Consider the following 144,179-nt stretch of genomic DNA (forward strand, 5'->3'; position numbering starts at 1 on the left):
GGAATTAAGAAAAAAATTAAGAAAATTAAGAAAACAATTAAGAAAAAAAATGTCATGAAGAACATAGGCATAAGACAGAAATAAAGACACAGACCTACTAGAGAATGGACTTGAAGATATGGGGAGGGGGAAGGGTAAGCTGTGACAAAGCGAAAGAGTGGCATGGACATATATACACTACCAAACGTAAGGTAGATAGCTAGTGGGAAACAGCCGCATAGCACAGGGAGATCAGCTCGGTGCTTTGTGACCGCCTGGAGGGGTGGGATAGGGAGAGTGGGAGGGAGATGCAAAAGGGAGGGGATATGGGAACATATGTATATGTATAACTGATTAAATTTGTTATAAAGCAGAAAAAAAAAGAATGACATCTGGTTATCTAGGTCCTTTAACAGAATAAATTCATCAGGAAGGGGTGAGGTTAGGGGTAGCAGAAAACATGAAGTTAAAGAGCAAGGAAGTGGTGGGACATCAGAGGAAGAGCTATAAAGGGGAATGAAAATGCATCATCTTATGTACCAAAATGTTAACAGTGATATCTAGCTCTATACGGTCAAATTTTTAGTTACTTTGCTTCTTATATTTCTACTTGTTCTACAATAAATATGAATTGCTGCGGTAATAATAAAATGGTAAAGAATTGTTGGGAAAAAAAATAAATGTAGATTGACTTAGACTCTTAGAATATTTTATTCCTTTTTCATACATATAGCTATTTATAACTATATGAATATGTTATATATATATGATATTATATGTGACATATATATACACACACAATAACTAGCTAGTTAGCTCCCTAGTTAATTAGATATCACACGGTATTGGCTAGAACTTCTAAAATGATGCTATTCATAAACAATGCTAGAATATATGTATTTGATAGATATCTTTAAGGGTGGTCCCTGTATGCCTAATTTGCTGACAGTAATATGTTTTAACCATGAATATGTTTTAAATTTTATTTAATGAGCTTTCTACATATATTCAGACCATCCTCTTATTCAATATTTTTAATCTGTTAAATATATCAATACTTTTTCTAATGTTAAACAACCCCTGCATATTTGGGTTAAAGCAATATGGTTATTGTTTTTGTTTGTTTTTTCTTTGTTTTTACAATAACATGCTGGTTTATGCTTGTTGTCTTTTGCTTAGCAATTTTTATTCATACTAAAAATAAAAATTTACTATAATTATCTTTTTTTCTCTTTTCCAGTTTTATTGAAATATAGTTGACTTACAATACTGTGTAAGTTCAAAGTGTATAGCATAATGATGTCATTACATACATCATGAAATTATTATCACAATAAGTTTAGTGAACGTCCATCATCTCATATAGATAAAAAATCAAAGAAATAGAAAAAAAATTTGTCTTGTGATGAAAATTATTAGCATTTACTCTTAACAACTTTCATATATAACACACACAGTGTTAATTATATTTCTCATGCTGTGCATTATATGCCTAGGACTTATTTAATCTTTTTTCTTTTTAACAAATTTATTTGCGTATAACTGCTTTACAATGGTGAGTTAGTTTCTGCTTTATAACAAAGTGAATCAGCTATGCATATACATATATCCGCATACCTCCTCCCTCTTGAATCTCCATCCCACACTCACTATCCCACCGCTCTAGGTGGTCAAAGCACACCAAGCTGACCTCCCTGTGCTTTGTGGCTGCTTCCCACTAGTTATCAATTTTACATTTGATAGTGTATATATGTCCATGCCACCCTCTCACTTCGTCCCAGCTTACCCTTCCCCCTCCCTGTGTCCTAAAGTCCACTCTCTATATTTGTGTCTTTCTTCCTATCCTGCCTCTAGGCTCTTCAGAATTTTTTTGTTTTTTTTAGATTCCCTATATATGTGTTAGCATACAGTATTTGTTTTTCTCTTTCTGACTTACTTCACTCTGTATGACAGACTGTAGGTCCATCCACCTCCCTACAAAATAACTCAATTTCATTTCTTTATATGGCTGAGTAATATTCCATTGTATATATGTGCCACATCTTCTTTATCCATTCATCTTTCAATGGATACTTAGGTTGCTTCCATGTCCTGGCTATTGTAAATAGAGCTGCAATGAATATTGTGGTACATGACGATTTTTGAATTATGGTTTTCTCAGGGTATATGGTCAGTAGTGGGATTGCTGGGTCGTATGGTAGTTCTATTTTTAGTTTTTTAAGGAGCCTACATACTGTTCTCCTTAGTGGCTGTATCAATTTACATTCCCATCAAAACTGTATGAGATTTTTTGATGATGGCCATTCTGACCATTATGAGGTTAAACCTCATTGTAGTTTTTGATTTGCATTTCTGTAATGATTAGTGATGTTGAGCATCCTTTCATGTGTTCATTGACAATCTGTATATCTTCTTTGGAGAAATGTCTATTTTAGGTCTTCTGCCCATGTTTGGAGTGGGTTGTTTTTTTGATATTGAGCTGCATGTAAATTTTGGAGATGAGTCCTTTTTCAGTTGCTTTGATTGTAAATATTTTCGCCTATTCTGAGGGTTGACTTTTCATCTTGTTTATGGTTTCCTTTGCTGTGCAAAAGCTTTTAAGTTTCATTAGGCCCCATTTGTTTATTTTTGTTTTTATTTCCATTTATCTCGGAGGTGGGTCAGTAAGGATCTTGCTGGGATTTCTGTCATAGATGGTTCTGCCTATGTTTTCCTCTAAGAGCTTTATAGTGTCTGGCCTTATATTTAGGTCTTTGATCCTAAATGTGAGTTTATTTTTGTGTATGGTGTTAGGAAATGTTCTAATTTCATTCTTTTACATGTAGCTGTCCAGTTTTCCCAACACAACTTATTGAAGAGACTGTCTTTTCTCCATTGTATATTCTTGCCTCCTTTATCAAAGATAAGGTGAACATATGTGCATGGGTTTATCTTTGGGCTTTCTATCCTGTTCCATTGATCTATACTTCCGTTTTGCCAGTACAATACTGTCTTGATTACTGTAGCTTTGTAGTATAGTCTGAAGTCCGGGAACCTGATTCCTCCAGCTCCATTTTTCTTTCCCAAGATTGCTTTGGCTATTCAGGATCTTTTGTGTTTCCATACAAATTGTGAATTTTTTTGTTCTAGTTCTGTGAAAAATGCCAGTGGTAGTTTGATAAGGATTGCATTGAATCTGTAGATTGCTTTGGGTAATATGGTCATTTTCAAAATATTGATTCTTCCAACCCAAGAACATGGTATATCTCTCCATCTATTTGTATCATCTTTAATTACTTTCATTAGTGTCTTAATAATTTTCTGCATACAGGTCTTTTGTCTCCTTAGGTAGGTTTATTCCTAGGTATTTTATTCTTTTAGTTGTGGCAAATGGGAGTGTTTTCTTAATTTCACTTTCAGATTTTTCATCATTACTGTATAGGAATGCAAGAGATTTCTGTGCATAAATTTTGTATCCTGCTACTTTATCAAATTCATTGATTAGCTCCAGGAATTTTCTGGTAGTGTCTTTAGGATTCTTTACACATAGTATCATGTCATCTGCAAACAGTAACCGCTTTACTTCTTCTTTTCTGATTTACAATCATTTTATTTCTTTTCCTTCTCTGGTGGCTGTGGCTAAAACTTCCCAAACTATGTTGAATAATAGTGGTGAGAGTGGGCAACCTTGTCTTGTTCCTGATCTTGGAGGAAATGGTTTCAGTTTTTCACCATTGAGAATGATGTTTGCTGTGGGTTTGTCATATATGGCCTTTATTATGGTGAGGTAAGTTCCCTGTATGCCTACTTTCTGGAGGATTTTTATCATAAATGGGTGTTGAATTTTGTCAAAAGTTTTATCTTCTTCTATTGAGATGATCATATGGTTTTTCTTCTTCAATTTTTTAATATGGTTTATTACATTGATTGATTTGTGTATATTGAAGAATCCTTGCATTCCTGGGATAAACCCCACTTGATCATGGTGTATGATCATTTTAATGTGCTGTTAGATTCTGTTTAGTAGTATTTTGTTGAGGATTTTTACATCTATGTTCATCAGTGATATTGGCCTGTAGTTTTCTTTCCTTGTGACATCTTTGTTTGGTGTTTGTATCAGGGTGATGTTGCCCTCGTAGAATGAGTTTTGGAGTGTTCCTCCCTCTGATACATTTTGGAACAGTTTGAAAATGATAGGTGTTAGCTCTTCTCTAAACGTTTGATAGAATTCACTTGTGAAGCCATCTGGTCCTGGGCTTTTGTTTGTTGGAAGATTTTTAATCACAGCCTCAATTTCAGTGCTCATCATTGGTCTATTTATATTTTCTATTTCTTTCTGATTCAGTCCCAGAAGGTTGTGCTTTTCTAAGAATTTGTCCATTTCTTCCAGGTTGTCCATTTTTATAGTATAGTGTTGCTTGTCATAATCTCTCATGATACTTTGTATTTCTGCAGTGTCAGTTGTTACTTCTCCCTTTTCGTTTCTAATTCTGTTGATTTGAGTCTTCTCCCTTTCTTTCTTGATGAGTCTGGCTAATGGTTTATTAATTTTGTTTATCTTCTCAAACAACCAGCTTTTAGTTTTATTGATCTTTACTATTGTTCCATTCATTTCTTTTTCATTTATTTCCGATCTGATCTTTATGATTTCTTTCCTTTGGCTAACTTTGGGGTTTTTTTTTTGTTGTTGTTGTTGTTCTTTCTCTAATTGCTTTAGGTGTAATGTTAAGTTGTTTACTTGAGATTTTTTTTTTTTGTTTCTTGAGGTAGGATTTTATTGCTATATACTTCCCTCTTAGAACTGCTTTTGCTGCATCTCATAGGTTTTGGGTCATCATATTTTCATTGTCATTTTTTCCAGTTATCTGTTTATTTCCTCTTTGTTTTCTTCATTGATCTCTTGGTTATTAAGTAGTACATTGCTTACCCTCCATGTGCTTGTATTTTTAAAAATTTGTTTCCTGTATTTGATATATAGTCTCATAGTGTCGTGGTTGGAAAAGATAATTGATACGATTTCAAATTTCTTAAATTTACCAAGTCTTGATTTGTGACGCATGATATAGTCCATCCTGCATAATATTCCATGAGCACTTGAGAAGAAATTGTATTCTGTGGTTTTTGGATGGAATGTCCTATAAATATCAATTAAGTCCATCTTGTTTAATGTACCATTTATAGCTTGTGTTTGCTTACTTATTTTCATATTGGATGTCCTGTCTATTGGTGTAAGTGGGGTGTTAAAGTCCTTTATTATGATTGTGTTACTGTTGATTTCCCCTTTTATGGCTGTTAGCATTTGGCTTATGTATTGAGGTGCTCCTATGTTGGGTGCATAGATATTTACAATTGTTATATCTTCTTCTTGGATTGATCCCTTCATCATTATGTAGTGCCCTTCTTTGTCTCTTGTGATAGTCTTTATTTTAAAGTCTATTTTGTCTGATATGAGAATTGCTACTCCAGCTTTCTTTTGATTTCCATTTGCATGGAATATCTTTTTCAATCCTCTCCCTTTTAGTCTGTATGTGTCCCTAAGTCTGAAGTGTGTCAGTCATAGACAGCATATATACCAATCTTGTTTTTGTATCCATTCAGCCAGTCTGTGTCTTTCAACTGGAGCATTTAATCCACTTACATTTAAGATAATTATCGATATGTATGTTCTTATTACCATTTTCTTAATTGTTTTGGGTTTGTTATTGTAGGTCTGTTCCTTCTCTTGTGTTTCCTGCTTAGAGAAGTTCCTTTACCATTTGTTGTAAAGCTGGTTTGGTTGTGCTGAATTCTCTTAGCTTTTGCTTGTCTGTAAAGGTTTTAATTTGTCCTTTGAATCTGAATGAAATCCCTGCTGGGTAGAGTAATCTTGGTTGTAGGTTTTTCCCTTTCATCACTTAAAATATGTCCTGCAACTCCTTTCTAGCTTTCAGAGTTTCTACTGAAAGATCAGCTGTTAACCTTATGGAGATTCCCTTGTATGTTATCTGTTGTTTTTTCCTTGCTGCTTTTAATATCTTTTCTTTGTATTTAATTTTTGAGAGTTTGATTAATATGTGTCTTGTTGTGTTTCTCCTTGGATTTATCCTGTATTGGACTCTGTGCTTCCTGGAATTGCTTGACTATTTCCCTTCCATTGTTAGGGAAATTTTCACCTATCATCTCTTCAAATATTTTCTCAGACCCTTTCCTTTTCTTTTCTTCTTCTGGAACCCCTATAATTCGAATGTTGGTGAGTTTAATGTTGTCCCAAGGTCTCTGAGGCCATCCTCAATTATTTTCATTCTTTTTTCTTTGTTTTGTTCTGCAGTAGTTATTTCCAGTATTTTATCTTTCAGGTCACTTACCCGTTCTTCTGCCTCAGTTATTCTCCTATTGATTCCTTCTAGAGAATTTAAAATGTCATTTATTGTGGTTTTCATCATTGTTTGTTTGCTTTTTAGTTCTTCTAGGTACTTGTTAAAACTTTATTTTATTTTCTCCCTTCTATTTCCAAGATTTTGGATCATGTTTACTATCATTATTCTGAATTCTTTTTCAGGTAGTCTGCCTATTTCCTCTTCATTTGTTCAGTCTGGTGGTTTTTTGCCTTTCTCCTTCATCTGCTGCATGTTTCTGTGTCTTCTCATTTTGTTTAACTTATTGTGTTTGCTATCTCCTTTTCACAGGCTGCAGGTTCGTAATTCCTGTTGTTTTTGGTGCTTGCTCCCAGTGGTTAAGTTTGGTTCAGTGGGTTGTGTAGGCTTCCTTGCGGAGGAGACTAGTGCCTGTGTTCTGGTGGATGAGGCTGAATCTTGTCTTTTTGGTAGGCAGGACCATGTGCGGTGGTGTGTTTTGGGCTGTCTGTGACCTTATTATGATTTTAGGCAGCCTCTCTGTTAATGAGTGGGTTTGTGTTCCTGTCTTGCTAGTTCTTTGGCATAGGGTGTCAAACACTCTAGCTTGCTGGTTGTTGACTGGAGCTGGGTCTTAGCATTGAGATGGAGATCTCTTGGAGAGCTTTCACCATTTGATATTTTGTGGAGCTGGGAGATGTCTGGTGGATCAATGTCCTGAACTCGGCTCTCCCACCTCAGAGGCACATGCCTAACACCCAGCCAGGGCATCAAGACCCTGTCAGATGCATGACTCATAAGAAAAGGGAGAAAAAAGAAGAAAGAAAAAATAAAGTAAAATAAAAATTTATTAAAATAAAAAATAATGAAAAATGAAGAAAAAGTTTATAGTAATTAAAAGAAAAATAAAAAAAGAAAGAATGAAGAGAGCAAACAAAACAAAAATCAATTCCACCAATGATAACAAGTACTAAAAACTATAGTAAGAAACACCAACAAAGAAACTAAAAAAATGGACAGACAGAACCCTAGGACAAATGGCAAAAGCAAAGCTCTGCAGACAAAATCACACAAAGAAGTATACACATACACACTCACAAAAAGAGAAAAAGGAAAAGAAATATGCATATAATTGCTCTCAAAGTGCACCGCTTAAATTGTGGGAGGATTCATTGTCTATTCGGGTATTCCACAGATGCAGCGTACATCAAGTTCATTATGGAGATTTAATCCGCTGCTCCTGAAGCTGCTGGGAGAGATTTCCCTTTCTCTTCTTTGTTTGCACAGCTTCCGGGGTTCAGCTTTCGGTTTGACCCCACCCCTGTGTGTAGGTCACCTGAGGGTGTCTTTTCTTTGCTCAGACAGGACGGGGTTAAAGTAGCAGCTGATTAGGGGACTCTGGCTCACTCAGGCCATTGGGAGGGAGGTTTATGGAATGCAGGGTGAGCCTGTGGCGGCAGAGGCCTGTGTGACCTTGCAACAGCCTGAGGCATGCTGTGTATTCTTCCTGGGAAGTTGTCTTTGGATCATAGGACCCTGGCAATGATGGGCTGCATAGGCTCTCGGGAGGGGAGGTGTGGAGAGTAACCTGTGCTCACACATAGGCTTCTTGGTGGTGGCAGCAGCAGCCTTAATGTTTCATGCCCATCTCTAGTGTCCGCGCTGATAGCCACAGCTCGTGCCCATCTCTGGAGCTCGTTTAGACAGTGCTCTGAATCCCCTCTCCTAACACATCCTGAAACAATGGTCTCTTGTCTCTTAGGCAGGTCCAGACTTTTCCTGGACTCCTCCCAGTTAGCTGTGGTGCACCCGCCCCCTTCAGGCTGTGTTCATGCAGCCAATCCTAGTCTTCTCCTTGGCATCCGACCTCTGAAGCCCAAGCCTCAGCTCCCAGCCCCCACCTGCCTTGGAGGGTGAACAGACAAGCCTCTTGGGCTGGTGAGTGCTGGTCGGCACTGATCCTCTATGAGAGAATCTCTCCGCTTTGCCCTCTGCATCCCTGTTGCTGTGCTCTCCTCCATGGCTCCTTTGCTGCACTCTCCTCCGTGGCCCTGCCACCCCCGTCTCTGCCCGTGAAGGGACTCCTAGTGTGTGGAAACCTTTCCTCCTTCACCGCTCCCTCCCAGTGGTGCAGGTCCCATCCCTATCTTTTTGTCTCTGTTTTTTCTTTTTTCTTTGGCCCTACCCTACCCAGGTACGTGGGGATTTTCTTGCCTTTTAGGAAATCTGAGGTCTTCTGCCAGCATTCAGCAGGTGTTCTGTAGGAGTTGTTCCACGTGTAGATGTATTTCTGGTGTATCTGTGGGGAGGAGGGTGATCTCCATGTCTTACTCTTCCACCATCCTGAAGGTTTCTATCTCTCTATATTTTTAAGACAAGTCTGTATTTTTGTATGTATAATAAGTTTTGTTAAAGGCTGGACCATGTATTTGAAAAGGTTTAGAGATAATTTGAGGCTCTTAATAAAGTTATCTTTGCTCATAAGGGATCTAGATTTGCCTTGGCAAGTAGCTAGAGTAGGGACAACATGCTATATAACTGGGCATTAAGATGATTAAAAGTTGGGATCCATTTTCTGTGAAGGCTTGTCTATTTCCAGTTCTTTCCTACTCCAAAGGTGTAATTCTTACAACACCTAATCAGAAGCCTGTTCTATTTACCAGATACTCATCTTTGGCAGTTTAGGTGTCCTCAGCCTAAACTGAGGTTGTGTGATGAATTGGGAGATTGGGATTGAAATAAATACACTAATATGTATAAAATGGATAACTAATAAGAACATGTTGTATAAAAAATAAAATAAAATAAAATTCAAAATTTCAAAATAAATTAAAAGATAAAAAAAGAATTGTATTTCTAAGACTATTTAGTAGCATAGAAAAATACATAATATAATAAATGGAAAAAGCAAAATATAAAATTATGGATACAGCATGATTTCTAACTTATATCTTAATATATACATATGTACATATATATTACATATCTATATTTTTTTCTATTGGGCTCTCTACCTGTCAGGCTCTATTAGTGTATGATAAATAGATATAAATTATCTATTTTCATATTATCAAACTACATAGGGAAAGAAGCCTCCCCAAAATACACCAAAATGTTACTGAGAGACAGCTTGGAATTGTGGCATGACAGGGAATTTTAATTTTTCATTATTTTCTTGTTTGGTATTTAAAAACTTTCTACAAGCAGCATGCCCTGATCATAATATTATATACTTATATACATCTATTTATATATCTGTGTGCATGTGTATGTAGGAATAGTAGTGAGTACCAAAAAACTGTTAGTCTCATATGACCTATTAAAAAACTTCAAGTGCACATAGCCTCTAGAATGTCACATGTTGTCCTTGAAGTTCCAACCTATTTGCAGCCCATACTCACTGAAACATAAGTCATAGCTCTCCACCTTCCTGGACTGCCATCTGCCTGGCATCAGACAGAAGACCCTATGGGGGGCAATCCTTTCCATTTGTTCCCATCTAAATACACAGTTTCTTTCCCCTTCTGCCCTACTCCTTTCTATACACTTCCTGTTTGCTCTGTCATAGTTTAACAGTTTTGTCACCACTGGCTTACCTTTCTTCACACATTTAGCACACACAGAGGATGCCTGCAGAAAAGTTTCCTGCAATATTTATAAGTAATTGATTTGTTTTATATTCCCTGAAGTCCTTTGGTTATATATCTTACTGAATATCATGCTTAGATTCTCCTCATAATATCTCAAGTTGAGAATATGTGTATGCATGTGAGAGAGTGTGTGTTAGAACACGTGTGTGTGTGTGTGTGTGTGTGTGTGTGTTGCCCCAGCTATGAGTAAGCACCCATTTCCTGGAGCATCCCATCTTAGTTGGTTCCTGATGGAATTCTAGTCTGCCACTAACTAGAGAACCATGTTTTTACTTAAGAGACTAAGAAAGGGAACTAAGAAGCTAGGGGAATATACCAGCAAAACATTTTTTAGTTGAATTAACAACTTTGATTTTATTCCTTTTTTTGGATTGCTAAGCATTTCTGGCAAGTATTAAAAAAAGAAGCCTAGCTCTTTTTGCATTCAAATTGAACATTAGCTTTTCTTTTTTATTATTTTTTCAATTTATTTATTTATTTATTCATTTTGGGCTGTGTTGGGTCTTCGTTTCTGTGCGAGGGCTTTCTCCAGTTGCAGCGAGAAGGGACCACTCTTCATCGTGGTGTGCGGGCCTCTCACTGTCACGGCCTCTCGTTTCGGAGCATGGCTCCAGACGTGCAGGCTCAGTAGTTGTGGCTCACAGGCCCAGTTGCTCCGTGGCATGTGGGATCCTCCCAGACCAGGGCTTGAACTCGAGTCCCCTGCATCAGCAGGCAGACTCACAACAACTGCACCACCAGGGAAGCCCGAACAGTTAGCTTTTGAATTTTGTTAATCATTTATTAGAAAATGTATTTTCCTCTCAGATGTGCATATATCAAGAAGTTGTTTGTATGTATGAACATGGTCTCCAGACCAAACGTTTTCCCAGAAGAATGTATCTCTGAGTTTGAGTTTAGAATTTGTAGTCATAGAATTTACAGGGGAAAAAGACTTTCTTATTTAGACGGTTTTCGTATGCATTCATCTATTCTATAGACTGAGGTACTTCTCTAGAATTTGCTCTTACCCACAATGTAGCATGAAATCCCACTGAGTTAGGATTGTGCTTCTCAAAACAAGGATGGCATTAATACTAGTGGGAACGGGGCTTCCCTGGTGGCACAGTGGTTGAGAGTCCGCCTGCCGATGCAGGGGACACGGGTTTGTGCCCCGGTCCGGGAAGATCCCACATGCCGTGGAGCGGCAAGGCCCATGAGCCATGGCCGCTGAACCTGCACGTCTGGAGCCTGTGCTCCGCAATGGGAGAGGCCACAACAGTGACCAGCCCATGTACCGCAAAAAAAAAAAAACAAAAAAAAATTCAAAACAAACAAAAGAAAACACGAGTGGGCATTAGATGTCCCTGTAATTCCATCCAGCCTGTATCCCAGCAAGTTATTTGACTGGTGGTCACAGAGAATACTCTTAAAGGAATCTGGAACTCAGGTGCCCTCAATGAAAGGTTAGTTGTTCTCAGGGGTTTTCTTTCCAGCATCCCAGAAAAGCACTTTGTGACTTTAGAGTCTTGGCATAGTGTCCTTTTACCACATCCCCTTGGAAATGTCAGCTCATATAGAAGATCTGTAACACACATGACACCAGGGATCGTCTTTTAAGTGCAAGCACTGGTGAGAGCAATGTGGGTCATTTCCTTGAGCTGCCTGCAGTGGAGATCAGGATGGACTCTTGGTGTGTAGTATCATGAGGGGGAAGGGAAATGTAAAGCATGGGGGATGGGTCAGTCAGAAGGTTTGTTCATAAAACAGGTGGAGATTATTTATTCCAAAAATGTTTTTTTTTTTTTTTTTCTTTTTGCGGTATGCGGGCCTCTCACTGTTGTGGCCTCTCCCGTTGCGGAGCACAGGCTCCGGACGCGCAGGCCCAGAGGCCATGGCTCACGGGCCCAGCCGCTCCGCGGCATATGGGATCCTCCCAGACCGGGGCACGAACCTGTATCCCCTGCATCGGCAGGCGGACTCTCAACCACTGCGCCACCAGGGAGGCCCCCAGAAATGTTTAGTAAGCTTATCTGGATCCTAATTGGGGGTGGGGGTTAGGATGGAAGGCAGGTTTTGCCTGCCCGGAGCTCAAAGAAGCTGGTGCTTGTGAAGAAATGCAGACTCAGAGAGCACATGCTTAAGAGTCCAGATTGGTCAGCGGAAGTGCTGGTGCTAGCATCCAGAGTCCTGTTTCTCATTCCACATTGGCTTTCCAAAGAGTTAGAGGCAAACTGGACACCGGGCAACACCAATGTGTAATATCTAATGCCCTTCTCCTTTGAGATTTATTCCTTTCTCATTCACACTGCCTAACCTCTTACTCCAGTCAACACTCATTCATTCATTCATTGACTACTCAAATTAATATTTATCAAGCATCTATGTGTGACACAAATAATGCTCAGTCCTTTTCAAAAATTTATATTTTATTATTTTACAGTTTGTATCCTCATAAACCATCTCCAATTTTTGAGAGTGAGATATACAGTAGAAAAATAGCTAAATTAAATACCTACTGATGTTTCTATCACCTCATCTCTTAATTAAAACAATTCTGTGAATTTATGATTTTCATTTACTTATTTGGAGGACTGGAAAAGCCAGCTTATCTGGGTCCCCAGAAACTTTTTCTACATTTTCCTAGGATACATTTCTACTCCTCACACCTCTGTAAAACTGAGACTTCCTCCTCAGGGGCTGCCGGAAAATGACGAATTGGGCATTATTTTCTTTGCAAATGCTACAGCTTCTTGTTTTCTGGACCCTGTATTTGAGGAGTGCATCCTCCCCACCTCTTTTGTTGCTCACTGACACTTCAAACTACTACTTATCTCCTGCCCTCTGACACCTACTGGAAATATTGTAAAATGGAAAGTGCATTGTGAGAGGAGCAGTTTCTGGTGCATCAGAGGAGCTCGAAGAAGTGATTTCCTAAAAATAGGATGGTGTTAATACCGGCAGTAAAGTGGGGTTTAGAAAAATATCCACTTTCAAAAGACAAAGAGGGGGGACCTTCAAGAGGGCGGAGGAATAAGACTTGGAGATCACCTTCCTCCCCACAAATACATCAAAAATACAGCTACATGTGGAACAACTCTTACAGAACACCTACTGAACACTGGCAGAAAACCCCAGACTTCCCAAAAGGCAAGAAAATCCCCACATACCTGGGTAGGGCAAAAGAAAAAAGAAAAAACAAACAGAGACAAAAGAATAGGGAAATGACCTGCCCCTCTGGGAGGGAGCTGTGAAGGAGGAAAAGTTTCCACACACTAGGAAGCCCCTTCACTGTCAGAGATAGGGGGTGGCATGGGGGAAGATTCAGAGCCACAGAGGAGAGCTAAGAAACAGGGGTGCAGAGGGCAAAGCAGAGAGATGTGCACAGAGAATCAGTGCTAACCAGCACTCACCAGCCCTAGAGGCTTGTCTGCTTTCCTGTTGGGGCGGGTGGGGACAAGGAACTGAGGCTTGGGCTTTGGAGGTCAGATCCCAGGGAGAGGACTGGGGTTGGCTGCATGAACACAGACTGAAGGGGGCTAGTGCACCACAGCTAGCAGGGAGGGAGTTCAGGAAAATGTCTGGACCTGCCTAAGAAGCAAGAGACCATTGTTTTGGGGAGGGGATTCAGAGCACTGCTTAAACGAGCTCCAGAGACGGGTGCGAGCCATGGCTATCAGCACAGACACCGGAGACAGGCATGAAATGTTAAGGCTGCTGCTGCTGCCACCAAGAATCCTGTGTACAAGCACAGGTCACTATCCACACCATCCCTCCCCACTGGGAGGCTGTGCAGCCCACCACTGCCAGGGTACCATGATCCAGTAACAACTTCCCCTGGAGAACACACGGCATGCCTCAGGCTGTTGCACTGTCATGCTGGCCTCTGCCGCCACAGGCTCACCCTGCATTCTAATTATGACTACAATTCCCCTCCATCTCCCCAGCCTGAGTGAGCCAGAGCCCCCTAATCAGCTGCTGCTTTAACCCCCTCCTGTCAGGGTGGAGAATAGACTCCTACATGGAGAAGCAAGGCCAAAACCAAAGCTGAAACCCAGGAGTTGTGTGAGCAAAGAAGAGAAAGGGAAATTTCCCCCAGCAGCCTCAGGTGCAGCAGATTAAATCCCCACAATCAACTCCATGTACCCTGCATCTGTGGAATACCTGAAGAGACAACAAATCATCCCAAAATTGAGGTGGTGGACTTTAGAAGCAACAGTAGACTTGGGGTTTGCTGTCTGTGACTGATTGGTTTCTGACATTTGTTTACCTTAGTTTAGTTTTTAGCCATTGTTATCATTTGTGGATTTGCTTATTGGTTTGGTTACTCTATTCTTTTTTTAAAAAAATATTATTATTTTTTGATGTTAATAATTAAAATCTTTATTTATTTATTTATTTTAAATTTTACTTCTTTCTTTCTTTTTTTCTCCCTTTTCTTCTGAGCTGGGCGGCTGACAGGGTCTTGGTGCTCCCGCCTGGTGTCAACCCTGAGCTTCTGAGGTGGGAGAGCAGAGTTCAGGGCATTGGACCACCAGAGACTTCCCGGCCTCACATAACATCAATTGGTGAGAGCTCTCCCAGAGATCTCCATCTCAATGCTAAGACCCAGCTCCACCCAACAGCCAGCAAGCTCCAGTGTTGTATGACCCATGCCAAAAAACTAGTAAGACAGGAACACAAACCCACCCATTAGCAGAGAGACTACCTAAAATCATACTAAGTTCAAAGACATGCCAAAACACACTACAAGATGTGTCCCTGTCCACCAGAAAGGCAAGATTCAGCCTCATCCACCAGAACACAGGCACCAGTCCCCTCCACCAAGAAGCCTACACAAGGCACTGAACAAACCTCACCCACTGGGGACAGACACCAAAAACAATGGGAACTATGAGCCTGCAGCCTGCGAAAAGGAGACCCCAAACACAGTAAGTTAAACAAAATGAGAAGACAGAGACATATGCAGGAGATGAAGGAGCAAGGTAAAAACCCACCAGACCAAAAAAATGAAGAGGAAATAGGCAGTCTACTTGAAAAAGAATTCAGAATAATGATAGTAAAGATGATCCAAAATCTTGGAAATAGACAGGAGAAAATGCAAGAAATGTTTAACAAGGACCAAAAAGGACTAAAGAGAAAACAAACAATTGTGAACAACACAATAAATGAAATTAAGAATTCTCTAGAAGGAATCAATAGCAGAATAACTGAGGCAGAAGAATGGGTAAGTGACCTGGAAGATAAAATAGTGGAAATAACTACTGTAGAACAAAATAAAGAAAAAATAATGAAAAGAATTGAGGGCAGTCTCAGAGACCTCTGGGACAACATTAAATGCACAAACATTCAAGTTATAGGGGTCCAGAAGAAGAAAAGAAAAGAAAGGGTCTGAGAAAATATTTGAAGAGATGATAGGTGAAAATTTCCCTAATAATGGAAAGGAAATAGTCAATCAATTCCAGGAAGCACAGAGTCCCATACAGGTTAAATCCAGGAGAAATATATCAAGACACATATTAATCCAACTATCAAAAATTAAATACAAAGAAAAATATTAAAAGCAGCAAGGGAAAAATAACGAATAACATACAAGGGAATCCCGTAAGGTTCACAGCTGATCTTTCAGCAGAAACTCTGAAAGCCAGAAGGGAGTGACAGGACATATTTAAAGTGATGAAAGGGAAAAACCTACAACCAAGATTACTCTACCCAGCAAGGATCTCATTCAGATTCAATGGAGAAATTAAAACATTTACAGACAAGCAAGAGCTAAGGGAATTCAGCAACAGCAAACCAGCTTTGCAACAAATGCTAAAGGAAATTTTTTAGGCAGGAAACACAAGAGAAGGAAAAGACTTACAATAACAAACCCCAAACAATTAAGAATATGGTAATAGGAACATACATATCGATAATTACCTTAAATGTAGATAGACTAAATGCTCCAACCAAAAGACACAGACTGGCTGAATGGATACAAAAACAAACCCATATATATGCTGTCTACAAGATACCCACTTCAGACCTAGGGACATATACAGACTGAAAGTGAGGGGTTGGAAAAAGATATTCCCTGCAAATGGAAATCAAAAGAAAGCTGGAGTAGCAATTCTCATATCAGACAAAATAGACTTTAAAATAAAGACTATTACAAGAGACAAAGAAGGACACTACATAATGACTAAGGGATCAATCCAAGAAGAAGATGTAACAATTGTAAATATTTATGCCCCCAATATAGGAGCACCTCAATACATAAGCCAAATGCTAACAGCCATAAAAGGGGAAATTGACAGTAACACAGTCATAGTAGGGAACTTTAATACCCCACGTTCACCAATGGACAGGTCATCAAAAGTGAAAAAAAATAAGGAAACACAAACTTTAATTGACACATTAAACAAGATGGACTTAATTGATATTTATAGGACATTCCATCCAAAAACAACAGAATATGATTTCTTCTCAAGTGCTCATGGCACATTCACCAGGATAGATCATATCTTGGCTCACAAATCAAGCCTTGGTAAACTTAAGAAGATTGAAATCATATCAAGTATCTTTTCCTACCACAACACTATGAGACGAGATATCAATTACAGTAAAAAAAAAAAACTGTAAAAAGTACAAGTACATGGAGGTTAAACCATACGCTACTAAATAACCAAGAGATCACTGAAGAAATGAAGCAGAAAATTAAAAAAAATACCTAGAAACAAATGACAATGATAACACATTTGCAGATGACAAGATACTACATATAGAGAACCCTAAATATGCTCCCAGAAAATTACTAGAGCTAATCAATGAATTTGGTAAAGTAACAGGATACAAAATTAATGCACAGAAATCTCTGGCATTCCTATACATTAACGATGAAAATTCTGAAGGAGAAACTAAGGAAACACTCCTATTTACCATTGCAACAAAAAGAATAAAATACCTGGGGATAAACCTACCTAAGGAGACAAAAGACCTGTATACAGAACAATATAAGATACTGATGAAAGCAATTAAAGATGATACAAACAGATGGAGAGATATACCATGTTCTTGGATGGGAAGAATCAACATTGTGAAGATGACTATACTACCCAAAGCAATCTACAGATTCAGTGCAATCCCTATCAAAGTACCACTGGCATTTTTCATGGAACTAGAACAAAAAATCGCACAATTTGTATGGAAACACCAAAGACCCTGAATAGCCAAAGCAATCTTGAGAAAGAAAAACGGAGCTGGAGGAATAAGGCTCCCTCACTTCAGACTATACCACAAAGCTACAGTAATCAGGACAGTATTGTACTGACACAAAACAGAAATATAGACCAATGGCATAGGATAGAAAGCCCAGAGATAAACCCATGCACATATGGTCACCTTATCTTTGATAAAGGAGGCAAGAATATACAATGGTTAAAAGACAGTCTCTTCAATAAATGGTGCTGGGAAAACTGGACAGCTACATGTAAAGAATGAAATTAAAACACTCCCTAATACCATACACAAAAATAAACTCAAAATGGATTAAAGACCTAAATGTAAGGTCAGATGCTATAAAACTCTTAGAGGAAAACATAGGCAGAACACTCTATGACATAAATCACAGCAAGATCCTTTTTGACCCACCTCCTAGATAAATGGAAATAAAAACAAAAATAAACAAAAGGGACCTAATGAAACTTAAAAGCTTTTACATAGCAAAGGAAACCATAAACAAAATGAAAAGACAACCTTCAGAATGGGAGAAGATATTTGCAAACAATGCAACTGACAAAGGATTAGTCTCCAAAATATACAAGCAACACATGCAGCTCAATATCAAAAAACAAACAATGCAATCTAAAAATGGGCAGAAGACCTAAACAGACATTTCTCCAAACAAGATATACAGATTGCCAACAAACACATGAAAGGATGCTCAACATCACTAATCATTAGAGAAATGTAAATCAAGACTACAGTGAGGTATCACCTCACACCGGTCAGAATCACCATCATCAAAATATTTACAAATAATAAATGTTGGAGAGGGTGAGGAGAAAAGGGAATCCTCTTGTACTGTTGGTGGGAATGTAAATTGATACAGCCAGTTGGAGGACAGTATGAAGGTTCCTTAAAAAACTAAAAATAGAACTACCATATGACCCAGCAATCCCACTACTGGGCATATACCTTGAGAAAACCATAACTCAAAAAGAGTCATGTACTACATTGTTCATTGCAGCACTATTTACAATAGCCGGACATGGAAGCAACCTGAGTGTCATCAATAGATGAATGGGGATAGAGAAGATGTGGCACATATATACAATGGAATATTACTCAGCCATAAAAAGAAATGAAATTGAGTTATTTGTAGTGAGGTGGATGGACCTAGAGTCTGTCATACAGAGTGAAGTAAGTCAGAAAAAGAAATACAAATACTGTATGCTGACACATATATATGGAATAAAAAAAATGGTTATGGTGAACCTAGGGTCAGGACAGGAATAAAGATGCAGACATAGAGAATGGACTTGAGGATATGGGGAGGGGGAAGGGTAAGGTGTGACAAAGTGAGAGAGTGGCATGGACATATATACACTACCAAATGTAAAACAGATAGCTAGTGGGAAGCAGCTGCATAGCACAGGGAGATCAGCTCAGTGTTTTGTTACCACCTAGAGGGGTGGGATAGGAAGGGTGGGAGGGTCACGCAAGAGGGAGGGTATATGGGGATATATGTATACATATAGCTGATTCATTTTGTTATACAGCAGAAACTAACACAACATTGTAAAGCAACTATTCTCCAACATTTAACATCCAATAAAGATGTTTTTAAAAAATAGAGACAAAGAAAGGTGAAAAAACAAATAGCAAGCTTTGGGTACACCTTGTACACAAGACAGGGTGTTCTTCTAAGGAAATTGCTCATTGTGAGTATCTGCAAATAATAGAAACCGGTAATAGCATCATTGCTGAAGATAAAAGAAATTATATGTATAAAAGGACACGGGAAGTTGATAGCAATATTTTGTGAATTTAGGTAGGAAACTGGTGAAGCACAATGAGCTGGACATCTGAGTCTGAGTCACCTGGTCTGGGGTGTCTGCCTCAGTCACCAGTTATGTGACTGCAAGCAAGTCACAATTTTTCTGAACCTTGGGTTCACCTGCATAATGGCAGAAAAGTATGTCAAATTGAGAGAGCTTTAAATAAGATGGTACTCAGCATTGTGCCAAGTAGACTGCCAGAGAAATGTAATCGACTTTTTCCAAATTCCAGTTCCCCGGGATCCCTCTCCATTGTTGGAGTATTTGGAACAGTAAAGACCTTGGACATATGGGCAATAAATGAGGCAAACTGGGCACTGATAAAAGATCAACGAAAAGTCTCTTTACAGACAAACTTCCAATGATTGGAGCATTTTACCCTGGGTACAGAAAGTTTAGCAGTTTTAATTTTATATAGAGCAGCTGGGCATTCAAAACAGGCTCATTTCAGGACTGAGGATTGAGGGATTTAGAAGGTACAAAAGCACCAGGTATGGCCTTGAGCAAATCCATGATATTACCAACATTTTCATTGTCCCTGTTCCTGTATCCACTAAAATTGCTCATAGGAAAGGTTATTTTGCACCCATCGACATAAGTGTAAGTCACAGACATCCTTCTATAAAGGCAAGTGAGAAAGGCATTTTAGGAATTCAGAAACAGGTAAGGAAAATAATTCTTTTTGAACATATTTTTCTTTATTACTCAGGATAGCTCTGAAAGGGAAATGGATAGTAGAAGTTGCTTGCAATTGATTGGAAGGTATTATGATATTATGGAGCAGGACAGTGGAGTTGGGACAATAGTGATTTCCACAGAGTAGGTTGACTCTTGAAGGAGCAGACGTTCACCCAGAAGTTGAGAAGGTAGGACTCTTCCAGGTATAAAGGAAAAGAGAACAGTGTGTATAGAGGCTCAAAGGCAAGATAGACTGCAGCTGAGGTGAGGGTGTGTCTGAGGATGTGCAGGTGGTTCAAGCAAACTTGTATGCACACAGGAAGGACAGTGGGTGTTGGGACACAAGAAAGAAACAAAAAAGCATATCACAAAATTATGTTATGGAGTTTGAAATTTTTCTCAATATTAAACCACTGAATCTCAGAGTGAAATAATAGAGTCCGCCTATTAGGAGAATTTTGGGGGGTATGGTTTGGAGATAAACGAGGGGAATTGAGTCTGGAGGCAGAGAAACCAGTTGAGAGGCTGCTGAAAGATCCTGAGAGTCTGAGAGACGGGGCTTGGCAGTGTCATTGGCAAGGAGAGGGCGTACTTAAGAACTATTTAGGAGGAGAGATTGCTATGACTCAGTAACCAATGTTATGTGAAGGTGAATTAAATAGAAAGAGCCCCAGCTAGCTCTCACGGTTCTGACTTACTAGACGGTGGTACAATTAACTCAGCTCTGAAGAGCTCGTTGGGGAGCAGAAGGCAGGGAGTTGAAGGAGATAATGAGTTCAGATTTGAGTGTTCAAGTTTGAGATCTCCACCAGATAGCAGTGAAAACAATGTTCAGGGTTGAGGACATCGACTTGAGAATGGTTCCCTTGTAGACCAGAGGGCTCACTAAATAAGGTGGTGAACGTGACTGTCCACTGAGTTGTACCTCCTGAGAGGGAAAGGGAGAACATCAAGGCAGGCTGCTGTCATGGGCAGCCATTACAACCAGGCCAGATGGGTCAATGCAAGGGAAAGTCAGCTAGGGATTCATAAAGTTGTGGGTCCAGAGCTCAGACAGCACTTTGAGCAGAGGTAGTTGATTGCTCTGGTCAGTTTCATAGGGAAGGACAATGCCTACTTTTGTCTGCATGTTACCTTTTTAAGAGTTATAAGTTGTGGCACCTTTTGCTTACTTAAAACATCCATCATCATCTGCCCATGCCATTCACTGGTTGCCCAAGAGGTGGCAAACTCAGTGCTAAGAATCAGAGGAGTGGCTATGACTAAACACATTTAATGTCATCTAGACCCCAGTCTGTGCAACCAGCGGCAGAGGTCTGTCCCTCTGCCTGCCAAGGAAAGGACACGGGACCCTCTGAGACCTAGATCCTCACACCTCTCTTGGAAGGCCAAGAGGACGTATGATACCTACTTAAAATAATTTTGCAGCTCCCCATTGCTACAGGATAAAGTGACTTGTCTTGGTACACGTGGCACTCCACGACAACCCCTTTCCTTCCTGTGCATCTTCTACCCCTGAACCCCGCACTTCACACTTTTGCAATAATGAACAGGGCACAGGATTTCAACCTAGGAATCCTTTGCATACATTTTTCCTATCTGTTATTCCTCTTCTTTTTATATGCCTGGGAGGCTCCTATTTATTGTTTAAAACACTGTGAAAACATCACCTCCTTTATGAAATCTCTGCTGTCTAAGCACAGGTGACCTTTGAGTATGGCTCAACATACAACCTTACCTTGTTTCAAATCCCAGTGTGACCACTGCAAGGACATGTGGCTTTGAGCAGTTACTTAATTTCTCTGAATCTGAGATCCCACTTTTTAAGACAAAAGTGATGATACCCACTTTGTAAGATGGTTATAATTAGATGTGGTACATATATATACAATGCAAAGTTACTCAGCCATAAAAAGGAATGAAATTGTGCCATTTGCAGAGACGTGGATGGACCTAGAGACTGTCATACAGAGTGAAGTAAGTCAAAAAGAGGAAAACAAATATCGTGTAATATTTATATGTGGAATCTAGAAAAATGATATGGATGAACTTATTTGCGAAGTACAAATGTATGGAAACCAAGGGGGGAGGGGGGTGGGATGAACAGAGAGATTGGGAGTGACATATATACAGTACTATGTATAAAATAGATAACTAATGAGAACTGACTGTAGAGCACAGGGAACTCGACTCAGTGCTCTGTGGTGACCTAAATGGGAAGGAAATCCAAAAAAGAGGGGATACAGGTATACATATGGCTGATTAACTTTGCTGTACAGCAGAAACTAACACAACATTGTAAAGTAACTATACGCCAATAAAAATTTAAAAAAGAAACGTATCATATTTTAATTATATATACAATATATGAATATGTCAATATCTGTTCCTAATGAGTTGATCCTCAGTCAGTGACAAGTTTTACTTTAATCACTTGAGGACCTCATATGTTCTTCTATTATTGCAGGCTCACTGTCCTTACTCCTTACTATGGTAGCTAGTTTCCATGGTTCCCCAATGAACCAACTTCCCAGATTTATGTCTTTGGGATATAGGGCTGTTCCTCTTAAATTTGAGCTGACCTGGGATTCACTTATAACCAACACAATGAGAGAGAAATCTTTTTAGGTGGCTCCCAAGGATGGAGCTGTGCTCCCTGTGCTCCCTGCAATGATATCTTGGAACACTGGTTCTGGAGACAGTCGGACACCATGTAAGATGCTTGAGCATGCCGTACAGAAGGCCAGCCTAGCCATGTGGAGAGACCCCACCAAGGTAGAGATGCTCGGTCAGCCCCAGCTGTCCCACCGTACAAGATGTGAGCAAGGAAGCCATCTCAACATACAGCCTGGTCGAGACCTCAGCTGTCTCCAGCTCTGTCCAGCATCTGACAACAATGACTGGAGAAATCTCAAGTGAGAACTGCCTCCCTGGGCCCAGTGAGTCCACACAGTGGTGGGAGATAATGACCCATTGCTGTTTTAAGCTGCTAAGTTTTGGAGTCTGTAAGAGTAAGCTGGAACATTTACCTTCTGCAAAAACTCTCCCCAGGCTTGGTGGGAGACCCCTGCCCTGAGAAGTCCTCCTACAAAATGTGAGAGGGGCTGCCCACCCTGTCTTTCCTGTCCCTGCTTATTTGTTGTCCTCCTGCTGACCTGCATGTGCCACAGGGGCAGAGACCACGCCCATCTTGCCTACTGTTGTTCTCCAGGACCTGGCCGAGTCCCTGTCAACTAAGTGGAACAAAGACACCCTTTTGACTAAATACTATAATATTCACACTATATCATAGTCTGAGACACCCTTTTGACTAAATACTATAATATTCACACTATATCATAGTCTGATGTCTCCTCCTCATTTATGAGTTCCTATAAGGCGGGCCTCAGTAAGATAGGATTAATAATTATACTTCTCTCAGAAATTTGTTATAAAAAATGAAGTGATGTGTGTAAAATATCTTGTAAGGTGTGGCATGTAGCCAGCCTTCAATAAGTATCAGGTGACATATGACCTAGTCTGCAGTGCTGGACATGGGGCAGGGCTGTGGTTGATGGTCATTAAACGTTGTTGAGCTCAGCAAAACTGCATGGACCAGAGAGAGAACAACCACCAATGGACCCAGTGAGGCCCAGAGAGAGTTGCAAAATGCAAGACCCTTTATTCCTTGGCCAGGGCCTAGGAGGTCCGGCTTGATCACTGGGACTGTCCTTTCACTCATTCCACACCCAGCGATGGAGCACAAGGGATAACTGGACTGAACATGAGAACATCATGGACATCAGGGTGAGGGCGGGTCTGCAGACATCCCTTCCTCCCAGAACTGATAGAAGCTCACAAGGCAAAATGCAGAAAGGGACAAGAAAGGCACAGTCCATAGCAGAGAGCGACAGATAAACAAATGCAAAATAATGAATGCAAATACCAGAGCGATATATTTGTTTAGGAAAGACCAGTGAGATGCTGAGCTTGCTGGGCTTCTTGCAGGAGCTGAGGTGCTGCTCCGGGGTCACCAGCAGGACTGCAGGGGCTAATACTCACTCATATTATCAGCGACTTACTTCACCTGGCCTTGCCTTTGGCCTCCCAGATAGTGAGCAGGTGGCCCACTCTCCCATTTCTGTCCTGTTGTCCCCTCTGTCTTGTGACACATAGTATGTTCTTCTTGGCTGTGATCCTACAAGCACCCCTCAGCAATGGCTCTGCACCTACACTCAGCTGTGTGCTTGTCCCCTGCTCCCTCCTGAGGAGACGACCAAGCCGTGTTAATAATTTGAAAGCACAGCTCAGGAAAAGCAATGTATTAATCATGCAACAGTGGCCGGGCACAGTGAGTTAGTGGGTCATGGACGATGGTTCCCTCTTCCCCACTCACTGTGGTCCCAAAGCTGTAGGTCTTGCAGTCACTTCCGTGCTCTGTGTACCCCTTGGGAAGAACAAGACAAAACCACCAGAGGCACCATTGTAACCCAAGGATATCTCTGTTGTTTCTCCTCTATTTCCACCTTCACCCCTGGAAAGAGAAAACCTCAGACAGATGCAAGCAACTTTCTAGACCAACTTTCTGTCTTTCCTTCCTTAAGAGCCAAAGTGGATGCTGCTTTGCTTACATCCAGTGTAAACGCTTTGACACTCCCTTGAGTGGATCTGGTCGGCTCACCAATGATGTTTATAGCCCTTATGACTCCAGCTAGACAGGTTCACCTCTACTAGTGCTTGTGGGTTTGAAGCTAGGCTTTTCCTTGACCACCCCATTCAGCTCATCCATTTTTGGTCTTTAGGACTCTAAGATAAAGGTAACAGGTGCATTCATTTGTGAAGCTTATGTCTTGACTCATCCGGCCCCAGACTTTTTTTCACAAATACATTTTTTATTTTTCTTAAACAAACATCTACATAGTACTTTTGATGTGTCAGGGGCTGTTCTACTACTTCACAAATATATTAACTCATTTAATCCTCATAGCAATCTTATAAAGAGGGCCGCTATTTGGGAATATTATTACCACTATTTGGGGATATTATTACCCCCATGAGACAATAAAAGCATGGTGAGATTAGAGTCATACAGCAAATAAATGGTGCAATTAAGAGATGTCAGATTTTGCCATACAATTTTTCCCTTCCAGTTGTATTGAGATACAATTGACATACAACACTGTATAAGTTTAAGGTGATCAACATAATGATTTGACTGAGACACATCATGAAATGATTATCACAATAAGTTTAGTGAACATCCATCATCTCATATAGATACAGAATGAAAGAAAAAAATATTTTTTCCTGTGATGAGAACTCTTAGGACTTGCTCTCTTAACAGCTTTCGTATATAGCACACAACAGCATTAATTATATTTATCATGCTATACGTCACATCCCTCATACTTATTTATCTTATAACTGGAAGTTTGTACCTTTTGACCACCTTCATCTCCCTCTCCCCAGTAACCACAAATCTGATCTCTTTCTCTATGAGTTTGTTTGTTTTGAAGTATAATTGACCTACAACACTATGTTAGTTCCCGATGCACAACACAGTAATTCAATATTTCTATACATTGAAAAATGATCACCATTGTAAGTCTAGTTACCATCTGTCACCATACAAAGATATTACATTATTATTGACTATATTCCCCACACTGTGCATTTCATACCTAGGACATTTATTTTGAGACTGGAAGTTTGTACCTCAATCTCCCATATAACTTTTATTTTTTAAATTTTCTTTCCCATATAACTTTTATAACAACATACAACTTTTAGTATATCTCATGTTTATAGACAATAAATAAAGGATATTCATTATTAATCTGAAATTCACATTTAATTGGCATCTTGCATTTTATCTGAAATCCTTACAAAAGAAGAATTGAACCCAGGTATTCTGGTTGCCAAGCCACCCCTCTTATAGCCCCATCTAACTGTGAGGTGCTGTGGATTTTACATTTTTTAACTCCCATTCAGGGAACTGTCACAGTGCTTTGTCCTGGCCCAAACCAGCCTCACTTCTGGTGCTGCTGCAGCATCCCTTGTTCTCACTTGTTCAGCATGTATGGTGTGGTTCAGTGTAGGCAGCGCTCTCATTAATGTAGGAGGTACCCTTTTGTATTTCATGAATGGACATTTATAAAGAAAACAGAGCAGCGATTCTGTCCCAAAGCTTTTTCTGATTTGAAGCTTCCTTTCCAGAGGGCAATAGGAACTCACACATAAGAGAATGGGGAAAATATTGCTCTCATCTGAACTGGTCCTTTCAAGCCCTTAGAACAGAAAGGTAAGCATTTCTTCACTGAAGAAGGACAGGTTAGTGACATTTTCTCATTTTGTTGCATGTGATATTCACACTGATTCCAATTATGTGCAGTGCAGCTTCCAGGAGTTCAGCTTTAAAGGGCCATGGGTTTTCTGCTCAATTGGATGGAGGCTTTTTAAATCATTCCCACCTCATGGCAGCCAAAGTCATTGTTTTCTTTATAGCTCACTTTCCCGTTTTTTTCTCCAAGCACAGCACAAAAGGTGGGAGGTTTCTTTCAAGGAAGGCATTTATTTTTTAACAATAAACCAAGATCAGTGGAAAAGGTAGAATTCGAGAGTCCTGCAAAATGAAAAAAAAGACATTATACTAAAAAAAAGCTTCTGCAGAGGAATAAAGAGTTGTTGGCTGAAAAATACAAAATATACAAAATAAAACACAACATTGTATACTTCTGAGGTCACCTGACATTTCTAGGCTTTTAGCATTGGATTCAATGTTAAGAAGATGCATATCGCAGCAAGAAGCATAACCTGTAGTTTGAAGAATGTAGGTTCCTCTCTCTCCCATTTTACAGCATATGTGAAATTCTTCTTTTCTGAATGCCCTGGCAGTGTGTTACAGAAGGTTTTGGACGTCTTGAGAGAACATTAAGGATAACCCACATGCTTTGTGCTGGCTGGGGAATAACAGTTTGAGTGAAGCTTTTCATAAAGCTAATTGCCTGGGAAGAAATTGAGGAAAAAGGTCAGAAGGTTTAAAGGTGTGTGTGTGTGTGTGTGTGTGTGTGTGTGTCTTTGGGAGGAGGGGAGGAAAGCTTTTCTGGGATAGAGCGTCTCTTTCTTGTGTAAGAAGACAATGAACTTTAGCCCAGGAAGTGAGCTAGCTAGAACATCCACTCAGCTATTCCTTTTTCTTCTTTTCTTCTATTCAACCTGCACTTGCTTAGTGCCTGAGCCAAGGATGCCCAGTGCCACATGCTGCAGGTACCGAGGTAAGTCAGAGTTCCTCTCATGGGGGTTGCAGAGGGAGGTCTTGGTGGCTGATGAGTCTTCAGTATATTTCTGCTAATTAATGCAGCATTTGCCTGTTTCCTGCTTTTTCCTAGACTCTGAGATGCCCCTCCGGTCCATGGTGAATGAGAGGGATATTTCAAGAAGACCCACAATGCCACTTCCTAATTCAGGAAGACATGTTTAAGCATCCAGAAGAGTGTTTCTCAAGCCGTAGTTGTACACCTACCTTTGCCAGGGTGCTTGTTAAATTTGCAGATGCCTCACTGAAGACCTACGTTACCAGAATCTCTGTGGGTGGAGCCCAGGAGTATGTAAAACACACACCTCCATAGAGATTTGTAGGCACTTCGGCATTCCCAACCACTGATCTAGACTTATCAGTGTTCTGGGTAGAGGTGATGATCCAGAGCTTGGAGCCCTCGGTCACATCCAGGCTGCTCTCCACACTCACCTCACCAGCCCCAGAAAGCTCTGCACAGCATCCCTGGGCTCTCGGTGGCTCTTCAAATTGATGGTGAGCTTCTAAGTGTTTGCATGTCTTTGGCATCTCCTGCCTGTCAAGGGCAGAATGTTACAGGCGGCAGGGACTCAGTGAGGACTGTGGACGATTACTAGACTGACAATTGAGGGAGGAACGATTCAGGAGGGCTCTGTTTTGTCTATCCCTCTGACTTGAATCTTTGAAGGGGGTTTCTTTAAGAGTTTATTTAGAAAGCATGTAATTCGAAAGTGCCTACAGTGAACAAACTCTGTGCCAGCTGTAAGAAACAAAGGTAGTAATGGCCACGCTGGGCTCTTGCTTCCCGAACATCCCCTCTTGGTGGGCACAGAGGCACGGACACAGTGGGTGTGGTGCTGAGTTTGCAAACACTCCATTTCTGGCGTTGTGTTTGGAATAGTGTTTTCGAGTTGTGTTGAGCAGAATGAGTGACATAGAAAGAAGGTGGGGTTTGGGGGTGGTCACAGCAACTTTGGTTCAAATCTAAGAATTCTCTGTAGAGAAATGGCAACTTTTTGGAACCTCAGGACTCATATTTCATAAAGAGTGATAATGCCAGCTTCACAGGGCTCTTGTGAGAACTGAAAATTAGATCCATTGTGTGAAAAATGTTCTACGATGATCACAATTTCTGGCATATGGGATACTCTGGGTTAGTTGGCTACACCCTGGTCTGGAGATGCATAAACCAGTCACTTGATTGATGTGGGGCTGTGGTAAGTAGAATAATGTCCCCCCCCCCAATTGTCTGTGTCCTAATCTCATAAACATGTGACTATGTTACCTTACACAGTAAAAGGGACTTCTTGGATGCGACTGGGGTGGGAAGATTACCCTGCATTAGTTGGGTGGGTCCAATGTGATCACACGGGTCCTTATAAGAGAGAGGCAGGAGGTTCAGAGTAAAAGATGGAGAAGTGATGAGAGAAACAGAGGTCAGAGGTCAGAGATCAGAGTCAGAGAGATGTGAAGATGCTCAACGGCTGGCTTTGAAGGTGGAGGAAAGAACCATGAGCCCAGGAATACAGGTGGCCCCTAGAAGCAGGAAAAGGCAAGGAGCCAGAGTCCCCCTCCCACCCCCAGAAAGAATGCAGCCAACTCCTAGATTTTGGCAAAGTAAGACCCTGCCAGACTTCTGACTCCCAGAAACATAGTATAATAAATTTGTGTTGTTTTAAGTCACTAAGCAAAGTTTGTGGTAGTTTTTTACATCAGCAACAGGAAACTGGTACAGAGGTACTTTAATTCCTGCTCCAGAGTGTAGTGGCATTTGGAAATCTTTCAATACCTAAGAGACACTGATAGAGCTAGTGTAGTTCTCAGTGGTTCAGACCAAGGTTACACATTTGTCAAACTCAAATTGCCTCCTTTGGGTCACCAAGGAAGAGTTTCACCATGATTTGGACATGAATGCTCACTCAGGTTGTTCTCTAGGAGTAGTAGGTGGCTTAAAATAGAGGAGTTTTAAGGAAAATAATAAAAAGTGCAAGAAAGAAGAAGTTGTGGAATTAAGTAACATGGGGAGACATTTGAACTTGCCGGATTCTACTTACTTCACTTGGGCAGGTCCAGAGACCAGACACAGAGCTGTGGGGAACAATCACAGCAGTAATGACACTCACAGCCATCCCTCTCCGAGCACTGCTGTGGGTAGTCCCTTTACATGTATTGACTCTTTTTAAGTCCCCCAGCAACTTCAACAGGGACAATGGATAAGACCATCAATAGCATTTTACAGATGAGGAAAATGAGTCATAGAGAATTTGATTAATTAGGTCAAGGCTAGTTAACAAGGGATGGAGCCTGTTTTCAAGTCCAGGCAGCCTGGCTTCAGTGCCTCTGCTCATCACCCTGACTCAGGCTGTGCTACTCATTTCCTCACCCCTAACCTCACTTACATCGGGGTGCTTTGACCTGGACCTCAGCCCCCTCTAACGGAGTCAGCTCTCTGGCCACTGAAGATCAACTTTCCCTGTGATACCTGCTCTTCAGCCTCTTTGAGCTCATCTTTCTTGAAGAGAATAAGCCATGCTCCAGCCCCAGAGAAATTTTCCCTGCCCCCCTGCTCGGCTGGTCCCTGTTGGGATTGCCCAGACTCCTGATGCAGGGGATGACAGAAAAAGATTGTGAATGAACCCAGAGCTGGATCTAGAAAAGGGATCCAGGCTGGAAAATGGAGAGTGACTTTTTTAGGTGCTGGCCTCATGGTGCTGGAGTCTTTGACTTAGGGGGATTCGGGGTAGGGGATGAATGTGCGTTTCAGCAAAGTCTGGTGCTGAGCAAGACTGATGGTCCATAGGCTTTAGATGCTTTCCAGAGCACAGATTTCAGTGTGGAGTAGACGGGCAATAAAAACACTGGGCATTGCCTATGCACAAGAGGATCAGGCAGGAGGGACCAGAAAGCAAACCATAAGGCCTGATGCACAGGACCGCTTTTCCTGGGGAGTCTGAGATGAGTGTGAGTAAGTTCTCTTTGTTCAGTAAAGAAATCAGTAACTTATTAACACACTAATTGATCACCTACTATGCCATGTACTGACTGGGGCAAGTTCCTTAACCCATTTAAGTCTCTTTTCCCCTATTTCCACAGTACCTAGCTCACTGAGTTATTCTGAACATCAAGCAGGGTGACGTTTAATGCTACTGCATTTTGGGATGGCTTGCTCTGTAGCAATGTACAGTGAACCAGTGATATACAGGAAGAAATGACTCGTGCCTCTAAGAGGCAGAGGGTAATGGCTTCAGGAAGGAAGGGGTGGGTCTAGAGACTCAGACTATGTCATTAGGGTTATGTCTCTCTCTATCCCCAAGAGTTTTTGCCTCCATCTCTTTTCATCATTAGTCAGATTCTCTGTATAAAACAACAAAAGTTTCCACACATTGTTCAGGTCTATATCCTGCCCAGTTTGGGTCCCTTAAGAAAAGAGAAAATTTCCTTCCCAATATCGGCAGAAACTTCCTGGCCTTTACTCTCCTTGGCACGAATTGGGTAACGTGCCCAGGTTTGACCAATCACTGTGGACTGGAGGGACCATTCCAGTGTCCCGTGCCCACGTTGCTGCCTGGGAAAAGGTTAACCTCACCCAATAACAGGAACTGAGACAGGGAAAGGCTGATTCCCTCAAATAATATCAAAGTGTTATTATCAGGAAAACGGATAACAGATGCTGGGAAAGCAAATGAACACACGCTAGCTCCAGTCATTCTTACCAGGGTTAGGTTCTGGGTTTGGTTTTGGCCCAAGAGTTAAGTTGCATGGAAGGATTGAACATCGAAGCATGCACAGCTGCATGGAGGAGACTCGCATGAAAACACATCAGTGTCATTGAGTCTTGTAGGTGCTGTGGTGCATGTGCAGGAGAAGGGAGAGCTCTGTGTGACCTGGGGCAGGAGCATCCCTCTGCAAGAAGGTGTTCCAATTTAGGGATGGAAAGCTAAGTGCACTGCTTTCATTGCAGAGCTCACACTCTGGCTAGTGTCTCTCCAGTCTGGGTCCTGGAGGGGTCTTTGCACAGCACAGCTCTTGCAGCAATGAGTCAGGGTGACAGTATTGAAAAGGATGGCTTAGAGAATCACCTCCGAGCAGGGGGAAATGAATTGTCCTTTTACAAGCTCCCCCGGTAATAAAATATATCAGCTGGATTATTCAGTGATGAAGTGCGCTGCTCTCTGGCCAGGCGTTCTCTACAAGTTATTACTGGCTAACAATAGCTTGTTAACATGCTTGGGCTCAGTAAAATCAAACTGTACAGGTCCTGGGTGAATCTGGTCATATAAAAGAGGGGATTCATTCCAAGCGTGAGCTATTAGTTCTGCTCTGAATATCACCACTATTAACTGCAGGGCTTTTGTGAAATCTCCAACCTGCCAGCATCTCAATCCTCACCAACTGCCCAAGAAAACGACTGTGACAGGTGCTAATTGGTGATTATAAGAAAGAATAGCCTTGGACTGGAAAAAGTGCCCCAGATGCTAACTAGTTGTAATGACAGCTCTCCCCTGGGAGGGAGATGATCTCTGAGTGAATGGACTTGGCTTCTGTAGGGAGAGGTCTGGATCCTTATTCTTCCTGATCTCTCCCTAACCCTAACCCTAACCCATACCCTAACCCTAACCTTAACCCTAATCCCTAACCCTAACCCTAACCCTAACCCTAACCCTAACCCCCTTCCCCACTCCCCATCCTCCTCCTCCTTCCACCTTCCCCAGGACTCTGTTCAAACAGACCCCGAATACAACTTCTGACTCTTCCACCCCGAGCTTCAGCTTTGGAGAAACTCAGATCTTGCTTTGGTTTCTAGCTTTACCAGCATGAGCTCTGTAACTCAGTCAGGTCACCTAGTATCTTTCTTGATTTACTTTTCTTCAAACCCAAATTGGGATAATGATTGAACGGACCTCTGAGAGTGGTTTCCATGAAATCACTGATGTCAAATGCCAGCACAGGGCTAGGACCACAGAGGTAGGTGTTCAATCCACTCCAGCCTCCATTTAGCCCTCTCCTTTCCTTACCTGATGTTCACACTATCATTCCCAAGTGGATTATGAATTTAAAAATGCCACACAAAGACAAGGCATTATTATTGATATTATTACTTATTATTCCCTCATTAAGTAGCATAATACCTGGCCCATAGCAGATACTCATTAAATACTTATTAAGTGAGTATGAATGTCCATTCCAGTAATGCATGTGTTCAAGGCCCTGCCAATTTCTCTCCTTCAGGAAGTGCTCACAGATCACTGCAGCCCACAGACATGTACCGTTTCCTTGGTGCTTCCCATGTGCTATCTGCAGCCACAGCATTGCTTTGTTAGCATCACTGCATGTCCTCTCATGTTTCTTTTCCTTTCCAGGCAGCTGTTAGGAGGTCTCCCTCTGTGCTTCCTTGTCTCCTTCTTCAATTGTGGTTTCCTGACTGCCATCTTCCCCTTGAGGCGTTTCCTCCCCTTGTGGCTTCTCTTGGGTTTGAATGTTCATGCACTTGAAGGGTGCTTCCTATTTATTTATTTTATTAATTTTTTAAAATTTATTTTATTCAAGTCTAGTTGATTTACAATGTTGTGTTAGTAGTAATTCACTCTTTTTAAAATTTTTGTTTTATATTGTAGTATCTTTGATTAACAATGTTGCGTTCATTTCAGGTGTACAGCATTGATTCAGTTTTACATATACGTGTATCTATTCTTTTTCAAATTCTTTTCCCATTTAGGTTATTACAGAATATTGAGGAGAGTTTCCTGTGCTATACTGTAGGTCCTTGTTGGTTATCCATTTTAAATACAGCAGTGTGTACATGTCAGTTCCAAACTCCCTAACTATCCCTTCCCCCCACCCTTCTCCCATGGTAACCGTAAGTTCTTTCTCTAAGGCTGTGAGTCTGTTGAAAGGTGCTTTTTTTTTAAATTAATTAATTAATTGGCTGCATTGGGTCTTCACTGCTGTGAGAGGGCTTTCTCTATTTGAAGTGAGAGGAGCTACTCTTCGTTGTGGTGCACAGGCTTCTCATTTTGGTGGCTTCTCTTGTTGTAGTTGCAAAGCATGGGCTATAGGCGCACAGGCTTCAGTAGTTGTGACATGTGGGCTCAGTAGCCGTAGCCCGTGCACTCTAGAGTAATTGTGGCGCACGGGCTTAGGTGCTCCGCGGCATGTGGGATCTTCTCGGACCAGGGCTTGAACTTGTGTCCCCTACATTGGCAGGTGGATTCGTAACCTCTGAGCCACCAAGGAAGCCCCTAAGGGTGCTCCCTTATGAGGTGGTTGGCAATGCAGGTGATGGAGGGAGGAGGGGTTCTGGTTTGCAAGAGGAGAAAATGGAAGTTGAGGAGATCTCTGGAGAAGGAAAATTGAGATAATGCCAGGGAAAAGTAAGATGTTGGAGAAAGGGGTGAGTTCACAGGGGACAGAACTGAATCCTGGAAAGAGCAGTGTCTGGGACCATGGGAATTATATTGACAAAGACATAGGGCATTCCTAATACAGCATGTTATTATTTATTCAGATTAGGAGACTACATTTGAAATTTAGAAAGGATATATTTACAGCCTGTAATTTTTTTTTAATCTGAAAAATGTACTTCTTTTCGTGACAGACAAGGTAACAGGAATTAAGGTCACAACCTCATGCTTGATAACAATTTGACTTATCCATCTCTAACCAGATGCATCAGTTCTATTTCTGCCAGGTATTCTCATTTGGTTTTTAAAACAACATCAAGAGGTGGGGATTATCATCATCTTGTACAGATGATAAAATGGAAGCTTTTAGAGAAATCAAACTTTTGAGCAGAGCCCACACCATGTACTATATCATTAGCACAAAACGAGCTTACAAGGTATGTATTTAGTCTTACTTTACGTTTGTGAAAATTAAAAATCAGAAAGAGCAAATTAATTTTTGTCTAAAGTGACACAGTGGTGGCAGTTATTTCAGGAAACTGCAGTGCTGCAATTCAAAACTCTATCAGTTAGATTCCGCTGTATGACAAACCATCCCATAATGGCTTCAAACAATAAATTAATTTAGCTAATAATTATGTGTATGAGCTGAAAAGATTTTGGGTCTGGGTTAGAGCTTGGTTCTGCTTCCTTGAGTAGATTCTTACTCTGGACTCTTAGTTTGCCTTCTCAGAAGGTTTTCCTTTACTGTAAAAAATGTCCATGTCACAACTGAGTAACTCTCTCAGCCTAAGTCCTGCCGATAGAGCATTAGAGGTGTTCTGGCATTTTGAGGAACATCAGTTCCTTTTGGTTCAAGTTAGTGGCCCTTTTGCTGTTACAACTTAAAAATATCATGGACTTTCTATTCATCAGATCATACTTCAGTCCATATGTTGAATGACACACCCAGAATTGTTTGAGGGCACACTTCCCTCTTGTAGCCGTACAGCTAGTTATCTTGGGATTAGCTTTCTGTAAGAACATACCCTTAAGATGCAAAGGAACATTTTTGTTTTGTTGAAAGGGGCACCTTGATAAATCTTTCAGAAGTTAACTAAGGAACCTACAGCCACATTTTGTTTTGATCTTTGCCCCAAGATCTTGGATCACTTGAGAATTGTTTTCCACTTGGGGACTAAGAATGAGATCAATCTTATATTCCAACCCAACAAGTGCGAGTTCCTCTATATGTTCTCCAACTTGTGTGGTGTCATCTAAGCAGTTCTTTGTTTACCTGCTCTCTCATAAGACTATGCTCCATTGTCAATTTACTCCAGGCAACAGCTTTGCAAACTGCCTATTATGCCAAAGGCATCAGTATTTTTCTAGCTGCTCTAGTAGCTTCCTCCTCAATTTACTAGCCTCCACTGGAAATTTGCTGCTTTTGCTAAGGGTTTCCCCACTGCTTTTCCTGTCTCCATCTACTGTCCAGTTGCAAAGTCAATGCCTGTGTTTGATGTTTTGTTTTTAATGGTAGCACACCACTTCTGGGTAAGTGCTTCTGTATCAGTTCCCTTTCGCTGCATTACAAACCAACCCAGAATACGTGGCTTAAAAAAATAACCATTTACTTAGCTTACACATTCTGTTGCTTCCTGGGCAGTTTTCTGGTTCTCTTATGTGTCTTTGGTGAGATGGTGGGCTGGTCAGTAGTTGGATGGTCTAGGATGGCCTCATAGGTCTGACATTTGGATGAAACAATGAGAGTGACAGAGTACCACATCCATCATCCTCTGTAGGCTTCCCCAGGCTTCTTCTTGGGGTAGCTGAAGCAATCCCCAAAAAGCAAGAGGACAAACCTCACTAGCAGTTTATTGTTCATGCCTCTACTTAGATCGCAATAGCTGGTGATCCATTGGCCAAAGCAAGTCATGTGGCCAACCCATATTCAAATGAAGGAGAAATAGACTTTGCCTCTTGATGGAATGGGAAAAACTTGGTAGTTTTTCATTGTACAGCAAAACCTTAGTTGATCTGAGTTAACAGTCTAGCATTTAATCACTGCTTGGTGTAGTCTCAAGTTAAACATCTTACTAAAATCCACATAGCCAATGCATCTCCTGAAAAAAAAAAGGAATCTATTAAATTTTATCTACTAATATTCATATCCAATTAAAAGTAAAATATAATTCTCTATGTTAGATCATTATAATTGCATAATGATATTTTGGACAACATGAGAAGAAAGTCCTCTCATTACTATAGGGCTACTCTTCCACACTCTGCTCTAAATCAGATGTCAAGAAAAAAAGAAGGAACTTGGGATGGTGATTGCAAGTATCAGTGTGATGGGTAAAAACACAAAGAGTCTTGATTGTCCATGTCTAAGCACATGGAGATAGGTTTAAATTCCTTCAAAGTATGAGGAAGGTTCATAAATTCAAGAAAAATGTAGTGAGTTTTCCTGCTTCATTTAATTCCAATTTAGTAAGAATATACTTCACACCTTATTCACACTTGGGAGTTTACACAGCACCTTCCTTCCTTTCATTAATTCACGTCACTTACAAAGTGCCTGGGAGTAATGACACATGCCATTATCTCTATTTCAAAGATTGTTGAGACTTGCCCAGGGCCCCAGAAAGTCTGTGTCAGGGCAGGGAGAAGAAGGAGAAGAAAGGTCCTTGAAGGAGGAGGTAGGGCAGAAGACCAGAGCATTACCTGGAGGGTCGGCTATTACAGCAGTTGGAAGCTTGCCTGAGAGAACTTAACGCTTTGAAAGTCTAGAACTGTGAGTATGAGACAAGGCTTTGGAGATCAGGGAGTTTTTGATTTTTTTTTTTCATAAAGAAATTCCCCTGGGGGCAAGAGGAAAAAAGTAGATGAGGCCAGACATGAGAATGTGGGGGTGAAGGGAGCTGTGTAATTACAAGAGCTGTTGGATGCTCATAAGCAAGTTTCCCAAATGTGACAAATGGTTTCATAGCCAGCATTATGAATTATTTTATTTTATTTTATTTATTTATTTTTGCGGTATGTGGGCCTCTCACTGTTGTGGCCTCTCCCGTTGTGGAGCACAGGCTCCGGATGCGCAGGCTCAGCGGCCATGGCTCACGGGCCTAGTCACTCCGCAACATGTAGGGATCTTCCCGGACCGGGGCACGAACCTGTATCCTCTGCATCGACAGGCGGACTCCCAACCACTGCGCCACCAGGGAAGCCCTATGAATTCTTTTAAAAGAGAATGTTATTGCTTAGAAGGCCAGCTTCCAGGATATGTTAAAACAATTTAGGAATACATTTCATATATGCAAATGAGGTATTTATATCAGTAAAGAGGTCATTTATGTATAAGCAGAAACAGCCTTTTAGGATTCAAGTGAGAAAATGGGAAAATGCATTTGGCATCAGACTTTAAGTGCAGCAAGTATTTATGGATAGGGCTTTACTTATTTACTTATTTTATAGATTCAAGAATTATTTATTAAATGCCTATTATATGACAAGAACTGTGTTAATCATTAAAAATATATAGATGAGTAAGATCCCCACACTCAAACAGCCTGGGCAGTGCTGTCTGAGAGAAATACGTTGCAAGACACATGTGTACTTCCTGGTAATTTCCCAGTCACAGCCCATCTCAGTTCAAACCAACCATAGTTCACATGGTTAAGAGTCACATGTGGCTAGTGGCCACCAACTTGGACAGCAAAGGTCTACAGGGAGACGGGGATGCAAATAATTACCATACACTATGAAAACTCTTATGACAAAGATTTTACAAGGTGAAATAAATGGAGACATGGGCCTTAAACTCTTAGATTATACAGAATGTTTAAGCCGCAGTTTCCTAGATTGTTCCATTTATATCTGGGTTGGAAAAAAATGAACTATTCCATCTTCTAATGAGCACAAGAAATGTTTCATGCTACACCCCCTCTTTGGAATTCAAAACACACATGAATATATTAAAAGCTCTGAGAAGTCTTCAGTATGTGTAACCCCCAATTATCTCAAGTTATTGACAATGAAACTCCTCTACATATTTTTTAATAATTATAAATAACTATGAGAAATACTGTGGGAAAAGCCTGCTTAGAGAATATGAACTCTATTTAATACAATTATGTTGGTTAATTGATGGTTCTATTTCAGCCCTGACCAATCTTCTTTTCTCCCTAAAATGTCTAGTTTGATTTTCCTGCCACTGGGATGTCTAGTGAACACACTTTTTTCCTTCCAGGAGTCTATGCATAGAACAGGTTTTTTTTTTTTTTTTTTTTTTTTTCTGTCTGAAATGTCATTCTCCTTCCCCTCTGCTGCTAGAAAAATTCCCTGCTATTTTTCAAGATCCAGTCCAAATGCCACATTTCCTCCAATGCTTTCCCTGACTCCACGTGCCAGAAATAAAGTTCTCTGTGCACTCAAAGCAGTTGCTATAATCAACTGTGTACAGTTTAACCTCCTTAACACAGGGCAGGGGGCTAATCATGTTTGTCTCTATATCCCCAGAACCTGGCACAGTTCTAGGCAAATACTAGGTGTTCTCTAAATTTGTTATATTTTGCCCCACTCATGACATGCATGTCATTAATGAGGGATGCTCAGCTAGAATTCCCCCCCCAATTTTATTGAGATATTATTGATATAAAACATATGTAAGTTCAAAGTGGACAGTGTGATGATTAGATACATGTGTATATTCCAAAATGATTACCACAGTGAGGTTAGTCAACGTCTCCATGTTTTCAGATAATTATGATTGTGTGTGTGTGTGTGTGTGTGTGTGTGTGTGGTGATAGCATTTAAGATCTACTCTCTTAAAAACTTTCAAGTATATGATACTGTATTGTTCATTAGAGTCACCATGCTATGCATTAGATCCCCAGATCTTATTTATCTGGGAGTTTGTACTCTTTTACCAACATTTCCCCAACTCCCCCAGCCCCAGCCCCTGGCAACCACTATTCTGCTATTTCCACGAATCTGGCTTTTTTAGATTTAGGTTTCTTTTTTATTTTTGGCTGAACCGTGCAGCATGTGGGATCTTAATTCCCCGACCGGGGATTGAACCCGTGTCCCCTGCATTGGGACCGTGGCGTCTTAACCACTGTACTGCCAGGGAAGTCCCTAGGTTCCTTTTTTTTTTTTTTTTTTTTTGCAGTACGCGGGCCTCTCACTGTTGTGGCCTCTCCCATTGCGGAGCACAGGCTGTGGACACGCAGGCTCAGTGGCCATGGCTCACGGGCCCAGCCGCTCCGCAGCATGTGGGGTCTTCCCAGACCGGGGCACGAACCCGTGTCCCCTGCATCGGCAGGCGGACTCGCAACCACTGCACCACCAGTGAAGCCCCCTAGGTTCCTTTTTAATATCAGAAATCACCTTGCTTCTTGCCCTTCCAGTGCCCATTCCAGGCCCTGTGCGGGTACAGTGAGGTCTCCTCCCTCACCTCCTTGCCTAACTTCAGGTCCTCCTAATGAGCCTCCTGATATACCCTGGACTTCCTTAGTTTTGGCTTCCGCTTGCAGGACTGGCCCTGATTAAGAATGGTTAAGGCACCGACTCCATGGCTTGCTTTGACCTTTGTTAAGAGTCAAAGGGCTGACCTCACAGCCCACATGCCTGAGACCCCAGTCTGTGGCTGATCTGTGCTCCCCTGTCCCCAGGACACACCTTTCCTGGGACTGTCTCCTCTTCCCCGCACTAACCCCCTGCCTGCGGTGACTTGCCCAACACAAGTAACTACCTGGAAGTTAATCCCCTTCATGGATCCTCTAGTCCTAACTCCGTTCCCTGTGTCTGTAACTTTCACTTTGTCCTGTCATCCTTTGAACTGTCAACAAACCATTTTTAGACCTCTCTCCACCTGGTCACTGTCAGTCTCTTGCCTTTAATTTGCTGTCTTCCCAGTCTTTGCTAGAGTCTACTGGGTCTCGCTTCTCCTGGACCTCTTCATCTCTTTCCATCATGTTCTACTGCATGTATTGTGGTATCTGCTTCTAATCTTTTTGGCATGAGGTGGAAATTACATAGTAAGTGCCTTTTTTTTTCTTTCCTCTTTTTTCATACAGTAAACCTCTCTTAGGGAACAGTGCCTGACAGCCTTGTTCAGTTTGACTCAGATTTTAAGAAAATCAAGAGATAAACAAGTCCAATTATTTTTCTGCTTTGCATGCCTAACTTCATCACAAAGCAGGGGCAAGGGGCTTTTGGATCCTGGGTCTTTGGTTAGTAAAATCTATGCATCATTGCTCCAGGGATGCGTTGTAAAGTGATGCCCTTTGGACTGCAATGTTATAGAAATGTGAATTGTTTAATTTACAATCTTTCCTACACAGGCCTTGTAGATCTGAAAAATTAATTACCAAATGTCTTCTTTTATAAAACTAGGTAGAGAAAGGGAGGTAAACGAATGCAAGAGCCAGGTGCCCTGTCCACTCAGTGACATCTCAAAGTCCAGAGAGAATGAGCAGACTAAGCGGCTTCTTCCCTGCTGCTGACTCTCACTGCTCTCTCTCCTCGGAGATGAAGCAGGGAGAGGGGAAGATTATCTTTCAAGTCCAGCAGGAAGGCTGGTGAGGTATTCTCACTCTTTCCTTAACTAGCCACATACCATCGGCAAGGTCCTCAGGTCTTTTAGGCTCAATCCGCCCATAGGTAGCATATATGAGTATTAGCATCTATTTCATAAAATTTCTGTAAGAATTAAATATGGAGACATATAAGAAGCTCTTAGCCAAAGGGAGATCCCAAGAGATTTTCAACCAGCATTTCTTGTTCCCATCCTGCCATGCTTGTTTCACCCTGGAGCCCATTGCTGATCCCAGGGCTCCTTTCCAAACTCCTCTCTACTGCTCCCTACCACTCCCTGTCATGCCATTAGCCACCAGGAAACCCCACTATCCACACATCCCAGCCAATCCATGTTTTCTCCATGTTTTCCCTTAAGTTTCATGACCTGTGTTGATTCACTTCTTTTGGTTAAGGCCCTTGTCACTGGAAAATGAACCCCTCTGCCCCCAACACACACACACACACACACACACACACACACACACACACACACACAAAGGTCAAATGTTCATTTTGGAACTGGAAGAGAGTTTAGAGGTAATTCTATCCACCCGCTTAGATGGATGGGGAAAATGGGGCATGGTGAGGGGAGGATGTGAGTTGCTAAAGGATTTGCATATAAAAAACTCAGGTCCCTGACTTTCTCTGTATTGTCCTCAGAGTATGGACTTTGTATTCAGAAAGTCCAAGTTCCTAAACCTAGTTCTGATGTTTACTAAGTGTGTGATGGTCACCAAGCTTCATGTATTCCTCAGCCTGTTTTCTCATCTGTAAAACCGGAATAACCTTCGCTGGATGAGAACAAAATATGATTATGCTCTTTGGAACACTCAGACGATTCAGGGTTCCCTACCCAGATGATTAGGAGAATGTTGTTGTCTGTCCTTATCATCCTTCCTGCTAACATAACTTTGGGGCATCAAGGTGAATTTATTCAGTCCAAGAAGCCACTTCTGGTTATCATCACCTCCCAAGGAGGGAATGTAGTTGGCAGACCACGTACAGTCTTTTTGCCTTTTCTTTTTTTTTTTTTTTGAGGTACGCGGGCCTCTCACTGTTGTGGTCTCTGCCATTGCGGAGCACAGGCTCCGGACGCGCAGGCTCAGTGACCATGGCTCACGGGCCCAGCCACTCTGTGGCATGTGAGATCTTCCCGGACCAGGGCATGAACCCATGTCCCTTGCATCAGCAGGTGGACTCTCAACCACTGCGCCACCAGGGAAGCCCCCTTTTGCCTATTTTAATGACCACACAGTGTCTGGTTACCCGGACCATCTTGTTTGTCCCTGAATTAACACTGATGCCTGATGGCCAGGTACCATCTCCATCTCTTACAGATGAGAACTGGGGAGTCTACTGCTGCTGTTGGAGCTTGGATCTGAAGAAAGCATCTCTCTTCCACAGTGTTAGGGTATTCACCCAGTGGTGTTCCACCATGAATCTTGGCTCCAAAAGTTACAGCTCTTTAGTGGCCCACTTTTCCTGATTTTTGCTCTCCTATACAATCATCTTCTTAAGGCATGGCCACAGTCTCAGGATGGCTGGGTCTGGAGGGTTTCTAGTCACAGGGACACACAGAGCCCTGAACCATTTCTAACTCCTGACCGCCTAGCCCCAAATGTTGAAAGGGTGCCAAATCCATTCTTCTTTCCCATTCCAACATAAATGGCATTTTTCCAGGTGAAGATCCCATTATCTCAGACTGAGATGGCACCTTCCTTCTAGGGATGCTGTGGGGGTTAAATGGTGCGGGCATCTGATGAATGTAGGAATTCTTCTTTCACTTCTGCCATGCAAGATGAAGGAAAGATTAGTTAAAAAGATTTATTTAGAAGAAACATAGGGAGAATAAATTTTTAAAAAATCAAGTTTGTTACCTATAAGAAGACAGTGAGGAGAGGTCTGGGCTGAAAGGGTACATGAGAAAGGAACAATTTTCTAAGTATAACTTTGTCATGTTTTGACTTTCTAAAGCCTTTCAATGGTTTACATATTCAAAAAAGCAAATCAAATCAATTAGAATGGAAAGAAGACTAAAATGGAAAGAAAATTGAAACAAATGAATTTAATTATATTTCAAATGAATACCTTAAACACACTTGAAGGTGAACAGAAAGAAAGAAAGAAAAGAACTTATTCTAATCACTAATTGTGACAGCATTTGACTCTATGTCCATAATCTGGGGAAGGATGGGATGTGTTTTGGTGTGTGCATGGGGGAAGGGGACAATATACAATCATTATGAACTTTTGAGTAGGTCAGTTTTAGTTTTATAAGAATAATTTTGGAGCTATTTTAGATGTGATATAGGATTGAGCAAATAAGTAAATGTGTTGAAGCTGTTAGGAACCAAGATACTCCTATAGGATAAACTAATATGGAATGGGAGGTGGATTAGAACTGAGGTATTGGTGTGAACTCAGGACTTCTAAAATATATATATACATGTGCATATGTATGCATATGTGTGTGCATATACATATTTGTATTGTATGTTCATTTTAATGTGAAAAATGTGTAGCTATTTCCTACCTCTGTCTGCCAGAAGAGCCAAGAAGCAATGCCATCTTGGTAGCAATGAGCACACCTAATGCTCAGATCTTAGACTCTAATACCATTTCCATTAAAATACACCAGTGCCAGACAGAGAAATGGCTGATTTCAAGGCATAATTATCATACTAAGTGAAGTAAGCCAGACAGAGAAAGACAAATATCATATGATATCACTTATATTGCTTATATGTGGAATCTAAAAAAAAAGGATACAAATGAACTTATTTACAAAACAGAAATAGAGTCACAGACATAGAAAGCAAACTCATGGTTACCAAAGTAAAGGAGGGGAGAGGGATAAATTAGGAGTTTGGGACTGACATATACACACTACTATATATAAAATAGGTAACTGGGCTTCCCTGGTGGCGCAGTGGTTGAGAGTCCGCCTGCTGATGTAGGGGACACGGGTTCGTGCCCCGGTCTGGGAAGATCCCACATGCCGTGGAGCGACTGGGTCCGTGAGCTGTGGTCACTGAGCCTGCACGTCCGGAGCCTGTGCTCCACAGCAGTGAGAGGCCCGTGTACAGCAAAAAAAAAAAAAAAAAAAAAAAAAGGTAACCAACAAAGACCTACCATATAGCACAGGAAACTATATTCAATATCTTGTAATAACTTATAATGGAAGAGAATGTAAATAAATAAATAAATATATATATATATATATATATATATATATATATATATATATATATATATATATATATATGAATCACTTTACTGTACACTGGAAACCAACACAACATTGTAAGTCAACTATATTTTAATAACATTTTTAAAAAAGGAGCTTGGAACCAAAACATGAGCTTGGAACATCTTGCATGCCAGAGAGTAAGAACTGTGATAAAAATGATAGAGGCTTGTTACAAAATCTTAAAAGGGATTTTCAGAGACCAACTATGGGACAATGTAAGAATCAAATATTTCAATGCAGTAATGAATTATAAACCATTTCAAATAGTAATTTATGAGTCAATATTTATGATAGGCTGACAGACAGATAGATTAATGGTAGAGAGGAATTACAGTAGGGTGCTGAAGGCCATCTATTAAATGTGGAAGTAGTGCTAGGGTTGAAAAAAATGATTTTGCAACCAAGATGGTAAGGATTGCATTAGGGAAGAATCATCAATGGATGCCAAATGTAGGGAAATTATAATGAAGAGCTGGATATTTTCATGGTCTAAAAATGTCTTCCTACAGTCTGCATATTAGTTGCAAAGAGGTGAAAAACAGTAATTCTGTGGTGGAGAAATTGGGAAGCTCCTTGACTGGGTGATCAACATTAACATCACCTTTGAAGGACAGATGGACACACAGGTGTGGTACTCTGAAAGGAACACAAGGTCAACTATGCAGTGTTTCAAGAATGCACAACCTTAATCTAATCATGAAGAAACATCAGACAAATACAGAATGAGAATCATTGTATTTAATCAAAAAAGGGAGTTTGTGTTCCTCAAAAATGACAAAGTCATAAAAGTCAAAGAAAGGCTATGGGAATGTTTGGGATTAAAGGAAGGCAAAGATAATAACAACTAAATGGAATACTAAATGGAGAACTGGATCCTAAACTAGAGGGAAACAATGCTATAGAGGACATTATTGGGTCAACTGATAAAATTAGGACAGAAGAGTAGGTTAAATCAAAGTGCAGTACCAGTAAATTTACTGAGGTTTATCATTGTATGGTGGTTGCATAAAAGCATATCCCTATTATTAGAAAATACACACTGAGGTACTTAGGGGAAAAAGATTGGTGTATTTAACTTACCCTCAAATTAGGTAGGTAGATAGATAGATTAGATAGATGGTAGATACAAAAACAGATAAAGGGATGATAAAGCAAATGAAGTAAAATGTTAACCTCATTCTGGGTCAATTCTACATGGGTAGTTTTCATACTGTTTTTATTTTTGCAATTTTTCTTTATATTCAAAATTATTTTCAAATAAAAGTAAAATAATGTTTTTGATGTGGTTGTATGGAGAAAGCTAATGAGGATCTTGGCTCTTGTGCAGGGTTCATGAGGAAGTGGAGTGGAGCTGACAGGAACCTCCGAGGGAGGGGACTACAGACAAATTTCCAGTTTGTCACATCTGCCCCAGGTCACATCTCCCTTTCTTATATAAACATCTTGCAAAGTGATGAGTCCATATTTTCCAGTTCTGCACTCTGAGTCACACTATAAATGTCAGAGAAATCCCACACTTAATAAATCAAATCTACTCCAGCACTTACTTGTATCTTTTTGTTCTCACAAATCCCTTATGCTCAGAAATACTTCAGGGCAAGAGCGACCATAAAACAACTGTCTGTTTGCTCTTGACATAAGTGTAGTGTCTGACTAAATAGGCCTCTCATCAGCTGGGGAGAGTGTGGCCTTGGAGGAAGCTGGAGGTGAGGTATCAAATGCCATGATTCCCAGAATGAGCTTCACAACACAAAGTTGGGGTCTTCTTCTTGCAGTCAAGGTCATTCTTGCCAATAGAATGTTCTTCATGTCCCCATGACTATCCTCTCTTGACTTACAAGAATTTCACTCTCTCTTTCCCTTTCTCTATGTATGTATACATATCTATATAATACATACACTGTACTTGCATGCATGGCTACATACATACATGTGTGCATATATGTATATGTAAAGTTCCTTGATACTTTTACAGAAATGAGCCCTCTCGTTCTTCAGGGGCAGCATTTACACCTTAGGTGAAGAGGGGTTTGTAAACTACCTTGCAGAGAATCTCATATTAACTGGGGTGAACTGAGGTGAACAAAGGACCCCCCATTTGAGCAAACACAAGAATTTTATTATATCTTTCTGATGCTATCTTGTGTCACTCACACTCCATCAACAAATCTCATGGGTAGCTAAGGAGGATTAAACTAACAGTTGGTTACTTTATGCTCAATAATTCAAAGGCAAAATTAGACTCTCTCCACATGGAATGATTTCAGTGGTGACTGGGGAAAAGCCTGCTGTCTTCCCAGATCTCCCTCTCTCCTCTGTAGGGTTATCCCTAGAAGTTTTTATCTAACAAAAAGCTAAGTTGCTCTCACCTCACAACTTGAAGAAAGCAGTGTTGGTTCCAAAAGATTCAACATATAATTAAAGTAAACCTCTCTGCCTCTTCCCTTTAAGCCAGGCACATACATTTTTGTTGAGCTATGCGATGGTAGAGGAGCTAGGGCTTCAGTTTAAAAAATCAGCTTTCCATAATCCAAACCAATCAAACTTCTGAGATTAAGGATGATTTTTGGCTTTACTAATAAATCCTATTTTTATCAGAGGACTTGCCTTCGAGTTTAAGTCCTAATGTAAAGCTAAGCAGCTTTACCTTAACATGATAATACCCTGGGAAGCTACTGAAATTCATGTGGCTGCTTGCTTCTGCATGAAAGGGCTCAAGTCCGCCACACATTCAACTGATGTTAGGTGTATGCCAATGAAGTCTAACACATATATGAGTCAATGAGGAGCAAGGATGGATAAGACGGTATCTACTTATAGGACTCTCATTTTGGTGGTGGAGACACACCTGTTAACAGATAAATGACATACAGCTTATTAAGTGACACATACAACTGGGATATAATCCAAATTAAATAGAATGTGACAGAAAAGAACATGTGTGTGTACCAAAGAGAGAGGAAATTCGAGCAGGTTTTCTGAAAACCACCAGATGAGTCTGCTAGGTGAAGAATGTGAGGAAAAGGATTCCCAGCACATGGAACAATATGTGAAAAGCCACAGGAGTGGAAAGGGCATGGGTGGCTGGCTGCAGATGGAGGAGAGCTGTGTGGCAGGAACCCGGCCCGTGCTCTGGAGTAGCTGGGAAAGTTGTATGGAGGCAGAGTGTGAATGGCCTCAGAGCCGAACCGAGAAGGATTTTGTCTATCTTAATTATGTTTTTTTTTTTTTCTGTATTTTATAATGCTTTGGCATCGTGAGACCTTGCTGACATGGCAGAGACCACCCTTCCCAGGGGTAGTTAATTCCAAAGGTAGTAAACTGCTTGACTGTGGACACGCCTTTGATATACAGTCAACCCATCTCAAGTTCAAACTCCCACCTGCTTCCTTTTATCAAGCTCCTGCAGCCCAGAACAGTATACCCCTTCCCTCTATCACTCCAGGGTCAGCTATTAGACCAGACAAGTAGGAACTGCCCACATAGCCCAGAGCTCTCTGCATTTATTCAAACTATCCAGTTCTAAACCTGCTCAGCTGCTGACCTACCTCACCTGTTTCTCCTATGAAAACCACAATAAAGCCTTTTGCTCATGTTTTCCTCTCATTCCTTCTGCTTGCTGACCAACCCTGGTGCTTCCCCCATGTGGCCTTGCATTGGTGGGATGTGACCGTCTTCTTAGGAACTGTAAGTGACAAATGATTTTTTCAATGGCAGTCATTTCCTGATCTGTCACCCTCATCATACCTGAAATAAAAACAAATTTCCGGGTACATTTAAAAACAGTGTCTTGAAGGTAAAAGTAGTGCAATAGAAGCATTAAAGTAAACATAGCTTATGATTTCTTTCATAGGAAGATAACTAACAGTTCTGAGAATCAGTTGGAGTGAAGGAAGATTCAGGCAGGATACCAGTAAGAAGTTGTTGTAATAGAAACAAGCCCATTTGCAGCAACATGGATACAACAAGAGATTATCATACTAAGTGAAGTAAGTCAGAAAGAGAAAGACAAATACTGTAGGATATCACTTATATGTGGAGTCTAAAATATGGCACAAATGAACCTATCTACAAAACAGAAACAGGCTCATAGACATAGAGAACAGACTTGTGGTTGCCAAGGGAGAGGGGTGGAGGGAGAGGGATGGACTGGGAGTTTGGGATTAGCAGATGCAAACTATTACACTTAGAATGGATAAATAAAAAGGTCCTAATGTATAGCACAGGGAACCTTACTCAATATCCTGTGATGAACCATATGGAAAAGAATTTTAAAAAATGATTTTCTGTATGTGTATAACTGAGTCACTTTGCTGTACAGCAGAGGTGGGCACAACATTGTAAATCAACTCTACTTCTATAAAAATTATAAAAGAAAGAAGTTGTTGTAATCATCAAAGAGAATAATGAGGGCAGAAGGAATGGCATTAAGGTTGAAAAAGCTTCTGAACAGAATCACTGTTGCTCCTATGAATTTTGCTTTCTAGTATCTTATTTTTACAGTCATTCTGTCTTCTTACTTTCCTGTTAGCTGCCTTCTCTTGTTTTTAGAGGGCATACCTCTAAGAAGATTACTATCTTCTCCAATTTGATATTTCTAAGTGGGCATGGGCTGGAATGCCCAGAGCAGGAGCAGGCTTGCTAACTTCCTGTTCTAGCAACGCTGCAGATTTCTTACTTCCTGTGAAACCACTTGGATTGATCTGCCACATGTCGTGCAGGACCTCATTAAGAGCCTACCAGCAGAAGCCCAAGCATAATGATAAAAATTAGCCATGGACAAAAATAATAGCCTACCTGTTGAGTCCAAAGACATTCTAACAACAGTTCCCATTAGAGTATAGGAGAGAAATGGGACATGGAAAAATTAAAAGAGGCATACATTTGACAGGGAGTTAACATTATAGAATGCAAACCTGAAGTCTCAGCTCACATATTTCCACCTGCTGCCTGAGCTTCAATTTCCTTCACTAAGGTAAGAATTGGAAGAAGTTTACTGTGATGTCAGATGTAACTTAAGCGTACTTAGGGACTTGTAGTGTGGACTGACTTCATTGTGAGTGATACTCTCAGGGATGTTCAAGTAGAAGCGTCCTCCTAGTGGTGGTGGGGGGTGGACTGAACCCAACTGGGAGGGAAGACCTCAGAGATGGCCCACCTAAGGATCCATTTCCAGAATAAAGAGGAAAACTGCATGAGAAATAGCCAAGAAAAAGACAAAGGTATATGTCAGATAAGGCAGGTGTATAATGAAAGTAATGAGCTGTGAGGTGGATGTCTGGGAGAACAGGAGAGTTAGGATAAAATGTGAAATATGCGCTGGACTGTGCCTGTGAGGAGCCAGCTTGTAAACAAAGGGTGCATCCATATGTTGATCTTTTAATAAGGATAATAATTGTTACATTTATTTTGTCTTACTGTTTAGAAAGCTTGGTACCAGGTCTTTTGTGTACATCATGTCTGATTCTGAAAACAATCATTATCCTCCTTCCAACAGAAGAGGATGCTAAATTGCAGAGAGTCAGATTAAATTGCTCAAGATCACACAGGTAACTGAAGGAATGAAGGATTCAAGGTACAGCTGCTTCATGACTTTGCCCTTGATTTCCATGAATTTTATGTGGTGCCTCTTTTTCGCTGCAGAAATTGATGTGGCTACTGAAAGATAGTACGTTGGCTTGGCATGAAGGAAACAACTAGAAAAATGGCCCCATTGTACTCCTGGAGGAATTTGCATATAGTTTTGTTGGAGAAATCAGACTTCTCACCTTACAAACATGATGGAACAGCACAGGATTAAATACACAAAGGAGTTAGGAAAGAGTGAAATGAGATTTGAATGGAGTTGGTGGGACTGGACACAAAGCAAGCAGAATGTAAATTTGGCCATAAAGGAAAGTGAGGTCTACCTTGGAAAAATAAGGAGGTGAATCTGGAGGCAGAGCCCTTCCATAAACAAGGTGGAAAACTTATCTTTAGGGGAAGGGGATGCTCTTCTCTGCCCTGTGCTAAATCTGGTCTGCATACTTCTAACCATCACTCTGATCCACCTGCTCCCCTCCTGAACACAAAAGGATGTGAGGTATTTGATTGAGAGAGCTCCAGACTGTACTGGACAACTTTTTGTATCTGGCAAAGCTAACTGTGTCTTAGAAGGTAGAGGTATGGTGGTCCCTCACTCTTCACCCTTCTCCCTTCCACTTCCTCTGCTCTACACAACTGCATGTGACTTGTGGTCACACTTAGCAGGCTCACAGAACTCTCTGGCCCAAACTTCTTTCTTACTTGTAGCTGGATAAAATGTAGGACAAACCTAAGATTTAACAGTGTTGATGTGCAGGATTGGGGCCCAGGCCAGAGGCAGAGAGACGGGGCAGTAGAGCTCTTAGCCTTAAACTCTGTTCTCCAATCCCACCCTCACAGATATCTGCAGCAGGGTTTTCTGGTAGTGTCCTACCTCACCCAACCAAAATGATTGTTCTGGCCTCTGACACCGTCCTCTCACACTCCAGCCTACCACTAGCCACTAAGATCCACTGGCCAGGCTAGAAAGAATGTGAACAGTAGCAGGACTTGTTGATTGCTTACCTTTACATCCACTTCCCGTTTTCATTTTCAGACAGGACACAGGCTATATACAGAGACATATCCTCCACCTTAAATCCACATGCTACCAAGGAGGAAAGTCCTGTTTCCAGCTCCAGGGAGTAAAAAAATGATTGTTTAAGCTCTGGATGGACTATATCTGTGTTTCAGACTGTGGTGCATAGGCCAGCTGCATTAGCATTACATGGGATCCAGAAAATTTGGGGCAGAGCCTACAATCCATGTTTAAACAGTCTCTTTAGGTGATTCCGATACATGCATGGTTTGAGAACCACTGATCTAAATGGATGATGTTGGCCCCATTGTTCTCACAAGTAATTGGATCAAATCAGTGGTTTTCAACTGGGGGTGATAAACTCCCCTGACTCCCTAGGGACATCTGGCAATGTCTGGACACTTTTGATTCTCATACCTGAAATTGTTCACCTATTTCCTGAATAATATCTGTTTTTATCCCTAGGTTGACTGCTTGGCTTCATCATGTTGATCAGTGGTTCTCAGTGTGTGGCTACTGGACCAACAATATCAGCATTGCCTGGGACCTTGTCAGAAATGCAAATTTCCCAGCCCTGCCCACACCCACTGAAACTGAAACTCTGGGGTGGGGCCCAGCAGGTAGTGTTTTCACAGTTCCTCTGAGAGATTCTGATTAGTGGTTGAGAACCACTTATCTTGGCTGTTCTGTGACATTCTGCTATTTGGCCTCAAAGTAACAAATCTTGATGTTTCTGCATGTTTTCGTTGTTGGAGTCAATGCCACTTAACCTGTTAAGTGTTTTCATTTTCAATTCTATTTACAATGTTTATTTTTCTAACATGGTTGGTGATTTTAGCTGTCTTTTCATAATTATAAATGAAGAGCTGGATGAATTCACGAAGGCAGCTGAGCCTAGTCATCTTTGGAGTGGTGTAGGCCAACCTACACCACTACCCAACAGCCAACCATGGGCTGTTTATCAGGGATTGGGGCAAGTGGACAAACAGGATTCACTTCAGGGTGTGGACCAGGAGCAGGCAGAGTGGGATTGGGTGAGAAAGGAATGTGGTCGTGAGTGTATTTCCTCCTGGGCAGGACATTCTTTCTTGGTTTCCCCTCTCTGTCCATCATGGAAGGCCACAAATATCATGACACTGTCCTGTTTCTCAGGTTCAAACCCTATCCAGCCAGGCAGCTCACTCCCCTTGTAGAAAGTGTAGACTTTTAGGCTAGAGGCAGAGGTTGCTCTCTCCCCTTGCTCAAGTATTTGTGAGGGCTGCTGTGAGGTCTGACTTGTTCTGCTCTTTCTGATGAAGATCTTCAGTGCAATGCTTCCAAACCTTACAGATTTTCAAATCATCTGGTTAAAATGTAGAGTCTGATTTAGGAAGTAGGGTGGGGCCCATGTTTCTGCATCTTCAACAAGCTCCCAAGTGATGCAGATGCTACTGGGTCACCTGGGGGTCCATGGACCCCACTTTCAGGCAAGGCGTTTATTCAGTGCTCTGAACACTGTACCAGGACCTCTTCCTGTTCTTTGAATTTATTCATTTTTAGCTTCTAGCTCCTCCAGATCTGCTCTTAATAGCCGAGAATGTAGTTTTCCCTCTGTGTGTGAGTTGAGCTTGGGTTTCCTCTATTCTTGTCAACCCAATGACTTTTCCTTTCTCTTATCAACTGTTCCTATCCATTCCCAATATACTGAGTGAAGAAAACTTTCCTGTTTCCCAGTAATGTTTTTAAACTAGTTTTAAAAGCATACACTTTATAGGATATGAAACAGACACATATGCTAGATACAATTAATTCTGACTTCTATATAATAATTACATTCCAATGCTCTCCTCACTTTATGGGTTTGATAGACACTATTACCTTGCTAGCTAAGGCATGCTGCAAGGCATGCTCTTGTCTTCTCAAGAATTATTCTATCGATCTACCTTAATTAAATTGCCGTTTGACATCTTGGGTTAACTGTATTGGTTCTGGCCTAGCCTTCAGGGCTTTGTGATATTGAGTCAGTTCTCTGTCACTCCCAACATCCTCACCTTGGCCCCTTGAATAACTTGCTACTTCCCACAATATTAATTGAGAGAAAGGTAATCAAATATAGCCAGTCATCTTAATAGTAATCGCTGAGTACCAGCCATACTGCACAAAATCTGCATCCTGTGATATGTCCCAGCTCTATCTGTTGCTGGCCTCCAAGAAAGATCCAGTCCCCAAAGGGTAGCATCGAAGTTACAGTTTGATGAAACTAGCAAAGAACGTGGATTTCTTCTTTGCACTGGAACTACTTTGATATTTTCTTCTTGATGATATTTATGAATGCATATAGGTGAATATTTTTAAAAAAGCAAAGTCTGAAGGCTGATGGTGTAAAATTAGCAAGGCTCCAAGGAAGAGAGTGAAGAAAGAATTTTCAAAACTTTGTAGGCTGAGCTCTCACCGAGTAGCAAATCCCCTTGAGAAAGACCTTCATCTTCATCTTGAAGCCGTATCTAATTGCCTCTTTGGCATCTTCAGATTAAAACCAGCAGCAATTGCACCATATAGGGGCTCTTTATATAACAAGGTTAGATACTGGCTTGGCAGAGCTGCATGTTTTTTCAAAGGCTAATAAGGTTGAACTTGGCATCACTTATCACTAATCTGTGGCTTCATTTTTGGCTCCTGTTTCATGTTCTGCCACATTTAATTTACTGCTCTCTCGCTTCGGATGACACTGATGATGCTGAAAGTCGGAGAGGCAGGTGGGGGAGGGGGAGGGGAGGACTGTGGTTAATAAATGTGGTTCTAGCAGTCTGGGGTGTATCTGACCTTTATTTTTCAAATACCCTGTGTAAATTCAAACCAGTCAATGGACTCAGATAGATGACTGTGTTAAAGGAGACAATTAAATGAGGTGAGCAAATTCCACTACAAGGAAAAATTGATGTTGTGGTACAGTCCACAGCAACCAGTTCTGCAGTTTGTCTTAAGTGGCTTCCTTGGGTGATGTTGAATGACTAAAACTAGTTGCTAATGGGAATGGATGACCACTTTTCTTATAGGGAAGGATGATGAATACTGGATCTCAGAGGTTATTTTCAGAAGCAAGGAGATAAGAGTCATGGTTATGAACACCAAGAAATATGTTGTGGGCATCTTCTATCTAAAATGGGGTGAAGAAAACAAACCCACCTGTGTAGCATGTTCCTGATGGCTCATGGAGAAAAATTTAAGAGTCTGATGCCTTTTTTGTTTGTTTGTTTTTTTTCAAGGAAACTGTTTAGTTCACCCCACTACCACATTCACACTTAACTTGTTCTTGTCTGTGCTCTTAGAGCTTCTTCCCCCCAGTACAAAATTATGCTTTTCTGCATAACTTTTGATTTAGCTCTCTATTTCAGTTTTATCATCTTCTACGCATTGAATACCAATGACAAGTTCTATCTCAAGTTGTAAAGAAACCATTCCTGCCAGAGCCAGTTACCCTTTTTGTGACGGAGATAGATTTAGACAAGGCACAAAGGGAACAGGTAGAAGACAGTACCTTTTGATTGTACCTTTGTCTACACCCATTTTCCCAGAGCCTTCTGTTGTTAACCTAACCTATTAAAACACGTCCCAGATTATTGTTTTAGAAATATTATAGACCTTTATTAATTAAGGCAGCACTCACTGCTGTGGAAGATGAATCTTTAAATCTCAGTGACATCACAACTGTTTATTTCTCATTCACACAAAGTCCAAATGGAGGGGTAGAGGAAGAGGAAGATCCTTACAATTATGCAGGGTCCAGACTAACAGAAGATCTGCAATATCAACATGTGGTTTCTAGGAACATCTGATCTTTCATAGATGCCAGCAGAGAGGAGACAAGAAAGAACAGAGCATGCTGCAGGAGGGTTTAATATGCAGGACCGAAGGACAGATGAAGTTACCTAACTTCAAGTGAAGCTAGAAGTTTAGTTGAATTGTGTGCTCAGGAAGAGTTGGAAGAATGAGAAACCATTTAGTGAGCAGCTAGTTGCTGTTGGCACATGCCTGCTCAAGAAAAAGAGATCTGGACTGAAAGGCAGAAGGATTGAGCCCCATCTAGTTCTGGCTCTGCCACTAATTTAATACATAATCTCTTCAAATTCAATGTCTCCCCAGACATTGAATTTCATATCAATAAACTACAATGTCTGGTCACTAAAGAAAGCTTCTAGTGCTAACAGATTATAAGTTTGTATTAATAATAAAAAAGGAAAGGAAGATTTGTAAATAGAAAGAGACCATATATTTTTAGTTGTTGTTGGTTACTATATTTTTGTCCTATATCTTAAAATTGATCCTGGTTGATATATTTTACCTACCCAAAGCATTTCAAAACCTCCTGTATGTTTTGGGCATTTTTTCTGTATCTTTGAGTTCTGTAGAGTCTAAATGCAATTTTAGCTTATGTCAATCTATTCATCTGTTTCTTTTTCATCTTGGTTAAGTTCCTGAGCAACATATGTATAAGAACTGGGAATGTGCTTCAGAATGTGAAGATTCTGTAATCTGAGATGGGGAACACAAGTAACTACTACAGATGGTTCCTGACTTATAAATGTTTGAGTTGTGATTTTTTTGACTTGGTGATGGTGCAAAAGTGATATACATTCAGTAGAAACTGTATTTCGAATTTTGGATTTTGATCTTTTAATGGGATGGGGATAATATGATACCCTCTCATGATGCTGGGCAACAGCAGTGAGCTATAGCTTCCAGTCAGCCACGAGATCACGAGGGTAAACCATCAACACAGTTACAATCATTCTGCACCCAAACTAGCATTGTTTTTCACTTTCAGCACATTGTTCAATAAGTTACATGAGATAGTCAACATGAATAGGCTTTGTGTTAGATGATTTTGCCCAACTGTAGGCTAATGTGTTTTGAGCATGTTTAAGGTAGAATAGGCTAAGCTATGATGTTTAGTAGGTTAGGTGTATTAAATGCATTTCTGACTTAAGACATTTTCAATTTATAGTGGGGTTATTGGGACATAATCTTATCATAAGTCAAGGAAGATTTGTAATTTAAATTATTTATAATGGGGAAGTTCATATTTTCCTCCAAACTGTTACCTCCTGCAACATCAAATGCATATTCTTCTGGAAAAAGTTTATAAAATTTAATTCATAAAATGTAGTTACTATTTTCTTACTTCTAACCACTCATTAACACCCAGCAACTTTTAAAATGTACCCACTGCTTGACTATGACTGTCCCCACTTCCACTCCTCTGCCCTAAATTCTCTCCATGAAAATAACTCCCCAATATACATCCTGTCCAAATCACTACCATGAGTTGTCAAATATTTAATTGCCTGATGATTATTTTCAAGTGAATATCCCACAAACTTTCACATTCAATAAACTAACCACAAAATTGTCGTAAATTTACTTATAGGTTAATTAATTCCAGAAATCTTCAGTATCAATGTAATTTTCTGCTTTGAGCCATGAAGCAGTAACCAGGATCAAACTTACTCTCCAGCCATCAAAAAACAGAAAACTGGCAAGTGGTCCATAACTGTGATCCCAGAAAGAAAGGAAACCAGTGAGGTCAGACAACCCTCAGAATGCCCCAGCTTTATATCGAAGGCATTTCTTCTGGACCACAACCCAGGGAGAGAAACCTAAGCAGAACAGAAGAGCCTTGCTGAGTTGAGTGGACAGAGAGCAAAGTCCAGGAAATTTGAGTTGGATGACATTCGTGGCGAAGAATACCAAAGAAAAGAGATATAAGCAAGAAAGTCTTCAGAAATTTTCATAGGCAATAGTCTTGAATATTTGGCAGAATACTAGTATGCACATGCATACGTAGAACTTCCAGAAAGTCAAAGAAAGAATATTTTATGAGGAGTTACAAAGTAAACAGTTCCTGGAGTTCACATAGAGTTGGGAGATGTTTGAATTCTTTCTGTCTAGACAAGATAAACCACACTAAAGATACTGAATAATCAATAGTACTAAAAAACAAGTCACTTATTAACAATATGGCTAAAATAACATAAACAGTAAAGGCTACACTAGATCTACCCTAATAGAGATTAAGAACAACTCTAGAATGGATGAAAGTAATCCACAAATAATTTAACTCTCAGTTAAGCAAACTTCAGCACTCATTAACGTTGATGTGATTAATTCCAAATACTCAACAGTATAACAACACGATGTTCAGCACCCACTCCAAAAAAGATGCAGCAAGTGGTGACTCACAACTAGGTAAAATTCAGCCACAAGGAAAATATCCATAAATGAGGGAGGGGGTGGAATTAGCAGATGAAGAACTTAAAAATTTTATTATAAGTATTTTAATATGTTTATAGATTTTGTAAGACTTTTTTTTTGTTTTGTTTTAGAAAAGTTTAAGGGTCATAGCAAAAGTGAAAGCAAGGTACAGAGATTTTATACTTCCTGCCCCCACACATGTACAGCTTCCTCCATTATCAATATCCCCCACAGAGTGGTACATATTTTACAATTGATAAACCTACACTGACACATCATAATCGCTCAGTCTGAGGTTTACGTGATGGTCAAGTTGTGCTGTTGTACATTCTATGGGTTTGCACAAATTTCTAATGTATTCATCATTATGGTATCATACAGTGTATTTCACTGCCCTGAAAATCCTCTGTGCTCCACTTACTTATGCTTCTTCTCCCCTCAAACCATTGATCTTTTTTTTTTTTTTTTTTTTTTTTGCGGTACACGGGCCTCTCACTGTTGTGGCCTCTCCCGTTGTGGAGCACAGGCTCCGGACGCACAGGCCCAGCAGTCATGGCTCACGGGCCCAGCCGCTCCACGGCATGTGGGGTCCTCCCAGACCGGGGCACGAACCCATGTCTCCTGCATCGGCAGGCGGATTCTCAATCACCGCGCCACCAGGGAAGCCCACCATTGATCTTTTTACTGACTCTACAGTTTTGCCTTTTGCAGAATGTCCTACGGTTGAGACTATACAGTATTTAGCCTTTTCACATTGGCTGCTTTCACTTAGTAATATGCAGTTAAGATTCCTCCATGTCTTTCCATGGCTTGATAGCTCATTTCTTTTTACAACTGAATAATATTCCATTATCTGGATGTACCACAATTTGTTTACATATTTACCTACTGAAAGACTTCTTATTTTTAAGTTTTAGTGATTATGAACAAAGCTGCTCTAAACATTCATGTGCATTGTTTTGTGTGGACATAAGTGTTCACCTCCTTTGGGTAAATACCGTGGAGATTGATTGCTTGATCAAACAGTAATAGCATGTTGTATGTTTATAGGAATTTATCCATTTCTTCTAGGTTATTGAATTTGTTGGCATATATTTATTCATAATTCTCTCTTCTGGTCCTTTGTATTTCTGTGATATCAACTGTAATATCTCCTCTTACATTTCTGATTTTATTTATTTGAGTCTTCTCTCATTTTTTCCTTGTTAGTCTAGTTAAACTTTTGTCAATTTTGTCTATCTTTAAAAAAAAAAAGAAAAAAACTTAGTTATCTCCACTTATCTGTGAATATTCTAGGTTTTCTCCTGTTATTGATTTCTAATTCAATATTTGGAAGGGATATTTGATATAATTTCAGTATTTTAAAATTTGTTAAGACTTGTCTTGTGGCCTAATATATAATCTCTCAGAGAGCCTTCTGTGTGTGATTGACAAATTGTGTATTTTGTTGCTATTGGATGAATTTTCTGTATATGTGTTAGGTCCATTTGTTCTAAAATGTAGTTCACATCTAATGTTTCCTTATTGACTTTCTGTCTGGATGATATATCCATTGTTGAAAGTGGGATATTGAAATCCTCTACTGTTTTTGTATTGCTATCTTTTTTCCTCTTCAGATCTGCCTATATTAGTATATTTAGGTGCTCCAATGTTGGGTGCATATACATTTACTATTGTTATTTCCTCTTGATAAATTTATCTCTTTATCATTCTATAGTAAGCTTCATTGTGTCTTATTTCAGCTGACTTAAAGTCTATCTTGTCTTATATAAGTGTAATTACTCTTGTTCTTCTTCATTTTCCATTTGTATGAGATATCTTTTTCCATCTGTTAACTTTTGGTCTATGTCTGTCTGAAAGCTGAAGTGAATGTTTTATAGGCAGTATATAGTTGGGCCTATTTTTTTTTTCATTGAGTCCCTCTATGTCTTTTGATTGGGTAATTTAATCCATTTACATTTAAAGTGATTATTGATAGGTAACGACTTAATGGTAGTCATTTTGCTTACTATTTTCTGAGTATTTCACAGATCTTTTGTTCCTTTCTTCCTCTTTTCCTGTCTTCCTTTGTGATTTGATGATTTTCTATATTAGTATGCTTTCAGTTTTTTCTATTTATCTTTTGTGTGTCTACTACGGATTTTTGCTTTGTGGTTACTGTGACATATGCATGTTAAATAAAATTTCTTGTATCTATAACAGTCTGTTTTAAGCTGATAACACCTTACCTTTGTTTGCATACAAAAGCTCAACTGTTTTACTCTCCCCTACATAAATTTTATGTTTCTGATGTGGCACTTTACATATTTTATATTGTATATTCATTAACAAATTAATGTACCTCTAATTATTTTTAATCTTTTGTCTTTTAATCTTTATACTAGTGCTATAAGTGATTTACACACCACCATTACAATATTAGAATATTCTGATTTTGACTATATAGGTACCTTTACCAGTGAGTTTTATACTTTTCATAAGATTTCTTGTTATTAGTTAGCATTCTTTCTTTTTATCTTAAATTATTCCCTTTAGCATTTCTTATAAGTCAATTCTATTTGTGTTGAACCCCTTCAGCTTTTGTTTGTCTGGGAATGTCTTTTTCTCTCCTTCAATTCTGAAGGATAGTTTTGCCAAGTAAAGTGTTTTTTGTTGGTAGTTTTTCTTCTTTCAGCATTTTGAGTACATCATTCCAGTTTCTCCTGGCCTGCAATGTTTCTGCTGAGAAATCTGTTTATAGTCTTGTATGTGATGAGGTTATTTTCTCTTGCTGGTTTAAAGATTATCTCTTTGTTTTTGACTTTTGACAGCTTTATTATAATGTGTCTTGATGGAGTTTGCTTTAGGATGATCTTGACTGGGAACTTTGGACTTCATGTACCTGGATGTTCATATCTTTCCTAATATTTAGGAAGTTTTCAGCCATTATTTCTCAAAATAAACTTTCTGTTCTTTCTCTCTCTTCTGGGATTCCTATAAAATGTGTATTGTTTTGTTTGATGGTGTCCCAAAAGTCTTGTAGGAAAGAAAGCTTCATTCCTTTTAATTTTCTTTTTTTTTTCTCCTTTGGTTGGATAATTTCGAGTGACTTGTTTATGAGTTCACTGATTATTTTCTGCTTGAATCTGCTGTTGAAACTCCCTATTGCATTTTTTAGTTCAGTCCTTGTATTCTTAGCTCCAAAATTTCTATTCTTTTTTTCTGCCTCTTCATGGAACTTCTCATTTTGTTCTTGTATTGTTTTCTTGATTTCATTAAACTGATAACTGTGTTTACCTGTAGCTCTCTGAGTTTCTTTAGAACAAATATTTTGAATTTTTTATCAGGAAATTCATGGATCTTCACTACTTTGGAGTTAATTTTTAGAAGTGTATTGTGTTTATTTGGGAGTGTTATGTTTTTCTGATTCTTCAAGATCTCTGTTGCCTTGTCTAGGTGACTGCACATTTGAAGATACAGTCACCTCTTCCAGATTTTTTGCACTTTCTTTAGTTAGAAAAGATACTTACCTTCAGTGGAGACATGGGGGAGAGTGCTGTGACCCTAGGTCCAGAGGTACTGGGTACCAAGTGTAGGGTGTTGTATCTTCTGGTCCAGTGGGGGTGTGGTGTCTTGTTGACTTAGACAGTTAGAGTCCATGACTTGAACAAATGCATAATCTTTGATGGCAATAGCTGTAGTGGGTCTGCAGTAGTTTCAAGGGCTGTTGGTGTCCTCATTTGCACCTCCAGGTCCAGTAGGGTGGGAGCAGGGTAGGTGGTAGTGGTGTCTGGAGACCATAGTGTACATATGCTTACCTGTGGTGATGGTTGCAGATGCCTGCATGTTGGCAGGAGCTGGCTGCAGGCCTACCAAGAGTGGCAAGGGCCTGGGTTAGTGGTAGGGCTTGGAGCTGTGGGTGCATGAGCAGCTGTGTGAACCTGGGCTGTCAACATTCCCTTATGTGGCTGTAGGAACTAGCCACAGGCATATGCATGGCAGTGGGGTATGGTGATGGTAGTCAGGGCCAAATTGAAACTCAAGCAGCTATGGGGGCCTCTGCTGTCAGCATGCACTTGTGCAGATGCATGATCTGCCTGCAGGTGCAAATGTGGCATTGGGAGACTGTGATAAGATATGGGGTTAGCAGTGTGCAGCTTCAGAGGTTAGTTCTAAGTGTGCACAGCAGTGTAGGCATGTGACAAGGGCCAGGACCAACCCCCAATATATGAGCAGTTGTGGTGGCCCTAGCCATCAGTGTGCACGCATGTGGCTGTAGAAGCTAACTGTGAATGTGTGCCAGTGGAAACCAGTGATAGAAGTCAAGGCAGGCAGCATGAATGTGCATGGTTGCAGTGGCTACCTATGTGTGCATGAAAGAGTGTAGGTTAGTGACAGGAGTTGGCCTGGATCTGGGCCCACAAGGAGCTGTGGGGCTTTGGTTGTTGGTGTGCACTTGTGTGGCTGCAGGGTGTAGCTATAAGCATGCACACAGTATTACAGGCCAGTGACAGGAGTCAGGGCTGCTGATATGTAGGTGCATCATAGCAAGGGTTAACTGTGAATTTCCAGAGCACTGGATAGTGATGGGAGTTGAGGCTGCTCTGAGGACTGAGCAGATGTGGGTGCCTGGGCTGTTGGTGTGCACTTGTGTGACTGCAGGACCATGGTAGTTGCGGGGGAGCATCAGCCACAGGGTCCTGTGCTGTCATGATGCACAGCCACAGTTATAGAGGTAAGGACAGGCTGCTGGTGTGGATCCTGGGGCTCAAGGAATCTGAAGAAGTGCTAGTGGCTGGGGTGAATTCAGGGTGGGGGTCAGGGACCAAGAGCTACTCAGGCAGCATGAATCTGAGATTGAGACAATTTGTGGGGCCCTCAGTGGTGAAATCTGCAGAGAGTTTGTGGCAGCAGTGCTGGTTGTTGGTTCCCTCAGTGGCAAAAGCTGCTGGGGTTCTCTGCAGAAAAATCTACTGGGGTCTGTGGCAGAGTCCTCAGTGATACAGGGCTCTGCAGCATCTGAAAAAGGTGTCGAGGTTCTCAGTGAAGGCTGCTGGGATCTTCTACAGAACCGGCTGCTGAGAACCATGGTTGCTCCCACCAGAAGGCTGACTCTGATAGTCCCTGCCCTTCCTCCTTGTTCTTCTCTGTCCCTAGATATCTCAGATGCCAGGATCAGGGTGGGGTGAAAGCAAAGCAGGTCCTTCATGCAGTGCCCCCGCCCCAAAGCTGGAGAAGCTGGTCACTCATTCTGCTCTCCTATTGCCAGTGAGGGGAACTCTCTCAGGCCAGGAAGTTCCCTCTTGGCTCTAAGCAGAGCTAGCCTGGAAGATGGGATGATGCAGGCAAAATGGAGCTATTCTTCTTACCCTTTATCTACTGTTATTCTGAGGTGTTTTGCTCCACTGTGTTGCTGAAGCTTCTTAAATGGACTTCTGAGCACTCCCTGAGCTATTTTCATTCACTGATAGTTGCTTAATTATTGTTCTTTGTGGGTAATAGAGGCTGGGGTCTCCTACTCTGTCATCTTAGTGACTTTACTCTCTCCTTCACTTTTGAAGGATAATTTGGCGTCATACAGAATTCTAGGTTGGTGGGGTTTTTTTTCAATACTTTAATTATTCCATCCCTTTCTCTTCTTGCATGGTTTCTAAGGAGAAATCAGATGTAATTCTTATCTTTATTCCTCCATAGGTAAGTTTTGTTTGTTTGTTTGTTTTGTTTTTTTAATCTGGTTTCACTCAGGATTAAAAAAAAAATCTTTGATCTTCTAGAGTGAAAGTGGTATGCCTAGGTGTAGTTTTGGGGCATTTATCCTACTTGGTGTTCTCTGAATTTCCTTGACTTGTGGTTTGGTGTCTGACATAAATTTGGGTAAATTATCAGTCATTATTTTTTAAAATATTTCTTCTGTTGTTTTCTCTCTTTATTCTCTTTCTGGTATTCCCATTATGCGTTTTGCTTTTCCCAAAAGTATGTTATATTTTTGTAGTCATCCTGAAGTCTTTGGATATTCTGTTCTGTTTTTTTTTTTTCCTGTTCTCTTTGGTTTTTGATTCCTATTGATATATTCTTAAGCTCAGATATTCTGTACTCAGCTGTACTCAGTCTACTAATAAGCTCATTGAAGGCATTCTTCACTTCTGTTACAGTGTTTTTGATCTCTAACATTTCTCTTTGGTTCTTTCTTAGGATCTCTATGTGTCTGCTTACACTGCCCATGTATTCTGGCATGCTCTCTGCTTCATCCATTCGAACATTTAGCATTTTAATCATAATTGTTTTAAATGCCTGGCCTGATAATTTCAACATTCTTGACATGTCCTTTTCTGATATTTGTTCTGTCTCTTCAAATTGTATGTTTTGCATTTTGGTAGGGCTTGCAGCTTAGTTTTCTTGATAACCAGGCATGATGTACTAGGTAAAAGAAACTGCTATAAATAGGCCTTTAGTAATGTAGTATTATTACTACACTACATTATGAGGTGTCAGGGGAGGGAAGTGTTCTTTGATTAGGTCTCAGTCTTTATTTATTTATTTATTTATTTTGGCTTCACTGGGTCTTAGTTGTGGAACACAGTATCTTCACTGTGGCACACGGGATCTTTTAGTTGCGGCATGTGGACTTCTTAGTTGCAGCATGTGAACCCTTAGTTATGGCATGCATGCAGGATCTAGCTCTCTGACCAGGGATGGAACCCAGGGGCCCCTGCATTGGGTGGGTGAAGTCTTATCCACTAGACCACCAGGTAAGTCCCTGATTAGGTCTCAGTCTTTTAGTGAACTTATGCTTCTGGACTGTGAGCTTCTTAGGAGTTTTTTATTTTTTATTTTTGTTTTTCCTTCTTTAGGTGGTACAGCATGGCAAGAGTGGGCTGAAGTTGCGTATTTTCCTTTCCCAGGTCAGTTAGGCTCTGATAATACCTCAGGCTCTGGTTAATTAATTTCCCCTGAGTGCTGGACTTATTAAGAAGAACAGAGTTCACTGGTTTTCCTTTTCCCCTGCCCTTGCTTAGAAGCACAAAGTGATTTTTCTCCAATATTTTATGTGGGTACATGGTAGAGCTCCTGGAGGTAAATCTCACAATTTCTGTGGGTCCTCCTGGAGTTTTTAACTATCAGTCTTGTCCACACTGAGCCTCCAGCAATTTGTTGATTGTAGTTAAGTTTTCCTATCCCAGCCCTGGTGTCCATGGTGGATTCCACTCCTGAGTCTCTGCTCCACTAAACTGTAACTTATATTCAACTGTTTGTCTCTCCAGTCTTGCAAACAACAGTTTTGCCCTGTGTACTCCCCTCTCCTACAGATCCAACAAGAATTGTTGATCTTTCAGTTAGTTCAGCTTTTTCTTGCTATGGTTATGTGGCAACTTCCAAGTTTCTTACATGCCGAACTGGCTACTTACAGGTTTAAAACAAACATGAACATAATGTGAAGCGAAATAGAAAATAGCTAGAAAATAATTTTGCTGAAATTCAAAGTACAAATGATAAGATAAATAGTATGTTATATGCTAAAAACCCAAATACTTGTAAATTTGAAGATGTAACAATGCATTTTACACAAAATGTATTATAAAGTAGAGAAATTAAAAAAAAAAGAAAAGCCTCTACAACCATTGGATAATATCAAGCCCTGTTTTACATGTGTAACTGAAATTTTGGAAGAGGATAAGGGAAAAAAGAAAAAAAAAATGAAGACATAATGATTGAAAAATTGCCTAAATTTGATGAAAACAACAAACTCAAAAAGCTAAGAAGCTTGATAAACATCAACCAAAAGTAAATCACATCAAGACACATCATAATCAAATTACCCAAAACCCATGATAAAGAGAAAATCTTACATACATCCAGACAAAAATGTTTTAGTTCAGAGGAGCCAAAGCAATCATAACCACAGATTTCTCAGAAATTTCACAAACCAGAGCACAATGAAAGAATATCTTTAAAGTTCTGGGAAAAAAAAAGAAAACCTATTACTTAGAATTTCACTGAAGTGAAATTATTGTTCAAAAATGAAAGCAAATATAAAATGTTTTTAAAGTCTTCAAAGTAAGACAACTCATCACCAGCAAAGCTATAATGGAAGAAATGTTAAAGGAACCACTTTGCATGGAAGAAAAATTACACCTGGTGGAAACTTGGATATCTACACAGGAGTGAAAAACACTGAAAGTGGAATATTTACTTAAAAAAACACAATTCATTGTTTAAAGTAAAAATAATAGCACTGCTTTTTCAGTGTTTATAATGTCATAATAAATTGTATGTCAGAAAAAGCACAACAAATGATTTATGGTACACTTGAAGTTGTATAACATTGTTTGAAGGTAAACTCTGAGAAGTTCAACTTGTATATTTTAATTATGAACTAAGAAGGGAGAAAATAATTAAGGAAGGAAGAAAAGAAGAAATTTACAATTAAACACAGGGAAAAAGAAAGGAAGTATAGCTAATATGCCAAAGTAGAGTTAAATAGAATCAGAAAAAAATACTAAAAAAACCAAAAGAATATAAAAATGAGCAAAAAGTTATAAAAAAATATGTAACAATGAAAAATAAATAGCAGCAAGACAGATTATACTCATCGAAAATTATACTTATATTAAGTGTAAATGATTTGTTCAGTCCAACTAAAAGGCAGAGATTGTCAGACTGGATAAAATAGGCCCGGTTCTATGCTGTATACACAATAGCATTTTAAATATAAAGACAGAGATAAGTAAAAGTACATGACTGAGAGGAGGTAATACAAAAACTATAAACATAAGAAGACTGGAAGGGTTATATTAGTATAAGACTTGAGAAAAAAAGAAGTAACAGAGTTAAAAGAAATAATTCATCATCACAAAAGGGTCAATTCACAGGAAGAAACAAAAATTCTAGATACTATGCTGCTAACTACAAAGCTTCAAAATACATCAAGCAAAATGTTTCAAGATTAGAAAGTAATGGGAAACTCCACAATTATGTTTGGATGCTTCATCATCTCTTTCTCAGAAACTGAGAGAACAAATGGCAAAAATATTATAAGAAATTAGAAGAATTCAATAACACTATTGACCAACCTGATCTAACTGACATTTATAGAACACTACAACACAGACCACAGAAAAGCCTTTTCAAGTGAATCTTCGGAAATTCACCGAAATAGGTAGTATACTGTTGAACAAAAGAAGAGTAAACAAATTTAAAATGATTGATATCATACAAAATATTTCATGATTACAGAAAATTGAGAAATGAAAAATGGAAATACATCTAGAAAATTCCCAAGTAAGTGGATGTCAAACAATACAATCTTTTTTTTTTTTTTGGTGTGGTTTTTATTTTTTTTTAACATCTTTATTGGAGTATAATTGCTTTACAATGGTTTGTTAGTTTCTGATTTATAACAAAGTGAATCAGTTATACATATACATATGTTCCCATATCTCTACCCTCTTGCATCTCCCTCCCTCCCTCCCACCCTCCCTATCCCACCCCTCTAGGTGTTCACAAACCACCGAGCTGATCTCCCTGTGCTCTGCAGCTTCTTCCCACTAGCTGTCTATTTTACATATGGTAGTGTATATATGTCCATGTCACTCTCTCACTTTGTCACAGCTTACCCTTCCACCTCCCCATATCCTCAAGTCCATTCTCTACTAGGTCTGTGTCTTTATTCCTGTCTTGCCCCATGTTCTTCATGACCTTTTTTTTTCCATAGACTCCATATATATGTGTTAGCATACAGTATTTGTTTTTCCCTTTCTGACTTACTTCACTCTGTATGACAGACTCTAAGTCCATCCACCTCACTACAAATAACTCAATTTCATTTCTTTTTATGGCTGAGTAATATTCCATTGTATATGTGTGCCACATCTTCTTTATCCATTCATCTGTTGATGGACACTTAGGTTGCTTCCATGTCCTGGCTATTTTAAATAGAGCTGCAATGAACATTTTGGTACATGACTCTTTTTTAATTATGGTTTTCTCAGGGTATATGCCCAGTAGTGGGATTGCTGGGTCGTATGGTATTCTATTTTTAGTTTTTTAAAGAACCTGCATACTGTTCTCCATAGTGGCTGTATCAATTTATATTCCCACCAACAGTGTAAGAGGGTTCCCTTTTCTCCACACCCTCTCCAGCATTTATTGTTTCTAGATTTTTTGATGATGGCCATTCTGACTGGTGTGAGATGATATCTCATTGCAGTTTTGATTTACATTTCTCTAATGATTAATGATGTTGAGCATTTTTTCATGTGTTTGTTGGTGATCTGTATATCTTCTTTGAAGAAATGTTTATTTAGGTCTTCCACCCATTTTTGGATTGGGTTGTTTGGTTTTTTTATTATTGAGCTTCATAAGCTGCTTGTAAATTTTGGAGATAAATCCTTTGTTAGTTGCTTCATTTGCAAATACTTTCTCCCATTCTGAGGGTTGTCTTTTGGTCTTGTTTATGGTTTCCTTTGCTGTGCAAAAGCTTTTGTTTCATTAGGTCACATTTGTTTATTTTGGTTTTTATTTACATTACTCTAGGAGGTAGATCAAAAAAGATCTCACTGTGATTTATGCCAAAGAGTGTTCTTCCCATGTTTTCCACTAAGAGTTTTAGAATATCTGGCCTTACATGTAGGTCTTTAATCCATTTTGAGTGTATTTTTGTGTATGGTGTTAGGAAGTGTGCGCACTTCATTCTATTACATGCAGCTGTCCAGTTTTCCCAGCACCACTTATTGAAGAGGCTGCCTTTTCTCCATTGTATATTCTTGCCTCCTTTATCAAATATAAGGTGCCCATATGTACGTGGGCTTATCTCTGGGCTTTCTATCCTGTTCAATTTATCTATATTTCTGTTTTTGTGCCAGTACCATACTGTCTTTATTACTGTAGCTTTGTAGTATAGTCTGAAGTCAGGGAGCCTGATTCCTGCAGCTCCGTTTTTCTTTCTCAAGATTGCTGTAGCTAGCTATTCAGGGTCTTTTGTGTTTCCATACAAATTGTGAAATTTTTTGTTCTAGTTTTGTGAAAAATGCCATTGGTAGTTTGAGGGCTTGCACTGAATCTGTTGATTGCTTTGTGTAGTATAGTCATTTTCAAAATGTTGATTCTTCCAATCCAAGAACATGGTATACCTCTCCATCTGTTTGTACTGTCTTTAATTTCTTTCATCAGTGTCTTATAGTTTTCTGCATACACATCTTTTGTCTCCTTAGGTAGGTTTATTCCTAGATATTTTATTCTTTTTGTTGCAGTGGTAAATGGGAGTGTCTCCTTAATTTCTCTTTTAGATTTTTCATCATTAGTGCATAAGAATGCAAGAGATTTATGTGCATTAATTTTGTATCCTGCTACTTTACCAAATTCATTCATTAGCTCTAGTAGATTTCTGGTAGCATCTTTAGGATTCTCTATGTATAGTATCATGTCATCTGCAAACAGTGACAGCTTTACTTCTTCTTTTCTGATTTGGATTATTTTTATTTCCTTTTCTTCTCTGATTGCTGTGGCTAAAACTTCCAAAACTATGTTGAATAATAGTGGTGAGAGTGGGCAACCTTGTCTTGTTCCTGATCTTAGTGGAAATGGTTTCAGTTTTTCACCATTGAGGATGATGCTGGCTGTGGGTTTGTCATATATGGCCTTTATTATGTTGAGGAAAGTTCCCTCTGTGCCTACTTTCTGGAGGGTTTTTATCATAAATGGGTGTTGAATTTTGTCGAAAGCTTTCTCTGCATCTATTGAGATGATCATATGGTTTTTCTCCTTCAACTTGTTAATATGGTGTATCACATTGATTGATTTGCGTAGATTGAAGAATCCTTGCATTCCTGGAATAAACCCCACTTGATCATGGTGTATGATCCTTTTAATGTGCTGTTGGATTCTGTTTGCTAGTATTTTGTTGAGGATTTTTGCATCTATGTTCATCAGTGATATTGGCCTGTAGTTTTCTTTCTTTGTGACATCCTTGCCTGGTTTTGGTATCAAGGTGATGGTGGCCTCGTAGAATGAGTTTGGGAGTGTTCCTCCCTCTGCCATATTTTGGAAGAGTTTGAGAAGGATAGGTGTTAGCTCTTCTCTAAATGCTTGATAGAATTCGCCTGTGAAGCCATCTGGTCCTGGGCTTTTGTTTGTTGGAAGATTTTTTATCACAGTTTCAATTTTAGTGCTTGTGATTGGTCTGTTCATATTTTCTATTTCTTCCTGATTCAGTCTTGGCAGGTTGTGCATTTCTAAGAATTTGTCCATTTCTTCCAGGTTGTCCATTTTATTGGCATAGAGTTGATTGTAATAATCTCTCATGATCTTTTGTATTTCTGCAGTGTCAGTTGTTACTTCTCCTTTTTCATTTCTAATTCTATTGATTTGAGTCTTCTCCCTTTTTTTCTTGATGAGTCTGGCTAATGGTTTATCAATTTTGTTTATCTTCTCAAAGAACCAGCTTTTAGTTTTATTGATCTTTGCTATCGTTTCCTTCATTTCTTTTTCATTTACTTCTGATCTGATCTTTATTTCTTTCCTTCTGCTAACTTTTTTTTTGTTGTTGTTGTTCTTCTTTTGCTAATTGCTTTAGTTGCCAGGTTAGGTTGTTTATTTGAGATGTTTCCTGTTTCTTAAGGTAGGAATTTATTGCTATAAACTTCCCTCCTAGAAATTCTTTTGTTGCAACCCATAGGTTTTCAGTCATCGTGTCTCCATTGCCATTAGTTTCTAAGTATTTTTTTTGATTTCCTCTTTGATTTCTTCAGTGATCACTTGGTTATTAAATAGTGTATTGTTTAGTCTCCATGTGTTTTTATTTTTTACAGATCTTTTCCTGTAATTGATATCTAGTCTCATAGCATTGTCATCAGAAAAGATATTCGGTATGATTTCAATTTTCTTAAATTTACCAAGACTTGATTTGTGACCCAACATATGATCTATCCTGGAGAACGTTCCATGGGCATTTGAGAAGAATGTGTATTCTATTATTTTTGGATGGAATTCCCTACAAATATCAATTAAGTCCACTTTCTTAATGTATCATTTAAAGCTTGTGTTTCCTTATTTATTTTCATTTTGGATGATCTGTCCATTGGTGAAAGTGGGATGTTAAAGTCTCATACTATGATTGTGTTACTGTCAATTTCCCCTTTTATGGCTGTTAGTATTTGTCTTATGCATTGAGGTGCTCCTATGTTGGGTGCATAAATATTTACAATTGTTATATCTTCTTCTTGGATTGATCCCTTGATCATTATGTAGTGTCATTCTTTGTCTCTTGTAATAGCCTTTTTTTAAATATATTTATTTTTATTTATTTATTTTGGGCTGTGTTAGGTCTTTGTTTTAGTGTGCAGACTTTCTCAAGTTGCAGCGAGTGGGGGCCACTCTTCATCGCAGTGTGCAGGCCTCTCACTGCTGTGGCCTATCTAGTTGTGGAGCACAGTTTCCAGATGTTCAGGCTCAGTAGTTGTGGCTCATGGGCCTAGTTGCCCCGTGACATATGGGACCTTCCCAGACCAGGGCTTGAACCCGTGTCCCCTTCATTGGCAAGCAAATTCTCAACCACTGCACCACCAGGGAAGCCCAATAGTCTTTTTTTAAAGTCTATTTTGTCTGATATGAGAATTGCTACTCCAGCTTTCTTTTGATTTCCATTTGCATGGAATATCTATTTATACCCCCTCATTTTCAGTCTGTATGTGTCCCTAGTTCTGAAGTGGGTGTCTTGTAGACAGCATATATACAGGTCTGGGTTTTGTATCCATTCAGCGATTCTGTGTCTTTTGGTGGAAGCATTTAATCTATTTACATTTAAGGTAATTAGCAATATGTATGTTCTTATTACCAGTTTCTTAATTGTTTTGAGTTTGTTATTGTAGATCTTTTCCTTCTCTTGTGTTTCTTGCCTAGAGAAGTTCCTTTAGCATTTGTTGTAAAGCTGGTTTGCTGTTGCTGAATTCACTTAGCTTTTGCTTGTCTGTAAATGTTTTAATTTCTCCATCAAATCTGAATGAGATCCTTGCTGGGTAGAGTAATCTAGGCTGTAGGTTTTTCTCCTTCATCACTTTAAATATGTCCCTCTACTCCCTTCTGGCTTGCAGAGTTTCTGCTGAAAGATCAGCTCTTAACCTTATGGGGATTCCCTTGTGTATTATTTGTTGTTTTTCTCTTGCTGCTTTTAATATGTTTTCTTTGTATTTAATTTTTGATAGTTTGATTAATATGTGTCTTGGCGTGTTTCTCCTTGGTTTTATCCTGTATGGGACTCTCTGTGCTTCCTGGACTTGATTAACTATTTCTTTTCCCATAGTAGGGAAGTTTTCAACTATAATTTCTTTAAATATTTTCTCAGTCCCTTTCTTTTTCTCTTCTTCTTCTGGAACCCCTATAATTCGAATGTTGGTGTGTTTAATGTAGTCCCAGAGGTCTCCGAGACTGTCCTCAGTTCTTTTCATTCTTTTTTCTTTATTCTGCTCTGCAGTAGTTATTTCCACCATTTTATCTTCCAGGTCACTTATCCATACTTCTGCCTCAGTTATTCTGCTATTGATCCCTTCTAGAGAACTTTTAATTTCATTTATTGTGTTGTTCATCATTGTTTGTTTGCACTTTAGTTCTTCTAGTTCCTTATTAAACTTTTCTTGTATTTTTTCTATTCTATTTCCAAGATTTTGGATCATCTTTACTATCATTATTCTGAATTCTTTTTCAGGTAGACTGCCTATTTCTTCTTCATTTGTTCGGTCTGGTGGGTTTTTACCTTGCTCCTTCATCTGCTGTGTGTTTTTCTGCCTTCTCATTTTGCTTATCTGTGTTTGGGGTCTCCTTTTTGCAGGCTGTAAGTTCATAGTTCCTGTTGTTTTTGGTGTCTGTTCCCAGTGGCTAAGGTTGTTTCAGTGGGTTGTGTAGGCTTCCTGGTGGAGAGCACTAGTGCCTGTGTTCTGGTGGGTGAGGCTGGATCTTGTCTTTCTGGTGGGCAGGTCCACGTCTGGTGGGGTGTTTTGGGGTGTCTGTGGCCTTATTATGATTTTAGGCAGCATCTCTGCTAAAGGATGAGGCTGTGTTCTTGTCTTGCTAGTTGTTTGGCATAGGGTGTCCAACACTGTAGCTTGCTGGTCATTGAGTGAAGCTGGGTATTGGTGTTGAGATGGAGATCTCTGGGTGATTTTTGCCATTTGATATTATGTGAAACTGGGAGGTCTCTTGTGGATCAGTGTCCTGAAGTTGGCTCTCCCATCTCAGAGACACAGCACTGACTCCTTGCTGGAGCACCAGAGCCTTTCATCCACACAGCTCAGAGTAAAAGGGAGAAAAAATAGAAAGATAAAAAGAAAGAGGATAAAATAAAATAAAGTAAATTAAAATAAAATAATTAAAATAAAAAATTATTATTAAGAAAAACATTTTAAGAAGTTAAAAGAAAAAGGAAAAAAAAAGAAAACAGATGGACAGAACCCTAGGACAAATGGTGAAAGCAAAGCTATACAGACAAAATCACACACAGAAGCATACACATAAACACTCACAAAAAGAGAAAAAGGGGAAAAATAATATATCTTTGGGGGAAAATATAATATATCTTTGTTCCCAAATTCCACCTCCTCAATTTGGGATGATTCATTGTCTATTCAGTTATTCCACAGATGCAGGATACATCAAGTTGATTGCAGAGCTTTAATGCGCTGCTTCTGAGGCTGCTGGGAGAAATTTCCCTTTCTCTTCTTCGTTTGCACAGATCCTGGGGTTCAGTTTTGGATATGGACCCGCCTCTGGGTGTAGGTCGCCTGAGGGCGTCTGTTCTTCACTCAGACAAGACAGGGTTAAAGGAGCAGCTGATTCGGGGGCTCTTGCTCACTCAGACTGGGGGGAGGGAGGGGTACGGATGCAGGGCGAGCCTGCAGCAGTAGAGGCTGGAGTGGCGTTGCACCAGCCTGAGGCGCACCGTGCATTCTCCCGGGAAAGTTGTCCCTGGATCACGGGACCCTGGCAGTGGCGGGCTGCACAGGCTCCCCGGAAGGGGGGGTGGACAGTGACCTGCGCTTGCACACAGGCCTCTTGGCCGTGGCAGCAGCAGCCCCAGCATCCCACTCCTGTCTCTGGGTTCCATGCTGTTAGCCGTGACTCGTGCCCGTCTCTGGAGCTCCTTTAAGCAATGCTCTTAATCCCCTCTCCTCAGGCACCAGGAAACAAAGAGGGAAGAAAAAGTCTCTTCGGCAGGTCCAGACTTTTTCCCAGACTCCCTCCCAGCTAGCTGTGGAGCACTAGTCCCCTTCAGGCTGTGTTCACACAGCCAACTCCAGTCCTCTCCCTGCGCCCCGACGGAAGCCCGAGCCTCAGCTCCCAGCTCCGCCTGCCCCAGCAGGCGAGCAGACAAGTCTCTTGGGCTGGTGAGTGCCAGTCGGCACCGATCCTCTGTGCCTCTCTCCGCTTTGCCCTCCGCACCCCTGTTGCTGCGCTCTCCTCCACGACTCTGAAGCCTCCCCCCTCTGCCACCCGCAGTCTCTGCCCGCGAAGGGTCTCCTGGTGTGTGGAAGCCTTTCTCCTTCACGGCTCCCTCCCACTGGTGCAGGTCCTGTCCCTATCCTTTTGTCTCTGTTTATACTTTTTTCTTTTGCCCTACCCAGGTATGTGGGGAGTTTCTTGTCTTTTGGGAGATCTGATGTCTTTTGCCAGCGTTCAGTAGGTGTTCTGTTGGAGTTGTTCCACGTGTAGATGTATTTCTGATGTATCTGTGGGGATGAAGGTGATCTCCGTGTCTTATTCTTCCGCCATCTTCCAATCTCTAGATCCAAACAATACAATCTTAAATAATTCAAGGGTGAAAGAAGAAATAACATAGGGAATTCAAAAATATTATGAACTGAATGAAAATAAAAACAAAGCATGTACAAATTTGTAGGATGCTGGTAAAGTAGTACTTAGAAATGTATAGCTTTGGATGATTGTATTTAAAAATGATAAATTTGAAATAATTGAGTAAAACTTTATTCCTAAATAAATTTAAAATGAAAATTAAGCCAAAAATAAATAGAAGTAATGAGATACTAAAGATAAAAGAGGAAAGCGGTGCAATAGAAAATGGTAAAGTATAAAGGATTTCAACACCAAAAGTCCGTTTTGAAAAAAACAAAATCAATGAAAACGATAAACTGTAAGGGAGACTAATGAGGAAAAAAGAGAGAAGTTTGTATTGATATCAGGAATAAAAGAGGAATCATCACTTTTAATGATGCAAATAAGGGAATTTATGAGCAATTTAATGCAATGAAATACTATGACTTAATTTAATGGTAACATTTCTTGAAAGACAAAGTTACCAATATCAACTCAATAAGAAATAGAAACAACACGATATATGCTAAAGAAATTGAATTATAAATAAACGTCTTTACACAAAGAGTATTTATGCTCATTTGGTTTCACTGGTCAAGTTTGTTAGACATGTCAATAAGAAATGACATGAATACTACAGAGATGAGAAGAAAACTCACAAAGGCATTACATAGGCCAATATTATTTTGATGCTGAAGCCAGACAAAGACATTCAAAGACAGTAGAAGATAAGTTATGGAAGAGTTACTGTGTAGAAAAATATGTCATATTCTTAGACTGGGAAGGTATATATTGTTAAGATATCAGTTCTTGTCAAATTGAACTATGTATTCAACAGAATACAAGTCAAAATCTAAGTAGGCTCATTTTTTTTTGGTGAAAATTGACAAGTGATTTCTAAAAAGACACAAAAATTCTTACACATTTTAGTAGTTCCTTAGGGTTGTCATAACAAAGGATCACAGACTGTGTTGCTTAAAACAGCACAAATTAATTCTTTCACAGTTCTGAAGGCTGGAAGTCTGAGATCAAGGTGTTGGGAGGTTCATGTTTTCTCTGATAATCTGCATAGAATCCTGTCTTGCTTCTTTCTAGCATCTCATGGGTGGCCAGCAGTCCTTAGTGGTCCTTGCCTTGCAGCTGCATCAGTCCAGTCTCTGCCTCCATTGTCACATAGTCATTTTCATATCACCTTCCCTCTGTGCATGTTTGTTTGTGTCCAAATTTTCCCATTTTATAAGGATGCCAATTTTATTGGCTTAAGACCTACCCAAATGACCTCAGATTAGCTTGATCATCTGTAAAGACCCTATTTCCAAATAAGTTCAAATTTATAGACACTGGAGGCTAGGACTTCAGCACGTGTTTTTCAGAGACACAATTTAACCTATAGCACACATTATTAGCAAATAGAACTTGAAAACATAAAAAGCACAATGGATCATAATCATATAGAAGTGTTTAAACTAAGGATTCAAGGTTGATTTAATATTAAAAAATTAATCATTACAATTCACTTCATTCGCAGAATAATGGCAAAAAATCAGTATTATCTTCTTAATAGCTGTATCAGAATCATCTGATGCAATTAATTACTCAATGTTTGTTTGCTTGTTTTGTTTTGTTTTTTTTAAGAAAACCTCTCTGAAAATAAGCTTAGGAAACTTCTTCAATCTGATAAAGGGACTGTACCCCCCCTCCCAAATCCAACTACAGTATTAATATACTTGACTGTAAAAGACTAAATTTTTCCTCCTTAAGATCAAGAACAAAGAAACAATATCTACTCTAATCACTGCCATTCCACGTTTTCTGGAGGCCCTAGAAAGAGAAATTAGGCATGAAAAAGAAACAAAGCCATACATATTAAGGAAGTTAAATGATTTTTATTAGAAAATAACATATTGTTAACATAATAATCTTATTAAATCTATAAAAAGCTACTAGAACTATGAGTTATTTGTCATGATTGCAGAATAAAATGTCAATATATAGAATTAGTTATATTTCTATATAGTAGCAGCAAAAAATTAGAAATGCAGTTAGAAAAATCAAAATAATTTACAAGATCATAAGACATGTAAAATATGAAGGATAAATATGAAAAATAAAGCCAAACACTGAAGAAAATTCCAAGAAAAATTACAGAATACTTAAGTACATGGACAACTACATCATGTTCATGGTTTGAAAGATTCACTGTTGTCAAATTTTTTCCCAAATTGATCTATAGTTTCAACACAATCCTGATCAAAATTCAACTAGACTGTTTTGCAATAATTAATAAATTGATTCTAAAATACAGATGAAAATTCAAAAGACCTACAGTAGCCAAACAATTTTGAAAGAAGAACTTTAGAATATAATCTTGCCAGATTTCAAGATTCATTATAAGTCTATAGTAATTAAGACAGTGGTGTGGGATTGGCATGAGAATAAGCATGGATAAATGGAACAAATTCCGACAGTACAGAGATATATATCCACACATATATAGGGTCAATAGTTCTTATAAAAAATTGCCAAGATAATCAATAAGAAATAATAGACTTTTTAAAAAATGGTGGTGGAACAATTAATATCCATATGCAAAAAAATGAAGAAAAATGAAGTTTGACCTTTTTCTCATAAAATCTGTAATAATTAACTCAAAATGGGTTATAGATCTAGATGTAAAAACTAAAATTATAAACACTAAAGAAATCATACAAGAAAGTCTTTGAAAACTTGGACAAGTGAAATATTTCTTTAGAAAGGGACACTAAAATTATAGATTATAAAATAATCAATAAATTGGACTTCATCAAAATAAAAACCATCTGCTTTTCAATATAACCCACTTATATGTTGTTTTCAATAATGTAACTTCAAATTCAGTAGTTTGAGTGTAAAATAGTGGACAAAGGTAGGTAGAGTGTAAAAGAGTGGACAAAGATATATCATGCAAACATTAATCAAAAAAAGTATGAGTGGCTATATTAATATTGATAAAGTGTACTTCAGAGCAAAGAAAATTACTCAAGATAAAGAGGGACATTATCTAATGATGAAAGGATTAATCTCCCAGAAAGATATAACAATTCTAACTATATACACACGAAGCAACAAGGTCTCAAAATATGTGAAACAAAAACTGGTCGAGCTGAAAGAAGACAGGAAAATCCACAATTACAGTTGGGAACTTCAACCCTCTACCTTCCCTCCTTATTGCCCCTGCCCCTTGCACCAACAACTAATATAAGTACAAGACAGACAATCAGCAAGAATATAAAAGAACTCAACAACACAATCAAATCACAGGCCCTAATTTACATATATGTAACACTGCACCCACCATACCAGAATGTAGTTTTCTCAAGTTTCCATGGAACATTCACCAAGATAGATCATGTCATAAAACAACCATTATTAATTAAAACTTCTAAATAATCTATGAGTCAAAGAAATCTGAAAGGAATAAAAAAATAGTACTGAATGGAAATGGAAACAAAATTTATCAAATTTTGTAAGGTGTAGATAAACCAGCACTGAGGGAAAATTTATTGCACTAAATGCCTATATTAGAATATAGGAAATTATTTAATAAATAACTTAATTTCCTGGTGCTGGAAAGCATAGAGAAAAATAAATCCAAAGAAAGCAGAAGGAGGGAAATAATAACAAAAAGAGCAGAAATCAATATCACTGAAAACAGGAAAGCCATAGAGGTGGAAGAACAGAATTTTCAACAATAAAGAGAATCTACAAAAAAATTAAAATCATACTTAATGGCAAAAGACTGAATGCTTTCTCCTTCAGATCAGAGATACACTGAGGATATCTATTCTCACACACTATTTCAACATGGTATCAGAAGTTCTCACTGCAAGAAGGCAAGAAAAAGTAATAAAATGTACAAATTAAAAAGAAAAAAAAGATTTCTATTTGCAGATATCACTCTTTGTAAAAAAAAATCCTAAGAAATTAAAAAAAAAAAACAAACCAACAATAGTAGTAATAATTGAATTCAGCAAGGTCACAGGATACAAGGCCAACATGTACAAATCAATCATATTTCTAATACAAAAATTTGGAAACTGAAATCATCAACACAATATCATTTATATTTCCTCCAAAGAAAAGAAAATACTTAGGTATTCATTAAGAAAAATGTATGCGATCTTTATTTTGAAAACTACAAAATGGTGATAAAAGAAATGAAAGGGGACATATGCACATAGGGAATATACCACATTCATGGATTGGAATACTCAATCTAGTAAAGCTATCAATCCTCTCTAGATTTGTGCTATATGTTTAAGACTAGTTCTGTCAAAATCCTAACAAGTTATTGTTAATAGACACAGACATGTTTATTCTAATATTTATATAGAAATGCACAGGGTTTAGAACAGATAAAACAATATGACAAAGAAAATTAAAGTGGGAGTAATTATTCTCCCCAATATTGTGGTTTATAACATTCAGCAAAGTGTCGTATTGGGAGAGGGATAAACACAGAGATCGATGAAACATAAGGTCAGTAAATTAAAAAAAAATCCTCTTCTAAAGATAACATTAAGAAAATAATAAGACATGGCCCAGAATGGGAGGAAATATTCTCAACGCATATATCTGAAAAAAGATTTGTATACAGAATATATAAAGTCCTTTACAATTAAATAATGACACAAACTAACTGAAATAAAAGTCATCAAAAGACTTGATGTATGAGTGGCTAATATGCACATAAAAGTTTTGCCACCATGATTAGTCATCAGGGAGATGTAAATAAAAACCATGATAGGATACCACTACACACATTCTAGAATAGATAAAACTGAAAAGTTTTGTAATAGTAGATGTTGGCAACACTATAGAGCAACTGGAACTCTTGCATATTCCTACTGGTTAGTAAAATAGTATAATCACTAACTTTGGGAAACCGTTTTGCAGATTTATAACTTATGTAATGTTTTATATATATACATATATATGTGCACATATATATATATATATATATATATATATATATAATGTTAAATGTATAATTAACATATTACCTAGCAACAATTACAGCCCTAGGTGTTTACCCAAGGGAAATGAAATATATGCCTGTACAAAGACTTGTACTTTAATGTCTTTCACAGCTTAATTTTTAATAGACAAAAACTGGAAGCAATCCAACTGCCCATCAACCAACGAATAGATAAATTGTAGTAATTCCATACAATGAATATTCCTCAGCAATAATACAGAATAAACTCTCAATACACACAACAATGGATGAATCTTACAGACAAACTGAGTCAATGAAGATGATGTAAGGGGGTACATACAGTGTAATTCCATTTGTATGAGTCCCTTGAAAATCCAAACCTGAATTTTAATGAGAGAATGCAGTTCAGCAGTTGCTTGGGGCTGGGAGGGAGTGAGATTGACTGAAAAAATGGCTTATGGATATTTTTAGGGGTATTGAGATTGTTTTATATCTTGATTATGGTGGTGGTTACACAGGTGTGTCAAAATTCATCAAACTGCATTATTAAAACTGATGTATCTTATTGTATATAAGTTATGCCTTAATAATGTTGATTGAAAATTAAGGGTAACCATTTCAAGAATAGGAATAAAATGTGCAATTTTCTGTATTACTATAGGGGAAAAGGAAAAATAAATAAAACTAATTTTTTTCAATAGGGGGCAGAAAAAAACCTGATTATAATTAGAATGAAGTTTGGATTTGAAGAGACTTGCTCAAATTCTGTATTTACCACTTCCTAACTCAGATAAGTTATTTGCTACATACAGTTTCCTCATCTGCTTTTATGAGTTTAATAATTACACCTATCTTAAGGTGTTGATTTAAAGATTAAATGAAATTATGAACACAAAATGCTTAACAACGGATGAGATATAAAGTATTCAATCAATCCTAAACATTTTTTATCGGTATTATAATATTGAGAGTAATATTTTGTAAGTCAATCTTCTGATTCTCTCCTAGTACCATATTAATATCCTTTTCTGTATTTAACTCAGGTTGCTACTTTGCATTTATTTGCATGCTAGTTTGCTTAATTTCTCAGTCCCTCATTGTGATGTGAGTTGCCAGGCAGAAACCATGCCTGTTTTGTGCACTTTTGCACCCTAGCACTAGCACTGCCCTGGTCCATGGTAGATACTCATTGTCCCTTTGTGAATGATTAAGCCTTTCTTTGAACTACTCACAGTGTTTATCTCTGCTAAAAACTTAAAAATGTTACAGACAGAAGTTCTTATAGAATTGAATCACTCTATATAACCCTCACTTTTATGGGTAGAGAAACTGCCTTGGAAATGTTATACTGTTGCCTCACATCATACAGCAAAATGGGGACAGAGCCACAGCAAGAAGCCAAATTGTTGAACTTATGATATAAAGAACTTATGATATACAGTGAACTTTCAACTGACCCAGGAAGTATTCTTTTTGGCTCTGACACTTCACCTCCTCCCATTTTAATATCTGAACTGTGGAGGCTGTATGTGCTGGGATAAGTCCAAATTCAATATTTTTATCTCCCAACATTTACGTTGGCCACAATGTTGAGTAAAGTGCCATTTATACAGATGTTATGTGTCTAAAGATGCTCCTCAATATTGATGAATATATAAAAGAACAATGGCCTCATCTTGCTTATATTGGCAAATGCACTTTGGGGAGCTTTTGATTTGCTTTTAAAGTTTAGACCTCTACAAAATCATCTTTTGTACCTCTGACAAACAAAGACTTGTTTTAAAAGGATTTAACTTTTGGTTGAATTTCATTTATCTCTCTTCCAAAAGGAATAGCGGTGGTGGCACACATGTATGTGTGCCTAATTAACTGTTATTTTATCTTCCTCCAAATTCATCACATGCACCTAGCAGCAGTCTTGGCTTTCACAGAAGCCAATGTGATTGTAGGGAATTAGCTTTTATTACACTTGGACCAAACAGAACATGTTTGAAAGGGTAAAGTCTGTGGAAAGCAGAACTGTGTATTTTTTCCCCTCCCCTACAGAGATGATCCAATAAAATGGCTTCTTCTGCACAAAAGCCAGGAATTTGCAGGTCAGCAGACCCTGTCACCGCTGTTCTCTCTTCCTGGTGTAAAGAGCCAGGTCTCCCGAGAGAGTAATAATTAAGATCCTCAGGAAGGCTCAGGGGGGCAGGAGCAACAAAGGAGTTAGGAGCCGTATAATCTGGGGGGGGGAGACATCAAAATAAACAATGATTTTATTTAAATAAGCTGAATTACCCTAACAAGCTGTTTTTCAATTTCAGCAGCACTTGAAATTTTATCTTCTTAACTCTATCCAAGGTATTGTCTTCTGCCCCTGGAATGAAATATTAGCAATAGAAGCACACTTCCAGTTAGTCTCCATTCAACCCCAAACTTTAATAGAAATAACCTGTCGGCTTTGATTGAGTGTGATATCACTAGAGGAGCCTTGAATTGAAACTGGGGGATAAAGAAAATTGCACAGTGTGTGAAGCCAGTTTCACTAAAATGGAAATTTTACTTCAGTCCCATCTGGTTGTCAAAAGGCCACTTCTAATACCTTCACAGAGCAATTTACCTTCACAGCAAAAAATAAAAATTAGAAACTGAAAATGCAAAAGAACCAAGCTAAACCGAAACACAAACAAACAAACAAAACAAAATAAAGACCCCAAAACCCTCTCTCTCCTTTTTAAAGTTTGAAGTCTTGTTCTGCATCGTCTCTCTAGGGGCTATGCATGAGCACAGTTCACTAAACTTTCCTAGTAGGCTCAGCACTCCTTTGTCATTAAGCACATGCAATTTTCTCGGATTTTAAGTCTTTGAAAAGAAGAAAAATCATCCCCAAATAGAAACTCCTAAATAATCTGTCAAATACTTGAATGAAAATGCATTCCACTCTTGCTTCAAGATTATGAGAGAAGGCAAGGTAGTGTTTGCTATGGACACATGCAGCAGAGCTGGTAGAGGACATGGATCCTTTGAAAACTTGTAGGCCATATCTCAGATCTGCTGCTGGTCCCCAAAGAGCATTTTACATCCAGGATTAGCGATCTTGCTTCTTTGGGAAAAATTGGCTAAAATTGATTTGCTAAAGGAAAATGAATTTTTAGTGACAGTCACATATGAATAGGTGAATGTTGAGAACTCTGATGTACATGCAGTGGGACATGAATGGGAGGGATGGGGACATTCTGATTGTGCCACAGAAGCATTTTTTAAAAAGACATTTGCTTTACTGTCTCACTGAACACTCTTTGATGTTCTATCTCAATGTCTGTTAAAAATATTTGCAGAAATATGATGAAAAATGTAGATGTTCTCTTAGAGACACCCTTCAGAAACAGGCTCTGTTTGCCTATTAAATATAAAGTGTTTACTCAGACTAACCAAAGAATCAGAGAAAATGAATCTTATTTGGGAGGGGAAGAGCAAGTTCATGAATTCTATTTGGACAGTTTCTTGGAAGGAGTTCTCTTTGGTCAGTGAAACAGAGCAGAGTCTGTATCTATATTTAGTCATGTTTGGATGAACAGATACACACACATAAACAAAAAACAGAAACAACCTTGGGCATCCTTGTCTCTTCTTACCCTCCAGAAAAAAATACAGACCCTGAGGAACAAAATAAAGAATCATTGGAGGATTTCTCTCTCAAGTCTTTTCGCACTGTACTCCTATCAAAAATACATCAATAAGTAAAAGAAAGACTTGAAAGCAGTTATTATTATACATCCATTTTATAGATTTGAAAACTGATGTTTTGATGCTTAGGAAGGTAAACAACTTGCTTAGGATCAACTAGCTGATAAGCGATGGTGCTGAAATACAATCCTTGATTCTTTTATTCTGTGGTCCATCCTGTTGGTCTATAGCCATCTAGCCCTCCTTCCCTTGGTCTCTCCTTCCAGTAAGCATCCTGCTGTTTTCTCATCCAGTGTCCTCCAGGAGTCAAGATGTTACCCATCAGGGTTCTTGGCCTTCCTTAATCAATAGAAATTGATCAGAAGCCAGACAAGAAATTTAGGCAAGGCTTTATTGGGACCCCCTCTGCAGCTGGGGGGAGCAAGAACAAGTGACAGCTTCCCTTGCTCACTCTCTATGGGTAGGGGGTCGCACGAGTTGGTTCCTTATATGGGGTGAGGGTAGGGGTGGGCCCACGGGTCAGGTGGGAGGGGTGACTGAGGTGATCTGCCCACCCCCTTGGTGGTGCTGTGTGCAGGGGTCATGGGTGGTACCCTGCTTTTGCTCCCGACACCCTGTTTTTGCTCTCAGCTCTTCAGAAGTGGCAGTTGGGTTTTTGGTCTTTTTCTATCTTGTTGTCCAAAATTTGCCCCAACTGCATATGCATGCAGTTATTTTTAGTTCCTTATAGTTTCTTTGTATTTTGTTGCTTGAGGACACATTTGTCCAGGTGCAAACACTGCAGCAAAGTGTCCCAGGTCCCAGCCTGTCTCAAAGGGTTCTTCATAGAATTATAACAAGCCTATCCTTTCCATTTTCAGGACATTCTCTGATCACTTTTCACCTGTATGTCCAGTACCCCATCATACAAGGCCATGCTTTCCAATGTCAGACATAATTTTTATATTTGCATATTTGAGCTAAAGTACCAACGCCTGATAACAATGTATCACAATTATATCCTAAACTGACTATTCAAAATACCCCTTTAATTACACCAGAACACTTTAGCCATAGATCTCTCCACTTTCCCCTACTTCATTGGTCCTAGGATACAATTCATATTTCTGACTTCTCCTCATACCATTGTTTTCCAGCCAACACATAGCCCTTAACCTTCTTCACCCAACTCTTTTCTCCATGTCACTCCTAGTTTCCATACCTTGCATGTAAGCTGTACCTTACATGGAACACTGCACACAAGCACTCAGTCTTTTCAAAAGCTTAGGTATCCAAAGTAGTTTCATATATATTCTTTCATTTAGTTGTTAGAGAACCCAGTGCTGTGAGATTTACTATTATGTATTTTACATGTAAGAATATCAAGAATTTGGAGTTCCCTGGCGGCCCAGTAGTTAGGATTTGGAGCTTTCACTGCTTGGCTCCGGGTTCAATCTATGGTCAGGGAACTAAGGTCCTGCAAGCTGCGCGGTGTGGCCAAAATAAAAAAAGGAAGAATATCAAGAATTCAAAAGGTTTAAAAAGGCAAATTCCTCAGGAAGTTTAAGTTTTTTAGGTCTTCACTTGTGCAGGGTCCTGTGAATGCTTCTGGGAGTTGTTCCAGATATGGAAACAAAGTCAGGAAGCATCTCTATAAACATTTCTAGTATCTCAAGAGAAAAAAGGGATCAAACTATGCAAGTCTCCAGTAGTATGTTATGATTTCTCTTTTCTTTCTTAGTAACTAATCATACTTACACTTCATTTTGTACTTGCATTCTTTTTACTTAAAGATGACACACCAAAATTGTATATACCTTAAGTATATTGTATACAATATACAATATTGTATATTGTAATATATTGTATATATTTGTATATACCACAAAATGTGGATCCAACCTTGAGTTGTTGAACTTGCCCAGAACAATGAATTGAGGATGGGGGGGGGGACTTGAGCTCAGTTCCTCCAATTCCAGGTCCTGGTGTTCTTTCTGTGCCCCAGATACTGGCGTTGCAGTTACCTGTGGAGGCCCAGGTGAGTAGGGACTTCCTCCCTGAAGTCTTCTCAAGGCCAAAACAATATCAGCGTGTTTCTTTGGATCTCACACAGTACTTTTTAAGGCCCTTGATTTTTTTTATAGCAAACTTGTTCACTACTTTGTTATGCATTTGTTGTCTCATTTCTCTAGTTAAACTGGAAGAGATCCTGGGTCAAGGAACATGCCCTGTCTCTCTTCGCCTTGCTGAAAGCAGTTGTCATGGCATGAACTTAGTGAATAGCAACTAAACTTCTCAGATCATAGAAAGCCTTTCCTATACACCAGGTATCCTGCTGGAGATTCTAATTTTAGGCTTGTGTGGAAAGTTTATGATCTAAGATGACGGGAGAACCTAAGGACCTTGCAAGATGGTAGAAGGCAGATTCAGGTGCCTGTGTCTTTGCTTTCAATGTTGACCTCCAATCAGAAGTTGCCCCTAACTCCTACCAGCCACTCATTCATTCATTCAGCAAATATGTCTCAGGCACTGTCCTAAATTCTAGGGACAAAACTGAAAAAGATTCTCTTCCTTTGAGGAGCAAAGCAAAGTCAAGCCAGAATTTATGAATTCATTATCAAGGATGATATGATTTCTATAAAAAATGTAAGTAGTCTGGATTATTTTATGCTGGTCCATGAAATGAGGCTTATGCCAGGTAAATGAGCCAATTATTTTTACTTGGCAATGTATACGTGTTTTAAGGAATAAATTTATCCAGAAAATTTGTCTGTAGACTAAATCTTGCCTTCTTTTTCTAGTAAGTTTCCATATAAAATATGACACTTTTTCTTATGGAAAAAGTCCTTTTAGTTGAAACTTTTATGGGTGTGCAGTGTGAACAGCAAAGGAACGTGGTGAGTTGTGTTTACATGGTTTGTGAGGTCGAAGTGATAGGTTGATTACTTACTTTCTCAGTTAAGAATGTACGTCTTCATGAAAGCACTTTTCTACTCTCCTCCACACCCAGTTTCCTGCCTCTGATCAGGAATTTCTAACCCTTCTGACTTGTTCTTTCCTTGATTATCTGTGAGATATAGCACTAGGACTACAAAATCATACTGGCAGTTGACAGGTGTCCTGCTGTAGGTCTAGTATAACATTTTATAAATTGAAAATTTTTCATCCTTTTGAATAAGAATTTTTTTTGAAATTTGGAACATTAAATACCTTTAAAATAATTTCTGGAACAACCCTCATTGATAGCTCTTTTGTGGAGAAGGAAGGGACTAACAGAGGCGCCATGTCTTACATTTCTTCAGTGTTTTTCCTAAAACGTGGTCTACGCTAGGCACAGAGAAGTGATTTTTATTGCTTCCTTGTCAGTGTTTACCACACCTGGCATGAGTTACCTTTAACATTTACTGATGTAGTTGTGAGTGGCTCCCACATCTCAGAGTGAGCACGTTGAAGATGAGGGTTATTCTACCTCATCCCTACCCCTCCCACACTCCACACCATGCCAGGGGTTTGTGGATGGCCAGTGAATGTCAGAGGAACGAATGCATGAATTACCACTTACCTTGATTTTCATAATGACTAGATATTGACGGTTCTACTGGAACTAGTATCAACGTACACAACCTTTGTTCTCAAGGAGCAGGTACGATGTGTGGAATCTAATCTTCTCCTCTGTTCTGTACGACTAGCTCTGACTCGTCCTGAAGAAAAATCTCAGAAGTCACTTTTTCCTGAAAGGTTTCCTGATTCTTGAATAAATGGCGGTCCTTTCCTGTTACATAAACGCTGGTCCAGTTTATTACGTTCATTCCCTTCCTGCACACACCTGGGTGTTCTTGGCACTGTGCTGGGTGAACATCTTTGCACTTAGGGAATTGTTTGCTGTTTATCAGCTCATAGTCCCTCATCCCCCACTGGATCTGTGGAGAAGACCAAGCATGGATTCAGGGGATCCTGTTGGAACATTGTTCCCCCCTATTCCAGTTTCCAAAGCATTCCCTCCGAGTCTATATGTGTGGCTCATGGAAGGGGACTTACTATCATGAGACCTAATTTAGCCTTTCCCTAAGTTAAAAAAAAAGAATTATGCTTCCATATAACATCATCACTTGCATAAACTGAACTCCTCTTGCTTAAGGAAGCAAATGTTTCTAAAATAACATTGATTTTTGGAAATCTCTGGCCTGTATTCTCTAGCTGCATAATAAAGATCCCCATTCCATCTTTGACCCCTTGGTTTGTCGTTAGAGGCCTGGGCCATGGCTCAGAGGGCGCCTGTGTGTCCACCCTTCCTGAGTTTGGCTGCCAGGATCCTGGCATGGAGAGATGCCTCCTCACCAAGAGGCATTTTCCTGCTCCAGGCGTCACATGGCTCTATGGTCCCTGCAGACTTCCTCACACCCAGCCCCTGCTGTCTCCTCACAGAATTGGAAAGTTGCTTGTTTCTGTCTTGTTGTGTCACATTTGGTCCCCTGGGCCCTGAAACAACACTGTGTGTGTTTTGTGTCCCACAGATTTCCTCATGATAAAGACTTCTTGAGTTTTCACTGACAGCCCTCCATCTCAGAACTCAGAACTTGTGAATGGGGCTGAGCTGGTGGGACAGGAGCTTTGGGGTCCCCTTCACGGCCTCATCTGTCTCTCAGATGCTCATGCACTCAAGTCATTTCTGCCTTGAGGCCTCTTTCTGTCATGCAAAGTGATGTCTGAAGGCCAGAGGTGGCCAATTTTCTGACAGGGCCAGACCCTGAATCTCAGAGTCTCTGAATCTGGGACAAAATTTTTGCATTTCTGCAGTGGTAATCCATCAGGAATGAAGTAAAAAGATTAAAATACAACATGGTCCACTTATGGAGTGAGCATTAGACTACAGGTTACTGTTCTACTGTATGACATTGTGACAGGTGAGTCAACATTATCTGCAGAGAGAGTGAGACTACAGTGTCCAAACAGAAGGACATGGGGCTGGAGACACCCCTGGGGCCAGGTCCCAGCCTCTCTTCTTTCCAGCTCTGTGAACTTGGGCAAGCACTGTAACACTTTCAGCTTCTTATCTCCTATATAAAAATGACATTTTTCAAAGAACTAAAACAATCTTAAAATTCATATGGAATCACAAAAGACTCTGAATTGCCAAAGCAATCTTGAGTGAAAAGAACAAAGCTGGAGGTATCACCATCCCAGAATTTAGACTATGCTATAAAACAACGTGGTACTGACAGAAAAAAAGACACATAGATCAGTGGAAAAGAATAGAGAGCCCAGAAGTAAACCCACACACTTATGGTCAATTAATCTGTAATAAAGAAAGCAAGAACATGTAATGGAGAAAAGACAGTCTGTTCAATAAGTGGTGCTGGGAAAACTGGACAGTTACATGTAAAAGAATGAGATTAGAACATTTCCTCACACCATATACAAAAAAATCTCAAACAAACAAACAACCTCAAAATGGATTAAAGCCCAAATGTAAAACCTAAAGCCATAAAACTTGTAGAGGAAAACATAGGCAGAACACTCTTTGACATAAATCGTAGCAATATTATTTTGGATCCATCTCCCAAAACAAAGGAAATAAAAGCAAAAATAAACAAATGGGATGTAATTAAACTTAAATGCTTTTGCACAGCAAAGAAAACCATCAACAAAATGAAAAGCCAACTGATGGACTGGGAAAAAATATTTGCAAATGATATGACTGATAAAGGGTTAATATCCAACATATATAAACAGCTCATACAACTCAATATCAAAAAAATAAACAACTCAATCAGAAAATGGGCAGAAAACCTAAATAGACATTTTTCCAAAAAAGACATACAGATGGCCAACAGGCACATGAGAAGAGGCTCAACATCTCTAATTATAGAAATGTATATCAAAACAGCAATGAGGTATCACCTCACACCAGTCAGAATAGCTATCATCAAAAAGTCTACAAATAGCAAATGTTGGCAAGGATGTGGAGAAAAGGGAACCCTCGTACACTGTTGGTGAAAATGTAAATTGGTGCAGCCACTATGGAAAATAGAATGGAGGTTCTTTAAAAAACTAAAAATAGAGCTACCATATGATCCAGCAATCTCACTCTTGTGTCTATATCTGGAAAAAATGAAAAAGACTACTTTGAAAAGATATGTGAACCTCAATGTTCATAGCAACATTATTTCCATAGCCATATGTGGAAGCAATCCAAGTGCCCATCAACAGATGAAGGGATAAAGAAGATGTGGTATATTTACAACACAATATTACTCAGCCATAAAAAAGAGTGAAATTCTGCCATTTGCAGAAACTTAAATGGATCTAGAGAATATTATGCTTAGTGAAATGACAGAGAAAGACAAATACTAAATAATATCACCTATTTGTAAAATCTAAAATATAAAAGAAATGGATGTATATAGCAAAACAAAAACAGACTCACAGATATAGAAAACCAACTAGTGGTTACCAGCTGGGGGGGCAAGACAGAGGTAAGGGAAAGGGATAAAAACTGCTTTATATAAAATAGATAAGCAACAATGATATATTTTAGAGCACAAGGAATTATATCTATTATGTTGGAACAACTTTTAATGAAGTATAATCTGTAAAAATAATGAATCACTATGCTGTACACCTGAAACCAATGTAATATTGTAAATTAACTATTCTTCAATAAAAATAACTAAATAAATTGGAAACAATAAAATAAAAATAAAGATGATAATACTCAGCTTCTTGCATTGTGATGATTAGAAATATGAACATACAATGCCTAGCACGTAACAGATATTCAACTAATGTCATGACTCCTTTTTCATTCATTTTGAAGGAATTTATAACCCAATAAATGAGACCAAAACAATGCAATACCTAAATTTTACCAATTAAGATTCAATAAAGTATTAAAAAAAGAGTAAACAAACTCTCTGCTTTAAAGACTCAAGTGGAAGGCAGGAGAAAGTTATCCCTCAGTTAGGGAGAGAGAGTTCTAATATCCCAAATATCCCAACTATCTAATATGTTTATTAGTAAAATTTGAGTCAGGAGAGGTTTTAGAGAGCTCCTGACATCACTCTTCATCCAAAAAGCAATTAGAAAATTATTCTATAGAGAAAGAACTTATGGTTACCAGAGGGAAAGGGGGATCGTTAGGGAGTTTGGGATTGACATGTACACACTGCTATATTTAAAATGGATAACCAACAAGGACCTACTGCATAGCACAGGGAACTCTGCTCAATACTCTGTAACAACCTAATTGGGAAAAGAATTTGAAAAAGAATAGATGTATGTACATGTATAACTGAAATATTTTGTTGTACACCTGAAACTAACACAACATCATTAATCAACTGTATTCCAATATAAAATAAAAAGTTAAAAAAAAAAAGAAGAAAAGCTAATCTCAGAAGGCCACATACTGAATGACTGCCTTTATCTAACATTCTTGAAATGGCAAAATTATAGTGATGGAGAACAAATTAGTGGGTGCCAGGCTGGTGGAGGAGGGTGTTTGGTGTGATCATAGAGGAAGGAAGATTTTTGTGGTGATAGAATGGCTCTTTATTGTGATTGAGGTTGTGGTTACACAAATCTACACCCATGGTCAAATGACAGAAATATATACAGTGTATTAATGTCAATTTCCTGGGTTTGATATTGTATTATAGTTATCTTAAATGTAAGTGTTGGAGGAAAATGGGTGAAGAGTTTATGGAACCCTTCTATACTACCTTTGAAACTTTTTGTGATTCAATAATTATTTCAAAATAAAAAGTAAAAAAAAAGAAAAGAAAAAAATGGGCTTCCCTAGTGGCGCAGTGGTTGAGAGTCCAGCTGACGATGCAGGGGACACGGGTTCGTGCCCCGGTCTGGGAGGACCCCACATGCCACAGAGCGGCTGAGCCCGTGAGCCATGGCCGCTGAGCCTGCGCATCCAGAGCCTGTGCTCCTCAACTGGAGAGGCCACAGCAGTGAGGGGCCCACGTACCGCAAATAATAATAAAAAAAAAAATGAAAAAGTAAAAAAAAAAAAAACTATATCCAATTGTACTAACATAAAAAAAAGTGTTATAATTGATGTTCAGGCCTCCTATCGCAGCAAGAAGCTGTTTTAGACATTTGTTGCAAAATGTTCAAAAGCAAACAGTGCCATGAGCTATGGTTCTGCTCATTATGTCCCAGCCCTGATAAGGATCGTCTGAGCCCCTACATGCTATCATGACTACCTGGGTGCTCATTTATGACTCACGTGGAAAGTAGGAAAAGAGGAGTTTTTCACAGATGTGATAGAATACCTTGGGAAACCCAAGAGGAGGCATCAGAAGGTACTATTTGCAGGGACTAAGGACTGAGAAAGAGATCTTTTTATACTTTGTGGTACATCATACTATTTTTTATGTTTTGAGAACCATACAATGACTTTTCCCTTAATGAAATCCATCGCTTGTTTGATCACTTGCATTCTGCTTAACAGGAGAGAAGAATCCTCTAAATGCCATAAAAATTGCTCAGTTTTGCTAAATTTCCCCTAGACTGATTTATTTTCCTTGTTCTTTGAGCAGACGTTTTTGTTTTAAACTGTCAGTCTCCTATGCACCTCCTTGAGCATCCATGAAAGATAAAATAAGGAAGCTGAGAGGTATCGATTGTTTCTGGCTGTCACTAGGCTCAATGCTGGACACTGTAGGGAAAAGGATCCAGGTCAGGAAGGTGGCGGTGTGATCACCGACAGCAGTGAAGGACCAGCTTCATCTGTGAAAGAATGCTGGGCATGAGTATAATAAGGAAGGGAGAAAGACAGAGGGTAAGGAGAGAAAAATAAACTCTCCTCATAATATGTTTTCCTGAAGGTCAGTTTCTGGTTTGCCTTGAGCAAGTCACGTAAATTTTCTCTGAATCTCATATAAAATAAGGATGATATTCTATTAGAAATATTTAATGAGTATAAGGAATACTATATGTAGGTTGTTTAAATACCAGGTAAAAAATTTAGGACCCTTAAACTAATCATGACAATGTTAAGTTTCACTAGCACACGGTGATGTCAAAAGTACTCCAATGGTGAACAGAGGGCAGGGTTGTTGAACTTGTCTGTATGGCTAGTAGGCCCCTTATTATATTGGGACAAATTGAATTTAAAGCCAAAGAACATTAATAACTTCTTAGCTGGGGATCTTTGGGAGAGGCAATCAACCACAGGTCCTAAGTCTTCCTGAACACTGCTAGCTGAGTAGGCCCCAAATGCAAAGCATTGACTACCCTCTACTGAGCCCTTTCCCTGGGTAATATTTTCAGCCAGCAACTTTGAGGGATGAAGCCAAGTCTCTGTTGGAGACAAAGCAGATTTGCTTGCTGCTTGTTATAAGATGATAGATTTCCCAAGCCCAGTATTTTTCAGCTGTGATACACACTTACCACATGCATAGCACTCATATGAGCCCATGATGGGACTTGGGGTTAAGGAGAAATCATTTAACTTGTACTGCTTGCTGTGCTGTGAGTCATAAAGTTCTTTGTCTCTGATCCAAGATTCTTGTGGCATCTGCCAGCAACCACAACAAAGTAATAAGCTAACTTACTAGCTCGTAAGTTGGACAAAATCAAATCCCAGACCTGACAATGTTCTAGGTCAAATTCTTTTATTTCTCAAATTCTTAGTTTGCTCATCTGTAGACTATAGATAATTGCAGTACTATGGAAAAAATAGATGTGAGTATTTAATAGGTTATTAAATTTTACAGGCTGGCCCGGGTCCTGAGCCACCATTAAATGATTGGAGACGCTCCAAGGATGTTGCTGGTCCATTGCTATGCACGGTCAGAACCATACCACCTATCAGAGCATTGATTTCTTCTTTTTTCCCACATGTCAGTTTCACCTTGCCATTGGACACTATGCAGCTTGAGAACAGGGTCTCTATTGCTCGTGTCTTCTGTAACCCTGATTGTGCTCAGCACAGTGTCACAAAGGTCCTCAACACCCACAAAACAAGTATTCAGGCATACAATGGGCATATACCTCTGCCGTTCATTAAGGCCCTAAGCTTCCTACACCTCATCCATAACACAGAATTGATAGATAAAACATGTGTCACCTGTCTCATTAGCTTTGGAGGGGGGAGACAAGGATATAATCAATATATTCATAAAATTATGAATCTTTGAAATCATAAAGTAATAAGATAATAACTCACATTTATTGAATGCTCTTTGTGTATAAGCTACTAAATCCACATATCTCATTTTAGCCTCCCAATAACTTTTAAAATATTTTGCTAATTATTTTACAGATTAGGAAACCAAGGCTCAGCAAGGTTGAGTATGTTTCCCAAAGTTACAGAGCTACCAAGTGAGACAGACCGGATTTGAGTCCAGGGCACTCAGACTCTACAGTTGTGTTGTCCAATAAGGTAGCTGCTAGTCATATGTGGCTACTTCAATTAAAATTCATTAAAATGAAATAAAAATAATATTATTCCTATTTCATAAACATAGAAGCCAAGGCTATGAGAAACAAGAAATTTCTCCCAATTTAGAGTGTTAGCAGTGACAGGACTGGGATTCAAATGATGTAGGGCTGTTGATGCCAAGTTGGCGTTATGGATCTCTTTGTAGGTACATGGTTTCCCTATCCCTGGGATGTTTGGCTGCTTCAGCTTGTTTTTGACACTCAGCCATATTCAGATGAACAGCTGAAGCTCTAGATCCAAGGGAGCCCCAGGGAGTCCCACTCTATGTGAATGGAAAGCGAGAACACACTGTCTTGAAAATAATTGATGGCCAACAAATGTTGGTTAAGGTGAATTATCATCTTTTTCATTAACTGCTGTTGTTACAGTTCTGAAATAGAGATGTTCCAGAGACGAAAACAAATCTGGAATCTTTGGAATGGAAAGCTCTCTTACAGCTGACACATTTACAAGTATGGGACCTAAATATTTCCCACAGGCTGTGTCAATGGCCAGTGACAGGCAGAGATAAGGAATATTACAGAAAGTCAGAAAAGCCAGAACTCGTTATGAATAGGGAGCCGACAGGTGAACCTCAGGAAGTGGGGACTGACTTGAGCCTTGAAGTTCACGGAACTAAGCATGTAGGCTTCTTAAAGGCAACACTCTGCTCCCCTTTCTAGCTTGATTTCCTGAAAACTCAGCATTTTGAAAGCCCCACAGTGCTTTAATTTCCTTACACACATTTGGTGCTTCTTGCTTACCTGTGTGTTTTTGCCCCTACATTTACCCTGCTAATAACACACTTACTACCTGATTAATGCCTAATTCTTCCTTGACAGTTATCCCTTAAGCCATGCATAATCTCCATAAGGCTGATTAGTCACTCTCTTTTGTGCTACACAAGAATCCTTGGCTCACTTCTAAAACTGCTCTTATCTGATTTGTTTATGCTTCTTTCTCCCTGGGTTAGTTAACTTTCACTGCTTAAGGAACCATCTCAAAACTTAGTGGCTTAAAACCACAATCATTTATTATTGATTGTGATTCTAAGATTCAGCAGAGTAGTTCTGCTCACCTGAACTAGGTTTAGTTGACCTCAGCAGGGCACATTCCAGTATCTGTAGTCAGTTTATGTGCAACCCAGGGTCTAACTGCCTTAAGGATGGTCTTCCTTATGGGGTTGTTGGTTGTGGGATGAAAGAACTGGGCCACAAGTCTCCCCAAAATTCAGCCTGCTAGCCTGGGCTTATTTACATGGCAGTTTTAAAAGCAAGAACAGAAGCCCCCGAGGCCTGTTGAGACCTGGGTTTGGAAATGCCACAGTGCCACTTCTGTCATATTACATTGGTCAAGAAAGACTGAAGACCCACCAGACACAAAGGGTGGGAGTTGCTACACATCATCTTGCCAAGGGGTGATAATTGAGGGCATTTTTGTAAAAGATCTACCACACTTCCTTGGTATCTTTCTAAGGATAGAAACTAAGGTTTACTCATCCACAGAACCTATCAGGAGTTAGGGATTTGTGAATATTTTATGATGAATGTTGATGAGTGGAAAATATTGGAAAAAACACTGTAGGCAAAGGGAAATAGGGAAGTCGGACAAGCCACATATGTTGGTTGTCACTATGGAAAACAGGTATGCTAGGTGAGGACCTCTGATTCTAACACTGCCAGGTGCGCCAAACTTGCTGTTTTTCCTATGTATTCCATCTTCCCCTCACTGACATCAACTCTTCCTTAGCCCCTTCCCTGACACACATACAAAGATACTTCTGAGGAGGAATATATGGCTCAAAGAATACCCCTGGTAAGTGCACTCTCTTCCTTACTACATAGATCTTTACTAGTAATTTCTTGTCTGTTCTCTCTAAATGTTACCTGGGCTGGATAGGTGTGAAACTTGAAGGTCATGTCCCCTCATGCAAACTTCTTCTTTTCATATTTCCTCTAAGCCACTTTCTTCTCCACCCTTCTCTCTGCAGCTCTCACTCGAGGTTAGAATTTTGGGACACATTTCAGGAAGTAGGATGCTGGGAACATGGAAATGGAAGCAGGTAAGAGACTGGAGTCAAAAATAGGGTGAAAGGCTAATATGTCTCTGTCAAGGTCAATTTATAATCTGTTAAATTCTCTCACACACAAGACTCACCTCTAGTTGTCTCTGAGGTGAACTCTATTTTATTCTTGCACAGAGTTTACTCACCTTGGGGAGGGAGAGAGGGAGGTTACATTAAAGAATTTACCAAAGGATATTTTATGGAAGTATTAAGACAAAATGTAGGGGGGAAGTTTCCATAGTCTAAAATTTTTGGTAAGCTGAGACAAGACATGCTTCAAATTACATCTTCTTAATGGAGATTCATGTTGTATGAATCACTATTCCCAGTGTCTTGAAAACAAATGTAAAATCTATGAAACATACTTTAGAAAATGGTGCTCCAGTTTTCAGAGCATGTGAAGAAATGATAGAATTACCACAGATACCTAAATAAAATTACCCTAAAATTTAGTGACTTAATGACTGTGTGTTACACTCACAGATTTTCTAGATCAGGATTTCAGGCAGAGCATATCAACAACGGCTTGCTTCTGCTTCATGATATCTGGGGTCTCAGGCTGAAAGACGTCAAGCTTGGGGGCTGGAATCATCTTAAAACTCACTCACATGTCTGATCATTAATACTGGCTGTAAACTAAGACTTCAGTTGGGGCTGTTAACTAGGATACTTCCATGTAGTCACTCCATGTAGTCTGTGCCTTCTCACCAAATGATGACTGAGTTCCAAGAGAGGGTGTAATTGAGCAGGACCCTAGAGGCCTTCCCAGGACAGATCTCCTCCATGTCCTCCACTTGCCTCTGGTGTGTAGGAAATTTTAGCTTCCTAGGCCTTCCCAAAGTTCCAAAGAATAAATTTAATCAGAGAAGTGAGAAAATGCAGAAAGAAAGGAGAACAGTCAAGCAAGACCAAAGAATAATACTTTAGCCATTAAACAAAGTTAAGGACATTTAGTTCCTCCTCAAGGGCTATAGATAATATTCTGAGCCATGTCCTTTGAGCTGTTTTGCAGATACTGAAACCCCCACTGTTGGGAGAAGTTAACTGAATGATGCCCACAAGCACACAGACCCCAGACCAGTCGGAACCAGAAGGTTGATGATGTTGACTCCTGATTACATCACTACCAACTAATCAGAATAATGTCCATGAGCTGATCACATACCCACAACCTGCCTCCCTCACCCTGTCTTTAAAAACCTTTTCCTGAAAGCCTTTGGGGAGTTTGGGTCTCTTGAACGCTAGCTGCCTGGACTCCTTCCTTGGTGCCCTGCAATAAATGCTACACTTTCCTTCACCACAACCTGGTATCAGAAGATTGACTTTACTGTGAGTGGGGAAGCAAACTCAAGTTTGGTTCAGTTACAAGGGCATCCTGAGAGAGCCAAGTGTAAGTCATATCACTTTTATGATCTAGTGTTGGAAGTCATGTGGTACCACTTCTGTCACATTCTACTCATCAAAGTGGTCACAAAATCTGCTGTAGTTCAAGGGGGAAAGAAATTGATGGAGAATGGCATTGTTCTAGAAGAGCATGTGTGACTAGAAATATTGTTGTAATCTTTTTTTGAAAAATACTGTCTGCTATACTAATTGTGTGTAGAGGACTGTAAGGATATGAGCTTAATAAGTGCCAGAATTTGGGCAGAAAAGAAGTAGGGGAAAATGTTCGGAAATGAAATTGGAAAACACAAGATTCTCATTGGCTCATGTAAGTCATCATGGACTACATTACGCCCTCAGACTATATGCTGCAATGAAACAACCCAGCATTTGGAAGTTATAAAATCAGAAAAGTGAAAATATCTTTCACAATCTCCACATAAGGATCCTTTCATGCTCACTCTTAGATGTTTCACTGTATTATGTTTCACTAGAAATTAAAATAAATGGCACTTGGAGACATTAGTCAAAAACTTAAATTCATCTGATAACTGTGGTATAGCTGGGAAAGAGGGTCTGTGGCACTTCTGCTGAGTTATGAAGAGATTGATAACATATATACTATATTTAATAGAGTCTATTGAATATTTACATACAAAAACTTTAGAAATATTATATAATATAAACTTCTCCAGTTCTCAGCAACCTTTAGGAATAAATAGGCATGATTAACACAGGACCTTCAGCTTTCAAGAACTTCTTTCTTAGGAATATATTCACATTTCATAGGATACTACTCAAAAGTTGGATATTACTGGGAAAATCCAGTGCCTGTGTGAGTTTTTATTTTCTACCAGCTGGTTCTATTTGGGGGCCAGAAGTGCCATACTAGACATCAGGGCTGCCCTGGGCATGAGCTCTTTTGGCTAGAGTCACCAACAATGAGTAGATGCACATTTAGCTTGTCAGCAAAGCTGGGGAGAAAATGCATCTCTTCTCTTTTCTGATGGGCTCTGTTAGTGGGGTGGTCCCAAGATTTGACAGGCTGTTTAGTGAAACAGCAACTCCCTAGACATTCATCTATGGAGCTGTGTAGGGCAAGAAGTCACCTGAGAGTAAAAATGTTGCACTTAAAAATCCTTCTCAGGGGGCCTCCCTGGTGGCGCAGTGGTTGAGAGTCTGCCTGCCGATGCAGGGGACACAGGTTCGTGCCCCGGTCCGGGAAGATCCCACATGCCGTGGAGCGGCTGGGCCCATGAGCCATGGCTGCTGAGCCTGCGTGTCCGGAGCCTGTGCTCTGCAACGGGAGAGGCCACAAGAGTGAGAGGCCCGCGTACCGCAAAAAAAAAAAAAAAAAAAAAAAAAAAAAATTCTTCTCAGGAATTCCCTGGCAATCCAGTGGTTAAGATTTCATGCTTCCACTGCAGGGGGAATGGGTTCCATCCCTGGTCGGGGAACTAAGATCCCACATGCCATGCAGCATGCCCCCCCCAAAAAAAAATTCCTTCTCACAGCCTTCTCCTTCTGCCAAGATGGAGCCACCCCATTCCTCCAAGACCCTCTACCTTGTAACTGAAAAGCCCTAGACATAACACAATAATCCAGCCTAGAAAGTCTCTGAAATGTAGAAAGAAGATGGGCTGCTTAGGACCTCTGTTAGGACTTGAGAACAACACAGTGGTGACTTCTCTGGGTTTTCTTCTTGCTTCCAGGTAAGGCGCTGAGGAAGCCTCAAATCCAGACCACCAAAAGAGGCACAAAAAAAGGCACAGAAAGAAATGAAGCTGCATGAAGTCTGTTTCCCAGGGCAAAGAACAAGCAAAGGTAGACTAGCAACAAAAAGCCTTACTTCAGTCAAATACTAATGGAAATAACACTGTCCTTAGCCCTGGTGGACTCAGCAGGGATGAACAAAATGTTGAACTTCCATACCACAATCTCATGACACTTGGACGCAAGTTCCCCTTTCTACTCGGTATTGTCAGGGAGGTTGAGCAAGGACCTGATCTTCCATCCCTCTTCTGCCAAAAGTAAGGGGCAGGCAGTGAAGTGTCAGTAAAGCTGAGTAGGGGACTCTTCATTCCCTGCCACAGCTGGAGCAGGCAGTGCTCTGATTGCAACCCAGCAGCAGAGTCTTTATGAGTTGGAGCAAGGTGGGGCTAGTTATCAATAGGCTTCATCCCCTCTGCTCCTGCCCTACCATGTCAGGAGGGCCCTGTAAGCTAAGAATACACAGCCACCCAGAGCTCATGCCACCTCAACAAGAGGATTGTCTACAAAGAAGATAAAATAGAGTCCAGAGTTTCATAACATAATATCTAAAATGCCCAGAATATAACTGTAAATAACTCACACCAAGAACCAGAAAATCATCCACAGTCACAAACACCAGGATGAATTATAGATTGGAATTTTCTGACAAGGATTTTAAAGCAGCCATTGTAAAACTGCTTCAACATACAATTATACATTTTTTGAAACAAAAAACATTAGAAAAGTCTCAACAAAGAAATAAAAGTTATAAAAATCAATCAAGAAAAAAAAAGCCTTTCCAAGACAAACAAACAGACAAACAAACATAACCTTAATGGATGGGCTCAACAATAGAATGGAGATGACAGATGATAAAATCAGCAATCTTGAAGACACATTAATATAATTTTCCTAATCTGGGCAACACAGAGAAAAGAGACTGATAAAAAAATAAACAGAGCCTCAGGGACCTGTGGGAGAATAAATAAAGATCCAACATATGTATCATCGAATTTCAAGGAGAGGGGACAGAAATTGAGGCTGAAAAAGTACTCAAAAAATAATGGCAGAAACTTCAAATTTGAGAAAAGACAAAACCATACAGATTCAAAAAGCTGAACAAATTGAAAAAAATGATCAACTCAAGGAAGTGAAGACTAAAACATACCATAATTAAACTAGGGCAATCTAAAGCCAAAGAGAAAATATTAAAAGTACCAAGAGTGAAAAGACACATTACCTATATGAAAATGACAATTTGAATGATAGTGGATTTCTCACCTGTAACAATGGAGGCCAGAAGGAAATAAAACATTTTTTTTTCAAGTACAGTTGATCCTTGAACAACACAGGTCTGAACTGCATTGGTCTACTTATACACAGTTTTTTTCTTTCTTTCTTTCTTTTTTCATTAAATATGGACTATAGTACACATGATCGATGGTTAATTCACAATTGCAGAATCACAGACACAGAGGGCCAACGGTAAAGTTATATGTGTTTTTGATGGTGTGAAGTGTTGGCGGCCCTAACCCCCGTGTTGTTCAAGGGTCAATTGTACTGAAGGAAAGGAATTGCAAACCATGAATTCTCTGTTTAGCAAAAAATCTTGCAGGAATGAAGGGGAAATAAACACAATCTCAAATGAAGGAAAACTGGGAGAATAAGTTGTTAGCACACCTACCTGTAAAGCATTGCTAAAGGAGGTTCTCTAGGCAAAAAGAAAATGCTAACAAAAGAAGACTTGAAATTTCAGAAAGAAAAACTTTGAAGCAGTTGAATACAGGGCTAAATATACTGGACTATTTTTATCATGACTTTATTACATCATATTTGTTGGTTGATTATAAAACCATCTGATGTGGTACTAAATGTATAAAGAGGAAATACTTAAGAGAATTTTACTTTAGTAAATAAAGAGGGTAAAAATACTTAAAAGGAAGTGAATTTTCTACACTTCACTAAAGGTGGTGAAACATTAATACCTGTGCTGAGTTGAGTATATTGTAATATACCTCAAGCAACCACTAGAAAATTACACAAAGTGATATACAAAGTGAGCAACCACTAAAGACACTATAAGTATATCAGATTGGTTCTTCAAAACAAATTGGTAAAATTGATAAAATTCTGATAAGACTGGAAAAAGTAAAAAAAAAAAAAAAAAAAAGGAAGAAACAATTCACCAATATCAGAAATTAAATAGGGGATGTAGGGGATAAGAAGGAGATAATTAGGGAATACTGTGAACAACTTTACATTCATAAATGTGACAACTTAAAAAAGTTGATCAGAAATCAAAAAAGATGAAATAGAACACGGGTAATATTTTAATAATTAAAGAAATTGAATTTGTTATTTAAAGTCTCCCCAAAAAGAAATCTCTAGGCCCAGGTGGTTTTATTATAGAATTCTACAATTCCACAATGTAGAACTCTAAAATTATACCAAATATTTAAAGAACTAACACCAATTTCATACTATTTCTTCCAGAAAAAAAGAGAAGAAAAAATTTCCACCTAATTTTATAAAATATTACCCTGATAGCAAAACCAAAGATATTTTAAAAAAGAAAACTACAGACCAATATCTCTCATGAATTTAAACACAAAAATCATTGATAAAATATTAGCAAATCTTACCTTACACAAAATGGATCAAAACTTAAATATAAAACATAAAGTTCCAAATATTTTACCAAAAATAAATAGAAGGACATCTGCCGGATCATCAGGATCGGGTTAGGCAAAGAATTCTCAGGATGATACCAAAAACTTGGAAAGCAAGGAAAATTTGATATCATCAGAATAAAAATATTTGCCCTGAGAAAAACCTTGTGAAGAAGATGAAAAGAGAAGCTATGGACTGGCAGAAAGTATTTGCAACCATATATCTGAAAAAGGACCTCAGGTATCCCACGCTTTTCTTTTCTTTCTTTCCCTTTCTTTCTTTCTTTCTTTCTTTCTTTCTTTCTTTCTTTCTTTCTTTCTTCTTTCTTCTTTCTTTTTTTCTTTCTTCCTCCTTTCTTTTTTATTTTATGAAAGTGAATACACACAATAAACAGAAAACTTTAATTTTTGTCCCAATTAGTATTTGAAATAGCAAACCTGCTTTTTTTTTATTGGAGTATAATTGCTTTACAATGTTGTGTTAGTTTCTGCTGTAGAACAAAGTACATCAGCTATATGTATGCATATATCCCCTCCCTCGTGAGCCTCCCTCCCAACCCCTCTCACACTTTTCAAAAGTTCACTTTACACAGTACTCTTACGAAAGGTCTCTATATATTAGCATCTGTTTTTGCCAAATGAAAGAAATCCCAAGATAATTTTTGGTTTTACAAAAAAGACTAACAATGAGAACAGTGTTTAGCATTTGTTTTGCAGGGAGCTGTTATAGAGGCAGTTTGCACCCTGAGGAGCAGCAAGAGTGGCACCTCCAAGCTCCTTCTGGAAACTACACTCAGCATTTCAGTATCCAGCTGCCACAGCCTTGAGCTGTGTCTCTGAGCATCTGTGTTTATCTTAATGTATTCTGTGCATCCCTTAACAAGATGTGTCCTAAAGTAATTGCTTCTTTGCTTTAAGCCATTTTGGCTTAGGAAAGGTTTCATAGGAACACTCTACTTTCATAGAGTAGGGGAAACCTGTAGTATCTTGAATATATAATAACTCATTAAAACAAAACAAACAGCAAAAGCAAACCAATAAGTTTCAACTCGACAAAAGACATGAAGAGATATTTTACTAAAAAGATTATATAGATATCATATAAGGTTAAACATCATTTGTCAGCAACAAAAATGCATATTAAAGCCACAATGAGTTATCATTACATACCTGTCAGAATGGCTTAAATGAAAAAAAAAGTGACAACACCAAGTGCTAGTGAGAATGTGGACAAACTGGATCATTCAAAAATTCCTATTGAGAATGTATAATGGAACAGCCACTGCGGAAGACAGTTTGCCAGTTTCTTATAATACTAACCATGCAACCACCACGTGATTCAGCAGCAGCTGAGTTCATCCATCCATTTGTTCATCCATGCCAGAGAAATGAAAACTCATGTTCACACAAATGAATGTTTAGAGTGACCTTATTCATAATAGCTAAAAAGCAACCCAGAGGTCCTTAATGGGTTGATGGTTAAACTGTGGAATGCTACTCAGTAATAAAAAGAACAAGCTATTAATGCATGCAACAGCCTTAATAAATCCCCAGAGAATTTCACTGAGTTACAAAATGTCAACCCTAAAAGGCTACATATTGTCTGATTCAGTTTATACAACATTCTTGAAATGAAAAAAATTATAGAAGTGTCGACTAGATTAGTGGTTGCCATGAGTTAAAGGAGGGAATGAGAATCAAAGGTAGGTAGACGTAGTTGAAAAAGGGGGACACAAGGGATTTTTGTGGTGAAGAAAATGTTCTATATCTTGACCATAACAATGTTAATATCTTGCTTGATTTTGTATTGTAATTTTTCAAGATGTTACCACTAAGGGAAATAGGAAAATGGGCGTAATGAATTTTTCTATATGATTTTCTGTAGCTATATATGCACTATAATTATCTCAAAATTCAAAGTTTAATTAGAGTAACAACTTGATCATGGAGGTGTTGTTACTATGTCTACTTGGGATATTGGCATCCTCCTTGACTTACTGTGCATTCTTCCTGAAACCTCATAACTCATTTGCATGTGCGCCCAGCTCACAATTTGACGTATGCGTCTTCTCCCCAGCAGTGGCACAGTTTCCTCTGCTTTCTGTGAATTGGCTCCTAAGTGACCAACTCATTTGTGGACCAGAAATGCCAACTCAGGCCTAAACTCAACAGCTATGATTGAGACTCCCTTCTTGCACAGAATGTAAGGCTTGGAGAGTGCCTGCAAGACCATTTCCTGCAGTGACTTAATTTCCTGAAGAGGAACTTAGGTCCTGAAAGAATCAAGATTAGAATCTGACAGGACTCATGCTGAGCCCAGCACATTTTTTGACACTTGAGAACTTTTTACAACATGTAAGCCTTTCTCCACTAACAGCTCTGAGTTTTAAAAAGCTATTTAATGGGGTGTGGCCAAGATGATGGAGTAGAAAGACCCTGAGCTCACCTCCTCCAACAGGTACACCAAAATTACAACTAATTACAGAGCAACAATCTATGAAAATGACTTGGAGAGTAGCAAAATAAAGAGTCTCCACAACTAAAGATATAATGAAGAAACCACAATGAGACAAATAGAGTAAGAGTGGTGGAGACACGGTATGGTCAAGATCCACACCCTTGGGTTGGCGACCCACAAATGGGAGGAATATCACAACCACACAGGTTCTCCCCAAGGAGCAGGGGACCAAGGCACATGTGGGGCTCCTCAACCTGGGGTTCTTCCTGCAACTGGAAGATGAACCCCCAGAATGTCTGGTTTTTGAAAACCAGCAAGGCTAACTTATAGGAGAGCCAGAGGACTATAGAAAATGGAGCCTCTGGTCTTAAATGGCATGTTCAAAATCTCACAAACTCTGAGTCCCAGTACAAAGGCAGTAGATTGAAAGGAGCCTGGGTCAGACTCACTTGCTGATCCTGATGAGCCTTGAAGAGGGAGGAACCAGGCCCTAAGGACTGACATGCTGGCTGCAGCCATTCTGGGGAGCTTGTTCTATTGCAACTGACACCAGCACTGGCAAGCACCATTTTGGAATTGTGCTTCTTGCCTATTAGCCCGAGGGTCTTACTACCCTCCAGTGGGCTGCAGCAGCCCCATGCTCCCTGGGCCATGTTACCAGCCATGCAGGGACACAGTCCTGCCTACTGGTGGGCAGGTAACAGGTCCATGACCTCCCCCAGTCATGTAACCAGCTCCACTGGAACACAGCCCTGCCTACCAGTGGGCCAGCAGCAGCCAAGCATCACTAGGCTGTACTGCCAACTGCATGAGAAGCCCACCCCAGTCTTGAGTGGGATCACAACTACCACACAAGGCAGAACCTCACAGCCAGCCTGGTTGGGAACCACCCTCAACTACCAGCACTCCCATGGTAGTTGGCCCCACAAGAGAAGGTCACATGCAGCCCACATAGGGGGCACCCCTACCAGAGAGGAGTGTGCTGCTAGGCCCCATACAATGTCTCTTACATAAAGCTACTTCCCCAAGATCAAGAAACAACTGATCTAATTATAGAAATTAAAAAAAAAGAGAATTAGGCAAAATGATTGAGATAGAAGAATGTTCCAAATGAAGGGATAAGCAAAACCTCAGAAAATAACTAAATGAAGTGCAGATAAACAGTCAAACTGACAAAGAGTCCTAGGTAATGATAATAAAGAAGCTCACTGAACACAGGAGAAAAATGGATGAACATGGTGAGTTTTTCAACAGACAGTTAAAAAATATAAAGAAAAACTGAATGGAGCTGAAGAATACAATAACTAAAATAAAAAATACACTAGAAGGTATCAGCAGTATATTAGATGATACAGAGGAGTGGATCAGTGAATGAAAAGCAGAGAAGTGAAAATCATACAAACTGAATAGAAAGGGAAAAGAAATGGGACTTCCCTGGTGATGCAGTGGTTAAGAATTCACCTGCCAATGCAGGGGACATGGGTTTGATCCCTGGCCTGGGAAGATCCCACATGCCGTGGAGCAACTGAGCCCATGTGCCACAACTACTGAGCCTGCACTCTAGAGCTTACAAGCCACAACTACTGAGCCCATGTGCCACAACTACTGAAGCCCATGTGCCTAGAGCCCATGCTCCACAACAAGAGAAGCCACTGCAATGAGAAGCCCACAGACCGCAACAAAGAGTAGCCCCTGCTTGGTGCAACTAAAGAAAGCCCGTGTGCAGGAATGAAGACCCAATGCAGCCAAAAATAAATAAATAAATAAATAAATAAAGAAAAAGAAAAAAGAATTAAGAAAAATGAGAATGATTCGAGTGGTCTGGGACAACATCAAGCCTACTAACATTAGAATTATAGGGTCTCAGAAGGAGAACAGAGAGAGAAGGTGGCAGATAATTTTTGGAAGACATAATAGCTGAAAAAAGACCTAACCTGGGAAAAAAAGCAGATGAGAACCAGGAAACACAGACAATCCTAAACAAAACGAGTTCAGAGAGGTCCACACCAAGACACATTATAATTATACTGGCAAAAATGAAAGATAAAGAGAGAAGCTCAAACGCAGCAAGAGAAAAGCCACTATGTAAAAGGGAACTCCTGTAAGACTGCAAGCTAACTTTTCAGCAGAAACTTTGCAGTCCAGAAGAGAGTGGACTGTCAATGTGATGAAAGGGAAAAACCTACAACCAGGAATACTCTACCTGGCAAGGTTATTCAAGTTTGAAGGAGAGATAAAGAGATTTACAGACAAGCAAAAGATAAAAGAGTTCAGCACCATAAAACTGGTTTTATAAGAAATGCTAAAGGGATTTCTCTAAGCAGAAAAGGCCACAACTAGAAACATGAAAATCATAAAAGAAAAAATCTCATTGGTAAAGGCAAACATACAGTAAGTGACTTATAAAGCTAGGAGGAAGCTTAAAAGACAAAAGTAATAAAATCATCTATATCCACAATAAGTAGGTAAGGGATACACAAAACAAATATTGTAAAATATGACATGAAAAACACTAAATATGAGATGTCATTGTAAAAATTGTAGAGTCATTAGAATTCATTCAAACTTGAAGTCATCAACATCATATATATATATATATATATATATATATATATATATATATATATATATATATATATATATATATAGTGCTAACCACAAACCAAAAATTGATACACACAAAAAATAAGAGAGATATCTAAACCTAAACATAAAGATGCTCATTAATTTACAAGGGAAGAGGGCAAAAGTAGAAGAAAGAAACAGAAAAGAACAACAAAACAATCCCCAAACAATTAAAAAAATGGAAATAAATACATAGCTATCAATATTTGCTTTAAATGTAAATAGACTAAACACTTCAATCAAAAGACATACAGTGGCTGAATGAAGAAAAAGAATAAGACCCATGTATATGCTGCCTACAAAAGACTCCCTTCATATCTAAAAGACACACAGACTGTAGGTGTGTGTATAAGACACTGATGAAAGAAAATGAAGACAGAACAAACAGATGGAAAAATATACCAGGTTCTTGGATTGGAAGAATTAATATTGTTAAAATGACCCTACTACTCAAGGCAATCTACAGATTCAGTGCAATCCCTATCAAAATACCAAGGGCATTTTTCATGGAACTAGAGCAAATAATTTTAAAATTTGTATGGAAACACATAAGACCCTGAACATCCTAAACAATCTTGAGAAAAAAGAACAAGGCAGGAGATATCACACTCCTTGATTTCAAGCTATTGTACAAAGTTATAGTAATCAAAATAGTACAGTACTGGCACAAAAACAGACACATAGATCAATGGAACAGAATAGAGAACCTAAAAATAAACCCATGCACTTATAATCAATTAATCTATGAAAAAGGAGGCAAGAATACACAATGGAAGAGGCGGTCCTTTCTCCATTGTATATTCTTGCCTCCTCTGTCAATTGATGAATGGATAAAGAAAATGTGGTGTGTGTGTGTGTATATATATATATATATATATATATATATAGAATAGAATACTTCTCAGCCATGAAAAAGAATAAAATTTTGCCATTTGCAACAATAATATGGATGGACTTGGAGGGCATTATGCTAAGTGAAATAAGTCAGACTGAGAAAGATAAATATTGTATGATGTCACTTATATGTGGAATCTAAAAAGTACAACAAACTAGTGAATAAAAGAAAAAAGAAGGAGACTCACAGATATAGAAAACAAACTAGTGGTTACCAGTGGGGAGAAGGGGGGAGGGACAGTGTAGGAGTAAGGGATTAAGAGATACAAACTATTAGGGAGCAAGAATATACAGTGGAGAAAAGACAGCCTCTTGCATAAATGGTGTTGGGAAAACTGGGCAGTTAGTTGCAAAAGAATCAAACTAGACTACTTTCTCACAGCATATACCAAAATAAACTAAAAATGGATTAAAAACTTAAATGCAAACCTCAAACCATAAATCTCCTAGAAGAAAATGGAGGAAGTGTGTTCTTTGATATCAGTCTTAGCAATATTTTTTGAATCTGTCTCCTCAGGCAAGGGCAACAAAAGCAAAAATAAACAAATGAGACTACGTCAAACTAAGAAGCTTTTGCACAGGGAAGGAATCTATCAACAAAATGGAAAGGCAGCCTACTGAATCAAAGAAAATATTTGCAACCTATAGATTTAATAAGAGGTTAATATCCAAAATATACCCCAAACTCATACAACTCAACACCAAAAACAAAACAAAACAAACAAACAAACAAACAAACAAAAAATCCAGACAAACCCACAACCAGTTAAAAAATGGGCAGAAAATGTCAGTATTCATTTTTCTAAAGAAGACATAGAGGTGGCCAACAGGATGTGAAAAGAGGCTCAACATCGCGAATTATCAGGGAAATAAAACTAAAAACCATGATGAGCTATATCACCTCACACCTGTCAGAATGGCCATTATTAAAAAGACAACAAATAAGAAGTGTTGGCGAGGATGTGGAGAAAACGGAACACCCAGGCATTGTTGGTGGGAAAGTAAATTGGTGCAGCCATTGTGGAAAACAGTACAGAGGTTCCTCAAAAATTAAAAATAGAATTAACATACAACCCAACAATTACACTCCTGGGTTTTTTCTGAAGAAAACAAAAACTCTAACTTGAAAACATATATGCACCCCATGTTCTTTACAGCATTATTTACAACAGCCAAGATATGGAAGCAACCTAAGTGTCCACTGATAGATGAATGGATAAAGAAGATGTAGTATATATTTACAATAGATTGTTACTTAGCCATAAAAAAAAGGAATCTTGCCATTTATGACAACATAGATGGATCTAGATGGTATTATGCTAAGTGAAATGTCAGAGAAAGACAAATACAGTACGGTTTCATTAACATGTTGAATCTAAAAATCAAAACAAACAAAAGATAACAAAATGAAAACACTCATAGATACAGAGAACAAAAGGAGAGTTTCCAGAGGAGAAGGGTTGGAGGGGTGGTTGAAATAGGTGAAGAGAGTTAAGTGTTATGAACCTCCAGTCATAAAAGAGATAAACCACATAGAGCATAAGGAATATGGTCAATAATATTGTTATAAGTTTGCATGATGACCATTTTATAATACATGCAAGTGTTAAATCACTACGTATTATTCCTGAAACATACATAATATTGTATGTCAACTGTATTTCAACAATAAAAAGTTAAAATGCTATTTATTAAATTATTGGCCCCACCCCTCATATTTGTACAGGATTTTTATCCTCCATTTGTCAGAAAGAGAAAAACAAATACTGTATGCTAACACATATATATGGAATCTAAAAAAAAAAAAATGGTTCTCATGAACCTAGGGACAGGACAGGAATAAAGACGCAGATGTAGAGAATGAACTTGAGGACACGGGGAGGGGGAAGGGTAAGCTGGGACGAAGTGAGAAAGTAGTACTGACACATCTACACTACCTAATGTAAAGCAGATAGCTAGTGGGAAGCCACTGCATAGCACATGGAGATCAGCTCGGTGCTTTGTGACCACCTAGAGGGGTGGGATAGGGAGGGTGGGAGGGAGAGGCAAGAGGGAGGGGATATGGGGATATATGTATACATATAGCTGATTCACTTTGTTATACAGCAGAAACTAAAGCACCATTGTAAAGCAATTATACTCCAATAAAGATGTTAAAAAAAATCCTCCATTTAAAATCCAAATGGTACTACAGTTTCTCTACATAGTAGTAGTTTGAACTAGGCTCTGTTAATTAGCTGGATGACATGTTGGTAAATGTTTAAAAACTGGTTTCTGAACAATAAGGAATGTGTATGTGCATGTTTATGTGTCTATGCTCATACACACATACACATATATACATATATATATTTACATATGTTGATGATAAATTTTACCTGTATAAAGGATGTATATGGCACACAATTTACAAATAATAAAACTAAAATATACAGTCATCTTTATCGTAAATTCCGTACAGCAAATTGATTCTCACTGGATGGTTTGTTGGTTTCTGCTTAACTCATATCCACTGTCAACCCATGGTTGCAACTGATGAACAAATGTAATTCCTACTTGGTATTGACTGACACGTTTTGTTTACATTAACACACAAGATACAAAAAATGAGACAATAAAGATGTACTGGAACTTCACTCACTCATCAGTGACCTGAGGGAGTTCTTTGCTGATTCAGATAATAATGTTTTAATACTAGAAGAATGTTTCCTAAATTTTTATGCTATTTGCAATGAAACTACTAGAGACACAACATATTTTGAAATTTAATATACATTACTAACTTTTCTCCATTACTTTCTCTAGTGTAGCCAAGGGTCAGCAAAGTTTTACTTCTAGTGTCAGAACATAAATATTTTAGGCTTTGCAGGCCATGCAGTCTCTGTTGTAAATATTCAGCTCTGCCATTGCTGCAGGAAGGCAGCCATAGACAAAACATAAATGGATGGGTCTGGTTGTATTCCAGTTAAACTTAATTACAAAAACAAGTGGCAGGCTGGATTTGGTCAGTGGCATTGTCTATCAAAATGTTCTATATTGGGGTGAGGAAACTTTCTGTAAAGAGCTAGGTAGTAAATATTTTAAGCTCTGTGGGCCATATAAGGTCTGTGTAGCATGTTCTTTGTTTTTTGTTTATAACCCTTTGAAAATGTAAAACTCATTTTTAACTTGCAGGCTAGATTTGACCCACTTGCCTTAATTTGGTGATCCCTTGTAAAGATAATCAACAAAACAATCAACAAAGCTTTGATTTGTAGGATTTGTCTATTTCTCTGGTGTAATTATCTCCAGGGCTGATTTTAAACTATTAATGTGATATCACTGAATCTAGATTTGGGAAGAGATATACAGTAGGACATCTTTATATATGTACTTCTACTATATACATAAATAATCTCAAGAGCGTAGAAAAGAGTCAGGGGCACTAAAATCATTATGAAATAATGAACTGTTGAACATTTTCTTGAAATATAGTTGATTTACAATGCTGTGTCTAATTTCTGCTGTACACCAAGGTGACTCAGTTATACATATATACATATAATTTTTTTTCATATTCTTTTTCATTAGGGTTTATCACAGGATATTGGATATATTTCCCTGTGCTATACAGGACCTTGTTGTTATGCAACGATGAATTTTTGTTCATTTATAGCCTTTGTTTTAAATGTTAAGTAATTATAATTAAATCTATTAGAATTATATTTATAATATATATTAATAAATATAATTAAATATAAATTTAATTCTAGTTAAGTTCATTAATAATAATATAAATTTTATACATTCAGTAGAACTTAAATTCTATTAGAATTATAAGCTGGAGATGACCTCGCTGGTGGATGGATTCTTACTCATAATCATAAGGTCCATTGTCTCAGGACTATGTCAGATAGAGTGTGCTAGAACAAAGCAGAGGAAGGGAACCATTAGAGTAGTGGGACACAGGGGCCAATTAACTGAGGTATATATCTAAAGCGGGATCAGAGATCCAGGGGAAATCAGAGCAGCAATCACCTTACCTGCACAGGTAGATGGCAAATGGTCTTGGGAAATTTTAGAAGTGGGGAACAAATCCATTGCCAGGCAATGACTCTCCAACATGTTTCCAGGTACTGGGTGGGTGATTTCACATGGATCTGGTCCTATTAAGGGCTCAGCAAATACTTTATTAGTAGTATTATTTTAAATAGGTAGAGAATGGGAGTCTGGGATTGAAGCCCACAGTGCTTGTTCCACTGAATCAGAAAGGAAACTGCAGATCCTAATGAGGCTCTCAGCTCTGGAATGCCAAAGGGCCAAGCCCACTAGGCTCCTTTGTGGGCATAAACAACCCAGCTACCCAGGGTGCAAATGAGGGATGACTGTGTGCTCATACGCAAATTAACAGGCAGGTTCATTCCACTCCAGCTCTAAGCAGAGAGCAGCTACTGTTTTTGGCAGCAGCATACATTATAGCTCCAGGCTTTCCACCCACAATAATGCCTTGTCACAACAGCATCAGGAAACTTGGCTTAGTGAATAGGAGTGAATGCCAGACAAAGCCAAACAGGGTCTATCTCCTATTCCCTGATGTTTGTCTTTGTTCATTCTTGGACTCTGACAAGCTGCATCTGAAAGAAAAGAATTAATCCCTAGCAAATCCTGCAACACAACTGTGTATGAGGAAGAGGGCTCCTTTACTCAGCAGCCAGGGATAATGTCATTCCAAGTGTAGGGGTTAAAGGTGAAGTGTCAGGCAGCCCTGAGGAGAAAGGGACTGCTCCTGGTAAACAATAATCTACTGCAAATCTTGACCAGGGAGGCAGCTTAGTTGTTCAGTAATAGCAAAACCTCTGGCCCAGGAAAAAGAAGTGAGCTGCAAGGGGACAGAAAATGTGATATTAGAGATACAAAGTAAAGACAGACAGTGACAGCATGGAATGAGCTGAGATACTAAATTTAGGGTTGTTGTACATTGGTGATTGGCTTTAGAGAAACACGTGGACAGGACTGGTCCTACATGTCCCAAGGAGTGGCTAGGGTGTCCGTGAAGACTGGAAGCAGGTTTCCTTGTGTGGACAAAGAATGTCACCTGCCATACCAGTAAACACAGGATGTTGCAGCCATCAAGCCATCAGCCACTGCAGTTGCCCTGACTGTGCACACTGAGGGGATTCAGGATGAGAAAGCACAAGATACTGGCACTAGATAGTTAAGGTGCACATCAGAGGAATGATTTCAATGAGACCAGATTCTTGCATCTTCCCGTACATAGAAAAGCTCTAAATTCATTAACTTGAGATGTTCGGTTTTTCTTTAATTAACAGTAATCTTTGTGCCATGTGCCAACTACTTGATATTTCTTGCAAAAATTCCTATAGATCCTGGCTCCTCTCTTGCCTCTTTGGAGCAGACCCTCAGAGCTATCTAAGAGTCTGCCTCCCTGGGCTTATGTCCTCAGCAAGTCCATGGAATAAAACAAATAAAATTCTCAACTTTTAGGTTGTACGTTTTTTTTTTTTTTTTTTTTTTTTTTTCAGTGGACACTTGCCTTAAGTAACGCTAATGCAATTTTAGGAGACTGGAGCTTTCCTAGAAAAAAAAAATCCAATCTGCATAAGCAATCCAGACATTAAACAGACATTTTCATCTTTTTCTATAGCATTGTAATAGAGGTGCTTAGAAGGTGGATGGGACGGAATATTACTGCTTCAAAGCAAAACTTTCATCCAGGTGAACTCTGTAGACTAAGCCAAAAGATAGAGCATCTGTGCCTAAATATATAGGCCTGGCTCTCCCTACCTTCTTCTACAGAACCACTCCAATACTCCCAACCTCCTTCCCCATCTCAGTGCATGATGATTAAGCTGAGATCCTGGAAAACATCTCAGCAGTCTCCAGGATAAACTCCCACAAGTGGTCGGTAACTAAAGCCTGTCCATTCTACCACCTACATTTTATTCCTACTTGTAGCCTTTGAGTCAACCAGATTCCACTTCCCTCTCAAGGACTTGCTTCTCAGCTGAATCGTTGCTGACTGACCTTCTGGAGTCTCACCTACTCTTCATCTTCCCAACTATTGCCAGAGTGAACTCACATGAACCTTTGATCACTTGCTAGTCATCTTTAAGTATAAACTTAAATTCATGGTAGGGTTCACAAGGCACTTTGTTATCTGGTTTCTGCCAAGGTGGCTCCCCAGTTGCATCCACCTTCCCCATTTTCCTTTTTCCCACCCCACCTCCAGGCCAGTTTGCATTTCTTTTTTTAAAAATTTCATTTTATTTGGAGTATAATTGCTTTACAAGGTTTTGTTAGTTTCTGCTGTACATATAGTCAGCTATATGTATACGTATATCCTCTCCCTCTTGGACCTCCTTCCCACCACCCCCATCCCACCCATCTAGGTCATCACAGAACACTGAGCTGAGCTTCCTGTGCTTTATAGCATATTCCCACTAGCTATCTATTTTATGCATGGTAGTGTATATATGTCAATCCGAATCTCCCAGCACGTCCCACCCTCTCCTTCCCACTCAGTGTCCACATGTTCTCTACATCTGCGTTTCTATTCCTGCACTGCAAATAGGTTCATCTGTACTACTTTTCTAGATCCCACATATATCTGTTAATATCCGATATTTGTTTTTCTCTTTCTGGCTTACTTCACTCTGTATGACAGATTCTAGGTCCATCCACATCTCTACAAATGACTCAATTTCGTTCCTTTTTATGACTGAGTAATATTCTGTTGTCTATATGTACCACTTCATCTTTATCCATTCATCTGTCAGTGGACATTTAAGTTGCTTCCATGTCCTGGCTATTGTAAATAGTGCTGCAATGAACATTGGAGTGCACGTATCTTTTTGAATTATGGTTTTCTCAGCATATATGTCCAGGAGTGGGATTGCTGGGTCATACGATAGTTCTGATTTTAGTTTTTTAAGGAACATCCATACTGTTCTCTACAGTGGCTGTATCAATTTACATTTCCACTAACAGTGCAAGAAGGTTCACTTTTCTCCACACCTTCTCCAGCATTTATTTTTTGTAGATTTTTTGATGATGGCCATCCTGACTGGTGTGAGGTGATACCTCACTGTAGTTTTGATTTGAATTTCTCTAATAATTAGTGATGTTGAACATCCTTTCATGTGCCCCATGGCCATCTGTATGTCCTCCTTGAAGAGATGTCTATGTAGGTCTTCTGCTCATTTTTTTTTTATTGGGTTGTTTTTTTTTGATATTGAGCTCCATGAGCTCTCTGTATATTTTGGAGATTAATCCTTTGTCTGTTGCTTCATTTGCAAATATTTTCTCCCATTCTGAGGGCTGTCTTTTCATTTTGTTTATGGTTTCATTTGCTGTGTAAAAGCTTTTAAGTTTCATTAGGTCCTATTTGTTTATTTTTGTTTTTATTTTCATTACTCCAGGAGGTGTGTCAAAAAGTATCTTGCTGTAATTTATGTCAAAGAGTTTTTTCCTATGTTTTCCTCTAAAAGTTTTATAGTATCTGGTCTTAAATTTAGATCTTTAATCCATTTTGAGTTTATTTTTGTGTATGGTGTTAGGGAGTGTTCTAATTTCATTTTGTTACATGTAGCTGTCCAGTTTTCCCAGCACCTCTTATTGAAGATGCTGTCTTTTCTCCATTGTAAATTCTTGCCTCCTTTGTCATAAATTAGTTGACCACATCTGCATGTGTTTATCTTTGGGCTTTCTATCCTGTACCATTGATCTATATTTCTGTTTCTGTGACACTACTATACTGTCTTGATTACTGTAGCTTTGTAATATAGTTTGAAGTTGGGGAGCCTGATTCCTCCAGCTCTGTTTTCCTTTCTCAAGATTGCTTTGGTTATTCAGGGTCTTTTTTGTTTCCATAAAAATTGTAAAATTTTTTGTTTTAATTCTGTGAAGAATGCCATTGATAATTTGATAGGGATTGCACTGAATCTCTAGATTGCTCTGGGTAGTATAGTCATTTGCACAATTTTGTTTCTTCCAATACAAGAACATGGTATATCTCTCCATCTGTTTGTGTCATCTTTGATTTCTTTCATCAGTGTTTTATAGTTTGCTGAGTACAAGTCTTTCACCTCCTTAGGTAGATTTATTCCTAGGTATTTTATTATTTTTGTTGTGATGGTAAATGGGATTGTTTCCTTAATTTCCCTATCTGATCTTTTGTTGTTAGTGTATAGGAATGTGGGAGATTTCTCTGCATTAATTTTGTATCCTGCAGCTTTACCAAATTCACTGGTTAGCTCTAGTAGTTTTCTGGTGCATCTTTAGGATTTTCTATGTATAGTATCATGTCATCTGCAAACAGTGACAGTTTTACTTCTTCTTTGCCAATTTGGATTCCCTTTATTTCTTTTTCTTCTCTGATTGCCATGACTAGGACTTCCAATTAAAGTTTGTGAGAGTGGACATCCTTGTCTTGTTCCTGATCTTAGAGGTAATGCTTTCAGTTTTTCACCATTGAGAATGATGTTGGCTGTGGGTTTGTCATATATGGCCTTTATTATATTGAGATAGTTTCCCTCTATACCCATTTCCTGGAGAGTTCTTTTACCATAAATCATTGCTGAATTTTGTCAAAAGCTTTTTCTGCCTTTATTGAGATGATCATATGTTTTTTATTCCTTAATTTGTTAATATGGTGTATCACATTGATTGATTTGCATATGTTGAAGAATTCTTGCATTCCTGGGACGAATCCCACTTGATTGTGGTGTATGATCCTTTTAATGTGTTGTTGTATTCTGTTTACTAATAGTTTGTTGAGGATTTTTGCATCTATTTTCATCAGTGATATTGGTCTGTACTTTTCTTTGTTTGTGTGGTTTTGGTTTCAGGGTGATGGTGGCCTCACAGAATGCATTTGGGAGTGTTCCTCTCTCTGCAATTTTTTGGAAGAGTTTGAGAATGATAAGTGTTATCTCTTCTGTAAATGTTTGATAGAATTCACCTGGGAAGCCATCTGGTCCTGGACTTTTTTTTTTTTTTTTTTTTTTTTTTTTTTGCGGTAGGCGGGCCTCTCACCGTTGTGGCCTCTCCCCTTGCAGAGCACAGGTTCCGGACGCGCAGGCCCAGCAGCCATGGCTCACGGGCCCAGCCGCTCCGCGGCATGTGGGATCCTCCCAGACCGGGGCACGAACCCGTGTCCCCTGCATCGGCAGGCGGACTCTCAACCACTGCGCCACCAGGGAAGCCCGGTCCTGGACTTTTGTTTGTTGGAATATATATATATATATATATTTTGGTATGCCACACTCTCACTGCTGTGGCCTCTTCCGTTGCAGAGCACAGGCTCCGGATGCACAGACTCAGCGTCCATGGCCCACGGGCCAAGCTGCTCCGTGGCATGTGGGATCTTCCCAGACTGGGGCACAAACCCATGTCCCCTGCATCGGCAGGTGGACTCTCAACCACTGAATCACCAGGGAAGCCCTGTTGGAAGATTTTTAATTCAGTTTCAATTTCAATACCTATAATTGGTCCGTTTATATTTTCTAATTCTTCCTCGTTCAGTCTTGGAAGGTTGTACTTTTCCAAGAATTTGTCCATTTCTTTCAAGTTGTCCATTTTATTGCCATGTAGTTGCTTGTATTAGTCTCTTATTTCCTTTTGTATTTCTGTGGTATCAGTTGTAATCTCTCCTTTTTCATTTCTAATTTTATTGATTTGAATCCACTCCCTTTGTTTCTTGATGAGTCTGGCTAAAGTTTTATCAATTTTGTTTATCTTCTCAAAAAAAAACAGCTTTCAGTTTTATTGATTTTTGCTACTGTTTTTTTTTGTTTCTATTTCATTTATTTCTGCTCTGATTTTATGATTTCTTTCCTCCTACTAATTTTGGGTTTTCTTTTTTCTTCTTTTTCTAGTTGCTTTAGGTGTAAGGTTAGATTGTTTAGTTGAGATTTTTCTTGAGGTGAGCTTGAATTGCTATGAACTTCACTCTTAGAACTGCTTTTGCTGAGTCCCATAAGTTTTGGATCATTGTGTTTTCATTGACATTTGTTTCTAGGTATTTTTTGATTTCCTCTTTGATTTCTTCAGTGATCTCTTGGTTATTTAGCAGCACACTATTTAGCCTCCATATGTTTGTGTTTTTCTAAAGTTTTTTCCAGTAATTGATTTCTAATCTTATAGCACTGTGGTCAGAAAAGATATTTGATAAAATTTCAATTTTCTTAAATTATCTGAGGCTTGATTTGTGACCCAAGATGTGATCTACCCTGGAGAATGTTTCACGTACACCTGAGAAGAAAGTGTAATCTGCTGCTTTTCAGTGAACTGTCCTACAAATAGCAATTAAATCTATCTGATCTATTGTGTCATTCAAAGCTTGTGTTTCCTTATTTATTTTCTGTTTGGATGATCTGCACATTGGTGTAAGTGGGGTGTTAAATTCCCCCACTATTATTGTGTTACTGTTGATGTCCCCTTTTATGATTGTTAGTGTTTTCCTTATGTTTTGAGGTTCAGTCTTGGAAAAAATATTTATAATTATTATATCTTCTTCTTGGATTGATCCCTTGATCATTATGTATTGTCCTTCCTTATCTCATGTAACAGTCTTAATTTATTTATTTTTAATTATTCTTATTTTTTGAATAAATTTATTTCTTTATTTTTGCCTGCATTGTATCTTCTTTGTTGGGTCTTTGTTGCTGTGATCGGCTTTCTCTAGTTGCAGTGAGCAGAGGCTACACTTCATTGCGTTCCATGGGCTTCTCAATGTGGTGGCTTCTCTTGTTGTGGAACTTGGGCTCTAGGCACGTGGGCTTCAGTAGTTGTGGTCCACAGGCTCAGTTGTTGTGGCACATGGGCTTAGTTTCTCCATGGCATGTGGGATCTTTCCAGACCAAGGATCAAACCCATGTCCCCTGCAATGGTAGGTGGATTCTTAACAAGTGTGCCACCAGGGAAGTCTTATAACAGTATCTATTTTAAAGTCCATTTTATCTGATATGAGTATTGCTACTGATTGCTGAGTATCAGCATTCTTCTGATTTCCATTTGCATGGAATATCTTTTTCCATTCCTTCACTTTCAGTCTATATGTGTCCCTAGGTCTGAAATGGGTCTCTTTGTAGACAGCATATATACAGATCTTGTTTTTGTATCCATTCAGCCAGTCTGTGTTTTTTGCTTGGGGCATTTAATCTATTTACATTTAAGGTAATTATTGATATGTATGTGCCTATTACCATTTTCTTAATATTTTAGTTTTGTTTTTGTGGGTCTTTTTCTTCTCTTGTGTTTCCTTTTCAGAGAAGTTCCTTTAGCATTTGTTGTAAAGCTGGTTTAGTGGTGCTGAATTCTTTTTGCTTTTGCTTGTCTATCAAGCTTTTGATTTCTCTGTTGAATCTGAATTAGATCCTGGATGGATAGAGTAATCTTTGTTACAGGTTTTTTTCTTTCATCACTTTAAATAGATCCTGTCACTCCCTTCTGTCCTGCAGAATTTCTGCTGAAAGATTAGCTGATAATTTTCTGGAGATTCCCTTGCATATTATTTGTTGCTTTTCCCTTGCTGCTTTTAATATTTTTCTTTGACTTTAATTTTTGTTAATTTGATTAATATGTGTCTTATTGTGTTTCTCCTAGGGTTTATCCTGTATGGGACTCTCTGTGCTTCCTGGATTTGAGTGGCTATTTCCTTTCCCATGTTAGGGCAGTTTTTGACTATAATCTCTTTGAATACTTTCTCAGACCCTTTCTTTTTCTCTTCTTCTTCCGGGACCCCTATAATTCGAATATTGGTGCATTTAGTGTTGTCCCAGAGGTCTCTGAGATTGTCTTCAGTTCTTTTCATTCTTTTTTCTTTATTCTGCCCCTTGGCAGTTATTTCCACCATTCTGTTTTCCAGCTCACTTATTTGTTCTTCTGCTTCAATTATTCTACTATTGATTCCTTCTAGTGTATTTTTTTATTTCAGTTATTGTGTTTTTCATCTCTGTCTGTTTGGTTTTTAGTTCTTCTAGGTCTTTGCTAAACATTTCTTGTATTGTCTCGATCCATGCCTCCATTTGGTTTCTGAGATTTTGGATCATCTTTACTGTCATTACTCTGAATCCTTTTCGTGTTGGTTTTCTATTTCCTCTTCATTTATTTAATCTTGTAGGTTTTTACCTTGCTCCTTCATCTGTAACATATTTTTTTGTTGCCTCACTTTTTTTCTTTTGGTGGGTGGAACTATGTTCCTGTCTTACTGGTTGTTTGGCCTGAGGGTTCCAGCACTGGTATTTGTAGGCTGTTGGGTAGAGCTGGGTCTTGGTACTGAGATGAGGACCTCTGCAAGGTGTCACTTCAATGAATATTCCCTGGGGTCTGAGGTTCTCTGGTAGTCCAGTGGTTCAGACTCAGTGCTCCCACAACAGGAGCTCAGGTCCAACCCCTGGAGTGTGAACCAAGATACTGGAACCTGTGAGGAGTGGCAAAAAACAAAACGAAACAAAACACAAAGAGCAGAACAATAACAGAAAAAGACTAAATAAGATTAGAAAACTAACAGATATGTTTGAAAAAATAAAATATAAATGAAACAATGATGGAAAGTAAAAGGAAACACAATAGCAAAAAAGAAAGAAAAAAAAAAAAGGCCAGAAAAGGCCTTGGCTGTGGAGGTTGAGGCTCAGGCAGGGGCAGGGTTTCTGGGGGGGTGTGGTCTAGGCTTAGGATGCACGTTGCTGGAAAAGGCCCTGTGGGAGTGTCGGCGGTCCTTAGGCTCAGCAAGGCTGGAGGGACCCTGGAGTGCCTCCAGCTTCGGAGTTTGGATAATCAGGCCCAGAACCTCAGTACATTCCCCATTTGCCTCTCCTTTTCTTCTCCTCCCCAACCATGCCCCCAGGACCCATGCAGCTGGAGGGAACCCCGGGGAGTGGAAGATTCAGCCTGGGACCCCAGCAGGCTTCCTGGGCCCAAGTGGGCAGAGGAAATGCCAGCCACGTTCTCCCCCAATCCTCTGAACCCCTGAGGGTCACTGAAGGCATGGAAACCCCTCCCTTACCCCATCCACCCCTCAGGGGTGCCAGTTCTGTCCGACCTCCACTTCTCCTTCCCCCTCGTTACCTCCTCACATCCTACCCAGTTGCTCCAGTGTTCCTCCTGTTCCCTTGGGTGTTGAGGTCCCCCCACCAGGGTCTGGTAGGTGCCCTAGTTGTGGGGAGATGTGAACTCCATATCCTCCTACTCCACCATCTTGACTCTGCCCCCAACATGCCGTTTGCATTTCAACAATACTGAATTGCCAGTAGATTTAGGTGGCTTGGCACATGCTGTTCTTTTGCTTTGAATGTCCTTCCTTTATTTTTCCCTCTCATCTTGAATTGGATTCCTGTGCTGTAGAACTGAACAGTAACAATCTTTCACTCTCTAACCCAGGCAGAGATTCTTAAAACAGGTCATGCCTCTTTTCTATAAAAAGAAGTACTGCCTCAATACACATAAATCCTAGTCTGGAAAGATAATTAAAAGTGATGCTTTGCTAGGGAGACGTTGTGCAATTTTTAAAGGCAAAACCAATACATTTCTTAAGGAAATGACAAAAAGATATTTTCATTTTTAAAGATGTAAAGTCTGAGGCATGAATCACACAAATATATATTAACTGCCTGTAAATGATTATATCCTGAGAAGTTGCAAAAGATGAAAAAGAACAGGTTGTTAGAACATTTTATTCAGTATAAAGTGGGAAATTTAAAAAAACTTCTTGAATAATGGAATGACAAATAGTATATATATATATATATTTTTTAAAATATTTTTTCTTTTTTTTCCTAAACCTAAACCTAAACCTAACCCTAACCCTAACCTACCCTAACCCTAACTCTAACCCCTAACCCTAACCCTAACCCTAACCCTCTATAGTATATTTTTTAATGTTTTATTTATATATTTTTCACATAGTAAAATTGCTTTTTAAAAATTTGGGGGTTTTCTTTTGAGATATTTTGGATATTATCAATCCATTATCAGATATATGATTTGCCAATATTTTCTCCTATTCCTTAGGCTGCATTCACTCTGTTGACAGTGTCCTTTGATATACAATAGTTTTTAATTTTGATGAAGTCCAACATCTATTTTTTCTTTTATTGTCTCTGCCTTTGTTATGAAGATTTTCCCTTATATTTTCTTCTCAGAGTTCTATAGTTTTAGCTCTTACATTTAGGTCTTTAACCCATTTTGGGTTAATTTTTCTTTATACTGTAAGATAAGGGTCCAGCTTCATTCCTTTGCATGTGAATATCAAGTTTTCCCAACATAAGTTGTGGAAAAGACTGTTCTTCCCCCATTGAATGGTCTTGGAACCATTGTAGAAAACCATCTGACCATACACACAAGGGTGTACATCTGGGCTCTTTATTCTATTCCATTGGTCTATGTGTTTGTCTTTATGCCAGTATCACATTGTTTTGATTACCATCACTTTGTTCTGTTTTAAAGGTTTTATTGCTTAAAGGAGGGGTATTTTTGATCTTATATCTGGGATAACCAACTTGGACAAATCATCTTGGTCAGTTACATGAATGCCATTATTCTAAACCCAGAGACTAGAGGTCCAGATAGAGGAAATGGGTGAGTTCACAAAAGGAAATAGTCAGTCTACTGACATGGAAGGAAGCCAGACTGGAGCTGTGTAGGCTGCTCCTTGGCCTTGCTGCCATTAAATGAGTGAGACCTTTTGTTATCAGCCCTGGATCTGACCATCAGTCAGGAGACTTGTATTTTCTGGGACAACATGTGTGCTGATTTATGTATGGTACACCATAATAAGTCAGAGACATTGAAGGCATTGTACCAAACTAAAGCTAGAGATTGATAGTGTTGCCCTGAAGAGGGAGGTATCAATCACCCAAATAGTCTTTGTCACCAGAGTGGCATGGTTTGCCTGGTGAGAGGGGCAGAGATCAAGACCAGCCTGTAACTCAAAGCCAAGTTGCAGGAAAATTCCTCAAGAAGCTAAAGGTGAAGTGATCTTTCATATCAACTTCCCTCAGGGTGAGATTTCCAGTTGAAATTCAGTTATAAATCCTAATCAGGTCTACAATCCCATCACAACTTTCTTTGGCACATTTGGGATACAAAAGGACAAATTATTAAAAAAAAGGGAGCTTATAAGGGACTCTGTCCTATGTTCCCCTATATGTCTTTGTTATAAGAAGATGTTCAGGGTCCTTTGTTGGATAATTTCCTGTCCAGCAATGGTTTGTATCTAGAAATACAACCTGATTCCCTGAGGTGAGGTGTGTGTGGGGGGGTGGGAAATCATTACATGGTTGTTAGAATTTTCAGGGATCTTTTGGTGATCTTTCCTGAGGATCTTCCAAGCAACGTCAATCAATGTAATGTTTTAATATCTTGACTTTCTAAATGTCTGAGCACATTGTCAGAGTCTGGAAATGTCAGTAATGACAGGATCTAATTTGATATATGTATATATTGTTGATACCAGAAGACCAGTGATCAGAGACAGGAGGCAATTTCCTCCAAGTCACGAGCCTTGGTATGTGGGTAATGAAGCCACTTAATTACACTCTTAAATGACTAAGCAACATAATTAAATATGTTGGTGTTATTGGAATTCTACCCCTCTCTCAAGACTCCTATATCCCCTAATAATAGGAAGGATTATATGTGTATGGCCTATACACTGTAGAAGGCATAAAAAAATGTAGCTACTGTGTACATATACTGCATACAGTACACATGCACTGTACATGTAACTACAGTGTATAGCCACTCTTTTGTTCTTGGATCCTTTGTCCCTTCCATTCTGAACTCTTTTTTCTCAATTCCATCATTTTCACCTTTCTTTCCTTATCCCTCCTATCTTCCTTTCAAGGTCAATGCCCTAGGACATCTTCTGTACCAGCTTTCACAAAGTCACACCCATCTAAGTTTACTGTCTCTGACCCCAATACTTCTGACAGTAGTCCTCCCAGCCTGTCCCAGTTTAGTTAGTCTGGTCTCTGCCCTCTGGATCTCTCACTTTCCCTGAAAAACTGTGTCATGAGTATGTCTGGATGGTGTATTTGACATTATGTGAATAAGTATCCCAACCCAACAAAACATAACAAAGCCAACACAGATCTTAGCAAGATCTTGTAATGCTTCACTAAAAAATGTGCTTGATTAGATGTATTTGGGTATCTAAGTGGGCTTGGGAGAGGCTGTTCTAGAGAAAAGCCTTAAGGAGCTCTTCAGAGACCACTCTACTGGGTCAACCCTACTCTTCCTGTGCATTGACCACCTAAGATTGGGTTGAAAGGGGAAGGTCATTGAGAAGGCTCATGTGGTCATCATAATTTACAAAGTTTTACATTGATTCTCAACTTTAGCTGTACGTTAGAATTAGCTGGAGGATTTAACCAATACAAAAGCCCAGATCACATTCCAGGCCAATTAAATCAGAAGCTCTGAGGGCGAAGTGAAAGTGTCAGTACTTTTAAAGCTTTCCTAGGTGACTGCATGTCAACTATAGACAGAAGCTACTGTTTGTAATTCACAATAGCGGAAAAGAAAGAGGAAGCAAATGAGAGAAATACCAATAATGTAATTGCCATGCACTGATCAAATTCTGGGCTATGGGCTAAGCACTTTATAAGATGATAAAACTTTATTTTCTTTAATATTTGTAACAATGCTATGAGATTGGTAATAATAGCCTCATTTTAGAGGTGAGGAAAATGAGGATCAAAAAAAAAAAGGAAGTTAAATAAGTTAGTCAGGGTCATACAACTGTCAAGAGGCAGAGCTCAGTAAACAACAACAACAATAACTAATGGGTCTATTTGATTCCAAAGGTGATGCAATCTTGGGAATCCCCTGGTGGTCCAGTGGTTAGGACTCCATGCTTCCACTGCCGGGAGGCCCTGTTTTGATCCCTGGTTGGGAAACTAAGGTCCCACAAGCCGTATAGTGTGGCAAAAAAAAAAAAAAGAGATACTAAATAATTTTTAAAGAAAGATGATGTAACCTTAACTCCCGTCTCCATACCTTGTTCTTTCTCTCTTCTTGTCAGTCTTCTGCTCTTGAAGGATGCTGAAGAAATGACCACAGGGGTAGGAAGCAGGCTGATAAAACTATCCAGCTGCAGACAATGTGCGACCATTCATAATAAAGAAAGACAACTCAGAGGACAAAACCAAAAGCACACAGGACAGAGCTGAAGACCACGGAGGTTTATTCCAGGTTGGAATCTAATCAAGGATTCCCTCTTATTTTGCCAGGCTGGATTTCAAAACTGCTTGTATTGTCAACTCCTTCAATTTCCCCCTTATTTGGGTTGGAATGTCCATATCTATTTTCCTAACCATTGTATGCTAGGAGTATTTAGAGATGATAACAGGTCTCTTTAGTTTCACAGGCCCATGGATGGAGAGAAATGACATTTAATGGGGTACATTTAGAAGCCTTATCTATACCCAATTTAGATGATGAGATTTTGGACAGTTGAGCTGATGAGGTTTCGATGAGATTTTGAACTTTGATACTTTAATGGCATGAGATCCTTGGAAACCTTGGGAGGTTGTAAATGTATTTTTCATATTAGGTAGGCAGAAGTTATGAGGACCACAGGGAAGAATGTGGTAGGCAGAATTCTATGATGCCGTCATGATTCCTGTCCCCTGGTGTTTCTCCCATGATTATATCACATGGCAAAGGCAGTTTTTGTATGTAATTAAGGTACTAATCAGTTAAAATTAAAATAAGGACATTATCTGGGTCAGCCCAACCTAATCACATGAACCCTTTAAAAGAGCAAAGTTCTTTCCAGTGAGAGAGGCTCTCTGTTGCTGAGGTAGAGGGGGCTATGGAGTAAGGACCCAAGGGTGACCTAAAGAAACAGAGAACAGTCCCCAGTCAGACAGATTATGCAAATGATCATACCTAAATTAATACAGCAGAAAGTACATTACAGCTTTTAAAAAAGTCAATGTAGCAGCTGTACAGGGAGGCTGACTTGAGGGTGGTAAAAGAAAAACCATCTGACAACCCAACTGCACCTTAAGCACAGGAGACCCTAGAGGGATCTGGAGCTGGTGGTAAACTGAAGCTAATAAGAGCAACAACACATCCCAATCTTAGATCAACTCTTAACCAGCTTCATATTCTCCACATTACCAACGTAGTAGAAGAGGCATGCTCATTTCTAGACCTCAGTCCTCTTTACCTCAGGCCCCTCTGTTCTACACATGATGCTCAGAAAACAGTGAGATATCATGAGACCAACAAAGATCAAGGAAAAATAATTCACTCTCAAGATACAAAGCATTCAACAGACTAAATTCAGAAATGCCCTGAGAAGGAAGCAGAGAAGGAATTTTAAATAACTATGATTAAAATGTTAAAAGCTCATGAACAGGACAGGAAATATGAATTAAAAGAAACTGTAGACGCTTTCTGTCCTCTTTGTCTCCATGAGGGTCAAGCAAAGCAATCTCTAAAAACTCATCCCATTCTCAACTTTTCAGTTGAACTATTTTATACGCTTGAGTGGGATAATGTTCTAATGATAGTTGATTTAGTATTTTAATTTCTTAGAATGTCTTGTATATCTGGCCTATTACCTAGATCACTATTGAAGTTTTACACATTTCAACATCCTGTTACTCAAAGATACCTTGTCTACTCTGTGACAATGATTCTCAAATGTTCATTTGCTAAAGAATCACCCCTTGGTAGATTGAATAATAGCACTGCCCCCTGCAAAGATGTCCATGTCCTTAGCCCTGGAACCTGGGAATGTCACCTTATATGATAAAAGGGACTTTGCAAATGTAATTAAAGTCAGAATCTTGAGATGGGGAGATTATTTTGCATTCTCCAGGTTGGGACTTTGTAATCACAGGTCCTTATAAGAAGGAAACAAGAGATCAGAGAGGAAGTAGGAGATGGGACAAGAGAAGCAAGGGGTTGGAGGGATGGAAAGAAGGGATAATGAATGAGGGAATGGAGGTGGTCTCCAGAAGCTAGGAGAAAATTCATTCTCTGATAGAGCCCACAAAACCTCTGATACCTTGATTTTAGCCCAGTGAAACTCATTTCCAGAACAGTAAGAGGATACATTCGAGTTGTTTTTAGCACTAAATTTGCAGTAACTTGTGTTACAGTAGCAATAGGAAACTAATTCATATCCAGAGCTTGGTAAAATAGAAACTGCAAAGTAGCACTTCTAAAGATTCTGAATGAGTTGTTCAGGAATCTGAGTTTTCAATAAGCACCTTGGTGCTTGTGATGTTGTTGATCTGTAAAATAAGTTTAAGAAACATTACACAGTTCTATACAAATGCCAGGTATTTTTATTATGAGGTAAGATAATTCAGGCATTTTTTTTCATTTAGTAATTTCTTTGTACATCAACTTGAAACATGGTGAAATAGTTTATCTTTTGAGATGCTATTTTATGTATTCTCCCCAAAAAAAGGAAATTATAGAACTCAAAACTATTATTAGTTCTGCTCTTAACATTAACAAATTTAACAAGGAAAATCTTTTTTCCCTCTAGATGAACATTTTTTAATCTGATAATGTTAACTTTTTAAACAGCCTGATTCATCTTCTCCATCTCATTCAAGAACATGTAGAAGGGGCCAACTATAGACACTTTTAGTGTTTCCTAAGATTAATTTCATGCTAATTTATAATACCAGGTACTGTTAAATTTCTATCTGTTTTGCTTGTTGGTTTGTTTGTTTTGTTCTGTTCTGTTTTTCTTCACGAACTTCCCCATATGTTCCTCCAAATGACTTTGCCTTTTTTACTAGCCTTTTGTCAAATATAGATACATTTTTAAAAGTTTCTAATTCAACAATGACAGCTTGTAGCAACCCTGTGGACCAGTCCAGAACGGCCCAGTGGGTTCAGGCAACTTTCAGAAACTCCTGATGGGCTTGCTGGGGCTCTCCTAGGGCTTCAAAATGCTTTATTCTGAACAGTAGGACTTCATAAAAATGTTTCACATTTGTGTGGCAAAGACAAAGTACAGAGGAGTAAGGATAAAATGGGCAGTTACATTGGAGGAGGAAGGTTTGAGCCTTCTTAAAAAGGTTTTTTTTGCTACTTTTATTTCCATGGACATTGAGACAGACAGTCTCACATATCCACTCAGTGGCCTGTCACCTTGTCCTCTTGGAAAGATTTCCCTTACACACTCTCACCATTCAATGCATATGTAAAAAAAAAAAAAAAATAGAGTCAAAATACAGATTATTCCTGAAAAGAGTAAAGTATTGGCTTCCATAGCTTGGATTCTGGATCAGCCTCTCCCACCAGAACCCATATCTATATTTTCCAAAACAACTGCTTTGGAGAAATTTAGACTGGAGACTTATAACTGGGCTTCAAGAAATTTTCTATCCTTTAGTCACCACCTGAGGTACAGGAATAACAGAAATCTGATGGCTGTTCTGAATACTCAGATAGGATCTATCTCTCCTGCAGCCTCTTCTCTACTTTGTTCAAAGCTCTGATTCACACTATATCACACTTACCTGTGTGTGACTCTCCTTAGACTAAGATCTTGGAAAAGCAATTGAAATTCATTTCCAACTTTGCATCATCAGTATCTAAGGGCCAGAGTGGCCTGCAGTGATTAATTGTTAATGTCCCCTTTACTTTTGGGGGCCTAGGAGATGATGCTAAATGGTGTCACACAGGATGTTATCATGGTACTCAAGGAGAGTACATATTAAATTTCTGCTCAGACATCAACCAGAAGTATGTTTTTCAAAACAAAGGAGTTCTTTGTAATTTGCATCACTAACCTCAAATATTCTTCATTGATGCAGGGATTCAATGCACAGACCCAAAACTCAGACTAGAGAGAAAATTAAAGAGCCAAGCAGGCAGTCCGAAGACAGCTCTGGCACCATGAAAAAAATGCAAGCAGTCAACAATTTTTAAAGTATGGTGAAAGATGCAAGGCCTCATAAGAATCAATGGATAGACACTTGATTTGAAAACGAATTTTGAGCATTTGCCTATGCAAAGAACAGGCACTTTCTTTAGCGAGCAGTAACTGCTAATTCACGAATGTCTTTTTTCTAAATTAAATGAGGTGAGGTGAAACAGAAAGTTGCACACAGAGGAGAATCAGCAGAACTCACTAACACTTGACACCAGTCAATCAAAAATTAATTCCAGGCAAGAATACTAATATGGTGGGGGTAGGGGGAGAATGTTTTCTTCTCTTTCTCTTCCCAACCTTCCAGACCCTTCATCCCTTGATCAACGTCTCTCCTGGAAAAAAACATTAACTATTCTGATTGGTCAGAATCAAAACCATTCCTAGGACCCCACTGGGAGTCCATGCCCTCATGACAAGCTCTGAACTTTTAATTTTCACATCCAATACTTAGTTATAAAGGGTACTTTTGTGTTTTCTGTTACTTGTTGAAAAGCACATCTGGGAAAGTTCTCCAAATTGACAAGGGGAGACCCTCCTGCTGTGTCTCTGATCTGTCTGTAATCTGTAGGTAAACCAAACCAGTGAGGCCCTCTCTGTAGACAGTAACTTGTTAATTTGTAATTGTTCTCACAGTCTGCCTCTTGTATTCATAAGAATTCTGGCTTCTAGATTTAGATTTGAGAAGAAGTAGAAAGGGCCACATGAACCTAAGACCTATAATATTTGACAGAGATTCTTAGGCTACCAAAACCATTTTCCTCTACATTAACTGTATTTTCTGTATTTTCCCCAGCTTTATAGAGATATAATTGATTTACAACATTGTGTAAATTTAAGGTATCCAAAGTGGTGATTTGATATATGTACATATTACAACATTATTCCTTCAATAACACATCCATCACCTCACATTTTTACAGTGTGTGTCTGTATGCGTGTAGTGAGATCTACTCTTAGCCAATTTCAATTATATAATAAATATTGTTAACTTTAGTCACCATGCTGAATATTAGATTCCCCAGATCTAACATCCAAGTTGCAAATGGCAGGATTTCCTTTTTATTAGGCTGAATAATATTCCATTATTTATACACACACACATATATATATATATATCACCTTTTCTTTATTCACTCATCCATCAATGGACATTTAGCTGGTTTCCATGTAATGGTTATGGTGAATAATGTTTCAATGAACATGGGATGCATATATCTTTTCAAGATAGTGATCTTTATTTCCTTTAGATATATACTCAGAAGTGGGATTTCTGGATCATATAGTAGCCATATTTTTCATTTTTTAGAGGAAATTCTATACTGTTTTCCATAATGTTTGACCAATTTACCTTTCCACCAAGAGTACACCAAGGTTCAGTTTTCTCCACATCCTTTTTTATCTCTTCTCTTTTTCATAATAACCATTCTAACAGGTATAAACTGATATCTCATTGTGGTTTTGATTTGCATTTCTCTGATGATTAGTGATGTTGAGCACCTTTTCATGTACCTGTTGGCCATCTGTATGTCTTCTTTAGAAAAATGTCTATTCAGATTCTCTGCCCATTTTAAAAATCATATTATTATTATTATTTTGCTATTGAGTTGTATGAAGCACTTATATATTTTTAATATTAACCCCTTACTGATATATGATTTGTAAATATTTTCCCATTCCATAGGTTGAAGTTTCTGTTGCTGTGCAGAAATCTTTTAGCTTGGTGTAGTCCTGTTTGTTTATTTTTGCATTGTTTCTTCTTGCCAAGACCAATGTCAAGGAACACTTCCTCTGTGTTTTCCTCTAGGAACATTATGGTTTCAGGTCTTATGTTTAAGTCTTTAATCCATTTTAAATTAATTTTTGTGAGTGGCATAAAATGGGGTCTTGTTTCATCCAGTTTTCCCAACACCATTTATTGAAAAGACTATCTTTTCCTCAATGAATATTCTTGACTCCCTTGTCAAATATTAGTTGACCGTATATGCATGGATGTATTTCTGAGCTCTCTATTCTATTTCATTGGTTTGTGTGTCTGTTTATATCCTTGTGTGTGTTTTGATTACTATAACTTTGTAGTATAGATTGAAATCAGAAAATGTGATGCCTCCAGCTTTATTCTTCTTTCTCAAAATTGCTTTGGCCATTCAGGATCTTTCGTGGTTTTATATTAATTTTAGGATACTTTTTTCTACTCCTGTGGACAATGCCATTGGAGTTTTGGTAGGGACTGCACTGAATATGTAGATATCTTTGGGTAGAATCAACATTTCAACAATATTACTTCTGGTCCATGAATATGGAATATCCTCCCATTTATTTGTGTCTTCTTAAATCTCTTTCATCAAAGTGTTGTAGTTTTCAGTATACAGATCTTTCATTTCCTTGGTTAAATTTATTCCTAAGTATTTTGTTCTTTTTTTTTTTTTTTTTTTTTTCTTTTTGTGGTATGCGGGCCTCTCACTGTTGTGGCCTCTCCCGTTGCGGAGCACAGGCTCCGGACGCGCAGGCCCAGCGGCCACGGCTCACGGGCCCAGCCGCTCCGCGGCATATGGGATCCTCCCAGACCGGGGCACGAACCCGTATCCCCTGCATCGGCAGGCGGACTCTCAACCACTGCGCCACCAGGGAGGCCCTATTTTGTTCTTTTTGATGGTATTGTTAATGGGGTATTGTCTTTCAGATATTTCATTGTTAGTGGGTTGAAATGCAACTTATTTTCATGTTGATTTTGTATCCTGTGACTTTACTGAATTCATTTATTAGTTCTAATAGTTTTTTGGTGGGGCCTTTAGGGTTTACCATATATTAGGTCATGTCATCTGCAGAGACAGTTTTTCTTTTTCCTTTCTAATTTGGTTGTCTTTTGTTTCTTTTTCTTGCCTAAGTGCTCTGGCTGGGACTTCTAGTAATATGTTGAATAGGAGTGCTGAGAATGAAAACCTGTATCTTGTTCTTGATCTTCAAAGAGAAACTGTCAGCTTTTCACCATTGAGTATGATATTAGTTGTGGGTTTGTCATATACGCCTTTATTTTACTGAGATTTGTTCCTTCTATACCCATTAAATTGAGAACTTTTATCATGTAAGAGTGTTGAATTTTGTCAAATGCATTTTTCTGTATCTATTGAGGGGATCATATGTTTTTTTTTAATTGAAGTATAGTTGATTTACAATATTGTGTTACTTTCAAGGGTACAGCAAAGTGACATATATACATATATATTCAGATTCTTTTCCATTATAGGTTACTACAAGATACTGAATATAGTGCCCTGTGCTATACAGTCGATCCTTGTTGCTTATCTATTTTATGTATAATAGCTTGTATCTGTTAATCCCATAATCCTGATTTATCACTATTAATCTCCCTAGAGGATCATATGATTTTTATCCTTCATTCTATTATTGTGGTGGTGTATCATATTTATTGATTTCCATACATTGAAACATGCTTGCATTCCAGGGATACATCCCACTTTATCATGGTATATAATCCTTTTAATGTGGTGTTGAGTTTAATTTGCTAGAATCTTGTGGAGGATTTTTGTGTCAGTATTCATCTGGGATATTGGCTTGTACTTTTCCTTTCTCATAGTGTCCTCATCTGGCTTGGGTATCAGGGTAATACTACCTTCATAAAATGAGGGTAGACATGTTCCTGCCTCTTCAATGTTTTGGAAGAGTTTGAAAAGAATTTGTATTGATTTTTCTTTAAATGTTTGGTTGAATTCACCAGGGAAATCATTTGGTCCTTGTCTTTTCTTTGTTGGGAAGTTTTATTTTCTGTATTCTTAATGCTCTGGCATCTGGGGCTTCACTAACTGAAGAGGGACTGCCCCTCCCAGGTTAGCTAAATTCCCAAAGATAGCAAGTGATTCACCCAGTAGTACACTGTTCATATGTAAATTAACCAATCTAAAGCTTATATTTTCTCCCTCCCCACCTCCTTTATTGGGTTCCCACATTCTGGGGCAATATTCTCCTGCGCTAATCACCTCAGGACTAAGTATCACACAACTAGGGACTGCCTATGTGCCCCAGAGCCTGATGTAATTATTCAAACTAGCCAATCCTACGCCTGCTTAACCTGTTTTACCTATTCTGTGGAAATCACAGAAAACTTCTTGCTCATATTTTCCTCTTACACCCTATGATTCTTGACCAACCCTGCTGCTTTCCCACATGGCCTTAAGTGGTATAGCCTGCCTTCTTCTCTTGGGCACAATGAGTAACAAACTGTCTTTTCAATGGCGATCATCTCCTGATCCGTTGGCTTCATCATATCTGAGTGATACTAAAACCTACATTTTAAAACATCCTCATATTTCTTCTTACTGGCAGAGTCTTCCTCCTATTATAGAAGCTGATAATGCCATTTATTCTCTTTTTCCATTTCCTTGCAGTTAGTGTAGCCAAGGGATCCAGTTCTGGTCAATGAAACAAAAGAAGTCTTTGACAAGGCTTCTGGAAATTATATTCCTTCTAAATAAATGTCAAGAGATTCCCGAAGAAAGCTCCTTTCTGCTCTCTTTAGGCTTAGATTTTGGACACAATTGTGTTCGGACGTGATGCTTGGAGGTGAAGCTGTCCCCTTGCAACCAGGAAACAACACATCTCCAGATGAAAGCCAACACATTGAGGACTGTGCCAGAGGCAGGAAGGAAAGAGTGTTGTTGCCAGAAGTCAGTATCAAGTCTTTACACATTTGTACCAAGTAGAACATAGCTCTAGATGACTTTTATGTAAGACAGTACATTCCTTACCATTTAAGTCAGTTTTAGTAGTATGTTCTGCAACTTGTATCCAATAACAGCCTAAATGGTAACAACAGCTTTCAGGATGATTATAGGGCTCTCCACAAGATTATTAAAATAGTATTTATTTCTCAGTTGGCTTTTAACTTTTATGTGTTTTCCCTCATGAAATAGAGCCATGGAATGTCTAGAAGGGAAAAGCTATGAAAGGACACTGAACACCTAATACAATATTTAGTTGTTAGGGTAAGCTGTGACAAAGTGAGATGGTGGCATGGACATATATACACTACCAAAAGTAAAATAGATAACTAGTGGGAAGCAGCTGCATAGCACAGGGAGACTAGCTTGGTGCTTTGTGACCATCTAGAGGGGTGGGATAGAGAGGGTGAGAGGGAGGGAGACACAAGAGGGAAGAGATATGGGAACATATGTATATGTATAACTGATTCACTTTATTATAAAGCAGAAACTAACACACCATTGTAAAGCAATTATACTCCAATAAAGATGTTAAAAAATTAGTTGTCCACAACAAAACTTCCTTACAAGTTCCTTGCTTAGGAAGAATTAGAAATTTTAAGAGAATACAAAGAAAAACATTTATGGCTTATTGTAGATGACTATGTAGTTATCTATATCATATTATATAAAGTTCTGTTTATATCGCATGCTTTAATAAGTATCAATAAATACTTTTCTTGTCTTCATAAGTGTACAAGTTAAAAATACCTCAAGCCAAAAGTAAACTTAGATGTATGGAATAGAGAGGTAGCTATTGTATGGTGGTAAAAACCAAGGTCCCTGGAGGTATGCTGTCTCAATTTATAATCGTGGTTTAGCATCTTACTATGTATATAATAATGGGAAAGGAATAACTCAAATTGCCTCAGTTTTCTAATTTTTAAATGGGATGATAACAATAGTACGTGTAGTAGTTGTGGTTATATATACATTTTATATATATATATATATATATATATATATATATATATATATATATATAATATATAATCTCCTATAGACAATCAGTTATATTTTCACCTGCTATAATTTCATCTGTTTTTTGCACAGTTCATCAAACCAAGATCAGACCCTTCAAGAAATGTCGGTAAAGTTCATATATTCCAGAAATATAGTTCTATTAGTCTAATCCTTATATTTTGTACATACTAACTTGATCTTTTACCTCACAGCTTAATTTTTTCAAGCAAGAGTATTTCTATCACCCCAAAAGCTCAATAATTTGGGTGGATAATGTTTTCCCTTTTTGTCTTATTTAATGTCAAAAATATTCTCTGCACTGAATTCCAGCTCAGGGAGAAATAAAAGATGAAAACTTAGTGGACTAGTACGAACACACCAGTCTCCTGGGAATCACTGCTGCACATTTTCAGCAAATTTCCTTACAATAAAGTCAACCTGTAAATCATTTTCTTTTTACCTATTATATCACCTTAGAGAATCCATGACTATGTGGCCATTACTATTACTAAGCACCTACTATACATCAAATACTCTACAAAGTGTTTGATCTGCATTAGCTGATCCTACAAAAAGCTCATGTCGTACATGAGGTTCAGGGGGATCAAGCCAGTTGTCCAAGGTCATATAACTAGTAAGTGGTAGAGCTAGGATTAGAACTAGAGACTATTTTTGTGCCCAATCGTTTTCCGTCCATGAAACCCTGCTAACTTCCAGAGGATAAAATAGTCCTAAAGTGATTTTTTTGTGATTTTTTTGGGTGGTAATATACATATAACATAAAATTTACCATTAGTGACATTTAGTACATTTACTATGTTGTACAACTATAATCACATCTAGTTCAAGAATGTTTTCATTACCCCAAAAGGAAGCCTGATACTCATTAAGCAGCCTCTCCCCATTTCCCCTTCCCCCCCTACCACTGATAACCACTAATCTTCCTTCTGTTACTAGGAGTGTTCCTATTTTAGATATTCCATATAAATGGAATCATACAATTATTTAATGGCCTTTAAAATTTTTAAATATAGAAAGTATATAAAACCAAATTATTGAAACTTTATTTTATAATTGGAAAATTTGTAGATTAATTAATACAATAATTTTGGTCTTAATAAAGTAATTTTGATCTTGGGACCTTTGCTTCATTTATATCATGGGAACTATTGCCAAAAGAGTCCAGGGTTTAGAGTAAAGAGGTTTGGATCTATGGCCTATCTCAGTGATTTCCTGACTTTGTGATGCTAGGGAATTAATTCAAGATAACATTCTGGGTCTACAGAGTGGTCAGTCTACACCATCTTGAGTTCCATTCTTAGAAAGTTCCTCCCTTGCAGGCTGTGTTTTAGGAACAAGTCTTAACTCAGGTAGCAGCAGCTGGGTAGCACAATCCCTACTGTCCTAAGAATCAGGTCTATTTCTATAAATAATATTCAAAGTAAAAATAAAGAGGTGACTAATTACATCATACGACTTTAAAGCCATCATCACACCTAGCGCCACCCCAAATATAGTCTCAGTCAGATTTTCCATTTGACTATTAAACTCAACTTTTGAATAAATGTGTAGTTTCCAGGAGGTCACTGCTGAACTGCACACATCTCGTCTAGTTGCTAAGATGCTCTTACACTTTGTGTGCTGTGAAAACACCATTTTGAGCTGAGTGTTTGTATCAGAGCACCATGTTCTGCTTTTCCCAGGAGGAATCAGCATGATTTTCCTACTGACTTACCAAGCATCTCTAGTAAACATTCCGGCTGCTACTGGATCAAGTCAGTTTGTGATGCCCATTAGACCTGGTTTGCATTGCTCTTCTTCACGGCGGCCAGTTACAATGCCAGGGTCTCAGCTTCTCACAACTCTGGTGTCATCCATTCTGGTTTCCTTTCTTTGCCTACTGGTGTCTGATACTGGAGAAACTGTAGCAAGACATTTAAGTGCTGAGGCTGTGGCACCTGTGGCTGCTCTACTCTCTGACCCTCCACATACAAGCTGGGGGAGCGTGGACAAGTTTCCTGAAATCACTTCTCTAAACTTCTGTTTCCTTACTTGCGCACTGTAAAAAGAAAAATGTTTGTTGTCACGCGGATCTGGAAATATGCAGCACATCCCATGAAGATGTGCATCAAAATGGCCAATGTAACATGGGTTTTGGTGTTTAAACTGACATCCAGGGTAGATTGGGCTGGAAAAAGTTTTGTACATCGTATTCTACAAGGAATGTTTGAGAACATGAAAAAGAAATAGGATGCAGTAATGACTAACATTCACAGCACATGGAAGAGACAGGAGTTATCATCTACATTTAATGATGAGAAAACCAAAGGATAGCAAGGTTAACCAGTCCAAGCTCACAGAGCAAGTCAATGATAGGGCGGGGATTTGGTCTGAGGCAGCTTATCTCCAAAGTCTGCTAAACATATCTCTATATTTCCTGAACAATTCATCCAGAAACGAATTTCAATAAAGTTTATTTTATTGTCAATGGTAAAACTAGGTCCGATGAGAGTCAATAAGGAGGTTAATTTCTGCATGTTCTAACAATATTAGCAATGAAGCTCTGATACCCCATGAGGAAATAAATTCTGAAGCAATACACATGTTCAAGCAGAGGTTGCAGCATAATCTTTGGGGACTTACAGTTAAAAGAGTTTCTGCACTGAAAATGGCTCTTGAGGCCTGATGAATCCTGGATTTCTTCCTAAGATTCCATGAATGTAGACCACAGTATTCCAGAATAGATCTGCCACTTTCTGCATGACTCCAGCTTGTCCAGCACATGGCTGGATCACTCATACACATCAATTCTAATCTTCAATATAGTCCTGAAAATAGCTGTTCTTATCCCCATTTTACAGAGGGAGACACTGGTCTCAGATACATACTCAATTAGTAAAGGATTGGTATTTTCCCAGGCCTTCTAATTCCAAACCTTCTGTCCTTTAAAAGCCACTTTTTTGTAATAGTGAATCCCTCAACAATAGCCAAAAAATGAGGTATCGGTGCAGGAGTACTTACCTGATTCATTCCTGACTGTGTTCTCTTTAATTGTTATAATATTAATGTAGATGAGGGTGGTGACAGCATTTATAATCATAATCTGAATGCCACTTTAATTGGCTTTTATTGCTGCTTGGGAATGGGTCAGGGCTGTAAATGGAATATTTAAGTTGAAATGTCGTTTTCAATACTTAATAGAATCCAATTAGGATTTTATTGATTAATTAGTGTCTACATGAAGCATTTTATTTTTCTAAAGGCCAGTAATGCTCCTGACTGTTCCTTAAATGTTAACATATTCAGATAATTATAACTGTATCATACTTGCTTCTTAGACTGTTTGAATTATTTGCTGTTATCAAGGTTTCAGATTCAAGTAAAGCAATCTTGTAAAATAAAAATGATCTTTAAAAAAAGTAATCATCATAGAAAATATCTCTTAAACATCCATTAATTTATGACTATAAACATGCTAGCACCCTTCTACACAGAAGTTCATCTGCAAATGCTTTAGAGGTAACAAAGAGGGGCTGGATAAAAAGGGAGACTCTACAGCCAATGGAGATCCCTGAAACATAGCAGTGTCTTAAGGTCAAATGTATTGCTTAAGGAATTTCAAATCTCAAAGTATAGTATAGCAACATGAATGAGAAACCCAGGTTTAAAACTCAGTCCAAGTATATCCAACAAGTGGTGTTTGATGAAATCCTGTTTCAAGTGTCACTTAACAACTATTTGCTATCACCTCCGATTTCTCTGAAACAAGCTGACCTGAGATTTGAAGATACTCAGACACTTGGTTCCTGAAGAAATGTGATTAAGTGGAAGAAATTGGGAACAGGAAAAAAATGTGTTTAGCAATTTCTGTTTGTTGGGCCGATGCCTATCAGTACTAGGTCGATGATTTTATCATGAATGGAAAGACCAGCAAAAAATAGGTATGTATTTTTATCAAGTGAATTAAAAGAATCATGTACCTGTGACACACATATAAACCTCAAATTATATTCTTTTTTTATTATTAGTTTCTGCTTTATAACAATGTGAATCAGTCATACATATACATCTGTTCCCACATCCCTTCCGTCTTACGTCTCCCTCCCTCCCACCCTCCATATCCCACCCCTCCAGGTGGTCACAAAGCACCAAGCTGATCTCCCTGTGCTATGCGGTTGCTTCCCACTATCTATCGAACTTATGTTTGGTACTGTATATATGTCCATACCTCTCTATCGCTTTGTCACAGCTTATCCTTCCCCCACCCCATATCCTCAAGTCCATTCTCAACTAGGTATGTGTCTTTATTCCTGTTTTACCCCTAGGTTCTTCATGACATTTTTTTCTTAAATTCCATATATATGTGTTAGCATACGGTATTTGTCTTTCTCTTTATGACTTACTTCACTCTGTATGACAGACTCTAGTTCTATCCACCTCATTACAAATAGCTCAGTTTCATTTCTTTTTATGGCTGAGTAATATTCCATTGTATATATGTGCTACATCTTCGTTATCCATTCATCCGATGATAGACACTTAGGTTGTTTCCATCTCTGGGCTATTGTGAATAGAGCTGCAATGAACATTTTGGTACATGTCTTTTTTTGAATTATGGTTTTCTCAGGGTATATGCCTAGTAGTGGGATTGCTGGGTCATATGGTAGTTCTATTTGTAGTCTTTTAAGGAACCTCCATACTGTTCTCCATAGTGGCTGTACCAATTCACATTACTACCAGCAGTGCAAGAGTGTTCCCTTTTCTCCAAACCCTCTCCAGCATTTATTGTTTCTAGATTTTTTGATGATGGCCATTCTGACTGGTGTGAGATGATATCTCATTGTAGTTTTAATTTGCATTTCTCTAATGATTAATGATGTTGAGCATACTTTCATGTGTTTGTTGCTGGTCTGTATATATTCTTTGGAGAAATGCCTATTTAACTCTTCTGCCCATTTTTGGATTGGGTTGTTTGTTTTTTTGTTATTGAGCTGCGTGAGCTGTTTATAAATTTTGGAGATTAATCCTTTGTCAGTTGCTTCATTTGCAAATATTTTCTCCCATTCTGAGGGTTGCCTTTTGGTCTTGTTTATGGTTTCCTTTGCTGTGCAAAAGCTTTGAAGTTTCATTAGGTCCCATTTGTTTATTTTTGTCTTTATTTCCATTTCTCTAGGAGGTGGGTCAAAAAGGATCTTGCTGTGATTTATGTCATAGAGTGTTCTGCCTATGTTTTCCTCTAAGAGTTTGATAGTTTCTGGCCTTACATTTAGGTCTTTAATCCATTTTGAGGTTATTTTTATGTATGGTGTTAGGGAATGATCTAATCTCATACTTTTACATGTCCCTGTCCAGTTTTCCCAGCACCACTTATTGAAGAGGCTGTCCTTTCTCCACTGTACATTCCTGCCTCCTTTATCAAAGATAAGTTGGCCATATGTCCGTGGGTTTATCTCTGGGCTTTCTATCCTGTTCCATTGATCTATCTTTCTCTTTTTGTGCTGGTACCACACTGTCTTGATTACTGTAGCTTTGTAGTATAGTCTGAAGTCAGGGAGCCTGATTCCTCCAGCTCCACTTTTCGTTCTCAAGATTGCTTTGGCTATTCGGGGCCTTTTGTTTTTCCAAACAAATTTTGAAATTTTTTGTTCTAGTTCTGTGAAAAATGCCAGTGGTAGTTTGATAGGGATTGCATTGAATCTGTAGATTGCTTTGGGTAGTAGAGTCATTTTCACAATATTGATTCTTCCAATCCAGGAACATGGTATATCTCTCCATCTATTTGTATCTTCTTTAATTTCTTTCATCAGTGTCTTATAATTTTCTGCATACAGGTCTTTTGTCTCCTTAGGTAGGTTTATTCCTAGATATTTTATTCTTTTTGTTGCAATGGTAAATGGAAGTGTTTTCTTGATTTCACTTTCAGATTTTTCATCGTTAGTGTCCAGGAATGCCAGAGATTTCTGTGCATTAATTTTGTATCCTGCTACTTTACCAAATTCATTGATTAGCTCTAGTAGTTTTCTGGTAGTATCATTAGGATTCTCTATGTATAGTATCATGTCATCTGCAGACAGTGACAGCTTTACTTCTTGTTTTCTGATTTGGATTCCTTTTATTTCCTTTTCTTCTCTGATTGCTGTGGCTAAAACTTCCAAAACTATGTTGAATAAGAGTGGTGACAGTAGGCAGCCTTATCTTGTTCCTGATCTTAGTGGAAATGTTTTCAGTTTTTCACCATTGAGGACGATGTTGGCTGTGGGTTTGTCATATATGGCCTTTATTATGTTGAGGAAAGTACCCTCTATGCCTACTTTCTGCAGGGTTTTTATCATAAATGGGTGTTGAATTTTGTCAAAAGCTTTCTCTGCATCTATTGAGATGATCATATGGTTTTTCTTCTTCAATTTGTTAATATGGTGTATCACATTGATTGATTTGCGTATATTGAAGAATCCTTGCATTCCTAGAATAAACCCCACTTGATCATGGAGTATGATTCTTTTAATGTGCTGTTGGATTCTGTTTGCTCGTATTTTGTTGAGGATTTTTGCACCTATGTTCATCAGTGATATTGGCCTGTAGTTTTCTTTCTTTGGGACATCCTTGCCTGGTTTTGGTGTCAAGGTGATGCTGGCCTCGTACAATGAGTTTGGGAGTGTTCCTCCCTCTGCTATACTTTGGAAGAGTTTGAGAAGGATAGGTGTTAGCTCTTCTCTAAATGACTGATAGAATTCACCTGTGAGGCCATCTGGTCCCGGGCTTTTTTTGTTGGAATAATTTTAATCACAGTTTGAATTTCAGTGCTTGTGATTTGTCTATTCATATTTTCGATTTCTTCCTGATTCAGTCTTGGCAGGTTGCGCATTTCTAAGAATTTGTCCATTTCTTCCAGGTTGCCCATTTTATTGGCATAGAGTTGCTTGTAGTAATATCTCATGATCTTTTGTATTTCTGCAGTGTCAGTTGTTACTTCTCCTTTTTCATTTCTAATTCTATTGATTTGAGTCTTCTCCCTTTTTTTCTTGATGAGTCTGGCTAATGGTTTATCAATTTTGTTTATCTTCTCAAAGAACCAGCTTTTAGTTTTATGGATCTTTGCTATCGTTTCCTTCATATCTTTTTCATTTATTTCTGATCTGATATTTATGATTTCTTTCCTTCTGCTCACTTTGGGGTGTTTTTGTTCTTCTTTCTCTAATTGCTATAGGTGCAGGGTTGGGTTGTTTACTCGAGATGTTTCCTGTTACTTAAGGTGGGATTGTATTATTATAATCTTCCCCCTTAGAACTGCTTTTGCTGCATCCCATAGGTTTTGGGTCGTCGTGTATCCATTGTCATTTGTTTCTAGGTATATTTTAATTTCCTCTTTGATTTCTTCAGTGATCACTTCGTTACTAAGTTGTGTATTGTTTAGCTTCCATGTGTTTGTATTTTTTACAGATCGTTCCTGTAATTGATGTCTAGTCTCATAGCATTGTGGTAGAAAAAGATACTTGATACAATTTCAATTTTCTTAAATTTACCAAGGCTTCATTTGTGACCCAAGATATGATCTATCCTGGAGAATGTTCCATGAGCACTTGAGAAGAATGTGTATTCTGTTGTTTTTGGATGGAATGTCCTATAAATATCAATTAAGTCCATCTTGTTTAATGTATCATTTAAAGCTTGTGTTTCCTTATTTATTTTCATTTTGGATGATCTGTCCATTGGTGAAAGTGGGGTTTTAAAGTTCCCTACTATGAGAATGTTACTTTCGATTTCCCCTTTTATGGCTGTTAGTATTTGCCTTATGTATTGAGGTGCTCCTATGTTTGGTGCATAAATATTTACAATTGTTATATCTTCTTCTTGGATCAATCCCTTGATCATTATGTAGTGTCCTTCTTTGTCTCTTCTAATAGTCTTCATTTTAAAGTCTATTTTGTCTGATATAAGAATTGCTACTCCAGCTTCCTTTTGATTTCCATTTGCATGGAATATCTTTTTCCATCCCCTTACTTTCAATCTGTATGTGTCTCTAGGTCTGAAGTGGGTCTCTTGTAGACAGCATATATATGGGTCTTGTTTTTGTATCCATTCAGCCAATCTGTGTCTTTTGGTGGGAGCATTTAGTCCATTTACATTTAAGGTAAGTATTGATATGTATGTTCCTATTCCCATTTCCTTAATTGTTTTGGGTTCGTTATTGTAGGTATTTCCCTTCTGTTCTGTTTCTTGCCTAGAGAAGTTCCTTTAGCATTTGTTGTAAAGCTGGTTTGGTGGTGCTGAACTCTCTCCACTGTTGCTTGTCTGTAAACGTTTTAATTTCTCCATCAAATCTGAATGAGATCATTGCTGGGTAGAGTAATCTTGGTTGCAGGTTTTTCTCCTTCATCACTTTAAATATGTCCTGCTACTCCCTTCTGGCTTGTAAAGTTTCTGCTGAGAGATCAGCTGTTAACCTGATGGGGATTCCCTTGTGTGTTATTTGTTGTTTTTGCCTTGCTGCTTTTAATATGTTTTCTTTGTGTTTAATTTTTGACAGTTTGCTTAATATGTGTCTTGGCATATTTCTCCTTGGATTTATTCTGTATGGGACTCTCTGTGCCTCCTGGACTTGATTAACTATTTCCTTTCCCATATTAGGGAAGTTTTCAACTATAATCTCTTCAAATATTTTCTCAGTCCCTTTCTTTTTCTCTTCTTCTTCTGGAATCCCTATAATTAGAATGTTGGTGCATTTAATGTTGTCCCAGAGGTCTCTGAGACTGTCCTCAGTTCTTTTCATTCTTTTTTCTTTATTCTGCTCTTCAGCAGTTATTTCCACTATTTTATCTTCCACATCACTTCTTCATTCTTCTGCCTCAGTTATTCTGCTATTGATCCCATCTAGAGTTTTTCCATTTCATTTATTTTGTTTTTAATTGATGCTTGATTCATCTTTAGTTCTTCTAAGTCCTTGTTAACTGTTTCTTGCATTTTGTCTATTCTATTTCCAAGATTTTGGATCATTTTACTATCATTATTCTTAATTCTTTTTCAGGTAGACTGCCTATTACCTCTTCATTTGTTAGGTCTGCTGGGTTTTTATCTTGCTCCTTCATCTGCTGTGTGTTTTTCTGTGTTCTCATTTTGCTTATGTTACTGTGTTTGGGGTCTCCTTTTTGCAGGCTGCAGATTCGTAGTTCCCGTTGTTTTTGGTGTCTGTCCCCAGTGGCTAAGTTTGTTTCACTGGGTTGTGTAGGCTTCCTTGTGGAGGGCACTAGTGCCTGTGTTCTGGTGGGTGAGGCTTGATCTTGTCTTTCTGGGGGACAAGTCCACGTCTGGTGGTGTGTTTTGGGGTGCCTGTGGCCTTATTATGTTTTTAGGCAACCTCTCTGTTAATGGGTGGGGTTGTGTTCCTGTCTTGCTAGTTGCTTGGCATAGGGTGACCAGCACTGCAGCTTGCTGGTCGTTGAGTGAAGCTGGGTGCTGGTGTTGAGATGGAGATCTCTGGGTGATTTTCGCCACTTGATATTATGTGGAGCTTGGAGGTCTCTTGTGGACCCATGTCCTGAAGATGGCTCTCCTACTTCAGAGGCACAGCACTGACTCCTGGATTCAGCACCAAGAGCCTTTCATCTACCCGGCTCAGAATAAAAGGGAGAAAAAGTAGAAAGAAAGAATTAGTGGAAGAAAGAAAGAGAGAAAGAAAGAAAAAAAGGAAGGAAGAAAGAAAGAAAGAAAGGAAGGAGGGCAGGAGGGAGGAAAGAAAGAAAGAAAGAAAGAAAGACCAGAGGGAGGGAGGTAGGAAAGAAAGAAAGAAAGAAAGAAAGAAAGAAAGAAAGAAAGACAGGAGGGAGGGAGGGAGAGAGGGAGGGAGGAAGGAAAGAAAAAGAAAGAAATGAGTGGGGAGGGAGTGAGGGAGGAAGGGAACGTAGGAAAAAGAGAAAGAGAGAAGATAAAATAAAATAGAATAAAGTATGATAAAATATAGTAGTGTTATTAAAATAAAAAAGTAATTATTAAAAAAAAAAAAACGGATGGATAGAACCCTGGGACAAATGGTGGAAGCAAAGCTATACATAGAAAATCTCACATGGAAGCATATACATACACATTGACAAAAAGAGATCAAGGGGAAAAAAATCGTAAATCTTGCTCTCAAAGTCCACCTCCTCAATTTTGGATGATTCGCTGTCCACTCATGTATTCCACAGATGCAGGGTACATCAAGTTGATTGTGGAGCTTCAATCCGCTGCTTCCGAGGCTGCACAGAGAGTTTTCCCTGTCTCTTCTTTGTTCTCAGAGCTCCCGGGTCTCAGCTTTGGACTCGGCCCCACCTCTCTGTGTAGGTCGCCAGAGGGCGTCTGTTCTTCGCTCAGACAGGACGGGTTTAAAGGAGCGGCTGATTCGGGTGCTGTGGCTCACTGAGGCCGAGGGGAGGGAGGGGCACAGTGTGTGGGCCGAGCCTGTGGCGGCAGAGGCCGGCGTGACGTTGCACCAGCCCGAGGTGTGCCATGCGTTCTCCCAGGGAAGCCGTCCCTGGATCCCGGGACCCCAGCTGTGACGGGCTGCACAGGCTCCCCGGAAGGGGGGTGTGGACAGTGACCTGCGCTCACACACAGGCCTCTTGGCGGTGGCAACAGCAGCCCCAGTGTCCCACGCCTGTCTCTGGGGTCTGCGCCTTTAGCCGCAGCTCGCGCCCGTCTCTGGAGCTCCTTTAAGCAGTGCTCTTAATCCCCTCTCCTTGCGCACCAGGAAACAAAGAGGGAAGAAAAAGTCTCTTGCCTCTTCGGCAGCTCCAGACTTTTTCCCGGACTCCCTCCCAGCCAGCCGTGGTGCACTAACCCCTTCAGGCTCTCTTCCCGCCGCCAGCCCCAGTCCTCTCCCTGCGCTCCGACTGAAACCCGATACCCGAGCCTCAGCTCCCAGCCCCGCCCGTCCCGGCAGGTGAGCAGACAAGCCACTCGGGCTGATGAGTGCCGGTAGGCACTGATCTTCTGTGTGGGAATCTCTCCGCTTTGCCCTCCGCACCCCTGTTGCTGCGCTCTCCTCCGTGACTCCAAAGCTTCCCCCTCCGCCAACTGCAGTCTCCGCCCACGAAGGGGCTTCCTAGTGTGTGGAAACCTTTCCTCCTTCACAGCTCCCTCCCACTGGTGCAGGTCCCATCCCTATCCTTTTGTCTCTGTTTATTCTTTTTTCTTTTGGGTATGTGGGGAGTTTGTTGCCTTTCGAGGGGTCTGAGGTCTTCTGCCAGTGTTCAGTAGGTGTTCTTTAGGAGTTGTTCCACGTGTAGATGAACTTCTGGTGTATCTGTGGGGAGGAAGGTGATCTCCGCATCTTGCTCTTCCACCATCTTCCCTGATCTCTCTCAAATTATATTCTGAAGGGACTTAAATTACTGATGATTTGGAAATATTTTCTAGCTGTATTAAAAATAAATACTGAGCATTTATCTATGGGAAAATATTTTGCTGATTTCACACATATTTGTGAAAATGAATATCTCCCTGTTATCTATATGCCAGGGACTGTACCACATGTTATTCAGATTTCACAAATTACTGCATAAAGTAGTATAATTATCCTCATTTTACATACAAAGATGATAACTAACTTAGACAAGGTTAAGTAACTTGCTTGAAATCATTCATTTATGTCTAAAGAGCAAAGTCTGGTCTTATTAGAACTACCTAGTAATAATAATAATAATAATAATAATAATAATAATAATAATAATAATAGCAAATGTCCTGGGCCATGCCTTTCCAGTTGAAACTGAGTCTTTGAGAGTGGGACCAAAACATCTACAGTGTATTAGTCAGAACCATGCACCTGATTTTGTCTCACCCCCAAAGATTCCGATATAAATATAAAATATTCCTGTATATATATATATATATATA

This window comes from Mesoplodon bidens (assembly GCF_964165515.1).
Source record: "Mesoplodon bidens genome assembly, chromosome: 8".
In the NCBI taxonomy this organism is placed as follows: Eukaryota; Metazoa; Chordata; class Mammalia; order Artiodactyla; family Ziphiidae; genus Mesoplodon; species Mesoplodon bidens.